The 144179-nt window shown below is 40.3% G+C and overlaps 4 protein-coding genes and 1 long non-coding RNA gene across 14 annotated transcripts; 4 read left to right on the top strand and 1 right to left on the bottom strand.

Moving 5' to 3' along the window:
• Window positions 1-333: 333 nt before the first annotated feature.
• tmem94 (transmembrane protein 94) lies at window positions 334-59252 on the top strand. Of its 5 annotated transcripts, none has more exons than XM_035997348.1 (32): window positions 334-387; window positions 5409-5806; window positions 15097-15216; window positions 18651-18778; window positions 21050-21186; window positions 23629-23834; window positions 25765-25916; window positions 27501-27603; window positions 27724-27810; window positions 28129-28245; window positions 28883-28939; window positions 30797-30901; window positions 33832-34005; window positions 34132-34347; window positions 34488-34800; window positions 35917-36090; window positions 37218-37320; window positions 37493-37701; window positions 38247-38428; window positions 40099-40219; window positions 41579-41694; window positions 43204-43303; window positions 44000-44108; window positions 45695-45887; window positions 46487-46564; window positions 46695-46780; window positions 46884-46965; window positions 50995-51158; window positions 52024-52118; window positions 52235-52328; window positions 55387-55557; window positions 57689-59252. In XM_035997348.1, exons 2-32 carry the CDS (start codon window positions 5783-5785, stop codon window positions 57759-57761), a joined length of 4089 nt encoding a protein of 1362 aa, XP_035853241.1. In that variant the 5' UTR covers window positions 334-387; window positions 5409-5782; the 3' UTR covers window positions 57762-59252. The 5 variants fall into 5 exon arrangements, 4 of the variants coding, with proteins under 4 accessions (XP_035853241.1, XP_031179724.1, XP_035853240.1 ...); XM_031323864.2 differs by lacking the exon at window positions 334-387 and adding an exon at window positions 790-960; XM_035997347.1 differs by lacking the exons at window positions 334-387; window positions 5409-5806 and adding an exon at window positions 9810-10083.
• Window positions 5813-7073, top strand: LOC118494232. Its single transcript, XR_004896325.1, has 2 exons — window positions 5813-5991; window positions 6787-7073. It is a non-coding gene; the product is annotated as an uncharacterized LOC118494232 (long non-coding RNA).
• Window positions 59253-62852: 3600 nt separating the features above from the next.
• Window positions 62853-89191, top strand: tdrkh (tudor and KH domain containing). Of its 2 annotated transcripts, none has more exons than XM_031323873.2 (14): window positions 62853-63116; window positions 69303-69463; window positions 70460-70551; window positions 72158-72359; window positions 74473-74612; window positions 75617-75965; window positions 77485-77651; window positions 78184-78359; window positions 80869-80933; window positions 81098-81249; window positions 82853-82963; window positions 83863-83917; window positions 88429-88510; window positions 88618-89191. In XM_031323873.2, the coding sequence occupies exons 2-13, from the start codon at window positions 69334-69336 to the stop codon at window positions 88482-88484; spliced, it is 1695 nt and encodes a 564-aa protein (XP_031179733.1). In that variant the 5' UTR covers window positions 62853-63116; window positions 69303-69333; the 3' UTR covers window positions 88485-88510; window positions 88618-89191. The 2 variants fall into 2 exon arrangements, with proteins under 2 accessions (XP_031179733.1, XP_031179732.1); XM_031323872.2 differs by lacking the exon at window positions 62853-63116 and adding an exon at window positions 65993-66117.
• A 287-nt stretch (window positions 89192-89478) lies between these two features.
• Window positions 89479-122657, top strand: mbtd1 (mbt domain containing 1). 4 transcript variants are annotated; one of them, XM_035997530.1, is made up of 18 exons: window positions 89536-89787; window positions 90770-90816; window positions 91538-91742; window positions 93190-93323; window positions 93436-93550; window positions 93647-93729; window positions 93805-93922; window positions 95634-95768; window positions 95884-95972; window positions 96931-97165; window positions 99138-99193; window positions 101221-101325; window positions 101470-101617; window positions 104501-104583; window positions 105272-105506; window positions 109842-109913; window positions 115087-115242; window positions 116166-122657. In XM_035997530.1, the coding sequence occupies exons 3-18, from the start codon at window positions 91586-91588 to the stop codon at window positions 116282-116284; spliced, it is 2040 nt and encodes a 679-aa protein (XP_035853423.1). In that variant the 5' UTR covers window positions 89536-89787; window positions 90770-90816; window positions 91538-91585; the 3' UTR covers window positions 116285-122657. The 4 variants fall into 4 exon arrangements, with proteins under 4 accessions (XP_031179731.1, XP_035853423.1, XP_035853421.1 ...); XM_035997529.1 differs by lacking the exon at window positions 90770-90816 and having other exon boundaries at window positions 89538-89714; window positions 89751-89787; XM_035997528.1 differs by lacking the exon at window positions 90770-90816 and having other exon boundaries at window positions 89537-89787.
• A 13719-nt stretch (window positions 122658-136376) lies between these two features.
• On the bottom strand, window positions 136377-142957 carry LOC116067483 (nucleoside diphosphate kinase A1-like). Of its 2 annotated transcripts, none has more exons than XM_031323929.2 (5): window positions 142778-142957; window positions 139879-140011; window positions 138543-138644; window positions 136956-137068; window positions 136377-136794 (listed from the first exon to the last, which is right to left on the bottom strand). In XM_031323929.2, the coding sequence occupies exons 2-5, from the start codon at window positions 140005-140007 to the stop codon at window positions 136680-136682; spliced, it is 459 nt and encodes a 152-aa protein (XP_031179789.2). In that variant the 5' UTR covers window positions 140008-140011; window positions 142778-142957; the 3' UTR covers window positions 136377-136679. The 2 variants fall into 2 exon arrangements, with proteins under 2 accessions (XP_031179789.2, XP_035853424.1); XM_035997531.1 differs by lacking the exon at window positions 142778-142957 and adding an exon at window positions 140100-140202.
• Window positions 142958-144179: the final 1222 nt, after the last annotated feature.

Here is a 144179-nt window from a genome sequence, read left to right as displayed (position 1 = left end):
GCCGTTATTTGCCCCATCCTGCACCATATCTCTTTTCTGTCTAGTTTTCTAGTCTACTGTGAGCTCTCTATGGAGGTGTGCCAGGCTGACACTATAATCCCTCAGCGGTCCCAGTCAAACACAGAGACAGATGTTGTTTTCATTTGCTTTACTTCGGATCTATTTGCATACATTTTTGTTCAAGAGTATAAAGCTCGTTAAAAACTCCTGAAATCAAGATTTTACTTCAGTAAAAGTACAAGCGTGTCATCAGAAACATGTATTTTTCATGTTCTTTTCATACCTCCCATAAAAAATGTTGCAGTTTTTCCTAGTGCTGCCTTTACTTTAAGTGGGTCAATACAGGTTGAACAGGACATGTGCAGTTCACTCAAAGAAGCAATCAAAGTAAGTTCTTTTATTTACTAGCATTCCGTTGTCTAAGATTTAATCATACTGAACATCATGCCATATATCGTGGTTTCTGTGTATGTATAACGATGCACAATTCTGTAACGTTATGTTGGTCAAAATGTAACGTTAATATGAACAAGCTGGTGAGTAACAACAGGCTAAACCATAGCCTGTAAAAAAAGAATACAGTCCTAGGTTAAAACGTAGCGGCTACTTTTTTTTTAATAGTTGTAGTTATAGCTATTACATTATTTTTATTATATAATTATTGAGTTTTGTCTCCAATGACGGAGGGTCATGAATTGGTAGTTAGCTACAGTAAAGATATGAGGTTTCCTATTTCAAAATAGAACCATAAACAATCTTACTTCGCCCACTCCAGTCTCAGCCAATCAGAGGACAGAGTACTCTAGCACCGTCCAATTACAAAACACTTCTTCCAGGCAGAACGCTCCCCAACATGGCTGCTGTTGCTGCTGTACAGTAAAGGCTCAGAAGTGCATTTGTATTCGAAAGAAAAACATAATTTTCAAAAAGGATATCAATAACGACCTAAAAAATTACGAGGTGAGTTTGCAGAATAATTAATACTTTACATCGACAGGTTGTGTTGTTCTAGCGAATATTGCAGCAGTGTTAGTCCAGTTTGGTCGAAGCCTCCACTCTGTTAACGTTAGCATAGCTATACCTTTGACATCTATGGAAGAGGACGTAACGTTAGCAGAAATGCCAGCCATTGCTTCGCTTATAATTTCCCTCAGTCGGTCACAAAAAAACAACGTAATTAGTGGGCAGTAGTTTGAGCAATTGAAGTTTTTTTCTAATGCTTGAACATTATTTACACTTGGATGCGACATTTCCACATACACCTGCCTGATATCAGCTAACGTTATTCATTTAAAGTTGACGTGTTTAAGGCAATTTCTACTCTTTATTTCAGCACTGTGACTTTTATTTTATTTCCAAGCGGCCTGTAGGGAGGAAAACAAAGCAATTTAAAACCGTTGAGCTCGGCTGACACGGATTAGCTTGCTAAATTTAGCTAGTAGTAGCTAGACCTATTCGCGACTGCATCTCACCCACGCAGTAAGGTTTATTTGGGTGACAGTTGTAAACATGGCTAACGTTAGTAGTACCAAAGTACCGTTTGTTGTCTGAACTGGAGACGCCTGCTGTGGCACCACAGAGTTATCGGAGTTCGACAATTCCAGGTAAAGACGATAATAATAACACGAACTTCTGCCATTTCTTGTCAAACAGTGAGCATGTCACTAAAGTTTACTTTTCAAAACTTGGTTGCACCTTTTCTCTGAAGACATTTTAACAGGTCATAGATAAAAAGGACCTTAATTAATAAAATGAGTGATAGCTAAATTCCATTTATCTGCTTTAGTTTGAGGCTCCTGGTAATGTGCACGCTGGCTCACTGTCCCACTGTCTTACTGGGACCCTTGCATCATGTTTGAGTGTGCTTGCATTACCTACACTTCTGACCCTTCAGTAGGACTATTTTGGTGTTTAATGTTACTCGAACAGTCTTACTTAGTCAGTACATTCTCGCCTCTCACCTTTCAGTCTGTCTGGCTGTTTTTCTCTTCTGTTTGGCTGAGCACTGTCACCTCTTTGCCAATGGAGACTGCTGACTCTCGAGTTCAGTGGGTTTTTGTGCCAGACGAAGCTGCTTATGTGGTCATAGTGAGAGCAGTTGGTCTGCTTTTCAATAGAGCTATTATGCCAACATCTGTGGGCTCTCGCTGTAGCCCCAACACCATGCAACATGACAGTATTGAAGTTCTAAGCAGCTTAAATTAATGTGGAAATAGTAAAGCCTGCCAGCCATGCTGGGATTTCACAACCAATGTCTTAATATTGCAATGTAGACCAGGTTCAATGTAGATCCAGGGTTTCCCCCAGTGTATTGCAAGCCTGGTGGCCCACCAGGCCTACGTTGCCCCCCACCAGGCCTAAGCCACTGGGAATAAAAAAAAAAAAAGTATTTTAAGATGTTTTTAAAATTGTTGGAAACTTAGACAGTCATATTTTCAAATCTCCAGTTAGCTTTTAGCTCTGGCTTAATGTAGGGCCCTTTTTAAAGTCCGTCTGATAGCTTTTTTAAATTCTCAATTTCACGATTTCATCAATGATTCTGTTATCACTAGGGGTGTAACGGTACGCAAAAATCACGGTTCGGTACGTACCTCGGTTTTAAAGTCACGGTTCGGTTCATTTTCGGTACAGTAAGGGAAAGAAATGCAAACATTAAACTGCAGGTTGTTTATTACTATAAACTTTTTTAACAATTTGTTTACACTTTTTAAAACACTTTTTAATAAAATATAATAAATAAAATATATATAAAATAAAAAAAAGAATAAGAAAACTACTGCTGCAAAGTTCTCCACTAAATAAAATACTCAGTCTCAAACCACTATCACATAATAAAATATAATGAAAAATATAAATAAATAACCAGCTAAATTACCAGCAAAGGTCTGTTTAAATGCCAACGGGAGCTGCGTCTGAATTACGGTCGTTTTCTTCCTTGTGGTAGTGATGTTCACACTCGCGTGATGCCTTTTCAAGTGCGTTAACAAGTTTGAAGTGTTGCCAGAAACATACAGTGAGGAAAATAAGTATTTGAACACCCTGCTATTTTGCAAGTTCTCCCACTTAGAAATCATGGAGGGGTCTGAAATTGTCATCGTAGGTGCATGTCCACTGTGAGAGACATAATTCAAAAAAAAAAAACAATCCAGAAATCACAATGTATGATTTTTTAACTATTTATTTGTATGATACAGCTGCAAATAAGTATTTGAACACCTGAGAAAATCAATGTTAATATTTGGTACAGTAGCCTTTGTTTGCAATTACAGAGGTCAAACGTTTCCTGTAGTTTTTCACCAGGTTTGCACACACTGCAGGAGGGATTTTGGCCCACTCCTCCACACAGATCTTCTCTAGATCAGTCAGGTTTCTGGGCTGTCGCTGAGAAACACGGAGTTTGAGCTCCCTCCAAAGATTCTCTATTGGGTTTAGGTCTGGAGACTGGCTAGGCCACGCCAGAACCTTGATATGCTTCTTACAGAGCCACTCCTTGGTATCCTGGCTGTGTGCTTCGGGTCATTGTCATGTTGGAAGACCCAGCCTCGACCCATCTTCAATGCTCTAACTGAGGGAAGGAGGTTGTTCCCCAAAATCTCGCAATACATGGCCCCGGTCATCCTCTCCTTAATACAGTGCAGTCGCCCTGTCCCATGTGCAGAAAAACACCCCCAAAGCATGATGCTACCACCCCCATGCTTCACAGTAGGGATGGTGTTCTTGGGATGGTACTCATCATTCTTCTTCCTCCAAACACAGTTAGTGGAATTATGACCAAAAAGTTCTATTTTGGTCTCATCTGACCACATGACTTTCTCCCATGACTCCTCTGGATCATCCAAATGGTCATTGGCAAACTTAAGACGGGCCTGGACATGTGCTGGTTTAAGCAGGGGAACCTTCTGTGCCATGCATGATTTCAAACCATGACGTCTTAGTGTATTACCAACAGTAACCTTGGAAACGGTGGTCCCAGCTCTTTTCAGGTCATTGACCAGCTCCTCCCATGTAGTTCTGGGCTGATTTCTCACCTTTCTTAGGATCATTGAGACCCCACGAGGTGAGATCTTGCATGGAGCCCCAGTCCGAGGGAGATTGACAGTCATGTTTAGCTTCTTCCATTTTCTAATGTTTGCTCCAACAGTGGACCTTTTTTCACCAAGCTGCTTGGCAATTTCCCCGTAGCCCTTTCCAGCCTTGTGGAGGTGTACAATTTTGTCTCTAGTGTCTTTGGACAGCTCTTTGGTCTTGGCCATGTTAGTAGTTGGATTCTTACTGATTGTATGGGGTGGACAGGTGTCTTTATGCAGCTAACAACCTCAAACAGGGGCATCTAATTTAGGATAATAAATGGAGTGGAGGTGGACATTTTAAAGGCAGACTAACAGGTCTTTCAGGGTCAGAATTCTAGCTGATAGACAGGTGTTCAAATACTTATTTGCAGCTGTATCATACAAATAAATAGTTAAAAAAATCATACATTGTGATTTCTGGATTTTTTTTTTTTAGATTATGTCTCTCACAGTGGACATGCACCTACGATGACAATTTCAGACCCCTCCATGATTTCTAAGTGGGAGAACTTGCAAAATAGCAGGGTGTTCAAATACTTATTTTCCTCACTGTACCCGATCATTCCTGAGCAACGTCGGCACACTGCTTTCATCTTATCGACTAGTCTTTGTCCGTTGACGTATTTCACTGGGAAACCGAAGCGTCCCAAACAGGAGACCTTAATGATATGGGTGGCTCTTCAATGTCTCAATGTCTCTTTCAAGTCTATGGGCTTGTCTGCATTGGCCATGACGCTAGCTAGCGAGAGGCTGGGCTAAAGCGTGCCATATATGTTGTTGTACAGCACGCGGTGTGTGTGATTTTAATTTTTCCCCCCAAACCACTTCAGAGGAAATCCCGCCCTGCAGTCGATTTCATTGGTTTAGGTTACAGTGACGGCGGGTAGGTTTAGAGATCAGTGTTTGGTGTAGGCAATCTGTACAGTGATTGACATATTGACATGACCAATGAAAACTTTAGAATCAGCTGCAGGGCGGGATTTGCGCTGAACGCGGAGACTTCCGCCACTTAATATGTTCGTGTGGAAACACGAAAATTGACCTGTGTTCCGCACACAAAAGATTGCGTTCGGCCGTTCGGTGCACACGTGTACCGTACCGAAAGCCCTGTACCGAAACGGTCCGGTACGAACACACGTACCGTTACACCCCTAGTTATCACCGAAACTATTGGGCTCTACAATAATGCTGCCACCAGGCTGTGACTGTCGAGAGAAAAAATAGACACCTACCGCCAGGCTACACAACTTTTCTGGGAGAAACCCTGAGGTCAATGCAGGTAGCATTCCAATTACAGTACTTGTTCCTGACCTGTTGTGATTTGCCATTTTTCCACAGGCCTCTACATGAATGTTATGAAGAGGATCCCTGTGCAGCACCTGAGCAACAATTAACCCTCCAAACAAAACCCCCACAGTTCCCTGCTTCTCTCTGCTGGTCCCTGCAGGTGTGGGCGTGCCTCCTGTCACACTGGCAGAGGAGGTGGGGCAGGAGGTGTTGCCAGGTGGAGGACCAAGGCTGCACCCTTCTGCCATCTCCATTTTCCTCCGTCCATATCTGAATTACTTCATCTGCAGCTTCTACAGGCAGCGGGCCGAGAGCCTCCAGTGTGCGGTGTCCAGATTTAGACATTGCAGAGCGGCACTGACGGGGCTCCGGCAGGTGGTTTTGGCTGGTTGAGGAGCAGAGCATGTTGAGTGGTTGCGGTTGCCATGGAACAGCAGGATAAGAAGCAGGTGAGTTCGGCACCTGCCTATGCTATCCAACTGTCCCTGAGGCGGAGAGTTGTTTACTGAACGGATAGGGCCACCGAGAGACTGCCCTGAAGAGAGTGCTTAGCTATGTCTCCTAGCATCAGTTTTTTTGTGGTTCTCTCCAGGGAACAACAAGCATAAATTGAATTGCTCTTAAAAGAGCAGAGGTGTTTACTAGGATTGAACGATTTTTGAAAATAATCTAATTGCGATTTTTTTAATATAAAAAATATAATAATTTATAGTATGAACACACAATTACACACTAGACAGTTAAATAAGTAAAAATATAGTATATAGTATATATCTATATACACACACACACACACACACACACACACACGTGTATTTTTTTACAGTGCACAGAGAGGAGCTGCCTCCAGCCCCTCCCCCTCGTGAAGTTACGTGCTGCCGTGTGCACTTGCTCAGAGAGGCTATCGTTACGTTAGCTAGTTGCTGGTGTTCTTGCCGTGGGATTAACTGTACTAATAAAACTGTTGAAACACCGCGGCCACGCTGCTGTGAAAGCTCCCCGAACGTCATTTATCAGTCTGGTTGTTACCCCTCTCAGTGGCAGCTCCTCCACTCCATATCTTTATAACGGAGCTAGCTAACTGCTAACCGGAGCTAAACGCTAATCAGAGCTAATCGTTGCTAACCGAGCCTTGAGTTCTGTGTGCCTGTATCCATTAACTGCATGTATAGACTCAAGCCTGAATAAAACCCTTAATTTTATTAAAGTGGCTGTAAAAGTTTTAAACTACAACTCAGAGTTGTTTGAATGACAGAAATCAGCTCAAGGTACGGCGTAGCGTTAGCGTGCTAGTTGATGCTTTCTCTGCGGAGTGCAGACTGATTTGCTCTCGCGAGTCATGTGACCAAATCGCAGCCTTTGCGATTAGGAAATCGCGTTTTAACATATCGCGATATTATCGCAAATGCAATTAATCGTTCAGCCCTAGTGTTTACAGAAATATTGCTTAAAGGCCCCTATACACTGCGATTTGGGGCTGTCTCAGACCAGCAGTGACAATCATGAGAGTAGAGCTGCAGCAATGTTAATCGAGCGAAGGGCGACCTCTAGCTCACTTAGTTAAGTGTGCGCCCCATGTAGGCTGAGTCCTTTGCAGTGGCTCGGGTTTGAATCCGACCGGTGGCGTTTTGCAGCTTGTCATCCCCTCTCTGCCCTCCCCCCTTTCCTGTCTATCCACTGTTGCTGTCGAATAAAGGAAAAAGCCCCAAAAAATAATCTTAAGAAAAATAATAAAATCAATTGAACGAAAGAGAAAACTAATTGGCGACTATTCTGATAATTGATCAACTGTTTCAGTAATTTTTCAACATCCACTGATTTCAGCTTTGTTCATTGTCATATGTGACATTAAATTGAATACTGTAAGGTTTTGGACTGTTAGTATGACAAAACGAGTTTGTTGAAGACATCGCTTTGGGCTCCTAAAAAATGTTGAATGCCATTTTTAAAAATATTTTTGTAACATTTCATAAGGTTAGCGATTAATTTAGGATGAACTAATGAAAATGATGGTTAGTTGCAGCCTTACATGAGATAATTATGGTACAATCTTTAGTTGTCAATCTAAATAGGTGGTAATAGATTACACTGTGAGACACATACACTAACAAACATTTTAGAGTTGCTTTCAAGAGAGGTTTTGAACAAGCTAGGTCATAAGAACGTCTGAAGGCAAAAATGTTTATAGCTGTCCTAAATACCCACAAAGCAGGGCATAAAGTCTGCCGATAAAGACACACGCTTTTTGGTGTTGTCAGACACAGCCCCCTTGATTCTACCGTCAGAAAGAAGTTTTCAGATGCTGCAACATGATCCAAAAAGCCCTTGTTGTAGTGCTGGGCTGTATCACCAAAAACTTTATCATGGTATATTTTAAGATTCTGGCGGTTTCACAGTATATCCCTATGGATAGTTGGAGTAATCATTTAGCATTTTTACCATTTTCACGTTCCAAATAACTTTGGCTTAGCTTGGGATTTGTCTAGAATATGTCTGATTATCTTCGGTAAAGCACAGTGTTATCATAACCGATAGAAACAAAAGTCAAACAAACTAAAATAAGATCCAAGCTGCAATGAACCACAATCCTTTAATAATGCACACAGTAAAATGTTCCATATCGCCAGTTCAAAGGAAATTTAAGGGCTACACCATAGATTTAAAACTATTGTATTGCATTGTTTTATATCTATGGGCTACACTGCCTCATGATTTGCTGTTTTTTTTTTTTTTGGGGTCCACATTGTAAAACACAGCATCACTTCACATTTTCCCTTATTCACTATCTCACCTGAACTCTCATTGATTCTTTTCTCATTGAATCTCATTTGATCATTTTCGGTCATTTTAGTTAAACCCGTCTTAACGGTCAAATGATCAAGATAAGATAGACTTTATTAATCCCAAACTGGGAAAAATCCTTTGTTACAGCAGCTCCAAAGAAACATTCACACACATCAGAATAACACAAATACACATCAAGTAGACATAGGAAAAAATACAGAAAGTATTGTAAGAATTTGTTATAATAACAATAGTAATAGTACAAACGTATGCACACTATAAACACCATTACATAAAAAGTCAGTCTATATACACAGATGAGTAAGGTGCGGATGAAATTAATTGATTAAGTTAAATATGTGTAGGATAGACATTTCACTGGGCAGTAGGAATGAAAACGTGGCTGACCTATTGCTCAAGAGAGACACACACACACACACACACACACACACACACACACACACACACACACACACACACACACTAATGTTTTTAAAATCCAGTCGGCGTAAGACGAATGATGCCAATTAATTGCATTGCGATTGTTTGAGAGTTGCTTTTGGTGTAGGCAAGTTCAGCAAATCGTCTCTTTCTTCAAATCACTGCCTTTCTTGGCAAACTGAAATTTGAATTTGACTCACTGTGTGTAAGGCAATATAAACTATATGGCTATATCTGTTATAGCTAATTATTAACGAGAAAGATTATTCTTAATGGTGTTGCATGTAGCGCTCCTGTAGCAGGTTTTGTGCCCATGTGATTTCAGTTTCCGTTTGGATGACTCGCACAAACCGCGTTCGCAGTCTGAGTGCTTAGCAGCCAGTCAAGCAGCACAGCAGAGAGGAAAGACAGAGAGGCCTAGGACTGGCTACGGAATTAGATACTTTTTAGACACCGACCGTATTGCCTCCTTAGCATCGAGTATCGAAAAATGCCTCGTCATTTAATACCCAATTTCAATACCTAGCGAGAAAATCTCAACAGCGTCAATAAACACGCAGCATGCTTCTACCAAGATCGAATAATGCTTGTGATTGGCCGTCTAACTTTACACGTCGTAGAGACACGCAGGAACAACTTTACGTTACGCACAGAGACGGGGCTCACGTAGGAGGAGCTGGAAAAAAAGGTTTGTGCCGTCACGTGTAATAAAGAGAAAAAATAAATAATCATTTGTGAGAAAATGTGATTTCTTTTTGTTAAAATGGATTTTATGAAATTGGTATCGAAATTCTTTGAACGACACCCAGCCTAGATAGGCCAATACAGACGTGCATCATAAGCACACTGGGAAGATGCCTGAATATTATATTATATATAATTAATTCATATCAGTTTTTATATTGTTAATGCCAGTTTGGTAGACATCGCCCAACCCTACAATGCATCTCTACATCATTGCTGCCATACTAAGCTTGTAGTAGTGGAAAATAGGGAGCATAGCATAAACAGGGTTGTGCAGGCCAGGTTGGCATTGTTCCTCGCATCAAAAGAGCCCCCACCCCACTATGTCTGGCCCCCCTCCCCCTTCTCTTTGTAGTCAGGGTTTTGTTGCATAGTTTCCCAGCCAGCTGCTGAACTGAGTTGAACTGAATGAGGCTCAGTCCCTGCCAGAGAGCCACCCAGACTTGGTGCTTTTGAATTAAAGCCCAGCTGGCAGGGCTCTGTTGTCTGCAGCCCAGTGACGAGGGAAATTTGGGGTGAGGTTTTGCAGCATCTCCGGCTCCCTCCCGACAGTAGACATGAGCAGGCTCCAGTTAGGACTTTATTCACGTCCGGAGAAGTAATTTCTGAAATGTAATGATTCGCGTCACGTAGCGTGGCTGTCGTTGGATATTGCCCTTGTAGCCCAGCAGCAGTAATAGAGATTTCAGTGAAGCAGAGCAGAGCTGTCATGGTGCTGACGATGGGAGAAGGGATCTTCCTCAGGAAGAAGAGCCTTGTAAGTTGTCTTGCTTGTTTCTCTCTGTCTTCTGTCTGTAGCTGAACACATTCTCCCCTGAGTGAAGACAAATGTAACAAGACTGTTAGTTGCCTCTTTGAGTGAATGGCTTTACTGTACTGTAGTTACAGTATTTTTAGTTATAGTAGTAGTGTTTGCACGTTGGCATAATGCTCTTGATTTGTTGGTGAGCACCCAAGGTTAATCATGATCCTTCCCAGTATATGGGCATGCTCTGCTTTACTAAGGCTGTTAAGGCTCCTTGTGTCTTTGCGTCTGTCTGGAGGATGTTTGTTAAGGCTTCGGTATTGTGGGGAAATGGGAGGATATTTATAGCTTGACTGTGTGGGATGCAGAGCTTGAAAGCTGAACCCTGTGTGTATATGTGTGTGAGTTTTCATATTTGTGTATGTCTTTCTGTTTGCGTATGTGCAGGCCTTTGCAGACACACACATCCTCACAGTGACATGGTCAGTGGGAAAGGATGCTTTCCCACTGACATTAAATACGGCTCTGTTTCCCTTTCTCTATTATCAACATGAAAATTAATAGACAGCAATTTTTATAAAAATGCCATTATGTGGAAAGTTTGTCACTAGAGGAATGTTTTCACATTCCTCTCCTAAAGGTGGAGATGTCTGTGCATTTGGGATTTAAACGTATCTAGGGCTGCAACTAACGATTATTTTAATAATCGATTAATCTGTCGATTATTTTTCCGATTAATCGATGAATCGGATAAAAAAAACAAAAAAGCATTAATTTACATCAACTCAATACATACTTACATACATACTTGTTGTTTTAGTTAATAGTTGTGTAAAGGTAAGTAACCCAAAGAGCAGATACAGACAACACACACACACACACACACACACACACACACACACACACACACACACACCATTGTAGTAAGTGCGAGTTAAGTTCATTTGTACACCACATTTAAACAGCTTAAGATGACCAAGTGCTATAAAAGAACTTTAAAATGAAATTAAAAAGTACAACACACACAAATATATTTGTCAAATGATGAAAATTAATGGGCCAAAAAAGGCGAGTGAATAAAAACGTGTCTTTAGTCCTGCTTTACTCCTGTTATTAACGAGCTAACGCTAGCTTGTCATGCTTGTCAAGCTGGATAACGAGTAAACACCACACCAGCACCAGAAGAGAGACGTTACGTTCCTCACTTCAAAACGGAACAAAAGTAGGATTCTGTGACTTTACCCTGCTGTTGAACTCCCTTCCTCCTCATCAAGGACTCCAACATGTTTACGTTTTAGGTGCTGAATCATCACCGTGGTGCACCCGTGCCATGCCGTGTCGCTTTTGCTTATCTTGCAATTAACATGTTTTCGATTTATTTAGTGTGAAATGCTCCCACACCTTGGATGACTTAGTCGTACTGATTTCTCTGCCTCCGCCATGTGTTTCAGAACAACGTTACGGGTCTCTCCGGTCTCTCTCCGTATTTCCTCTACCCCCGCTCTGCTCTTTTTTCTTTTCTTTCGCTCCGCGCCGCTCGGCACTCAACTCAATTGCTTTTATCTCCGCGACTGAGTGGCGTGTCGCGCGACACAACGAGTCGATAATGAAATTCGTTGCCAACTTTTTTAATAATCGAATTTTATCGATTTTATCAATTCGTTGTTTCAGCCCTAAACGTATCCCGGGAGAGCTTGATTAGGCATGTCACTAATGCGGAAATCAATTGCTGTCTAATATTGGGAACCCTTTCGACAGACCTGGGGGGGGTGGGGAGGGGAATACTTATTTTTGTAACAATCAAGTATCAAAAACTGAGGAGGACACGCTGTTGGATGCTGTCCTACTCTCCTACTCTTTCTTTAATGCCTAACAAATCTATCTCTTTCTCTCCCTCACCCTGTCTTTCACTGGCTGAAGCCTGAAAATATTGTAAACAAATTAATAACATAACTAATTCCACTGGTCGGACTGTTGAACTCTGTTTCAGACTGATACCTCCGGTTCAGGCTGGTCCTCATCCTTAATACGGGCCTTTTTCAGTCGCGGAAAATACTTTTCAATAGGCTACTCATCTGGATTGAAGCAGCAAACATTCAGTGTAAGAGTAAAAAAATGACATAACATTATTTATAATAAGTTTATTTGATTCACAGCTGCTACATATAGTGTTTTGACCTCGACAACCCAACTGCATTTTACCGCAAACTTGCGACTAGTTAACTTTTTAAAGCAGGCACAATCGCTTGTTTGCTAAGAGTCGGGTCGGGACTCAACATTAACACACTGACAACATTATATTCAGAGTGATTGTGTAAAGGTGTTCACGAGATACCAACCTTTCGTGAACTTGTGAATTTCGCCAGCCGTCTTCTCTCGTTTTCATGGAGACAGACGCTGTGTGCACGCAGGGGAGGGGCTGTGTGTGTGTGACAGAGAGACGGAGGAGAGCAGGGAAAGGAAATGCAGCTGAACAAATACGCTGTGTGTTTTTAAATAGCGTTAAAAAAAAAATAAAAATAACGAAATGCAATATGTGGCGACCGGTGTTGATTGTATGGCGCACCGCCACAAATTAGTCTATGTGTGGGAAACACTGCAGCTACGGAAAAGAAACCTGAAACCTCCAGGGCAGAGCTAAATGTCACTTCAGAGAGCGAAAACACACTGTCATCTTAGCTGCCAGCCACTGCTAGTTACAAGCTAACAAACACCATAAACAAAATAGAGAACGCAATTTCTGAAGGTATTGCGGTGTGAATGCTGAATGCTGAAAAAGCTGATGCTACACTGAATTGCTCGCTTAAATGTGTAAGAAGCAGCTGAAGAATCTCAATCAGCTGTGTTGAACAGAGAGAACATGAGAGAACATGCTTGATTTACTGCCGATAAAACCAGTGTATCTGTAGGTTAAACTATAAAAAAATGGGTTAAATTCAGTTCGCTCAAAAAAGCAAACATAGCTCAAAAATATCAAACGGTCTTAGAATTGATTGATTGATTGCGTGCTGTAGGCAGTGATGGTAGTTATGAGATGAGTCGGTATGTGATGTACACCTACATGTCACAGTATTGTGCTGCAGGATGCTGTTTAATTACTTTTCAGTCAGCACCATCAGTCCTGTAGCAAACAACGTCAGTGTAGCATTTCAGCGGTTTGAACCGGCCCGTTTCAGAGCCACTCAAATCAGCTGATGGTGACACTGTGACTCAGCTGGTCGAGTCTCAGGTTTGGTTTTAGAACGTAAGGGACGTCACCTGTTTCAACAGCCAATAGAGAAGTCAGCTGGTAAAGTCAGCTACAATAAAATGATCCATAATCCATTTTATTTTTATGTTACAAACAGCTGGTCGAAATGGCAGAGTTTCAGACAGAGCCTCAAAGACTGGCCGAAAGCACGGTAACGTTATATGGTCAGCGTTAGAACAAAGCAGTGAATCTGAGAAATAAAACCTGTTTTTGCTGATTCATCACTAGAAATACAACTGTACCAATCATCTCAATATCACTAACGTTATCCACATTCATATTTAGATGCAACAAATGATACATCCAGCTACAAAAAAGCCTAAAAGTCGGAAGTTAGGACGGAAGTACAAAGAGTCGTTGCTATGGAGATAATACACCGTCTTGCCTCGTCTCATTGGTGTGAACTGGCAGGTTCCAGAACGCAGCAGACCGACGCGTTGCAAGCAGTTGCAAGTTTACACTCGTCTCGTCACGACTCTTTGGTCTGAACTGGGCTTAAAACAAATGAAAGGAAATCATTTCCAACATTCTTTTATTGAACTAAATACAGGAGCCAGAACTAAAAAAAGAATGACAGTTACATTTTAAAGTGCAGTTCTCAACTGATATTTCCTTTAAACTAACACAAGAAATCCGAGTGTCTTTTGCGATATGTCGCAGCCTTTCGCAGTGTGTTTATTGTGCCAGTTGATTAGGGGTGTAAGAAAAAATCGATACACTTGAGTATCGCGATATTTTATTTTGCAATACTGTATCGATTTTCAAAAACGCAATATTGATTTTTTTTTTTTTTTTTACGTTAAAAAATATTCATGTAAGACAGTGGTTGACGTTTATGTTGTGTTGAAACCCCCTACCGCTAGATGGCCATGCTGAGACGCACCACTAGTGTCCTTGCATAGCAGTGCCTGACTTTTTGCTAGAAGCTAACAACGTAGCTACGGCTGAACTTTGGCCTACTTTAGCATATAAATATTAGCTCATTAAGAACCTGTGAACCACAATCCCAAACTGACAGTTTGATTTTCTGTGTACTGAATTGTTTACCTAAGGTAAACTTCTTTGACTTTTATGCACATTGTGTCTTTTTTTAAATATTAGTTTTTTTTAAATTATGCTTTAAAAAAATCCCAATATATCGCCTTACGCACAGTATCGAAATATATTGCAATATATCGAATCGTGACCCATGTATTCTGATACGTATCGTATCGCCAGATTCTTGCCAATACACAGCCCTACAGTTGATATCGCGATGACATGATAAAAATTGTGCAGCCCTGTTATCTATCCATTTGATGCTGTTTATCTACATCCACGTTGCGTTGAATTAAAAACTATTGTTACATACTGCTGGGATGGAGGGATTGCATGTGATATAATAATGAATAATTGTGGGTCCTATCATCATTACTGGTTTTCCACCATACTTTCATACAGCGGAACAGGTGTTAAATTGCATTCAAAGTGGTATTAATATGTGGTCTTAATAACCCTGCAGAATCCTTGAATACAGACACAGCGCTCACCCATGTTATGCAAGGACAGCTTGTGTCAGTGGCCCAGCTCATAGAACAATGCTGTTAAAATCAAATTTTTTTTTAATTAAAAATGAGTGAAAGAAGTAATCTAATATTAAGTCTTCAAATCATGATGATTTTATTTAGCAAAGTACATGGCATTATCTTGTCAGCCAAATTGTCTATGACTCTTTTTTTGTGTGAGGTCAGCCAAGGCTCTGAAAGGGTTGTTGGTGTGTGTGTGTGTGTTTGTAGGAAGAGGATGCTGGGACTCTGGGCCTGTCGACAGGCCAGGCTCTTTTCAAACTCCGGGACCAGCTCAGCAGCCTGCTGGAGCAGCACCAAAGGGCTGCGCGCAGACCTGCCTCTGCACAGGTACACATTCGGGCTGCTCGTTTTATGGAAAAAAAATCATCATCACAATCATTTTGGACCACATTGAAATCCTGATTCTTGAACACGATTACTCGTTGACTTTTGGAAAGATGTTGCATTTATTAAACTTGAAAAACAGTTAAAACAAGTCAACAGTGAAAACAACTTGAACTGTGAAGTTTCATACTTTTCCTGTTGAACTTTTTGAATTCCCCTTAAAATAAATAATAATAAATAAAAAATATATTCAAACGTTGGCCCGAGTGAGTTTAGCCTTCGGGACGGGCGAAAGTGTGCTTGTCATTCAGAACACACGACAAACTAAGAGTTTTAATTGCAAAACTGAATGTGCAAAATAATAGTTTTTCTTGACTACATTGTTTTTGTGATCGAGCCGAAATCGCGATCAAAATTTGATCAATTGCACAGCCCTAGTACACATACTTCTGTATACACATTCATATCAGTGGTCTTCAATTAGGTACAGTTACTCCCTAAACTAAATCCTTACCTTGATCTTAAACTAATATTTATTATTATTAAACCTAAACCCAAATTAGCAAAGTGAGGAATGGCAAAATAAGAGTTTTGTCATCATGGCCTACTTGTGAGGATGTTTGCTCCTCATGAGTGTAAAAACACAAGACATACAGAAAGCTATGTGCTCCACATGGCCTTGATCCCATCCACTAATAGCAACACAGTTCCTTGGTCATTATTTAAAGCCCTCCTCCACTCCAAAATGTGATTTTCTTATGTTTATGTCCCCTAAATTGTCTGAACTTTACTATACTGAATTGTAGCTGTGAAAAGTTTGTCACTAGAGAGGTGTTTTCACATCCATCCATCCATCCATCTTCGTCCGCTTATCCGGTATCGGGTCGCGGGGGTAGCAGCTCCAGCAGGGGACCCCAAACTTCCCTTTCCCGAGCCACATTAACCAGCTCCGACTGGGGGATCCCGAGGCGTTCCCATGCCAGGTTGGAGATATAATCCCTCCACCTAGTCCTGGGTCTTCCCCGAGGCCTCCTCCCAGCTGGACGTGCCTGCTCTACTCCGAGCTCCTCACGGATGACTGAGCTTCTCACCCTATCTCTAAGGGAGACGCCAGCCACCCTCCTGAGGAAACCCATTTCGGCTGCTTGTACCCTGGATCTCGTTCTTTCGGTCATGACCCAGCCTTCATGACCATAGGTGAGGGTTGGAACGAAAACTGACCGGTAGATTGAGAGCTTTGCCTTCTGGCTCAGCTCTCTTTTCGTCACAACAGTGCGATAAATTGAATGTAATACCGCACCCGCTGCGCCGATTCTCCGACCAATCTCCCGCTCCATTGTCCCCTCACTCGCGAACAAGACCCCAAGGTACTTGAACTCCTTCACTTGGGGTAAGGACTCATTCCCTACCTGGAGAAGGCACTCCATCGGTTTCCTGCTGAGAACCATGGCCTCCAATTTAGAGGTGCTGATCCTCATCCCAGCCGCTTCACACTCGGCTGCGAACCGATCCAGTGATTGCTGAAGGTCACAGGCCGACGATGCCATCAGGACCACATCATCCGCAAAAAGCAGCGATGAGATCCCCAGCTCACCAAACTGCAACCCCTCTCCACCCCGACTACGCCTCGATATCCTGTCCATAAATACTACAAACAGGATTGGTGACAAAGCGTAGCCCTGGCGGAGGCCAACCCTCACCTGAAACGAGTCCGACTTACTGCCGAGAACCCGGACACAGCTCTCGATTTGGTCGTATAGAGATTGGATGGCCCTGAGAAGGGACCCCCTCACCCCATACTCCCGCAGCACCTCCCACAGTATCTCCCGGGGGACCCGGTCATACGCCTTCTCCAGATCCACAAAGCACATGTAGACCGGTTGGGCATACACCCAGGCTCCCTCCAGGATCCTTGCGAGAGTAAAGATCTGGTCCGTTGTTCCACGACCAGGACAGTTTTCACATTCCTCTTCTAAAGGTGGACATGTCTGTGCGCTTCTCTGAAATCTGAGATTCAAACATATCCGGGCCGAGCTTGATGAGGTACGTCACCAATCCATAAACCAATCGCTGTCTAATACTTAAAAGCCAGCAGAGAAACCTGAATCCTCCAGCGCAGAGCGGACTCTCAGCCACTGCCAGTTACAAGCTTCAGCTAAAAAATAACAACATAAAAGATGCTTACTACACTTACAATTCTGATACTGTTGTGCAATTTTAATGCACAACAGACTCCTCATCTGAGTCTGGGTCTGACGGCGGGGTTGAGACGCCCAAACTATGGTTGCAGAACGTGAGCTCGTGGACCTGAGCAAGCGGGCTGACCGAGCAGGCGGCCATGTTGCAGGGCACCGCAACACTGCTATTCAGCCGCCCACTGTCTGAACCCAGCATGAGAGTCAAGGCTGAATCTTTACAACTAGTCATCTAGATGCACGCTGCTCTTTTAACGGACAACCTGAGGTAGATGCTAGAATGTAGTAAGAGATTCAACCACGCACAAGCACGATGGGCGGGGCGAGGCCAGATCCAGAATTTCTCAATGAGGGAGAAAGGGTAGATATGCTTCCAGCCACTTTTCAGACTTTTATTTTACTTCTTATTTCGCTAAACCATGTTTAAAGGAACACGCCGACTTATTGGGACTCCCCCAGAGTTAGATAAGTCCATACATACCCTTCTCATCTCCGTGCGTGTTGTAACTCTGTCTGACGCAACCACCGCTAGCCTAGCTTAGCACAGATCCTGGAGGTAACAGGTTCCAACTAGCCTACCACTCCCAATAAATGACAAAATAACGCCAACATTTTCCTATTTACATGTTGTGATTTGTATAGTCACAGCGTGTACAAATAACAAGGTCACAGAAAGACGAAGCAGCTGCTACTTGGGTGGAGTGATTTTCTGGGCTTCTCAGGTGCTGCGAGCAAATCACTCCGCCCAAGTAGCAGAAGTAGCAGTGCTTCTCCTTCTGAGAATATAGTTCCCAGTATGTATATGGTTACAAGATGGCTGTGTCTCATGTGACCTTGTTATTTGTACACGCTGTGACTATACAAATCACAACATGTAAATAGGAAAATGTTGGCGTTATTTTGTCACTTATTGGGAGCAGTAGGCTAGATGGAGCTGGTTACCTCCAGGATCTGTGCTAAGCTAGGCTAGCGGTGGGTGCATCAGACAGAGTTACAACACGCACGGAGATGAGAAGGGTATGTATGGACTTATCTAACTCTGGGGGATACGGTGAATAACACAAAGTCTCAATAAGTCTGCGTGTTACTTTAAGAATATATTGATCATAACAGAGTAGTTTTACATACTTTAAAATGTGTCTGAAATGAGTCTTTAAATATATCTGTCACATGTTAAAAGGCTTACATAACACACTGCATATTGTTTTGCTTATGCCTTGTTGATTTGTCATGTTTTTATAGGAACAGTGGGTGAATAGCTTTCTTTACCATGGCAACCGTCACTCCTGTCTCCATTGGCCAGGAGCTGCCCTCACTCTACTGGTGGTGCTGGGACTCTTTTGTTGCCATGGCAGCCAGCCAAAGGGCAGGTAGGTGCCCCTTTTTAGCTGAAGCGTCCTGTTCTGGAACATCTATGATGATGATGTACGCGCAGCATCAATAAAAATGTTTGTACAGTCATTTATTATTTTGGTTAGGAAAATCATATGCTTAGGCAATTATTAGAATGTTGAGAAGGCCTTGCCCTGTCTACAGTTTCCCCACTACCATCGTGTCTGAGGCTACATTATCCAACAGTCACATTCTTTTCAGAGGACACTAGACGAAATCTGAAAATCTTGAAATTCTTGAAATGCAAATGTAAAGGAGAATTCCGGTCGATTTCAACACGTAGCTCTGTTGTTTGTAAATTTGGAGTGCTGTCAGTAGAGAGAGAAATGAAAACAATCGGTGCTGCCTACACCGTGTTATCCTCCTGTTAGTGTTAGCAAGTTTTAAACTTGTTTTTAGCCTCTTAACATGTTCAAAATGTCATTAAAAGTGCCTACCCATGTGAAGTGATTCCTTCTGAGTGAACACAGTGAATCTGACTGCAGTAGATGTGAAAGAAATGCATAAAAGTTGTGTTATTTCAGCTCTGTTTAGTTCTGGTGTTAAGACGGCAGTTAAGAGTGCTTAGGGACCGTCTACAAACTACAACACAGAAAAGAGATACAACAAAAATATGTAGGCTATTTAATGATTAAATAAGGTAGTGTCTCCAAACTTACCTCAATTATAACTTGTCTCCTGCTAGTTGTACTACAGCACTTACTTTTAAAAAATAAGCATATGCCTATTTTTGAAAATATGTTTGCTCTTTTCAGTGTTGTAGTTTGTAGACGGTCCCGAAGCACTCCTTGCAGTATCAACACCGGAACTAAACAGAGCTGAATTAGCAGAACTTTTATGCATTCCTTTCACATCTACTGCAGTCAGATTCACTGTGTTCACTCGGAAAGAATCACTTCACATGGGTAGGCACTTTTAATGTCATTTTGAACATGTTAAGAGGCTAAAATCAAGTTTAAAACTTGCCCTGTTTCAGGCTGTTGGGTGCTAATGCTAGCAGGAGGATAACACGGTGTAGGCAGCACCGATTGTTTTCGTTTTTCTCGCTACTGACGACACTCCAAATTTACAAACAACAGAGCTACGTGTTGGAATCGACCGGAATTTTCCTTTAAATTCTGATGTCAAATTAGGGATGTCAACAGAACCACAGAGATTATTTTCGACCGAATACGCACGTCAGTCTATAGGTTAATTGGCATAGTCGTCAGTCGGAGATAATTGGTTCTAGGCGAATCTTGGGGAGTGGCTAACCCCTTCGCTTGAATGTACGTGGCAAGCAAGACACAGGAACTCGGCCTGGTTCTTGAGGAGTTGTAGCATTTATTTACCGACAAATAGGCTAAACTGTACACACGCTACTGTTGCTACTTGTGTAACACATTTGAGTTCAAAACGCATTTTTAAAAGTATTTTTTTTAATATACTGGAAATATATACAGGAAACTCAACAAATTTAACTTATTTTTTGCAAAAAAGTAAAAGTACATGTTGAACATGTTCAAGATGAACACAAGTGAGAAACTGTAATGAATCACCAGCTACACAAACACCAGCTGTCTTTGTTCTCGCTGTGTGCCAGGCCATCTTACACTTGCCTGGACTGTTCTCCTTTCTGTCTAATACCATTTGATTAAATATGTGTATTAACTGACCAATTAAACACTGATTTGGTTTTAAAATTGGATATACGTATTTGCTATAAGTGTACAGGGTTTCCCCCAAAAAAGCCCCGTCTCAAGTATCGACGACGGTCCGGCTCAGGCCAGTCACAAGACTGATGGCAAGCCTAATAGTGTCTGTGTTCATAACAGGATCATGGATGGAATCGCGAAATTGAGAAAGCTATATGACAGATATCATATGGCCCTACATAAAGTCTGTGCTAAAAGCTACCTGGAGATTTGAAAATATGACTATGTCTAAGTTTTCAACCAAGCTGCCCCATTGGCACTGTAGTTTAAAAATACATAAAAAAATAATTTCCAGTGGCTTAGGCCTGGTGGGCCACCAGGCTTGCAATACACTGGGGGAAACCCTGGTGTAGAAGTTATGATTTCTCAGAGGGAATCAATTAAAATTTTTATTGTAATATTTGGTGTAACTTCACATTTACTGTTTTTAATTATCAGTACAAGATAATTTAGAAATGTGTCTCTGGGTGTGCTGGACCTGTTGAAGACTGAATGCTTGCATTTCTTTTTAATTTGTCACATATGTGTCTGCTGATCTCCTTTGCACCTCCACAGTTCTGGTATAGAGCTGGTGAACGCTGCAGCCCTCCTCCTTCTCCTGCTGCTGAACGTGCTGCTGGTCGGACGCCAGGAGCGGCTGAAGAGGTGTGAGATGGTTCGGCGTCTCAAGGGCATCATCACACAGCTGAGCGGTGAGTTGGGCTCATTGAGCGGGTCCTACTAGCGCCGGTATTAATTCATTATATTGAACCTGTCACTGGCTCAGTGTGTCATGCCAACGTGTGTCAGGAAGCCACCATCATTCCTATTCCCAAGAAAACAAGACCAGCCTGCCTGAATGACTACTCAGTGGCACTCACCTCTGTACTGTTGAAATGCTATGAACGACTGGTCAAGGATTACATCTGCTCCTCACTACCCAGCACAGTGAGTGGACCCATCAAAGGAAGCAGCATAGCACACATCCTCCACACCACCCTATCCCACCAGGAAGAAAGCTGTGAGATTGCTGCTCAGTGATTACAGTTCAGTGTTTAACACCATAGTTCTCTCCAAGCTCGTCCCAAAGCTCAAGGACCTGGGATTAAACACCTCACTGTGGATCCTTGACTTCCTGACAGGCAGACCCCCAGGTGGTGAGGGTGGGTGGACCCACCTCTTCCCTAACACCGGAGCACAACAGGGCTGTGTTCCGAGTCCCCCGCTGTACTCCCTGTACACACACGCGACTGTGTAATCACTTTCGACTCCAACAGCATCATCAAGTTTGCTGATGACAGAGCTGTGGTAGGCCTGATCACAGACAACAATGAAAAGGCCTACCCGAAAGGAGTACCAAACACCTCAAGGCCCTCAAGACCTCAAGGCCCTGCAAAGAGTGGTTTGTTGAACTGTACATTCAATAGGCGATGCCCTACCCTGCCTAAAGGACAAAAAAAGGCTAGGAGAATCATTTAAGATCCAAACCACCCAGGTAACAGCCTTTTCTCCCTGTTGAGGTCGGGAAGAAGGTACTGTGTACACCAGGCCAGCACTGAGAGGCTCAGGATGAGCTTCTACCCTCAGTCCTAAATGAAGACACTGCCTAAGACAACCCCCGCCTCCCTCATCATACACATATATTTATTATATAACTGTTTTTAATAATTAGATTTGTAATAGCGGTAGATTTGTAATACCGCACCGTTGTGACGAAAAGAGAGCTGAGCCAGAAGGCAAAGCTCTCGATCTACTGTTCAGTTTTCGTTCCTACCCTCACCTATGGTCATGAAGGCTGGGTCATAACCGAAAGAACGAGATCCAGGGTACAAGCGGCCGAAATGGGTTTCCTCAGGAGGGTGGCTGGTGTCTCCCTTAGAGATAGGGTGAGAAGCTCAGTCATCCGTGAGGAGCTCGGAGTAGAGCCGCTGCTCAAAATTATGAATTAATTAGTTGATTGACCATCACTGGAAACATAGACAATTTATGGCATTTGATAGATAGACAGACACACACACACACACACACACACACACACACACACACACACACACACACACACACACACACACACACAAGCAAGACACAGGAACTCGGCTTGGTTGGCATATATATATATATATATATATATATATATATATATATATATATATATATATATATATATATATATATATATATACAGAATTCGTCCCCAAGGGGTAATTCAAGGGCCCAGTAGCTTAAAGACATCACACACACAACGTACACATACATCATAAACAGATTGATAAAATAACAAATCCACATGAATAATATGGACAAGAAAAGATACTAAATAAAAACTCCATAATGAATGTATTAAAGGATGTATACGCATGAGAGGCTTGCAGTGGCAGGGCAGAGACTGACCCTGTGATTCAGTATGCATGGTAAGGTGCTCTATGAGCGTGTGTGCCATGGTGGTAGTGCAAATAAGTCCAATTTGTACTTCCTGTACAAGATAATCCCTTTTTATCTCTATTTTTTCAACTTCTTCGTGGCGACATCCACAATGAAATTTGTTGCAACATTGCTTGCTAGCCTGTTGTTTGTTAGTCGGATTGTCAAATTCAGCACCATGGGTCCACAGTACTTTGTGCAATGGGGCTAATCTTCCTGTGAATATACGCAACCGTTGGCTAACAAACAAACTAATTCTGCTGTTGTTTCTATTCCAGTTCTCATTTGGGCTGGGAATTGTCCCACAATTAATGATACCAGTATCAATACGGCTACTTTGATTCTGATGCTGATGCTAGTGTTACAAGCCAGTGAACCATGGAGCAGCATGAACAAATAATAAATTCCAGCCACCAGCATCCTCACTCAATACAAATTTCAGTCTTTAGTACTGATTGGTTTGGCAGTGTGACAATACTAGACTGTGGGATGCTGTATCTAAAGCACCACTGATAATTAAGAGATGATGCATCTCACTACAGTATTGTACATTTCCAAAATGACACTGATCAGTTCAAGGAGGGCTCTGCAGTTTTTCATAAAACATATTTCTTACTGACATTTATAGGTCATAATTACATGACATTCGCTGTCCCTATATTCATACTTGTCATCCTCCCCTCTTCTCATCCTCTTTTTAATTGCATCCTCACTTTCTTTGCCTGTTACTCCAGACTATCTATCAGGGTGTGTGGCTGACGTGCAGTGGTCTCCATCTATGTACCCTGATCTGTACACACCCTCGTCCACATCATGGTCCCTGCACTGGACCTACCGTGACTCCCAGTTGGTTAACCTGCCTGTCAGTCTGCTGGTGGAGGGAGACATCATCGCTCTGAGACCTGGCCAAGAGGCGTTTGCATCCCTCAGAGGCATTAAGGTTAGTCTGTGTGTACACACACATACATGTGCCAGGGTTTCCCCCAGAAAATTTGTTTAGCCCGGTGGCAAGTGTCCTTTTTTTTTTTCCAACGAGGGCCCGGCTGGGGCCAGTCACAGCCTGATGGCAGTATTAATGTAGATCCCAGTAGTTTCTGTGATCGCTGAATCATGGACGGAATCGCGAAATTGAGCATTTAAAAAAGCCATTAGACAGATTCCACAGGGCCCTACATAAAAAGATTAGAAAATATGACTACATCTAAGTTTTCAACCGAGCAGCCCCACTGTAACTGTAAAAACGTCTTAAAAAATAATTCCCAGTTGCTTAGGCCTGGTGGGGGGGCAACTTAGGCCCGGTGGCCCACCCAGCTTCGAAAACACTGGGGGAAACCCTGTGTACTGTATGTGCACATGTGTTTTGAGATGCAGAGGAAGTATAATTTTGGTACACAAGGAAAATGTACATAATGGTTTGTATTGGATTAACTGAATTTGATTCCACTACAGCTTAGGGAATACGCTATACCAGGAACTTAGTAGTCGATGCCAACACCAGTGAAATTCCACGCTTCTCGATTCCCAATTCGACACCATGGTAAAAAAAACAAAAACAGTAAATCCCATGTACTCTACTATAATGTCTACATGTATATCAGCAAAGGATTACAAGATTAACACTTGTGTCATGCCACTCTGGCTCAACTGTCTGTCACTATTTTGGCGTGGAGTGGTTTGAGGGGAGTTGGGAAAGAAGGATGGTGGGATTTATATGTAATCTGGAGAAAACGTCAGTTGAGTGCCCAAAATTTCTTTAAAAATCCCAATAATTATGTCGATACACAAGCTCCCCCCTCTCACCCAACGTTAGGACACCTCTGGTCATATTGTGTACGTTGAAATGTGCTTGAACACTGATATTCAACAGCAACAACCTTTTTTTGAATACACCTAATTCAACTTTCTCATTCATTTAAAATTCACTTTAGGATGTTCTTTATTCGGAAATGTATACTGGCATGACCCTTTTATTAGACTGAGTTGAATTTTGATTTATGAAATATTAATCCTAGAAAACAAAAACCTAAAAACCCCTATTGTTCTGTACAATGTTTTATAAATGTATCTTTTGGGAAATAACAAAGGACAAAGTTATCAGTTATTTGTCCTAGATATTCTTTTGTAATTTATATCAAGGTACTAAATACCAGAACTGCTATTGGTACAGAAAGCCAATATTTAGTTATCGACAACACAAACGCATGCACACACTCACAATCTTGTGTTGTTCTACACCTGACGTCACAGCTTCTAACAGCTTCACGCTAGCAGGCAGAAAACATGCTGTCCTCGGCCCTGCTAGCACGTACATGCATTAATACTCACTGCTGAGGTAAATAGTTGATAATAAGAATAGTTACACATGAGACAGTTGTTTCAAAATAAAATCCCACTGAGCCAGAATCAGTTAAGGTTTATTTGTCACAAGATGATCCATATCATCCTTACAGATCTCTATACAAGTGCCATTTGCAATGCTAAACATCATTGACCATTGTCTATGCCACTTTAACCAAGTTATGTTAATATGAAGCAGAATGTGGTGTTTGCTGTGTAGCCTCATTGTATGGGATAAAGCAGAACACATTAGCTTAGTTTGCCACATTTTTCTCTGGCTCTTTAAAGCTTATAAAATGGATGAGAAGTGTGTTTTCTCCTGTTTAATAACTGATTTATGAAAGAAATCTGGCTACCTGTATCTTTTAGAATTGACTTTAATATTCTTTCACTTGTTTACAAAGCGTCAAATAACCTCGCTCATCCATACATCAGTGATTTTGACCGTGAGGAGATATTCACTGATATTGACAAAAAGTGTATTGGATTAACATCCCTTACTTTACCTTTTTAATCTACTCTTCTCTCCTCAGGATGATGAGCACATTGTGTTGGAGCCAGGAGATTTATTCCCCCCTTTCTCCCCTCCTCCTTCCCCACTGGCCAATGAGAAGAGAGGACCCCAGAGCCCCCAGCAGCACCGTCTCTTCAGAGTGGTACGGACTCCAGTACTGGACATAGTCAGGTAGGGAACCTGCCCACAGTGGGCCTGGTGGTTGAGAAATGGATTGTGTGGCTTACCTGGGTGTGTTATCGATGAGAGGCAAATTCATTTTGAAAATGCGCCCCCTATGAATTTCCGTCTTAAGCAATTGCCTCTACCAGTGGGGCTGTTGAGAGGTTCTAGGAGGTCCCCAGCAAAAAAGGGGAATACTTTTTTTTTTTTTTTTTTCTCACTATAATTCCATCCATAAATAACACAATGACAGAATGTATGACTATTTTGGTAATGGGTTTCATACACTTACTGTAATAAAACATCTAAAAACAAAAATCCTATCAGATGAGGGAGCCTGGGACAAAATCTAATCAAATGGGGATCCGTGGTCTTAATTTGTGTCAGTTTAGGGTTCCTTGACATGAAAAAGTTTGGGAACCGCTGGCCTTTGTCACCTATTCCACAGACTACAACTACCTTACATAATTTAAATCAGGAGAGACTTTATTAGAATGAAAAATGTGTATTACATTGTGCAAAATAAAGTGAACTGTGAAGAGTCTGGAGATTAGACCCAATAGTGCCGTGGTATATTTAGGGGTGTAGAGATGATATGATTAGGAGGAGGGTTGCATCGGTTCATAGTGAAAAGACAACTGACAGCAGCAGAGGATAACAGATTTAAAGTGCTCATAGTATGCTCATTTTCAGGTTCATAATTGTATTTAGAGGTTATATCAGAATAGGTTTACATGGTTTTATTTTCAAAAAACACCATCTTTTTGTTGTACTGCACATTGCTGCAGCTCCTCTTTTCACCCTGTGTGTTGAGCTCTCTGTTTTAGCTACAGAGTGAGACATATCACTTCTGTTCCATCTTTGTTGGGAGTTGCACATGCACAGTAAGCAACTGCTAGCTAGTCAGTTGCAGAGTATGAGGGCGTGCCATGCTAGCAGCTAGGTGAGCATTATAACGTGTGTTACAAAGTGACCACGTTTGTCTCTGAAGTAAAGGCTGGACTACAATAGAGCTGTTTGGAGCAGTTTGTGAACAGTGTTTTCTGTTGGAGATGACAACACAATAAAGGAAAGTGAAAAAGCATAATATGAGCACTTTAAAATTTGACAGAGAAGGTATGATAGGCTTAGGGAGAATCTGCTTGGTTAAACTAAGAGTGAATGTCCATAAGTCAGCTGATGGAGTAGAAGCCGGACAGCGAGAGACAGAGAGATTGTGAATGAATGAGAGCGTAAAGAGTCTTCCTGACTGAACTTTGGCTCAGCTTCATTAAAGTTTGTTTTACATGTGGTTAACACACAGGGTTTACAAAGATAACACAGCAAAGGCTCTATATTATCTATATTTCCTATATACAGACATCCATTCTCAGACCAGAGAGAGTATATTGATGCGTAGTTTTCTTACTCTTTTTTTCTTAGAGAATGCTACATAGTTAGATGAAAAGAAAACATCTCTAGTTTAAAATAAAATAAAGCTCTAGTTATTTGACTAGAGTTGAGGCACTAAATAGCAACACCTAGACGTTATCAGCTCCTTACGAGGATGGTAGAAAATAATGTTTTTGTGCCGTGTCTTCTTTTTTTCAACAGGAACAGTTTGGAGTTGGCGTTGGCTCGACCAATCACAGTGCTAGATAATGAGAGGTTTACAGTGCAGTCGGTTATCGCCAAGCTGGTCTGTCCAGTCGTTCTGGTGAGCAGTTAACATGGAGTTTCTAAATTGTCTCTGCAATGTATTTCTCTACTTAAAACGGACCAGATGTAATGTGTGCCACCTTTGCCGCTCTGGTATCTTAATAATCTTTCCTCTTAGGTGGCATTCCTGCTAGTGAACACTATCCGCTATTTTTGTGATGCTCCCAGCCTCACCCCCGCCTGCTTCAATTTCTTTCAACTTCAGGTACAATTCAAAACTATGTGTAGCTAAACAAGGAGTGTATACAGTATTTTGCCATCACGTTTCCTGGGTTGGCATTAGTAATGTGATATTTGAATTATAATCAGCTGTGGAACACACACACACACACACACACACACACACACACACACACACACACACACACACACACACACACACACACACACACACACACAATTCTTAACGTTAATGGTAATAAACCTACTGAGTGACACATTTTGCACAGTGGTTCAAAAGGGATCATTACATGAAAAGGAGATGACTGGACAGAGATGTAATTGTGTGAAATTGTATTTGCAGTTGATGGGTGTTTTGCCCATCTTGCCCTTGCTCTTCCCTGTTATGTGGGTGCTGTTGAATGCCTTCGGAGAGGCCAGGGTCCTCGCGGAGTTCAGCCGCGCATCACCAGCTGGTTTGGTGAGGGACACACACACACACACACACACACACACACACACACACACACACACACACACACACACACACACACACACACACACACACAAATGGCGGAAAAGACAGCTCTAGTTACTAACATGGAGGATTGTGTTCTATGTTTTAACAAATTACTGCAGACACACACACTGTAGGTTAGACTGATATGTGACATCTGATATTTGATATTGATACTGATATTTTAAGGTCAATACCAACAGTAGAGTACTCCCATCTGTGATATGCTACTAAACAGTGTGATAAAGAATTGCATGTTAAACATTACCATTATAAATGTTACACAGGTATAACATCTAGAAATACTATAGTCAGTCAGTGGTCAACCATCGCCAGTAGTTTTTACAGCGTTTTTGTGCTAATTTCCCTTTTAGTGAGACAAAAGAACAGAATATTTGTTGTCAGAACTTAATGTTTACTGACTACACTTGATGCTGTTTCATATGTTTTTCCATGCTGGCTATTGGCACCTTCCATTCAAAAATAACAATAGAGATCCTGAAACCCATATGAGTCTAACTGTAACACACACAAACACACACAGAGGAGACACAGCGAAGGCCTCCCTCTGTGTTTTAACTAGACTCTTCTCTTGCTCCAGCTTGCTAAGTTCTCTGAGGACACTCTAAGCAGCTACACCGAAGTGGTTTCCTCCAAGGTATAACCTCTCACTGTCTCGCTCTCCCCTCCTCCGCTCGCTTGGCTCTCCCACCTGAACCCGCCTGTCTTCACTCGCTTGCTGTGTTCGCCCTTTGCAACTCCCTCTTTGGAACTCCCGTATACAGCCCTCGCTACCCTCCCACCTCCACCCTCTCACCCTCAATCTCCATTACATCTTTGATTTCTTTGCCATGGAAATCTTCATGGACATCTTCTGATCAGACCACCGCTCTGATTTTCCATGTATATTCTTTTTTTTTGCTTTAATACGATCCCTTTGCTTTGTTTTTTTTATTCATCTCGCACAACTTCATCTGTGGATTATCTGTCAACATGTCTTGACCGAGCACCTCTGGATGTAAGTTTACACTCCGATGTCTCCAGTCATCTTTGACATGTTATCTCGACAGTCAATCCTGTCTCTTTAAGATCATTTTCTCACCTCATGGATACCACTTCTAATCCCACGACCTCTCACAGTCCCTGACCAAACCTAATCATTGTCCTCCATCGTTGCCGGGCTTAGTGCTCAAAGGAAAAGTCATCAGTAGATTACCACCGATCTGTCTTTATGAAAACATTAGTGCTTTGTCTCTTGCTTTGGCATTGCTCCAAATGAATACAGAGCAAGTGTTAGATATAGGGAAGATGATCTGGGATGGACTTTTACTTGAATCTGTGCCTGATCTTCCACCTCTGCTTGTCTGCCTGCACTGCATGTCTGGAAATCAGCCCCAATATGGCCCTGTGGTGGTAGGGTTTCCTCTCCTAGTTTTCCTTCCTTATCTCCTTTGGTATTTATCTATTTTTGGCTTGGTCACAGCATCAAATGTTGATTGAAATCTGTATTTAGCAGATCAATTCGTGATAGTCACTCATCATACTGCTGTGCATTGTCCCTGCTGTACACTCCGACTGGACTGAGCCAATCATATCCAACATGTTCCTCATTGATGCCTGTTGCAATACTCCCAACAATGGTAGTAGTGTGCAACATTTGTGTTGGGTTGGTTAATTTATGTTGGTTATTTGTAACATTATTTCGAGTCCCTTCATGGGAATTACAAAGTTGGATGACTGAGGAAAGTGGTATTGCTGTGTGATTTTAAATTGATAATTTTAGCTGGTTAAAAAATACCTTTTTGGCCTCATGTATGTACAGGATGCAACTGAATACAAATATATACGGTAGACATTTTTAGTATCAAACTAACCAAAGTGATTGTTGTCTGTATGTCCGTGTTTACTGGGCAAACAGGAACTGTTGGATACAGATACTAGCTCTGTGTTAGACCCCTAATGTACATGTTTCCTTGGTTTACCAGCCCTCGGCCAAAGATTCGAAAAGTTCATTTTGGATGCTGCCTGATGATAAACAGAGGAGGCAATGAAGGGCAAGCTGAGATTGTTTTCAGTTTGTCCCTCGCTGAAGCGGTCGCCATGGATTTCCAAAAGAAAGAAAGAAAAGAAAGAAAGAAAAGAATCAAAATCTGCATGGATTATTTCGGCCCACTCACACAATGCTGCAGCTTGCACTAGCACCACTCCCCTCCTCGCCTTGTGCCTCTAGCATTGTAGTATAGAATCCTTGTCTCTCTCTACAGCCCAATCACAGAGCTTGTTTTTATAGCTGGTTTGGGGATTTTAGGCTGAGCTCAATCTACTTTCTTGTTTGCTTTTTAAATGTCTATTTTAATAACTGAATCACTATATTTATGACTTAAATATTACTTTTGAATTTTATTTTCATAATTTCTATGTATCGACACACATTTCTGTCTTCTAGTATGTAATAGAAAGCAATCCTCTAACTTAATTTGTGTGTGTGTGTGTCTGTGTGTGTTTATTTGTGCAGGAGTTGCTGCGTTGTGTGTGGAGACACCTGGTTGGCGTCCTGAAGGGAGAGTCTCAGACACTCTGTTATACGTCCAGCCTTTTACACACTCTAGGATCTGTCACTGTGAGTATTATGGGGGAGATAGGGGACAGATATCTAATGGCAATTTTTAATTGTGAGTATTTCCCGTCACTTAAAATCCAGGTCCACGTTGACTGTGACATAATACATTAAAGAACATAAGCTTGTACCAAGTAAAAATGTTGTTTCCACATGAAGATGATCTGAAAATGATGCAGTTCCTTGTTAAGGTTTTTCCCCAAGCCAAGTATTATATTGTTTACCTTTTTAGCTGTGTCAGCTAACATTAGCTTCACAGAATGACAGACTTCCTTACAGACCCTCATTGTGCTGGTCCCCATTCAGTTGTATATAGCTATGCAGTTAGTTTGGGTTTTATTTCGCTAGGTGTTTAAATATCTGTCTCTGAGATTTCTGAACACCCAGCATCGTCTGTTTCCACAACGTCATCTGTTGAGTGTTTGATGTTTCTTTATCTGGGCTTTAGGACGCAACCGCTGTGAAACAGAGAATTCTATTTTTATTTCTCTCATTCACAGCTCCGTTCCTCTGTTTTCACTCTCTCTCTTTGCTCGCCCGCCTGCAGTTCAGTGTTGCGCTGGCTCGCAATCTCTCTCCTTCTCTGTCTTTTTAAAAAGAATCGGGAAGCCGACAAGTCTAAAATTACTTTTAATGTTGTCAAACAAAGAGAAATGTTCTTCCCTCGTCCAAAATATTAATAAATCGTCACTATTAACGAGTTTTATAAACGAAGCGATCTACGAGTTGAAGCAGCCATCCTGTGTGTGTTAGACCAATCTGTGGCAGTCATCCCTGTAAAACTCACCCCGAAGGTTCCTTTATTTTCAGAAAGTACTACCCTCTCAGAACCACTGGGGACTATTTGTGGTCTAAAAAGGCCCAGGAATATGTCCCCAGGACTAAATTTAGACCCTGGTCCCTGCGGTCTATACGGAAAGTGGTTCCTTCAGAAGGTTCCTTGTTTTGGGGGAAAGTTCCTGCGGTTGAAACATGGCTACAGTGAGCTGTTAAAGGTTAACTACCATTTATTTCAACCTGGACCCTATGTTCCTATGTTTTTGTGTCTAAGTGACTGATGGGAACAATGGGAATCTTTGACATTGGTCCAGTATTAAACAAGATCGCTGCCGTCGGCAGTCAGCGAAACAAGCTACAATTTAAGTTAATAGGGCAATTGTCCAGCTTGTATTTACCTTCCCAAATGTTTCTCGTTTTGCCGCTTACAGGCTCAGATTAATATTCTAAGTGTCTGAAAACATTATGCAGTCCTTCCAGAAAAATGCAGAGTTTTTTTGTGATTGTTAAGGGCAAAAATCCTTGATTATGCGGCACGTTTTCTTAAAAAATGTGATGGAATATGCATGATATTTATGCAATTTTATGCGTATTTGAAAAAATGTATATATATTGTAAATAAATATGCTCACTTTGGCTGATTATCCATGAATTATGTGATCGCATAATCGCGTTTTTCTGGAGGGACTGATTATGGAAAGGATTTCTAAGGAGGTCGACCTTTCTGTTAAAGAGTAAGACAGTTTTTTTTTTTAAACATACAAACATCTGCGAAATTGTGTTCTCTAAAGCCGCCAGACTCCATGTAAATAAAGAGTAATTTTAACATCGTAAAATACACTTCATTCAAAATCGACAGAAACTAAATAAAACTATGAAAACCGTTTTGGGTCGTCTTTCCACTTTTCCAACCATCACAACTCTAGTTTTGATTGAAGTAAACACACAGTTTACTGATTTACATGTGAAAATATGTTGACTCTATACACGCTAAAACTATTGCTTTTTTAAATGGAGTCTGGTGGGATTAGCGCTAGCGACTTCAGAGCTGTTTCTGGTTAACCAAAAAGGTCTTAAAGAGGTTTTAAAATGGCTGTGGGGATCCTTTCCATAATGTTTTCAGACACTAATAATAATAAAGATTGTTGCTCCCATCAGTCACTTACACACAAAAACAAAGGGAAAATATGGTCCAGGTTGACAAAAAACGAAATTACCCTTAAGGGCCCTGACACACCAACCCGATAATCGGCCGTCGGACAGTCTGGCGAGGTCAGTGGCTCGAGTCTGTTCGGTGTGTTCCGTGCCGTCCGTCGGAGGAGCTGTCGGCTTTTTTTTTTTTGGCCGACCTGACATGCTCAGTTTGAGACAGGGCAGTCGGGACTCACCCGGAAATGGCGAGCGGGTGAGCCTCTCAAAATCTGACGAAAATCTTTTAAACTGAGCTTTGTCAATCTGAAATGAAGACAGATTCAGCAACTGTATGGCCTATTTCTCACTTAAAATGTTCTCAGAAACACGGTTCGGTGAACTATTTTAGTACAATATGAGATCGTATTCTGAACGAGCCGCCATGACAGTCTGGCTGTGAATTTCCGGAGAAAAAAGACCCACGTGACGCGTTCGTCCAATCAGCTGCCGGTTTTCCTTTTCTGGGAAACAATACAGAGAAGCGCCGCCTGCTGCTATGGAGCCGTCTTATGTTACGTGCACGCGCCGAGTGTACGCTCAATTCGGCGTCGCCTCAGTGTGTTTTGAGGCATTTTTTTAGACCTCGGGGAGCCGACTGATCAGTCCGACCGCCTTTTCTGCCGACGGTCAGCCGTCTGGTTGGTGTGTAACAGCTCTTAAAGGGCTGCACACCTCCAACTCTTCAGCGAGCTAACCATCTTCTTTTACTGTGCCCTGCTGTTAACTGCTGTGTCCTATGTGGGGAAAACTACTCGCAGCATGAAATCAGACGGAGGATGCAATTATTTTTGACTGACTTCTAACAGTGTTTGGCTGCACTGGAAACAGATACACCAGCTGCTCCTCTGTTTCTTAAAGTAGCTGCTCAGTTACAAACGACAAACAATGAATATACCAACTATCTATGTACTTACATTAGAAACTATTTCATGCGTATAAGGTGTAAATCTTTTGTGTGTTTGTAGGTGCTGTGTTGTGTGGACAAGCAGGGTATCCTGTCATGGCCTAACCCCAGTCCAGAGACTGTGCTGTTCTTCAGTGGACGAGTGGAGCCACCTCACAACAGCCAGGATGATCTCCGAGACGACCTGTCTGTCAGCTCCTACTGCCGAATGGAGACAGATGACGACAGGGATGAGGTGTGTGTGTTTGTGTGTTTTCTTATACAGTGTAGCAGCCTGATGGTGTTATTTTTAGTCAAGAATCCTTTACCTGATAATGCACAGTATTGTATCCATCCCTGACTCCTCGTGACTGCTGCACAGGCCCAGGAGGCGGAGGCTCTGCTCTGTCTACCAGCAGAACCCCGTCTGGGGGACGGGCCGGAGCCCAGTGAGACGTCACATGACACTGCTCGCTCGTCTGACACATTGCGGCTGCGGCGCACCTGCCAACCTGCACACACTCGCACCAAACACCACTCGGGATCCAACGTGAGCTTCAGCCATGACGTTGAGGGGGGCGAGGATGACCAGGCCCAGGTAAAGACTGGAACTGAAACCTTATCAACTGTATGAAATAGTTATAAAAAAGTTAAAAGGAAAGCTTTATTTGACTTCACGATCTCTGCTGTGTTGGGATGTTGTTTTCTTTGTGTCATTTCTGTCCCATATGTCTCCAGGACTTTGCAATGGGCTGCCCGGAGGCGGAGGCCGATGACTTTGTGTGCGACTACCACCTGGAGATGCTGAGCCTGTCGCAGGACCAGCAGAACCCAGCCAGCATCCAGTTCGACGACCTGTCCTGGCAGTGCCACCTGCCGTCCCTCAAGCCGCTGGGCCTCAACATCATGCTGAACCTCTGCAACGCCAGCGTCACCCAGCAGCTCTGCCGCTTCTCTGACCACCTGTCCAACCTGGCTCTGCAGGAGAGCCATGGCACCGTGCTGCCCGTCTGCGTCCCCTGGGGGCTCTGTGAGCTCTCCAGGCTCATAGGTGAGCATGCAGTGATGGTGTTTTTTAGGGCTGCTTTTGCATCTAGTTAATGTAGAGCAAGCGGTTTATACCATGGCCTGGTTTTCCCCCTTAAGCCCCTTTCACACAAGCTTTGCAAACCTGAAATTATCTAGACATTACCCAGCGAGAACCCAGCGAGAACGCAAACATCCAAATCAGTCTAATCGGATATCAAATGGTCTTTACTCTGTCAGCTCCCTTGTACAAAGTCTGTGTTATCTCTGATTGAGCCAAAACTGTGAGAATTAACAGCAGGCGAGTGGGCGTGTTGATGACGTTTCAATTGGTGCGTGCAAACCCAGAAGAAAAACAAACATCCGAGGGTGAAGAAGGAGGGGGATTTACACGAAGACGCCAGTTAAAATGTCTTAATGGAGAGATGACAACATTCAGGACAACAAATTCCTGGAACGGCAAGAGACTTGGTTGTTTATGACCAAGTTATGAGCCGGCTCGCTCTGAGAACTGAGTCCTCTTTCAAGTAAATGTGAATGAAAAAAGAAGTCCCTTTTTTGTTGGTCCACTTTTTGGTCAACTTTAAGAGGACTGAGTTTGGACTGTATCCGAGAAGAAAGTCCTTTCCCTAGTGTAAATGTCTGAGCACTATGAGCAAAGATCTACCCCTATGTGGTTATTTTTTTTTTTTTTTTTTTTTTAGATTATTTTTTTGGGGCTTTTCCCTTTATTGTACAGGACAGTGGATAGATGTGAAAGGGGGAGAGAGATGGGGGATGACACGCAGCAAAGGGCCACAGGTTGGATTCGAACCCGGGCCGCTGCAGGACTCAGCCTACATGGGGCGAACGCTCTTACTGGGTGAGCTAGAGGCCGCCTCTACCCCTATGTGGTTTTAACGAGTAAGTAAGAGTAAACCCACAAGCTGTTGCATTGTTGTACTGGAATGGGAGTATTTCACCTGGCAAAACTGCGAGAGAACTATAATTATTTTTTGACATCACTTAGGAGCAAAAATGTCTTCTCTGGTCAGAAAGGTAATAACTGAAATGGCTTTCCTTGATGTAAAACCTGTTAATTGTAGTAAACTGAACTTTGTCAACTGAACTTTGTGTGTGTGTGTGTGTGTGTGTGTGTCAGGGTTCACTCCTGGTGCGAGGGAGCTGTTTAAACAGGAGAACCACTTGGCTCTGTACCAACTGCCATCAGGAGAAAAGACAAAGGAGTTCACTTCCCGCCGCCTTCATTACTTCACCAAACGCCAGCCTCCCATCTCCCACCTTATCTCCCTGTTTGTTCGAGACTCTTCCTCCAGTGAGTCCACACACACACTTCAGTCTACCCAGGTTTCTGTCCCACTAGTCTGGTTTGTTTGATTTAGTTTTTAATGAAATGATAAAAGCTAACCTTGATTTTCCACTGGGCATGCGGCGTCTGTGCTGCGTTCCGGCTGCGCCACGCACCGTACCACACCGGTAGCGTCTCAGAAGCGGAGCGTCTTACCTGCCCGACTTGCAGATTTTATTGTCTCTAGAAGTACTTGAAAAAAACAGTCACATGTTTATTAACTAGTATCTTATCTTCTAGGGATGTCCCAATCACAGTATCGGATCGGAGCTGATTTTGGCATTTCTTTAACTGATCGGGGATCGGCATTCACCCCAGTTACCTTACCCCAATCATGTACATCAGCTTGTAATGATCACTGCCTTTAGTCACACACGCCCAGCTCCACAAACGCACCGCCAGACTGCCTGGATGCCGGCAATTACAAACCAAGATGGGCGCGGCCACTCACCAGTGTCTGTTCAGAGTCTCTGTCGCTGTCTCGTAGCTTGCAACCCTTGGCAACAATTTAAAAAGTCAGTCTTTTTGAGTCACCCGATTTTTACAAAAGCGGATTTTTGTAATTCTCCACACTTCTTCCGTGATTCCACCAGGAAACCACGCTTTCAGGCCGTCATTCCCTGAAGCCGGCATCGGTAAACACAAGAAGAAAATCAAAGATTGACTATTAAGCGCAAGAGGCGTCACTAAGTTTAGTTTTCGTTGTCCAGCGGGGAACTTGAGACTGTTTATTCTTTGGTACTGTTTTGGTACTGAACGCCCCGCGGCTCGCGTGAAAATAGACCTGGCGCGTATCTTTAGCGGAGAGCCGCTTCGCGCACGCTTCTGGGACGCGCCGTGGAATATCAATCATTGATTTGAATGCCCGCTAATCGCGGCGCCTCTGGAGACGCAGCAGACGCGCCTGGTGGAAAATAGCGGTAAGCCCTTTTTTTCTTAAATGTATTTGTTGCATTTTACGGTGTTAATTGTCCTTTCCCGTTCCCTTCCCTTTGCCCAAATAGCAGAGTAAGTTAAAAGGAGAATTAGTTTTTTTGTTTTGCTGCAAGCGTTATTCATTCTGTGTCTCGTGACCTCTGACCTTTCTGTTGCAGATAACGTCCAGATGCTGTCCCATGGCTCGGCCGACCTTATCCTGGAGTCCTGCACTGACTTCTGGGATGGAACTGATATCTATCCCCTCTCAGGCTCAGACAGGTGCAGCATCATTCACACTGATCATTCTCACTTTGCTGTAAATCTTTAGTCAAACTTAAAGTATAAAAAAGAGTTAACAATATTAATCACAAGCCAATATCATCCATGTTTCTAGCAGTCTTTCCAGTCTTTCTCCTATTGTTTGTTTAACCCGTCCCTTTGCCTGTTACAGAAAGAAGGTTCTGGACTTCTACCAGCGTGCCTGTCTGTCAGGTTACTGCTCTGCATTTGCCTATAAGCCCATGCAGGTATCCTTGTCCAGCCAACTGAATGGGAAGTGTGTGGAGCTGACCTGTGGTCCCTGCCTCTTCTCCGGAGTGGAGCTGCCCTCCACCACCCCCATCAAACACAACTCCTGCAGGAACAGCTGGAGCTCCGACGGTACGACTTATTGACAGGGGGACGTAGGGCTGGCTACCGAATTCAATACTTTTTAGGCACAGACCGAAGTGCCTCCATATAATCGAGTATCGAAAAATGACTGTGTCATTCAATACCAAATTTCAATCCCTAAGGAGTAAATCTCATCAGCGTCAGTGAACCAGTAAACACGCAGCATGCTTCTACCAAGATCTAATAATGCTGGTGATTGGCTGTTTAGTGTTACACATCGTAGATGCACGCAGGAAAAACTCTACGATACGCACAGAGACGGGCCTCACGTAGTAGGAGCTGAAAAATAAATAAAAACAGATTTGTGCCGTAATGTGTAATGATTAAATTTCTTTTTGTTAAAATGGATTTTGTAAAATTAGTATCGAAAAAAACCATGGTTCAGGAACCGGTATCAAAGTCACAGTGCTGGTACCGGTATCAAATATATACATATTCGATACCCAGCCCTAGAAGGACGTATAGTTAAAGTAATGATACAACTTTTTCTCATTCTGTTTTCCTCTCATTGTCTTTCCCCTTCATGTCTAAAGAGGGTATAGGTGAGGGTGTGGAGCGCGACGACTGTGTTCAGGCCCTCAGTGGGCAGATCTTCATGGGCATGGTATCGTCCCAGTTCCAGGCGAGGCTGGACACCGTGCGGCTCATCGATGCCCTCGTCACCGCCTGTATCCGGTTCGTTTACTTTTCCATGGAGGATGAGCTGCGCAGCAAGGTGAAGACTCGTGAGCTTGAATGAACATTCGATACTACAGTATCTAGTTGGTTACGGTGGCGCCGGCAGCCGTAATCCTGTACGCACTGTGAGACGTGCAACGCATCTAATGCGTAACAATGCCTAAATGCGCCCAGGGGCAGCAGCCAACAGCAGCAACTCCTCTCTGCTCTGTTCATAGTGCTAATTGTTTCATTAAATATTAGGGCAGTCCTCGACTAAAGAAATTCTTAGTCGACTAACACTTATATGATTTTGTCGATTAATCGATTAGTTGATGTAATCGACAGAGCTGTGCTCTTTGAGAGGTGGTTAAGACTAGAAAAGCACAATATAAATGTAGTTAATTAACCATCTGTAAAACTGACTTTCTCCACAATTAATCCTGCAAAAGCAGCACTTTAAATCTTGTGTTTACCAGAAATGTGCTCATAAGTTTCTTGGAAATGAGTAATTAAGCATGAATAAGCATAAAAAATGACTCATCAACTAAAGAAATCTTAGTCGACTAAGACCAAAACGACCGATTAGTCGACTAATCAACTAAGAGGTGGCAGCCCTATTAAATATACATTATTTCACCAACAACCCATCCACTATTTATCAGAATGTTCATTTTTATGACTCGATCCGTAGATAGTTAACTGGTTGCTGAGTATCGCTAAACCCACGGACGGAGCTAGCATGTTGTTTGAATCATGTGTGTCAACATGGACATGAATATTGCGGTTATGAGGCTTATCCCGTTTTAAATAATATTTGGGATATGATGTTTACATGGCACAGTGATAAGTCATGTTCTTTATATCTCCGTTAGGCTCGCTGACAACTGTCTGCTCTGAGTGCATCCATCTCTCTCTCTCTCTCTCTCTCTCTCTCTCTCTCTCTCTCTCTCTGTCTCTCTCTCTCTGTCTCTCTCGCTGTCTCTCTCTCTCTCTCTCTCTCTCTCTCTCTCTCTCTCTCTCTCTCTCTGTCTCTCTCTCTGTCTCTCTCTCTCTCTCTCTGTCTCTCTCTCTCTCTCTCTCTCTCTCTCTCTTTCTCTTACAAAACGCTTTAGTAAAATATTTTCACAGTCTGGTCATTATGATATGATAAAAGTACGCTAGGAGCACTCTCATACACATTAAATATTATAAGAACAGCTGATTTCTGGCGCAGTGAACCACCTTAGCGGGCAGGGCGTTTTTTGTGCGTACTGTGAAATAGAATCCTGCCGGTGCCACTGGTTGGTTAGTTTGGCCAAAATGAGTATGAGTAAGATACTCTTTCCTCAGGAAATGAAATGACTCTTATCTTTTGTCTCTCTATGTCTCTGCTGACAGCACCATGGTCATCCAATAAATGTATATAATGTATATCACAGTCTGTGACACACCAAGGGCCCGTCTTGTTTTTGTTGTTGTCATTGCAGTAACTGCTACAAAACACTACAATAATTGTTAGCATTAGAACTATTTTTCTTAGCAAAAAATGACAAAACCCCATCCTTAAAAAAGAAGAGACATTACACTGTCTCAGCAACTCCTCAGGCGTAGTGTAAAAATCATCGATGGCACAAAATGATATAAGATGTGTTGAAAAATCAATACAAAATGTCACAAGCAGTGTACTGCACACCAGAAGAAAAGTGTGAGTGCTTGAGTTATATGGCTACTTATGTGTCTATGCAGGTTTTTGCAGAGAAGATGGGTTTAGAGACAGGCTGGAACTGTCACATCTCTTTGACTCCAAACGGAGACAGTCCTTGTGATGGAGCTCCATCCAGCCCCGGTCACGGCTCCCTGCACGAAGGTACGTACCACGCGTATTTGTACAAACTCAGCTTAATATTCTTTTTATTCAATTTACAATAGGGATGCACTACATGGCTCTTCTACTGACTGCAGGTTTGATTTGAACATCAGTATGGATTTTTAGGGTTACTGTTTATATTTTGTGTGGTCTCAGGACTTAAATGAACCTCCAGGTTCAGGTGTTCCAGGTGTGGGCGAGTACTACTGCATACATGAAAAAAAATGTAAAGCCTTTTGCGAAGACTACAAGTTTGAAAATTGAAAAAATCTAGGGGTTTACCAGACCTGTAGCTCGCTCCTCATCGCAGCCTGAGGCTGCTACTAGCATAACACACCCAAAACTCAGAACCAACTGCAGGCAGGTGAATTGCATTGTAGGTAATGTAGGCACTAGGTTGTGACAAGAAAGAAGCATGTGTGGAATAAAAACAGTTCTCTGGTTCAGCTACGTTCATTTTTATCCTTTTTTTAAACTAAGTATGACAGTGTTATAGGAGTGCAATGCTAAATCAGTGGAGTATTCTTTTAAGTCTCGTGCTTATTAATAATAGTCTCGCTTTGCCAGACCATCCACACGCTGTGGAGCGGAGGAAGGGTCTGGCTAGTCTACAGAGCATTCCGGGATGGGAGAAAAATGTGCTCTGGTTGATTGGCATTTCTTTAAACCAATCACAATCGTCTTGGGCAGCGCTAAGCTCCCCAAGGAGCTGCTGCAAAATAGTCGTGCGAGAGAAAACTCAGATTGGACGGATAGTCTAGCTAGCTGTCTGGATTTACCCTGCAGAGATCTGAGGAGCAGTTAACCATAGTCCTCAGAAATCCACCAGAGTTTAGAACACCAACACAAAGACAGAGGAAGGTGACGGACATCGGCGAAAAGACATGCAACCGGTTGAATTTCCTGCGGCACCGGAGCAATCCTGGAAGCTGAACGTCGAGGATATAGACTAATTAATACATGGTTATTATGTGCGTCTGTAGGGTAGAGTATGGTAAAACACTGGTGCATTTGCAGATGCTCTTCAGTACACATATAAATACCTATCAGTTGGAGAGTTTTCAAACCCACATACATTTTAAATCAGATCTTCTCAAATCATGACATTTCCCTGTCCAGTGAGCTGGCTATCAAATCAGATGTGAGCAGAGACTGGAGCCAAAAGAAAAATCCAAATCCTCCCCTCCATGTTTGCTAAGCCTCTGTGTTGTTTTAATTAGACTTCCTAATTATGTATGGTGTGTGTGTGTGTTCCAGTCAAAAACATGTTCCTTAAATGAAGGCTCAGCAAGTGAACCCTGTGAAAGCTAGTTCTAAAACGTGTGAGTGTTTGAGAGTCTCTCTTCATATGTGATCCAGATTCCCGGGATGAAGCCGAAGGTCCACTGCTGCCAGAGGAGGAAGCCCACTCTGACCTGGCCAGTTTCCAGCCCACAGACAGCGACGTGCCCAGCTTTCTGGAGGACTGCAACAGGGTAATTTTAATAAAAGGGTAGTTTATTAAAACCAATGAAGCTACTGCTCAGTTCTCTTTACAAAAGAGGAAGGATCACTATCTGTTTGACGTCGACCCCTACATAACAGACTGATTTCTCTGTCCTTTGCTTTCTGAACCAGCAGGAGATGATGTATTGCTTTAAGTGGATTATTTGTACTAGTAAAGTGCCCGTTCAAAATGAGTGCTTGGCCTCTGGTATTGCTGCTTGTAGCTTACTCCAGATCCATTGTAGCCCAAAATGACTTACAGAAGGACCCCAAACTTCATATGCAACCACACTGTGTTGCCTACAGTGTACTTCTAATTCTGAGGAAAACATTGTACTACTACATTTACCTGAGAGAGATTCGGATTTTACTAACAAAATATCACAATTAAAATGTGGAGTAATCGCAGACATTTGCCTCATGGACTCATGGCGCTGCGCCATGTGCCACCCATCTGGTCCGTTATGACAGCCAATCGGCAAAAATCTGCGTTAATCAACCACCAGAACTGGACCAGAGACAAACTCACATTCACAAGGAGGGAGTCAGCTGGCTCTGGAATGTGCGCGTTGCTTGAAAGAGAGAGGCGGGGGCAATGAAAATAAAGAGTTTTTGTTTAACTGCATTTTAGTGTTGTCTTTTTCGTCAACGATCTTGCATGTACACAGTCAGCGTATAATGACGGTCGTGCTGTCTCGTCATTATTATTGTTAAATAAATGTAACACTTTCAGCAGAGGGTTCATTTCCCAACAGGCTTAGTGGCTTGACGGTTAACATTGAAGTATGGATTTGATTTGCGGGGGTATTTTGCCGACGGTAATGTTATTCATGTTATAACCTAAGTTAGCAGCACACAGAAAGAGACCTCTTTGCCCGTCAGCTCCGCGATGATGTTATTTTCTGCTATGTGCTTACAAATGGTGAATTTACAGCTCACACCAACTTAATACGATATAGTGTCTGGCTTTTGTTTGTTTAGTGTCGGCAAAAATGCCTTTTTGTTGAGTTTCACCTTAGCGATCTCACACCTAAGTGATCTGAGTGAATTTAGGCTGGGCTTTTATTGTGAAGAGTAGACACGGAAGAACCAGCGTTATGGCAGCGCTTTTTTTCTCAACATTTTTCCTCAACCTTTATTGTTCGGTTGTTTCGTTTAATTCACAGTTTATTAATATCCAATATCCAGCGCTATCCAAACTGCTCCAAATTCCAAACCCCAAAGTTCATTGGTACCCAGGAAACCAAGTTTGAAGTAGATCGGATGAACGGTTTATGAGATATTTCAAAGAGACGCATGCACGCACGCACGCACACACGCACACACACACACACACACATACAGAGATTCCCTGATTTATTAGAAAGATGTACTGCTGATATTTTGTCTAATAAAGAACTCAAATTATTGACATTTAGTCTAAACATGTTTGTTTTTTTTTCCTATTTCAATGTTCAATTTTTGACTGTTCCTGTTTTTCTGTCCCTGCTCTTTCTTAGGCCAAGTTACCTCGTGGCATTCACCAGGTTCGTCCTCATCTGAAGAACATTGATAATGTGCCTCTTTTGGTGCCACTCTTCACTGACTGCACCCCTGACAGTGAGTTTTTTTTCACACCCCCGATGTGTAATTCCACTTTGTTTTGTACACTTTTTGTATTTCTTTTTCAAGGTGTCCTATGTCCCCATTGTCTTCATATGCCCCTCAAGAGTGATGTAGATTATAATGAGGAAAAGTAGTGATAGCAATAATATGATATGATATGACACGATAGTAGTCTATATCCACGACGTTCCACTTCCGAGATTGCTCTTGTTCTGCCGGAAATTCCGCCGGAGGTCACTCTTTTCGGATGTCTGTTTTTCGCATGTCCCGTTACCTTCCTCTTTCTTTGTGTTGGCGTTCTAACCTCCGGTGGATTTGTGAGGACTATGGTTAACTGCTCCTCAGATCTCTGCAGGGTAAATCCAGACAGCTAGCTGGACTATCTGTCCAATCTGAGTTTTCTGTTGCACGACTAAAACAACTTTTGAACGTACACATGTTCTACCAAAACAAGTTCCTTCCTGAGACTATTTTGCAGAAACACCGTGGCTCCACTCGCCGCTTAGCACCGCCCAAGATGATTGTGATTGGTTTAAAGAAATGCCAATAAACCAGAGCACGTTTTTCTCCCATCCAGGAATGCTGTGTAGACTAGCCAGACCCTCCTCCGCAGCGCTGTGGAGGAAGGTCTGGCAATGTAAGACTAACATGATGGTAATATTGATACTAATGGTTTTTTTTTCTTCACAGCCATGTGTGAGATGATAAAGATCATGCAGGAGAACAGGGAGGTTACATGCTGTCTGGGAAGCTCCGCCAATTTCCGCAACAGCCGTCTGTTTCTACAGAGTAACCTCAGGTACTTTTTTTTCATGTGTAAATTGATGTTATTTGGATTTAGGGTTCGACCGGTGTTGATTTGTAATGTTAATTTTTGATTTTTTTTTTTATCAGCGAAAAAACTTTCAACCACAACATTTTTTTTCTTAGCGGATTGGGAAAGACTCTGAAGCAGCATGTAGGCTACATTTGTGGAATCCAGCTGAAAGCTACCTCTTTTGGTATCTAGCAGTGCAGTTGGTTTTGGTTTTACTTATTATTAATGACTCAGTGGCACTCCCAGCATTGAAGAGTGACATTCAAAAACACAACAGCCACATCTCAATAAGTGTCTATGTCAGTGTCCCCATTTTGGATAATCCACAGAACGCCAGTGGCTTAAGGTCGTTCATTAAACACTGATCACACAGTTTACAGGTACAGTTCATTACGTAGGGAATTGGGTGTCACCAATTAGTATTGAAAAATTGAAGGAATAAGGAAAAATGGCTAAATGTTAAGTGTCCAGTGCAGATCCACACTCTTGTTAGCAAGTACTGGATCCCAGTCAGTTTGGTCTTCTTTTAAGGATAGAAATTTAAATCTTTACAACAAATCCTTTAAGTACAATTTTTAAAGTAAATTAGTACATAAGTATGCTGAGTTTCCCAGGCTTGTAGCCACAATCACACTTACCCCACTTGCACTTTTCATCTTTGTTTTTTTACCAGCGTGGCTTCATAAAATTTGTTAGAAATGTAGCTATAGAAAGCATGAAGTGCCATTTTTCAGTACAAATGATATTCCATTTGCCTCCATTGTACTTGTGTGGAGACAGATATCTCAAAACCTGGTTAAAGGAACACGCCGACTTATTGGGAGTTTGTCTTATTCGGCATATCCCCCAGAGTTAGATAAGTCCATACATATCCTTCTCATCTCCGTGCGTGTCGTAACTCTGTCTGACGTCCCCACCGCTAGCCTAGCTTAGCACAGATCCTGGAGGTAACCGGCTCCATCTAGCCTACTGCTCCCAATAAGTGACAAAATAACGCCAACATGTTCCTATTTACATGTTGTGATTTGTATAGTCACAGCGTGTACAAATAACAAGGTCACATGAGACTCACTCCGCCCAAGTAGCAGAAGTAGCAGTGCTTCGCCTTCTGAGAATATAGTTCCCAGTTTATATACGGTTAGAAGATGGCTGTGTCTCATGTGACCTTGTTATTTGTACACGCTGTGACTATACAAATCACAACATGTAAATAGGAAAATGTTGGCGTTATTTTGTCACTTATTGGGAGCAGTAGGCTAGATGGAGCCGGTTACCTCCAGGATCTGTGCTAAGCTAGGCTAGCGGTGGGTGCGTCAGACAGTTACAACACGCACGAAGATGAGAAGGGTATGTATGGACTTATCTAACTCTGGGGGATATGGTGAATAAAACAAAGTCCCAATAAGTCGGCGTGTTCCTTTTTAAATAAAAATATCTGCACGGTTAGATTCTACATGAAGTTAAGTGAAGAAACGCTTCTTGTAACTTGGCTATTTTGACCCTTTGTGGGCACAGTATTATGATCCTGATTGGCCCATATGTGAATGTTCAACTTCCTTCCTCCACAGCATTGCTCTGGACCCTCTGTACCCCTCTCAGTGTTCTTGGGAGACGTTCGGCTATGCCACTGGAGGAGGATTTAACGACCGAGACGCTGAAGGTCTGTCTCCTCTGAGGCTCTCGGGACAGCTCAACAGTCTGGGCTGCTCCGTCACCTTCCACCAAGGAGAGAGTGTCAGCATGGTGAAGCTCATAGAGCAGGTTAGCCACACAAGCACTCACACACTCGTTAAGTCAGAGAGAGTATTCAAATGTATTAAACAGCCCCATATTATACTCCTTTTCAGCATCATATTTGTATTCTTAGGGGTCTACTAGAATAGGTTTACATGCTTTGATGTTAAAAAACATATTATGTTTCTCATACTGCCCATTACTACAGCTCCTCTGTCTGAAACACTGTCTGAGCTTTTGGTCCGCCTTTCTGAAAAGCCCAGTCTGCTCTGATTGGTCAGCTGGTCCACCCTGTTGTGATTGGTCAGCTGGCCCACTCTGTTATGATTGGTTAACCAGATTCAAACAAGCCACTGGGTGGGATGTGCGTGCTCAGGCAGCACATTTGATAAACTGGGCTGACATTCTCAATTAATGACATCACTAATTGAGGAATGTCAAACAGGAATGTGGGCGAGCCGTTGTTAGACAGACAGTTGAGAAAAAGTGCTGTCTGTGGGAGAGAAAGTTCCATTTGGAGTGAAATGTGTTTTTTTGTTCTTTATACATCTATTACATACACAAAAATTAAAAAAGCATAATAGGTGCTCTTTAATTATTCGGCCTTTTGGGTGAATCTGTTTCAGGCACGACACACAACCTACGGCATCCGCAAGTGCTTCCTTTTCCTGCTCCAGTGTCAGCTCAGTCTGGTCATCATCCAGGTGAGTGAGGAGACCTCATATGGATGTTTACGCTGCACTAGGCTAACGTTTTATGTAAAAATACATGTGTTATTAACACACATTTCTGATATTGAATAAATAAATGGAGTGCCCTGTTTTTTTTCTGCAGTTCTTAGCCTGTCTAGCTCAACTTCCTCCTCCCATGAACACCACTGACATCCTCTGGCTGTCCTGCTTCAGCTGCCCACTGCTAAGGTACACACACAGAGAACATAGTAGGAATCTAGACACTAATAATACAATGTTGCTGTGCCATATAGGGAGTCACGCTTATGGTCGGTTTGTGTTGTGTTGACAGTGTGTCATTTTTGGGGAAGCCACCAGACAGTTCAGTCATGAACGTTGCAACAGGGAAGAACCTAGATGCAATTCCAAGAAAGGTAGGATCACATATCAGTCACATCTTTCACATCTACTGCTGATCTGTAAACTTAAATTGTTATTGACTTATTAGTAGGGATGCCCCTCAACACCCTGTTCTAATGGGAACCGGTTTTAAATGAGTAAAAACCAGAGTATTGATAAGGTCCGGAATTATCGGGCCTGCTATCGGTACTGTCTGTCTGTCTGTCTCTGTCTCTCTCTCTCTCCCTCTGTCTCTCTCTCTCTCTCTCTCTCTCTCTGTCTGTCTGTCTCTCTCTCTCTCCCTCTGTCTCTCTCTCTGTCTGTCTGTCTGTCTGTCTGTCTCTCTCTCTCTCTCTCCCTCTGTCTCTCTCTGTCTGTCTGTCTGTGTCTCTCTCTCTCTCTCTCTCTCTCTCTCTAATAGCGTAGTCATAACTCATAGTTACTTATAGTCTATCTTAATTTAAAACTATATGTAACGTTTACCTGATTTATCCAGTTGTGTCATCGCTCTGCTCTGTCTGCAGTCTCTCATTCAGCGTGGATGAGAGACACATGTATATAATACGTTTTTTACACAAGCACAACGCGTTAGCCCGGCTAATAGCTAATTGTTGCAAACAAGCTCAGTCATTTGATGTCAGAATATGAATATTATTTATGTTATTGACATTTTAGATTTGTTTTCAGTGAGTTTATGTAATGACTTTGCTTCTTTGCACAGCTACTAGAGATTATACTGAAAGATGTTTCTAATGTGTTGACCAACCCATTTGCATACATATACTTTTAGATATAATGCAGTCCAGTACACACTTGGGTTAGGTACCGTACACTTTTTTTTTTCCAGTACTGGTACCTGGAATTCGGTTTTGCTACTTTCCCTCTATAATAACTATGAATAAATAAAAAATTATTTCAGTTGTAAAAAATTATTCCAAACCTATTTATCCCATTCACTCTGAACATTTTGGTATTTACAACATTTTACACTCAACACACACAAAATAAAACACCTCCGTCTCCCCTCCCAAACTCGTCCCTACAAACTATCTAATAATTATTAATTTCTTACACTGCACTGTATCTTTTATTATTGTATTTGTATCTTATTCTATTGTAGCCTGTTTTCATTTTCTCTCTTTTTAAACTGCTCTTTAATGTTTTATGTAAAGCTTTTTCAATTGCCTTTTTGCTGAAATGTGCTATAGAAATAAAGTTGCCTTGCCTTACAACCTCAGCCTGTCAGTCAGTCACCAGGGCAACGCTGTGCCTGTCTGTGTCAGAGGAAGTGTAACCGCACCGCAGCTGCTTCCGGCTCGCCATTAATATCATATCGCAGCGAACGCTGTCCACGTGGAGTTATGAAAACTGTAACCACACTTGCAACTGCTTCACCTGCATTGTGACTTGAGAAACTGCCGAGGCGACGTAGCTTCTCTCCGTCCACACCTCTCTGTGTGTGTGTGTGTGTGTGTGTGTGTGTGTGTGTGTCAGAGCTGAGCTCTGCTCTCTGTCAACATGCAGAAAAGACAGATGTGCTCACGTACCCAAATTTGGCACCGTTTGATTTAACGTGAATCAGTCCTTGGTAGTACTGACGTATTTTGCTTGGTACCCAAAAAAAGTACAGAGTTTGGTACCCAACCCTAGTACATACTAATACTAACTCCAACTTTTATAGTAGTGGACAGTGTCAATAAAACATAAGATTCATTAAAGGTGGAATTTATGGCAGAGCTTTTGTATTGGATCGCATTAGACTGTACACTAGGGTTCCACGATATTGACAAAATGTGATATTGCAATATCAGTTATGAATATTGCGATATCGATATTAATTTCGATATTTTTAAACATGTAAATGTATAAGTTATGGGAAAACACATCAAAATAGATTAATTACAAATAAAACAAGTTTTCTTACAACACAAGGTTTATTTCAACTGACAGTCATATTGGACTGGTCCAACATGAATAAATGAATAAGGACCATGTCTACAGAACAGGACATGTTCTACTGGTTGGACAGTATGAAATATATAAATAAAGAGAACAGGACATGTTTTACTGGTTGGTCCGTTTCTCTCTATTTCTTCACTCACACTGTCACTCTGTCGAAATATGCACACATGGTACGCTCCATAGGGTTTGTCACGTAGTGGACTCGTGCACTAACATGTGCAAGTGGCACGGTAACTGGCCAATGAAACATGATCATTATAGCGTTTCAAGCTCTAAATCGAACACAACTAAGCCACACAGCCAACGGACGGGACGCAGCGCTCCACAAAATAAACAAAATATTGCATACTTATCGCAACACTTTCAATATAATATTACGCAATGTGATATCGTGATAACGATATTGAGTCGATATATCGTGCACCCCTACTGTACAGGGGTATCTAATGAAAAGGGCAATTAAGTGGTGATGATGATTACAAAATAATAATCCACAAGATTCTTTGTTTACTTGATTTGTGTGACACCTCAGTTCATAGACCTTTGTATCCAGCAGACATATTGACAGGAAAAGCACAGGTGTTAAAAAAAACATGAATCATGGCTGTGTTCTGTTAAGGTGTGCAGGTTTCAGGGCTTTGGTATTACACATGATGGCTCACTGGCTTTGCTTACTTGGACACCTAATGTAACAGAGCCATTGCTAATGCTATTAGTAACTAGCCTGGCTCCGCCCTCCTACGTACTTACGCTCAATTTTAATTTCCCTTCAGTACTCCGTCTGGGTTTGCGGTATATTCTTGGGTTTTCTCCAGCCAAATCTTTGGCGGTCCAATCAGCGAAGAGAGGGAGTGGCTGAGAACGATTACTTTGAGGCCGTGCGCTAGAGTTGCGGCGGAGAAAGATGCGAGCGAAGCCATTCGGTCCGTTGTGGCAACGCTGCCGAATATCCAGAAGTTAAAGCCCGAGCAAGAACAATCTTTGCTGAGTTGTGTTGGTGGCCATGATGTTATGGCCCTCCTCCCCACGGGGTTCGGGAACAGTTTGATTTTCCAGCTCGCTCCATTAGTGGTGAAGGAGTTGGCTAAGGCTAACGCTAGCAATGCTAATGCTAATATAAGCCTTGGCGGTCTCCCCTCTTGTTGCACATGCGCATGACATACGTCACGACCAAACGTTAGCGATTGGTTATGGCAGATCCAGAGTGGCTCTGGGCAGATCCAATAGTTTTATACTTCAACAGAGTACCCGCCTTCAAGGAAGTTAACACTTGTCAATGGAGAGTGGCCAGACTCTCTGTACAAATGAAATGTACCAGAGTCTGGTAGGACCAGGCTAATTAGTAACACCTGTGCTTTTTGTACTATGACAAAGTCAAAATGTCTGTTGGGAAAAAGGTCTATTGCTTTGGTGTTGCAATTACAATAATATAAAACAATACTCAGTGTAAAGCGCAGCTGATAAACACAACAGTAATCACATCTATCAGGAGGAATCATTAACATTAATTTTAATGCAAAGGACAACAAGGGATTTGACTGGATGTCAATGAATAAGAAGCTAATGCCACTGATGGATCTTTGACTAAATAGATTGGAGGCTGGTAGTCTCGCATTCCCAGACCGTCCTCCACAGCGCTGCGGAGGAAGGTCTGGCTAGTCCACACAGCATTCTGGGATGGGAGAAAAAGGTACTCTGGTTTGTTGGCATTTCTTTAAACCGACTACAAACGTCTTGGGCGGCGCTAAGCGCCAGACGCAATAACGGTGCCTCTGCAAAATAGCCTCGGGAAGGAACTTGTTTTTGTAGATCGTGTATGCTCCAAGGTTGTTACAGTGCAACTGAAAACTCTGATTAGACAGATAATCTGGGAGATCTGAGGAGCAGTTAACCATAGTCCCCATAAATCGACTGGAGTTTAGAATGCTAACGCAAAGAAAGCTAAAGGTGACGGACATCCGGCCGAAAATGAGGTACATCTGGTGGCACCGGAGCAATCCCGTAAATGAATCGTCGTCGATATAGACCAGGAGGCTGGACAATCTGAAAGCCTGTCATTCGAATTAGTCTGACTTACTCATCATGTTGTCCTCTTTGACCAGACCCAGAACTACTTCCTTGGCTGTTTCCTGTTGAAGTTTGGCCTGACAGCGTGTGCCTACCTGCTGGCCTTTGGGTTCACCCTGCAGGAGATCTGCCTCAGGAGCAGCAACTCCACTTTAGCTGACAACAGCACTGTCAACTGCCTTTATATACTCTCAGCCAGGTAGGAGAAGCAGTCCGCTGTCATAAGGCCACCATTTTTTCTTTAATGGTATCTAGGCCTGTAACAATTATGACATAATTGTCTAATTGTCTGTTTTTTTTTTTTTACGTAATTGCGGTCTTTGTTTAACCGCAATTAATCGCTAACATTAGCTAAGGTCTTAAGAGATATGACTGTTGATGGTAATTGTTGATGTTGTTTAGATTTGCCAAATTGTAATTCTATAAGTACACGTTCATAACGAAAATGACAAGGGGGGTACAAGTTAGAAACAATATTTTATGATAATAAAGAGCCGTGGTGTACTTCATAGGCTGTGTATATACAACATACATACATATATATGTATATATCAAAAAAAAAAAAAAAAAAAAAAAAATTATATATATATATATATATATATATATATATATATATATATATGTGTGTGTATATATATATATGTATGTGTATCTTTTTTTTGATTTGGCAGAAAGAGACAATTATATTGTTAGTCGCAATTATTTCTGAGACAATTAATTGTATAGAAAAGTTTGGAATTCTCACAGCTCTAATGGTATCACACTTAATTTCAGGATGATTTGATTATGAAAATGATGAAATGGTTGTGTACAGCTCACTGAAAGTCACATCTAATGGAGAAGATGCTCAATGGTGTTTTAAGCCCCCAACGTCGACTTCAAGGCAGCGCTGCGACCGTCGACTTCAAGGCACCTAACCCTAACCTTAACCCTAACCCTAACACCAGCAGCAGCAGAGCTGCCTGGAAGACGATGTTGGGGGCTTAAAACACCAAACACCGGAGAAGACATAGTGGAGAAAATCCAGACTTTATTAATCCATTAAATCAATTGTTTTTCTGCAGCTCTTCGGTTGACTCTCCTCACTGGTTCAGTGAGCTGTCCAATGGCCTGCTGCTGACTCAAAAGGTCATGGCAGGGTTCCTTGTCTTACACACGGGTAGGAATCCACTCTAACATACAGTATGCAGCATAAATGATGGTCCACGTCACCCATGTTTTTACCGTTATTCAAATCGATCCCTTTTTTCTGTGTCGTTGGTCTCATCTTCTCAGTGGTGATCTCCCTCAGCTATGTGCACCGCTCTCAGTCTCTGTGGAGAAAGAGTCCCCTCAGCAATACCTGGTGGTGTCTCACTGTTCCTGTGGTGTAAGTGATTATTGGTCATTTGTATGCTCTACAGATTTAGAGTTTATCTGTGCGTATATATCACAGTTTGCCCCCCATATTCATTGTACAGCGGCGCATCGCCGCCACGGAATGGTGAGCGCCGCTGCTAAAATTTCAAACGATCATCAATGTACTCTGCTCTCGTGTTTCACCGAGTGCGGGAACGCCCGAAATACATTGGCACAGATTAGGGGTGTCACAATACCAAAAATTTGGTAGTCGGTGCCAATACCAGTAAAATAACACGATTCTCGATGCCGATTTCGATACCACGGTAAAAAAAAACCCGAGGAGCAGGCAAGCGAGCATGGCTGTTCACAACGTGTAGCCTGTTCAGCGGCCGTAGCTGACAACGGTGAGTTATTTGAAGCCAAGAGAGGGGGGCTGTAAATCAGGAAGAGAGGACCGTGAGTTTGCAGTGAACATGCTGTTTTTTAGGTCAGGTAGAGTTGACTCTCGTATGTACCGGAAGTAGAAGCACGTGACTTTGGCCACTTGTTCGTGACCTTCTTCTTCTGAATCGATCGACTGGAACACTCTGAAGCGTATACTGCCACCATCAGTTCCAGAAGAGGGGCAGCACTGATGCTGCTAACACTGGCATCGTCGCTAACGGTGCCTACGGTGCTTGTAATTTTAGAACCGGAAGGTATCGGTAGTATCGGTTCTCGTGACATCCCTAGCACAGATGGAGCGCAACACGTGATATCTGAACCTTTTTTCAACTTGCTTTATGTTGTCTTCACTCGCAACGATCTCTACCATCATCAGAAACTTGTAGGAGAAAACTAGGGCTGCACAATTAATCGAATTTTAATCACGATCACGATTTTGGCTTCCCACGATCAAATTCACGTGATCGAGCGATATTTAAAATGCTTCATTCCGTTCGTAGAACGCTCTGTATCAAAAAAAATGTTTCCCAAGCTCCCTAAACCACTCTCTGATCACGTGCCTCCATGAGCCAATCAGAGTGGTTCCCTGCACCGCGCAGTTTAGTTTAGATGTTGACAGTCACAGAGGACAGAGTAACGTGAGGAAAATTCCACAACAGATAGCAGTTGGTCATAAGTCGTCACGAGGTTTACCAGTTTACCAGTAAACACAACATGTTGTCCCTTCTGTTGTTTTTCAGACAACAGCAGTGACCAGTGCTAGTTTGAGTCTTTTAGCTCATAGCTTTAGCGGCAGACTGTTGTACGTCCCGCTGTTGGAATCCTCTAACAGTGAAATACAGTCACACTACACCGTTTAGCTGTCAGCATTTTAGCCGTGTTTAATCCAGTTACTACTGTAGCTAACGGTAGGCTAACGTTACCTGCTGTGTAACGTGTTATTAGTATTTACTAGCGTGACATGCAGCAATGTTTCTGTTGCCTCTAACGTCTGTTTTGGACCATCAGAGCAACGCAGACATTTAAGTGGGACCGTAATCTGTGTTGCTATTTCGTCCGGTAGATACCGTGCACCGGTGCCCTATTGGCACTAGATTTTAACATGCGCTGTTAACGTGAACAGAAAATTGCGTTGCCTATATCTTTTCACGGCAAACGCGCATGTTTGGAAAGTGGTCGCACAACAGCTGAAATGGCATACTCCTTCATAGTATCCTTCAACAAAGGAGGAATGTAGCACAATATGAATGTATTGGCAGGAATGTAGCACAATATGGATGTGAAAGCAGTTATAATTAGCCTATTTGACATCAATATATTGATCAAAATAATCGTGATTATCATTTTGGCCATAATCGTGCAGCCCTAGAGAAAACTCAAACAGGCAACAGTTAAATATTTTCAGGAGGTACACATTAGCTAGGGTATCGATATGGAGTATGTGCTTTAGCTCCATTGCCAGACCTTCCTCCACAGCGCTGCGGAGGAGGGTCTGGCTAGTCCACACAGCATTCCGGGATGGGAGAAAAACGTGCTCTGGTTTATTGGCATTTCTTTAAACTAATCACAATCGTCTTGACAGTGCTAAACACTGGCGGAGCCACGGTGCCTCTGCAAAAAAGCCTCAGGAAGGAACTTGTTTTGGTGGAACGTGTGTACGTTCAAAAGCTGTTTTAGTCGTGCAACAGAAAACTCAGATTGGACAGATAGTCTAGCTAGCTGTCTGGATTTACCCTGCAGAGATCTGAGGAGCAGTTAACCATAGTCCTCAGAAATCCACCGGAGTTTAGAACGCCAACACAAAGAAAGAGGAAGGGGACGGACATCCGGCCGAAAACAGGGACATCCGGCGGAATTTCCGGCGGCACCTGAACAATCCTGGAAGTGGAGTGTCATGGATATAGACTAGCTCCATAGCTACACTAAAAGCCTTTAACCTGCAGCTATGATTTTGCAACCTCCTTATTAATTTCAATAAGACCACTGTGTTGTGCAGTGATGACACAGAGGGCTCCAACTAAAAACTTGAACCTGGCTCAACATTTTACGCAATTCAATGCAATTTCATGTGCCAACACGCTGCCTTTGCAACACAAATAGGTGCACGTGGACATTCCTGCTAGATATGTAACGCAAACTGTGTAATTATACTAATAATCTTACAGTCGTCACCACAGAGTTCAAAGTCCTTTATTTTTCATGTGCACAACAATTACAGTGAAGCACTCATTGGCAATAAAATACTTAGTTCTCAGTCTCATCCAACAATGCTATTAATGTATAAAAAGAAAATCACACAGGTAAAACAAATGAGAATCTAAGACTAAACATAAATGAATAAAATAAAATAGTGTCGCTGTCGGGTGAAAACCTTGTATGTCCAGTTCAGTAAAATTAAATAAAAAAAGCTAATTTGAAAACATTTCATTGAGCAGTTTACCTTAGATGAAGTTAGACAAAATTGCCTCTTCCCAACAGCATCTATATTATAAAATAGAGTCAAATAAAATAGAATATAAAATATATACAATACAACATATACATATTAACAAAAACTAATATACTGTAAATCAAATAACCTCGCCTTTTGATATAAATGTCTTACTACATTATCAACCCTCACTGTCTTTTCTCCCCTGCAGTCTGCTCAGTCAGGTTGTTCAGGCCACAGTGGATTACCAGTTGTGGCGCGACCGGAGCAGCCTCCTGACCTTTAACCTGGGTGACATACCCCTGCTGGCCTGGCTGCTGGTCTCTCTGTCACCACTTCTGGTGGTGGTGGTCAACGAAGTGGTGAAGCTACACGAGATACGGTAGGAAACCAGACACGGGGAACTGAAGCAACTATAGTCTGATACTCTATATGGTTGTGCGGAGGCTCCACGCAGAGCTTTCTCCGTAGCCTACGCAAGTGACCTGAAGTTTATACTTGTGCGTTGGTGTGTGCGTCGAGCTCTTTAAGCGAATAGCAGGGCCGGCATGGTTGTGTGTGTGTGGGGAGTGTGTGGCAGAGCGAGTGAACCCGCTCTTCCACTGGGCGTGTCTGTTCTGCGTTCCGATTGTGTTCCGTCCTCCGCCATACCGCACCGGTAGCGTCTCAGAAGCGGAGCGTCTTGCCTGCCCGACTCGCAGATTATATTGTCTCTACAATCACATGTTTATTAACGCTTTAGTGCGTAACTTTTTGATATTAATGAACATCCGTTACATTCAAGCCATTGCCAAATGAGTTGCTACAAAGCTAATTAAGAGTATCAGCTCCACACAACTCTCTCTGGATTTCTCAGTAGGACTATGTTCAGAAGATTGTGGCATCAGGCGACTTTCCCACGCAGAAACTAGAGTGAAGATAATGACCTCTTCTGAAGAGTCCATCATGTTTTTTTAATCCTCCGTGTTCTCCTTGGCTACTAGCAACTGTGTGGAGGAGGGGGGAGGGTCGGTGCGCGTTCACGGAAGGCTTGTATCATGTGGACACGCCAACAGTTTTGTTGTCATTACTTATAATTCCTCATGGGGCTGGCAGAAACTACGCACTATAGCTTTAAGCTAGTATCTACCTTCCACTCCAAGCACTCCTGCAGTTAAACTCCATGCCTTCTCTTTTCTGGCGTTGTCCCGATAATAAGGATCTGTGGCACAGCTGGTGGCATATCAAGCATTGACTTGAATGGCTGCGATTGCTCGTGGTGGTTGCGGCGCCTCCGGACCACAGCGCAGACGCAAAATAGAGGTGAGAGAGTGACAGGGAGTAGCTTCGGATCGAGTACCGACTCTAGAGGCGGTTCTTTCTGACCACGGTGGGAAATCTGTAGCAGGAAAAGTTAACCCTCTCCTTGATTTCATGTTGTTTATGGAGAAATGAGTTGGGGGGGGGGGGGGGGGGAAATGCAACGCTACCAAGCCCCGGGCCGAGTGACGTGCATCACCGCGACGTGTAGTTACGGCGGATTTCCACCAACTGCGGAACGGCTCTGGATCAGCTCCGCTGCTTGTCGGCTGCGTGCTCCGCTGTCCTTCAATACCCACCAGGTCCGGATTTGTTGCGGAACGGCTGCGGCCATGACTGACAGCTGAGGTCACAAAGACCCACGATATCTCGCGAAATTCAGGTATTATCGCGCGATATAACAGGATGTAGTTTCTATAAACAGAACCACAAACTTGACTTCAGGCCTGTCTCCGCCCATTATGACGTTTTCAAGGTGTATTGCAGGGAAATATGATCCGCCGTGAGCACGGTGTATTTTATTTTGAAAATTAACCGGATGTTTAATTTTTGTTTCTGTGCTCGACTTCCTGTCCCGCACAATGTGCCCTGTGCTGAATTGCTGACGGAGCTCTCCGGCATCCGGCAAAAATAGAAGCTCTGCATATCTGCTCCGGAGGGCTGGGGATCGCTGGAGCTGGGACGGAGTCGGAACACAGCCGTTCTGCAGTCAGTGGAAATACACACAGTGACTTTAATGGAAACCTATTGACTCCGCCGCCGTTCTGGAGCGGATCCGCAGACGTTCCACAGTTGGTGGAAATTGGGGGTTACATTTCTGTAGAGGTGCACGTCAGGCTACAGCGTAGGGTCAGGATCTCCACGTACCTACGTAGGTACCCACGTCGTCGATTTAACACAGAAGCATAAATTGGCCTTAAGCAGTTCTAGATGGGTGAATAGGGATGGAAACGAGGAATTCAAGTGGAATATTGGAAATGGGTTGAACCCGTTCACTCAATGACTTGGACTCGTGGGAGATTCTTGAGCAACAAATAGCAGAAAGAAGCAGGGGATCAGTGTGGATTATTCAGGATTATTTAGTACTCAGACCAGTCTTTGATTTGCTCTCATGTTAGGCAGAACGGGAATGTACTGTGAAGCAGGAAAAATGCAGCAGATTGTATCCCTGTCTTGATCGTGACCTCCGATATGTCACCTCTTGTCACTTTCAGGGTGCGAGTTCGCTACCAGAAGAGACAGAAGCTGCAGTTTGAAACAAAGCTGGGGATGAATTCTCCATTCTGATGCGTTCCCTCTGAGGGAACTGGTGACGTGGCAATACTGGGAACCATTGGTTCTGGAACCAGGGTAGGGCAGGGTGCAAACCCTGCAGAACCCTTTGTTAACACTTCAACCCAACAGCACAGCAACCATCAGCTGGAGCAGATATCAACCAGATGTCACCGTGGGGGGTTTATGACACAAATGTTTAAGCTCCTGGGTCTGTTTTCTTTCAACAGTTGATATCCTATCAGTTATCTGAAGGGCAGGGTAAATTCCAAAGCATTCATTTCCATTTAATAGAAAAGAGCCAAAAATAGGCAAATATTAATTGTCTGGTTTTGTTCGTTTTAACGGCATGAGGAATGTTTTCTAAAGAGGTTTATGCTTTCTCACGAACGCTTCTGTTCTCCATCTCTGAGAGACCCTCATCTCCAGGAACACCCCAGACCCACAAACAAAGGATGTTTTAGTGAAGTTCCTTTTTTAATGTCACCCAATGAGACACAAATCAAATTGTCCTATCATTTGAGCAGTCCAGCCTTCATTCACAGGAAAAGCACATAGTAACTGTTGAGCCCCAAAGTATTCAATATAAACAAGGCCCCCGGCCTCTTAAGCTAGCAAGCTCAACAACAGCTACCAGATGTAGCCAGTTAGCCCCTGTTAGCTAAAGCAACAACAAAGTAATTCTGAATAAACTATCTAGCTGCTGCTGTAAAATAACAGTACACAGACACATTAACTACCATCTCCTTTTATTTATTTAGCCGCACATGCTACTTACCTAGTTGGCTAACTAGCTAGGTGGGGTTGTGAGCTTTGTTTTATTACTGTGCATGAGACGGTGCTAACGGCAGCAGCAAACATTAGCCGTTAGTTAATTCAAAGTAACTTCTGCCACATTTTAGTTCGAAAGATGTTCCTCAGAAATAGCACAGAATGGCAGGCAGTCTCACAGGAGCTAGCTGACCAATAATCTAACCTCACACAAAGTCCTTGCTGGTTAGCCAGCTAGCTAGGTAGCATGAGCAGACAAAAAGTAGCATGAGCAGCTTAAGAGCTGAAGAGGCTAAAGAGGTTTAGTTTCTGTGTACTGTGTTTTTAGTTTTTACAGCAGCAGCTAGTAAATTGATTCACTTTGACATTGTTGGTGCTGTAGCTAACAGGAGCTAACAGCTAGCTAACAGTAGCAGTTGTTGAGTTTGCTAGTTTAAGCGGCAGGGGGGTACCTAAAAGGTGAGCGGATTGTGACAATACTGTCACTACCCGATGTGAGTTGCGCATGCTCAGATTTAAACGGTTTACGGCATAACGCCAATGGATCCGAACGCTGAAAAGTAAGCCACAGGGGAAGAACGTGATTGGTCAAAAGTAAGTCACAGGGGAAGAACGTGATTGGTCAAAAGTAAGTCACAGGGGAGAAACGTGATTGGCTAATGTGGGCTTACTTTGGGCTTACTTTAGCGAAGTTGACAGGATACAGCGAGAGGTAGCGGGATCGATGCCCGCATCCTCCAGCTTCTCTTTTTACCGAAACACCACCGTACTTTTTTAATTGGTTGCAAGTATACAATGTTCTCATATGCTGCTAGTGCTAATAAAGTAATGTCTTTAATTATGTAAATATTATTCAAAGATTATTATCCAAACGTGCTACACCTGCTCAAAGTGTGTAGATGTCGCCGCGTCATTGTCGCAAAGTGACGCATGCGCAACTCACATCTGGTAGAGACAACACCACTGTTTGAAAAGAGACCAAAAAGAATAAAAACTTAACATGAAATAAGAATACTATTAGGGAAAATGTCATTATGGAGTAACAACAGACTTTTGAATAGGGCCATTTCTCTCTCTCTCTCTCTCTCTCTCTCTCTCTCTCTCTCTCTCTCTCTCTCTCTCTCTCTCTCTCTCTCTCTCTCTCTCTATATATATATATATATATATATATATATATATATATATATATATATATATATATAAACATTTTAAATGAAACTTTTTATTTTATTATTCACAAATTGTTGGTTCATTTATTTATTTTACAGACTTTATTCATGGTTATTTCATTCTGCCTTTTGATTTATTTAATATTAAACACTTGTGGGCTCCATATGTAACAGGGTGTGTGGCCGTTACTTGGCATCTACAGAATAGGGTGTAACACTACCTCTGAAAAAATGTGACCGACACTTTTCTTTGCTTGCTTTCTGAACCATTCTGTCATTCAACCGTTGAGCCACATGTAATATTCACTGTGATAGCCTGCAAGACAACGTTCCTTAATATTTTATTGTGTTTTGCAACAAATGTTCTTTGTTGTTGTACTAAATTCCTGAGCTAAGCCGATCCTGTTGATTCAGTTGGATCGGTCACATTTTGTACACACGTCTACATTTAAATGTATACTACTATCTAACTGAAGAATGTGCCAGCATGCCACTTTGAACTCACGCAGCTGTGCAGTCACTCCCTAAGCGATGGATTTTTACTGAATATATATAATGATGAATATTCTGGTGTGTTAACATGCCAGAGTCTTCTGAAAGGTGCTTCATGACATTCAGTTGCCTTTTCTTCTCAGCCTGCCTGGCTGTTTCAGCTCGCAACACCTCGACAGACAGGAGTTCAGGGTACTGTTTGTTTTAAAGTATAGAAAATGAATAGTTAGACCAGATTTCATAATTTGATCTGCTGACCATCATAATCCAGAGATTTGGATTTCATTCCTGATCATCCTCAAGTGTCCCCATTAATCTGCTATGCCCAGGCCTTTTGGACTCCTAAAGTTAATGTGCAGCATCAGCAGCAGACGTCTGTATCACTGATGGTCTTTTTCAGTCAGACCAGCCTTCTTTGTGGTGCTGTCATTCTTTCAGATGGACATAATATTAATATTGCTGCTGTATACAAGTGGGATGATGGCATTGGTCGGTAACACATTACTTCAGAGAGAAATACCACGCTTTCATGTCACTTGTAAAATATGGAACAGTGAAAGTCATTGTCAGTGCTGGATTAACTGCTAGGAGGTCCTGGGGCAAAAATGAGCTAATTAATTTTCCAGAAAATTAATTACATCTTGATATTTATATTGTGATATAAAAATATATATATACTGTAATATAGGATCCCTCCCCCCCCCCGATTTTATTTATGTGGGAATTAAGTCAGTTACATATTGCGTTACAATTTTTACTCCATTTTTAGAATCTTTTCTTCTGAAAGAAACAATTGTGATAGAGGATTTTTTTCCACATCACTCATCCCCTATTCGAAACAAATTTGCAGTCAATGAAATGATGCAAACTGATGGACAAAGTGGACCCAGGGCTTTTTGGGACCCTAAGGTTCTGAGATAATGTTGCTTGGTTATTCAGCCTTGATACTCGTCCACTTGTAGTCTTCGTCTAAAGAGTGCATCAGACGTGATGGGGAAGGGGGGCTCATAACCTCAGTATCTCTGATATCCTGGCTACGGCCCTGTTTAACCTTTTGTTCGCTTTATTTAATTTTTTTAACGTGTGCCTGTTTTAGTGATTCCATTGCTACAAATGCTTTTTTCAGTTCCGCATTTCAAAGTGGGGGTGTATGTGAAGAGGTACAAGCAAAGAAGTGCAATAGCACAATTTTAGTTTCGGGGCACTAGTCGTTATCACTTTCTGTCTCGACAAAAATAGTCAGCATGAAACTACTGAAGATGGTTTTGAGACGAACATCACAATGCAGGAAAGCATTTACGGTTTTATTTTTATTGGCCCCGTTTCATACTTGTGTTTTATATCATGACACACATATGGACTTTGCTGCATGAATACGATCCAGTGAATGCTCTGTCTTGATCAATGTACATGTTATCTATAGTTATACTGTTTTGTTCATAACACAAATGGACTCTGCCAAGCATGGACTCGTGCTGTATGTCACCAGGCCTCTGGTGCAACCGGTTGACGCTCGTCATTTTGACAACATTATCACGCAACATGCTCTGAGCTTGAAGCCTCCGTCAGATGATGTGTAGGGTGGGCTGGGGGGGGGACTGTGATACAGTTGTTCACAAGATACTTAAATGTATATTTTGTATTTTTTAAAGTGTATGTTCAGGACTTTTGACAAATGTTTGTGTATTGATTATGCCATGTTAATAAAGACGCTCTTTTATTTATGAGATTGTTTTGTTGAAGTATTATTGCACACAGCAATTGAGTACAGTTCCAAGAAGGAATGAATGAAAAATACATTCATCAACTTGGCAAAATTCTAATTCTATAATTTTTAAGGAAGAGTAAGTCTCAATACCAGTGACAAATTTGTGTTATCTCTCTCTCTCTCTCTCTCTCTCTCTCACTCACTCACTCACTCACTCACTCACTCTCACACACACGTTTCACTATCTTTGTGGCGACCCGTCATTGACATAATGCATTCCCTAGCCCCTTACCCTAACCTTAACCATCACAACTAAATGCCTAACCTTAACCCTCACCCTAACCATAACCTAATTCTAACCCTAATCCTAAAACCAAGTCTTAACCCTCAAACAGACCTTTAACCTTGTGGGGTCCAGCATTTTGGGCCCCACAAGGCTGTGCAGACCCCACAAGTATACTGTATTCCCTGGTTTTTGGACCCCACGAATATAGTAAAACACACACACACACACACACACACACACACACACACACACACACACACACACACACACACACACACACACACACACACACACACACAGAGGTCTACTGTGTCTATCTTCGTCCATGGATCTGAAATTACCTCAGTACTGGGAGACTATTGTAGGTCTTTAAATTGAGCTGCTGAGCTAAAGCCTGCCTCTCTCATGCATCATTAGGCATATAGATGCATGCATCCATCACCACAAACACACACACACACACACACACACACACACACACAACGGTTATTCTAGGTTTATATTACCATAACATTCATGGGTGACTCGGATAAAACTTAACGAGAAAGGGGCGAGTCTAGTGTAGTTTAAACCAATCACAGCCGACTTTTTAACCGGGTGGATGTTTACGTCCTACGCGTGATTGGGACAAGCGTGTCAAGGTAGAACAAAGAAGTAGAGTTCCGGTTGACCTTTCAAAGTAAATGTTAAGTTGAAGTCACGTTCCATAAATAAATCTAAGTAAATTGTTTAGAGAAGAGTCTGTTTACTGGCATTAACCCTATTTCTTTTTCACATTGTTATTAGTCTTACAAACATGTTGTTGTAACCACAGGTTGTGGTTGTAACCCTAAACGTAAATGTAGTTTCCGGTGGGACGTTACGTTAGTACTTAACGCTTCCTCCGGCGAGCTTGACAGGTGTGGCAGACAGGCTCGATTCGAAAAAAGAGCGAGGGTGTATCTGTAAGTGTCATACATTATAACACTTCTTTACTGTTTATTTTGAATTAGGTTAGACCTTCAAAACATACAAAAGCTGTATTGTCAGGATATGTGTGAGTGCTAAGGGCGTTTGGTTAAGTTTTCTAAATCTATGACTTGCTTGCATGTGTCAACCCGCAGCTAGCTATTGTTAGCTTGGCTAACCGCTAGCTCAAAGGAGAAAGTGTATCTGCGGTCGTTTTGACAGCTCGTTAGAAAGGGAATAGCTACATTTGGGCCATTTGGAAGTTAGCTAACCTATACTGGTTCGTGGGTTTGTGTTGACACAATAACATTAATAAGTCCGCAAGTATATGCCTTAAAGAGTTTAAAAAGCCAAGGTTATCCATCCTGTCGCACTGCGGTCGTTGTTTCCGAAAACTAGTGAAGCCAGCCGCCCGCTTGGTTTAATGATGCTCGTCTATTCGAGATCTTACGGTACGGGTGCTTGGAGCGGCCAAAAAGGACGAAGAAAGACCTGTATTCAGCAATTTCTCACATTTAATATACCAAGTAAAAATCAAACACAATATATTGCACATTATATAAAATCCAATAAAAACAAAAATAATACATTTTGAAGTTATTTTACTTTACTGTCTACTATACAGTATTTAAGAAATATAAAGGGAAAGTCATCTCAAATTACATTATGTAACATTTATAATTTCCTCATATTAGAAACCTATTCAAGAGTTTTTGATTAAAAGTCCTACTATAAGAAATTTATAAGTGTTTTTTAGTGATGGGTGAATGAAGCCATTTATTTATATATATATTACTTAGAATGTCTTCAGTGTACATCGCTATATTTCTGAGTTATTCTATTTAGCACGGTAACATAACTTTCAAAAAGTAAAAGTGAATGACACGCTTTCCAAAAGCACCAGTAATGTTTGAAGCGTCAGACGTCATCAGTCACGTGGTATTGAAACTGTGTGCTTCACAGGAGTGAAACTGAGGGGGTAAGCCTCTCTCCACAACGCCTACCTCCTATGGCGCCATTTTGATGCTAACAAGCACTCACCCGCCGTTAGCATTCCATTGACTCCCATTCATTTTGACGTTGTTTATATCTAAAGAAACACAACAATGTATAAAAGGCTCCATTACCTTCTCACCTATCTCCCGTTATGGCTCCGTAGCAGACGTTTTTACAAAAATAGGCTAACGATTGTGTCATAACCACGCGACTTACTGTCGCATAGTAGAGGAATTTTCCCTTTCATTTTTTCTTAAAAACTGTACAGTAAAATCACCTAACATTTTACATGCGCACAGTCAGGCTCATCCTTAACTGGATTTCTTTGAAAATGTCATATAACCTATTCAAGATTTTTTTTAGTGACAGTTAAAATGTAATAAAATGTCGACGTGATGCCAACTTCAGTTAAAAAATCTAAACATTTACGCTAAAGTTGCTTTGCTTATCCTCAAATATAGCTTCTTGGTAGAACATGACTGAAGACGCTGTACGTATGAGTGGGAGAACTCGGCCATTCGGTTTCATTTTGGTTGGGCTAAAAAGCTATCAACTATCCAGCTATTTCCACTGAACCACAACATGTTGGCGGCGATACCAAGCAGCATAACCATTTATGACATTTGGCCTTTTTTATTAAAACGATTAGCTGTTTGACATATCTATTAAATGCCAAAACACTTATATTGTAAAGGACAATTCCGGCGCAAAATTTAACCTAGGGGTTAATAACACATGTGTACCGAGTCGACCATTCTCTGGGATATGTTTTCATGCTAATCGAATGTGACCAGTTTTAGCGCAAACCGCTAATTAGCTTATAACGCTAGTGGTCGGGGCACGGGTAAAGTAAAAAGAAATCACTATTTCTACACCACTAACAAGGCTCTAAATAGCACCACACTTCCACGGTAGCATAATGAGGGTCCCTACATGTAAACCGAAGCATTGAGAACTTTGTAAGTGTACAGACAGTTTATTAAAAAGATAGTTTAGAAAGACAGTACCGTTCATGTATGACCAGTCGAACGGCGAACGCAGTAGTTAGTCACCCATATATTTTAATAAACAGATATAATGCATGCATTTCCATGTAATTACATTTCACAAACGTAATTCCTATCGACCCATTGGGAAACCACGGACCATGGGAGATTTCAAGTGACAGTTCAGCTCACGTTGTGCGGCGTTTGTCGTTCGACTGGTCGTGACTGTTTTCCAAAGATGGCGCCCGCCTGTAAACGCGAACGGTACTGTCTTTCTAAAATATCTTTTTAATAAACTGTCTGTACACTTACAAAGTCCTCAATGCTTCGGTTTACATGTAGGGACCCTCATTATGCTACTGTGGAAGTGTGGTGCTATTTAGAGCCTTGTTAGTGGTGTAGAAATAGAGATTTCTTGTTACTTTACCAGTGCCCCGACGACTAGCATAATAAGCTAATTAGCGGTTTGCAATAAAACTGGTCACATTCAATTAGCATGAAAACATATCCCAGAGAACGGTTAGCTTTTGCGCCAAATTTGTCCTTTGACAATTTTAGAAGTTATGTTTATGTTTCCCACCATTTGTACATCTTTCAGAAAGAAATACCATGTGAAATTGCTATTTTTAAGCAAGGATAGGTTCTCTTTATAAAGAACAGCCTGTACTGTTAGGGCCACTTGATGTCGGTGTGCCTAGCATACCACAGCAAAGAACTGTATTGAGTAAGTTGTTGATGGTTTCTGATGAATTGATGATTTTCTGCTCTCCACAAAATGACATCAAAAGTGCAAAGAGACTGACCAGTTGCTGTCATGTAGTGACTTGAAATGCTGAAACTTTCCTCTCCTTCTACCTGTCTGTCAGTAGTCTTGAACGGGGATATAAACAAAACAAAAACAGAGCCAGGATTGGAGAAGATTTGCGTCTTATAGGCGCGATTCTTCCGAGATGGACGTTGGGGTGTCCAAGTCCCATGTGTTTCTCAACTACAGCCCCAGAGCCCTCTTCTCCCAGTGAGACACGCATCGGCATGGTGGTGCTGTGTGCTCCTCAGCCCTGCGTTGTCCCGATCCTCTCGATTGTTGGCTTACCTCCAGTGCATTCTGTTTCTGTGTGTGTGAGCTGTAGTTTTAGCAGCGTGACACTAAAAAGCCTCCGAAGAAATTTGGCTGCAAGTGTTTGGTGGTTAATGGAATGGCTGGAGGTCGCCCAACTACACTAAATGGTATGCAGTATGCGCAGCAGGAGCAGCAGCAGCTTTCAGGGCATTGCGTCCTGCAGTCAGGGTAACAGCCGCTGCAGTTTGGCTCGGTGCTGTTTGTGTATGTACAGTAGGGCTGCACATAGGTCTGGGCCATATGGAAAAACAACAAATATCACAATATTTTTGACCTTACCTCGATATCGATATTGCGACGATATCGTAGGGTTGATAATTTGTGCTTTCACAAAATATTTACACAATGAGATTTGTGATAAATAATCATCAGTAACGTGAATACAATGATGTAATTGGGTAAAGGCAAATAATAGAACAGCTAGAACAGCCTGGAAAGTTCAGAAAAAGACTTTACTGTAATGCAGCCTTGTGTCATATCACCATTTTAGGATATCCAAAATCATAAGACAATATCTAGTCTCATATCATGATATCGATTATAATGATATATTGGCCAGCCCTAATTTGTTAACTGTTCACTAGGGCTGCACAATATATATCGGGTTTTTTTTCGTCATCGCGGTATCACCTGGCGCAGGGGTCACCAACCTTTTTGAAACTGAGAGCTACTTCATGGGTACTGAGTCATACGAAGGGCTACCAGTTTGATACACTCTTCTGAAATAACAAATTTGCTCAGTTTGCCTTTAGTTATATATGATTATTAATGATTAATGATAGTCATCTATGTGAAGACACTGATCACGTTAATGATTTCTCATTATCAATAATTATCAACAATGACAACAAGGTGGGAAACAGATAATATCAATATTCAATTTTCATTTTTAGAACAGGCCTGAGGGCTCCTCATGTGGTCCTTGGGGGCTACCTGGTGCCCGCGGGCACCGTGTTGGTGACCCCTGACCTGGCGCAATATACACATCACGAAAGGCTGCGACATATCGCGATAGACACTCAGAGATTGTTTTGTGTTAGTTGAAAGAGATTATCAGTAGAAAACACTGCCTTACACTGCACAGTGCACTTTAATATCTGTTTATTTATGGCAAGTAATATCGTTATCGCAATATTCAACAGCGTTATCGCATATTGAATATTTTCCTCTTATCGTGCAGCCCTAATGTACAGTATATACACTAAATATTCAGTCATTTAGGGGACTTTATTGGGTGTATGTGACTGCTTCTGCATGTTTTTGCAGGCTATCTATTTTTGGCAAGTGATGTAGTCTGAGATAATGAAGGGCTACATCACAAGAATCTCTTGCAGTGGTTCTCAAAGTGGGGTCTGGGGATCTCCCGGGGTACCTTTGAGTACCCTCATGGAGGTCCCTAACAAAAATGAGGAACACTTACAGTTCACTATAATTTAGGCTACTTAAGTGGAAAGTATCTCAGTTCTATAACTATACTAGATAATAATGAGTTTAACTCTCTCCAACTACCATGCAGTTAAGAAAACAATCTGACCACAAGGTCAGTTTAGTAGCTGCTCTGTAGCTTTCAGCCTTATCACATGATCTTCATTAAAAGATGGAGATGTTTTTGTGCTGATGGTTTCTCAACTGCTGTTTCTGAGATCAGCAATGAACTTTGAGCCCCAGCAACATGGATGTTAAGTCCTTAAAGGGTAACTACCATTATTTTTTAACCTGGACCCAATTTGTCTATGTTTTGTGTGAAAGTGACTGGTGGGAACAACAGTCTTTGAAACATTATGGAAAGGATCCCTACAGAGATATACCTTTTTAAAACCTCTTTAAGACCTTTCCGTTTAACCAGAAACAGCTCTGAGGTCGCTAACGCCAAACTCACCAGACTCCATTTAAAAAAACAATACTTTTAGTGTGTATAGAGCCAACATATTTTCACATGTAAATCGGTAAACTATGTGTTTATTTCAACCAAAACTAGAGTTGTGATGGTTGGAAAAGTGGAAAGATGACCCAAAACGGCTTTTCATAATTTCATTTTGTTTCTGTCGACTTTGAATGAAGTGTATTTCACGATGCTAAAATCACTGTGTATTTACATGGTGTCTGGTGGGTTTAGCAAACGCGGATGTTTTTATGTTTAAAAAAAGGATCTTAATCTTTAACAGAAAGGTCGACCTCCTTAGAAATCCTTTCCATATTGTTATCAGACACTTAGAATATTAATCTGAGTCTGTCAGCGGCAAAACGAGCACTTTTGTGAAGGTAAATACAAGCTGGACAATTACCAACTTACACTGTAGCTTGTTTCGCCGCTGCCGACTGCAGCGATCTCGCTTAATACTGGACCAATGTCAAAGATTGTTGTTCCCATCAGTCCCTGAGACACAAAAAAACATAGGAACATAGGGTCCAGGTTGAAAAAAAAACCCCCGGTAGTTACGTTTTAAGTGCTCACCACAACTTGAGCCCTGGAACAGCTACTAAATGGACTATTGGGTGAAATGTTTTTTCAGCTTCTGTTTTCAAGGTCAGGAATTAACTTTATCATCTAGTTTGACAAAAAAAAAATATCCCAAGGTCCGTTCATGGTTGAAAGCTCCATGGGAAAAAAAGCGAGTAAGTGGACCTTGATTCAAAATGTTTTAGGCTAATTGTTTTTGCCAAACAACTGTTCCCAAGATCAAAAAGGAACCTTTCTGTAAACTGCCATCTACCCTATGCGGTTACCAAGACAGTTAAACGATGGGACCGAAGCTAACCTATTTTGGTTTCCACTGAGAAATCTAATTTATAAGTGGTCTGTAATGTGGATGTTTGAGAACACTGATGTGCTGTTTTGAATTGAGGCTGGCTAATGCTTTAAGCTTTGTGCTGCATGACTTTGTCGCCCACTTTACATACAGGATTGTACATGACACCAGCTAATACATTCTGATTGCATATCACGTTTTTGCAACAGAGGCCTGATTTGTTGTACAGACATTTTTCATAGACAGGAGTCGATAAACAGGACTGGACGTAGAAAGAAAACGAGCCGTGACTTGCAGGTTGGGAAGGAGACTCATTGTGTCTGTGTTTAGGTGGAGCATCCCGCTGGGTGCACGGCGTGTCATGGACGCAGTGAAGCAGGGTCACAAGAGCACCCTGAGCTCGGGCAAAATGGTGGCTCTGGCTGCGGGGCTCTCCATCGGGGCCACAGTGGGCTACATCGTCTATCGCCACATAAGCAGCGCCAACACCAGTGAGTATCTGGCGAAGAAAGGTTATTGTGCCAGCGTTCACAACTATTTCAACTAGGGACAGACCGATACTGTTTTTTTTTTCAAGGCCGATACCGATTAATGAAACCGATAACTGATATTTGGAATCGATATGCATTTACAGTGAAAATGAAAATCTTAAAGTCAAAATTAAGATTTTGGAATGTTACAAACTCCAACACAAAACTTTGTTTAAATGCTTTAAGCAATTATTTAATAAATTAGAAACTTTCAACATAATACACAGTAACATATAGTCAGATGGTGTTGTGGGGGCGGGGGCGGGGGGGGACATTAACTCAGACACAGTGGTGAGTGAAACTGAAGCAGAGGGACAGACACAGAGCTGTAGCCGAGTCAAAGTAAAACACTTTTTAATAAATTAACTTTATTGGTTATCAGGGAAGTAAAACGCTGATACAGATCATCTGCAAACTGCCAAAAAAAGGCTCGATAAACGGCCGGGTCGATAATCGGTCTTTCCCTAATTTCGACCCTAGCCAATTTTGTTGATATTTGCGTGTACCAGGGCTGGGCGATAGGGAGAAAATCAGATATCACGATATTCTTGACCAAATACCTCGATATCAATATTGCTGCGATATTCTAGGGTTGACAATTGGTGCTTTAACAAAATATCTTCACACTTAGATTTTAGATAAATAATCATCAGTAATGTGGACATAATGTCTAAGTGGATAAAGGCAAATAATAGAACAGAACAGTCTGGTAAGTTCAGATAATGACATCACTTCACTGTAATGCAGCCGTTAAAACCAGGAAAAGACAACACTTATGTCTTATCACGATATTACGATATCCAAAATCTAAGACGATATCTAGACACATATCACGATATCGATGTAATATCGATATATTGCCCAGCCCTAGCGTGTACATGACAAACTGTAAGAGTTTTAGTTCATTCTCTGGTGACATATCTGTGACTGACTTTGAGTCCATTTTGCCATTAACAGGTCAGGAGCCCAACGCTGAGGTGTCCAAGCTGACACTTCCAGTAGAAGTTTATAGGAACATATCCAGATACCAAGCCAAGTTTTTGGACATGGTGAGTAGCTCGATACTAGATATTGACTCCTTATCTGCTCATAGTCAAAGTAGTAGGCAGTATTCTATAATGGGATTCTAAAATAGGTCTAAATGGACATTTGCATAGAGAAATGCCTCTGCCTTGCCTTCTGTCAGGATGTTTTTTTTCTTTCAAAATTTTGTTTTTATTTGGGTGAGAGTTGCAACTAATGATTACTTTCATTATCAGTTCATCTGCAAAATATTTAATAAATAAAAGACGATTATGAAATACATAAACACATGAATACATTGTGTAAAATGTATTTAAAAAAAAAAAAAAAAAAAAAATTATGAAATGAAGAATTAAAGGAATTCTTAAAACCTGTCACTGTATAATGTTGTTTCATCATTATATTTATTGAAAATGTTCTGGTACTGCAGACTCAAACAACACAAAGAAATGATATAAACAAATTTTAAGCACATTGATTTCATAAATCACATTCATGTCATGATTAAAAATGACTTACTTGATACGTTACATATATTACAAACAAGCTTTCGAGTTGTACATTACATCTTTTGAGTATCCGACCTATTGTTGAAGGAGTTAACTGAAGGGGAACGCACAACTCTTCTTCTGGAAGCTCGTTCCACGCTTTTACCGCACACAGGTTGAAGAAATTCTTTCTCTTTTCAGACAAGCATGTTCTCGGCTAAAGAGAACTAAAGGACAAATCCGGCGCAAAATGAACCTAGGGGTTAATAACACACGTGTACCGAGTCGACCGTTCTCTGGGATATGTTTTCATGCTAATCGAATGTGACCAGTTTTAGCGCAAAACGCTAATTAGCTTATAACGCTAGTCGTCGGGGCATGGGTAAAGTAAAAAGAAATCACTATTTCTACACCACTAACAAGGCTCTAAATAGCACCACACTTCCACGGTAGCATAATGAGGGTCCCTACATGTAAACCGAAGCATTGAGAACTTTGTAAGTGTACAGACTTCTAACATATTGACATAAAATGACTTAATACAGTCAACAAGCAACATACACATACCAACATTCAAACAGGCACAATGCACAACAACAAGTAACCAACACAACACATCAGACAGCAAGCAACAACACAAGACCAGTCTGCAGGCAGGCAGCAAAAGTCAACAGGCAGTCAGCAGTCTAATGTGCACGTTTGATTATCAATAAGCCAGTTCTTCAGCTGACCAGTAAAAGAACGATAAGTATTTTCTTCTCTTATCTGCATTGGCAACATATTCCAGTCGTTAGATGCTGTTACCGAGAACGCTGATTGACCAGAAGCACTTCTTTTGGTGGGAATGATACAGTCCCCTCTTGTGGTTCCTCTGTAACAACAAAAGTCTTCAGTGGTGGCGGAGCGGCTTGTGTAATATCTTATGAACTATACAAAGGTTACTATATTTAATCAGGTTTTACCAACTTAAAAGTCTATGTCTATTTAAAATTTGACAGCTGTGATAACTGTTGGGTTTCTGATCAAGAACTTTGAGAGTACCTTTCAGTGTGTGTTTCCCAAATCTGGCTGGTGTTTGAGTGTGTGGAGTCAGTAATTTCAGGCTCTGCTCTCTGCTGTCTCTCTCTCCTCTCTCCTCTCTCAGGTGACCCAGAAGTCTGGCGCTCATGTGAGGGTTTTGCCAGACTCCGGGGAGCCTGGATGTAAGACGACTGTATGTTTCCTGCTGCAGGGCTCTAAGGAGCAGGTCTTGCTGGCCCGCTGTGTCCTGGAGAACCTGGTCACTGACTGTGAGCCGGTGACTGAGGCTTTGGAAGTTCCCCAGACTGCCTTTGGACGTATAATAGGTAGCTTCCAAATGTTTCCTAGACCTTATTCATTTGCCCTCACAACCTTTTTGCTTTCAACACTGGTGTTGAGCTAGTGCTCTAGACCAGGGGTTTTCAAACTTTTTATGTGTGTGGACCACTATTTGTGATCAAGAATTTTCACCGACCACCTCATAATACACATAATAAAATATGTCTACACACAGTCCTACCTGAATTAATCCGCACCTCTTAATAGGCCTACTAGCACTAAAACTATAACTGGTCACCTCATCAGTACAACAGGCTCGTTAAAAGTTTTTTAAAGTTTACTGCACACCACGGCTGCCACTTATTTCATTTATTTATTTACTCAAGCATCCAAGGGCATAATCAGGTTCATTTGAACAACAGGCTTTGATTATTCATTTTCAGAGTTTGGACTTGAACGTCACGGCTGAGCGCCACTAGCCTGTTTTAGTAATCACACAATAACTGACAATTTAATTTAAATTTAAATTTTATATCAATATACATCTTCCTGATTTTTATAGGAATTTCCTGGTAAAATGAAGGTTAAAAAACTATTATTTTATATTTTATTTTGCTTTTCCACGGACCACCTGCAGTACCCTCACGGACCACTAGTTTGGGAATGAAAGTTGTAGACTGATTTTTAGCATATTCTTCATATTAGCATGCATTCATTTGCATGCTAAAAGCTGCACTAATCAATAAATTATGAACAGTGGATCAAATGGCAATGTGAAAGGTGTTATTATACATGTAGTGAAGATCTTCCAGAGAATTATCACCCAGCTCTGCAGTTCCCCTCTGCCCTGCACAGCTTTTTAGCCTCTTTTAGCTCATTGTTTTCATTTTCCGGGCTGTAAACTCTGCTCTCAGCAGCAGCAGGTAGCTGTTTTCAGTAAATAAGTTCTGATAAACACAGTGCACGTTACCTGCTCAGCAACAGACGGACACAGTTAGACCTCAGCTGGTAAACATAGTGGAGCATTTAGCAGCTAAAGCGACAGATATCTCTCCCTAAGGGTTAGTGGAAACTAAAACAGAGATAAAAGGAGAGTGAACATTCATCAGGTGGACACAAACACAACTCCAAAAGAATTATAATAATTTTTCTGTGTCTGCTAGATGTGTTACTGATTGCTAACATGCTGGCCATATCAACTTTACAAGGTGATGACATGTCCGATTTTGTGTTTTCCACTCGTTCCAACTGTCCCAAAAAGTCTGTTCATGCAGCTTTAAGATTCGAGTGGTAATGATGGTCAATGATGTGTTTTGTTTTAGGACAATAATGAAGATCAATGGCACAGAGGAATACGATAGATATATAGATAGAGGGCCCTATCTTGCACCCGTCGCAGCGCAAAGCCCGACGCAAGTGTCTTTACTATTTTAAGGCCGATGCAGTTGTCAGTTTCCCGTCCAGCGCCCACGTCGTTTAAATAGCAAATGCACCTGCGCCCATCTGTGCGCACATGGCCGTGCTGGTCTTACAGGGAGGTGTGTTCAGGTGCGCTTTTGGCATATTGCTATCTTGAGGCAACGGGACGTGATCGCGCCATTGACCAACAAAAACCTGGTCTAAAGTCAATAACGCAGCATTTCATTGTTATTCTAACAGCAAATTAATAAAATGCGCCTAGGCTCATGCACATAGCGCACACACTATGCTTGTTACACACACAGGGACGCGCAGCAGCACACACACATGCAGAAATAAAAATATTACGGTGCAAATCCTCCATCATAACAGCAATGCTCCAAGGTCCAAACGCGCCTGGCTTTTAAAGGGAATGGGAGATGATCTCTGATTGGTTTATTGCATGTTACGCCCAAAACACACCTCTGATTAATGAAGACACTAAGTACAACCCTTTGGAACTATGCGCCCGGCCCCTTTTTTTCCACCATCAAACTAGCAAAAGTGGATTTGGACACGCCCTAAACGCACCTGCGCCAGGCGCTTCACGCCGTGCTCTTAGATCGTTAAAATAGGGCCCAGAAGCTTTAGATGCACACAAAGTACACAGTAGCATAAATTCATTGTTTTGTTTGGCTCTGCACTCAGAAGTAGTTGACAGTGAGAAGAATCTAGAATTGTTTTTGTGTGGCTATGTTTCAGGCCGTGGTGGAGAAAGTTTGAAACTGATCACCAGGACCACAGGGGCCAAAGTGGCTTGTTCCAAAGAGAAGACGCTCGGCCCTGGGGCCAAGGGCAGCGTGACAATCACAGGGACCAGACAGGAGGTGGAACAGGCCAAGGTGAGTGGGATTTACTCATTTCGATTAGGGCTGATAGGGTTGGTTACTGAATTCAATACTTTTTAGGCACCGACCGAATTGCCTCTGAAGTATCGAGCATCGAAAAATGCCTCGTCATTCAATACCCAATTTCAATACCTAAGGAGTAAATCTCATCAGCGTCAGTGAGCCAATCAGCATGCAGCATGCTTCTACCAAGATCTAATAATGTTTGTGATTGGCTGTCTAACGTTACACGTCGTAGAGACGCGCAGGAAAAACTCTACGTTACACAGAGACAGCTCACGTAGTAGGAACTGAAACATAAATAAAAGATTTGTGCCGTAATGTGTAATGTTGTAATTTCTGTTTGTTTTATTAAATTGGTATCAAAAAAACTATCGTTTAGGAACCGGTAATCAAAGTCACGGTATTGGTATCGGTACCAGTATGGAAATTTTTTTAACGATAGCCAGCCCTAAGGGCTGAACGATTAATCGTTTTCAAATCGAAATCGAGATTTGAAAGAATGTGATTAGCTAATCGTGAAGACCGCGATTAATCGAATGTGCAATATTTAGTTGAATGGTGTAACATTTGGTTTAACATTATTTAATCCTCTTTTTTATTTTGTATATATATATATATATATATATATATATATATTATTAGATAAATGCTGGAATAATGTTACATATCACTTATTGCTGGAAATTCATATCTGTGTTCCTCGCATAAAGATATAGAGCAGTTTTTATGGTGCCTCATGTTATAATGTTCCATGACATTTTTATCTGTTACACAAACAATATTGAACGTAAGCTAAATTTTATATATATATATATATATATATATATATAATGTATAATATTGCATATTGAATCGTAATTGCAATATCTGGCAGAAAAATCGTATTTAGATTTTTTCCTCAAATCGTTCAGTACTAATTCTGATTACCCGTGGTGGTCAGTCCACTTATTTAAATGCTGTTGAGAATAAGTGTAACTTTCATGATCTGTTTGCAGGAGCTGATTCTAGAAAAAGTCCGCGAGGACATGATGGTGAGGACAAAGCTCTCCCAGTCCTCTGCCCTGCGGCAGAAACGTGGCCAAACGGCTGCGAATCAGAGGCCGGGCAGCACAGAGACTGAAGCACCAGTGGGCTTGAACAACAACGGCCCCTACTCCCAGACAGAGAAAAACGGGCTCATCCATGTCAACGGGACCAGAGGACAACCAGAAAATCTGTTTGACAAGATTGTGGAGCTGAAAATCACCAACACACACCACAAGGAGGAGGAGGAGGAGGAGGAGGAGGAGGAGGAGGAGGAGAGTGTCTCCACAGATTCTCTCTCTGAAATTTCCAAGTTTGAAAGTGAGTTTTCTTTCTCTATAATTGATTCTTAAAAAGACTAACCACACTTAGGGTTGGGTATCGTTTGGGTTTCCGATACCGGTGCTAAAACGATACTTTTAAAACGGTGCCAGTGCCTGAACCGATACTTAAAAAAAATTAAAATAAAAAGAGAAGCACAAAACAACAGTCGGCGACATTAAAGTGCTCATATTATGCTGTTTGGCTTTTTCCCTTTCCTCTATTGTGTTATACATCTTGTTATGCATGCTATATGTTTAGGTTATAAGTGAAAAAGCCCAAAGTCCACCCCAAAGGGACTTACCATCTCCAACAGAAAACACTGTTCACAAACTGCTCCAAACAGCTCTATTGTAGTCCAGCCTTTACTTCAGAGACAAACGTGGTCACTTTGTAACACACATTATAATGCTCGCCTAGCTGCTAGCATGGCACGCCCTCATACTCTGCTTCTGACTGGCTAGTAGTCCTTACCTAGGTACTGTCAGGGGCCTCATACTCTGCTTCTGACTGGCTAGTAGTCCTTACCTAGGTACTGTCAGGGCACGCCCTCATACTCTGCTTCTGACTGGCTAGTAGTCCTTACCTAGGTACTGTCAGGGCCCTCATACTCTGCTTCTGACTGGCTAGTAGTCCTTACCTAGGTATTGTCAGGGCCCTCATACTCTGCTTCTGACTGGCTAGTAGTCCTTACCTAGGTACTGCTCATGTGCGACTCCCAATAAAGATGGAACAGAAGTGTGATGCCTCACTCTGTAGCTAAAACAGAGAGCTCAACACACAGGGTGAAAAGAGGAGCTGCAGCAATGTACAGTACAACAAATATTTGGTGTTTTATGAAAATGAAACCATGTAAACTTATTCTGATATAACCTCTAAATACAATTATGAACCTGAAAATGAGCATAATATGAGCACTTTAAAGAGCAGTTTGTTTATTGCTTAGGCCATATGAACAAAATGAAATTATTTATTAATAATCTAATAAGAATAACTTATAACAATAACTTATTTCATCAGTGAATTGCTGTTAAACGACAAAACAACCACCAGATGGGAAAAGGGTATATTACAATAACTTTGAATGCACCACGAGGCTACCAGTTACAAGTGAACGCACCGGCTGTGTTGTTCTTCAGACAGCAGCTGCAGACTGTTGGACATCCCGCTGTTGGAATCCTCTACAGTGAAATACAGTCACCCTTTACACCGTTTAGCTGTCAGCATTTTAACCGTGTTTAATCCAGCTGCTAGCTAACGGTAGGCTAACGTTACCTGCTGCCAGGTGTAGTGTTAACTAGCGTGACGTGCAGCGATGCTTCTGTCACCTGTAACGTCTGTTTCGGAGCATCAGAGAGAAGCGCAGGCATTTCAGTGGCACCTAAATAAGGCACCGAAATCCGTGCTGCTATTGGGTCGTTTCGGTACCCAACCCTATCGCACTGAAACTGCCTCAATGCAATCTGTTTTTAATCACAGTCAGATTATACTGAAGGTTTTATTTCTCTCTGTTGTCAAGTTCCCAGCCCAGACCTGAGCTTCCAGCCTGATGAACATCTGGAGGTTTATGTTTCTGCATCGGAGAACCCAAACCACTTCTGGATCCAGATCCTGGGGGTTCGTTCCCTTCAGCTGGACAAACTGACAGAGGAGATGAGCCGCTTCTACAACAGTGGCAACCCCACCGTAAGTCAAGTGGAACTTTATTTGTCCCAAGAGGGGGAATCAGTTAACAGAAAATACCACAAGATCAATTAAATACAACATATAATGGAGAACATACAGTAGTTCGGCAGTGTGATGGTTGAGGGTATGAAGGAGGGTTTATATCTGTTGGTTTTGACTAGTTGATATTTTAACAGGAACCAGAAGACCAAGGTCTGAAACTCTAAGTGCAGGGGGTGGGTGCTGTCAGACATGGATGGATTCTGCTTTCTTAAGCAACTTCTACAAATCAGACATCAGACTTTTCTGTTGAGTTCCTGGGATAATGCTACAGACCTTGGTCCCCTTTGTCAATGCATTTTTCTGTTTTAAATTGAGAAAAGCAAACCAACAGATGAAGGAAAGAGTTAAAATGGACTCAATAATAGATCTATAAAACAAAGTCAGACCGTGTCAGAGTTTAAAACCCCCTGCTTTATGATGTCAAAGTAAAAACAACTTGTCCCTCTTGGACCCCACATTTTTAGAAATAAGTCACTTGTCTCTTCTCTAGGAGCACAGGGTGGAGTCCATTGTGGTGGGGGACATTGTGGCGGCTCCGTACCACGACCACGGCACATGGAACAGGGCCAGGGTGCTGGGAGTCCTGGCCTCTGGACTGGTGGACCTTTATTATGTCGACTTTGGGGACAACGGTGAGCTGCCCAGAGAACGCCTCTGTCGTGTGAGGTAAGAGACAAGTCCACAAGTCCGTGCACCTCTCACCCCTACCGACGCAGACCGCAACAACTGTGACTGGGCCGTGGCTTGGTAGCGTTGCGTTTCCCTCCCCGACTCATTTCCTGGTTTTCCTTCTCAATAAACAACATGAAATCAAGGAGACGGTTAACTTTTACTCACTCTGAAGATAATCCCAGTCACTCTCTCCCTCGCTCTACCACACACACACACACACACACACACACACACACACACACACACACGCTGGCCCTGCTATTCTCTTAAAGAGCTCGACGCACACACCAACGCACAAGTATAAACTTCAGGCCACTTACGTAGGCTACGAAGAAAGCTCTGTGTGGCGCCTCCGCACAACCATAAATTCCGCTTAATACCTCCACTGCATTTTCTATCCATTAGATGTTCCTGTTGTAACTCTTACCGTGGATTTCCACAGGATGCAGAACGTCTGCGGACCGGCTCCGCTGCGGACCGGCTCCGCTGCGGACCGGCTCCGTGCTCCGCCGTCCGTCAATACCCACCAGGTCCGGATTTGTTGCGTAACGGCTGCGGCCAGCCGACCACGAGATCTCGCGAATTCACGTATGTTCGCGCGATATAACAGGATGTAGTTTCTATAAACAGAACCACAAAACCAACAACAGTTTGTTTCCATCCAGAGGAGTAGAGGCCTGAAATACGACCTGCCGTGAGCATGGTGTATTTTATTTTGAAAAGTAACCGGATGTTTTATTTTGTTTCTGTGCTCGACCTCCTGTCCATTCCACAGATGTTCCGCATCCAGTGGAAATTGCCGGTTAAGCTCCTGACACACCAACCCGATGGCCGACCCTCGGCAGAAAAGGCAGTTGGACTGATCAGTCTCCCCGAGTTGTAATACGTCTCCATAACAGCAGGCGGCGCTAATCTGTATTGTCACCCAAAAATGAAAACCGGCAGCTGATTGGACGAACGCGTCACGTGGGTCTGGTTTCTCTGGAAATTCAAAGCCAGACTGTCATGGCAGCTTGTTCAGAATACGATTTCATATTGTACTAAAATAGTTCACCGAAACGTGTTTCTGAAAACATTTTAAGAGAGAAATAGGCCGTGCAGTTGCTGAATCTGTCTTCATTTCAGATCAACAAAGGTCACTTTAAAAGATTTTCGTCAGATTTTGAGAGACTCTAGTCACGCTCATCCCGCTCCCCGTTTTCCGGGTTAGCTCTCCACCAATCAGATGGGTCATTTGAGTCCGACTGCCGGCAGTGCCCGCCTTCCGGCGTTAAATTGGCCAAAATGAAGGCCGACGGCCCCTCGGACGGACGGCGGCACGGAACACACCGAACAGACTCGAGTCACTGACCTCGCCAGACTGTCTGACGGCTGATTATCGGCTTGGTGTGTCACGACCTTTAGTTGTAACATGTATATAATGAAGATCCAAACAGTCAGAAGACAAACTGGTTTCAGTAGAAGATCTACAGCATCAAACATTGATTAATATATGTGGAAAGTACCACACCACAGCATTGAGTGCTTCAAGTGGCTATGTAACGATACGTTTAGGATGACAATGCATCAAATGACAATGTGAGAAGAATATGAAAGGAGTCACTTGTGTGGCGATTCCTTGTGCAACTTAGTTTTCAGAGAGTTATTGTTTTTTTTCTTAGTTCGGTGCCAGCCATGGATTAACCTGACAAAGTAGTTGTCACAGAGTCGCCCACACAAAGGATGTACCCAGTACTTGATTGTCACACATACAACCTCAGAAAATTACACATACACATTGAAGGAAGACCGCAATAAAATACTGCATACAGAAATCTGTTTCAGTTTTAAATCAAAGGGGAAATGTATTGCCAGCAAAAAAAAATGTAAACACACAGGGTGTGGTTCACAAACAGTCATTAAACAAACACAATAATCAGTCCTCTTTATATTCACACTTAGTATAGTTTCACTGTGTGGCAAGAGCTCAGATGGCACAGAAAACACAGTTGATTAAGGTCACAAAGAGGAGAGGAGAGACTTAGCAAATCTGAACTCTTCCTTTTAAACTAAATATGTAAACCAAAATAAAGTTAAAAAAAAATAGCACCCTTACGTTAACGATAATCTTAAATAAATAAAAACTATAAGCTTTTCTGCTAATCAGAGAATCGTACTGTTGTGTTTACCTTTGAAGAAGATATCTGTGTCTTTAGGAAATGTGGTCGTGCAATACGGCCAGCTGTTAGGGCCCCTTCCTCCTGAATGGTTGGTGATTGTGGTTCATCAAACCACATTATAACACTCTCATATAAAGAGGAGAGTTCAGAAAGTGAGTGGTTTCTGATAGAATGCCCTTTTGATCATTTGTAATACACACACACACACACACACACACACACAGTCACCTGACAGTACTTGGGGTTCTGACATACAGAGTGCATATTATTGAATGTGGCAGCAGTTAAAACATAGCACAGCTAAGTTATTAACAGCTTTTGCTTTTGCTGCATTAATATTTCAGGAGTGACTTCCTCAGCTTACCATTCCAAGCTATTGAGTGCAACTTGGCAGGAGTGAGACCAAAAGGTAAAGCTCTTGTCTTAAACACTTGATCACACAGCACAAAGGCATATAACTAAGACAGAGTTGAGAGACAAAAAATGTTGTGCATTATTCTGAAATCTCAATTGATGGCCTTTTTTCCCTTAATTATTATTTTTTTTAATTCTCTAAATGTCCTGTTCCCTCAGGAGAGGTGTGGACCGAGGCAGCCCTGGATGAGTTTGAGCAGCTGACATGCTGTGCCTCCTGGAGACCCCTGCAGGCTAAACTCTGCAGCTACTCCCACTCTGAGGTCTCCTCCTGGCCCACTGTCAAGCTCTACAACAACAGTGAGGGCAAGGTCAGCTGGTGTTCTATCTGTTAATATTATATTGTGATGTAGTTGTTTTATATTATATTATCTGTTTGGATTGTTTCTTATCCTGACTGCTGTGTCCTTGCCATGGGCGTCGGAAGTCTGTACAATTAATTGTCTCAGAAATATTTGCAAGTAACAATTTAATTGTCTCTTTCAGTCAAATTTAAAAAATATTTCTTTATAATTTATTTTTAAACAAAATAAAGTTTTGAATGAATTCCAGGATACATCTTTTGGTTATATCACTGTTAGTGACTAGGCTTGCACGATACTGGAAAAAACTTACATTGCGATATTTTTTTCCCTGCGATATATATTGCGATATGAAAAAAAAGACTAATTTTTACAAGAGGACATAAATAGCCCTATTTATAAATACTAAATCATTCTCAACTACTGGGGTGATTTTGTAGGGGAGTGCATCTACAAAGAAAATAAAAATGAAAAAGGAAATTTTCTTATGTGAACCAGTCTTTGTTGAACTTTAATGCTTTACAAAAACCAAAGCAAGTAAGCGCTGTGACTCCTCTTCTGAAGTGATTCTGGAGAGGGAAATTAGGAAGAAATACACTGGTTGACTGACATGACACCATTGTATTCATATAATATCAATCCAGGCTAAAGTGAACAATATTAATAATGTATGCATGGTGCTTCCTCTAAATTTCAGGTTGTGGTCGACTAGCGGGGCCTGCTTTGGTTGTTTGATAAATTGATTAAAATTGATCATGACTGGTGGTTGGCTGTGCATGCAGAGCCTGCATGTCACACTCTTGCAACAAACTGTGTATCCAAGAGCACTTAAACCAGTGTAAATGACGTTATATCAGAAACAGACTGTTGTAGATTAGTGTTACGTTTCCAGCGTCGCAGCTCCGAACCGTAACGTTAGTTGGGACAGACGCCTTGTTTCTTTAGGCTAACTATGTTAGCTTTAGCCTGACTGGTAGCAGCTTTCTGCGGTGAAAAATGGCCGGGATATGTCGTGATTATGTTGCATTAATCAGGTGATTTAGTTTGTCTTTGCAGCGAACATCAAACACTGACTACTGTAGCTTCACTACCCATGGAAAAGTATGTGCATCACTGTGTCTGCGGCAGCTGCCGCTTACGGTTCTTTTCTACACACGGGAGAGCCTCACTTCCCATAACAACCCCCCCTATAATAAAAATATATAGTCTGACCAATAATCATATATAATTACAATTTGTATATCTATCTGTATATCTAAACAGAAGCAACAATTACCAGTCATACACTTTAACAGCTAAACTAATGTTAGCAACGAATTGCAGTTAAACAAAGAAACCATGATTATGTTAAAAAAAAAAGACAATTAAGAAATAATTATTACAGGCCTATCTAGCGATCTCATATCTAGCCTCATATATCGATATTGATATAATATTGATATGTTGCCCAGCCCTATTGGCCCTATTGGCTGGTTACCTGACAAAGTTAGGTAACCACCTTTGGCAGTTTGGTGGGTGTCAATGTAAAGCCCTGGTCTTGTCCCACCCACATACAACGGTTCCGACGCCCATGGCCCTTGCACACATCTTGTAAAACAACTGTCTTTTCTAGACTGTAGATATTGGTGAGGAGCTCGTACGCCTGGGCCACGCTGTCAGCTTCCAGGAAGTGGTGAACGGGAAGACTGAGGGTGACAATCTGGGCTGTCTACAGAGGATGCTGGTGAGTCACTGAACACACCGGCATTTCTATTGGCTTCATTAACACGGCGGTGAGCCGCTGCTACGTGCATATAGCGGAAACCCTGCGTGTGCACGTGTGATGCTGATGTTGCGCGATGTTAATCATGCGGCGCCCGAGTGCTTTTGTCCGGCATAAAATCAGATTATGTCAGACTGACCGGCAGGTCGCCGGTCACGTGAAAATCGGCCAATTCTGGTCACCAGCCGGTCAATCTGTGCATCTCTACTAATTACTTTTTAATGAACTTAGTATTGCAGTTAATGAAACAGCTGTTTTAAACGTTTATCAAACCAAGACAATTATTAAGGCCTTTAGGGGATCATGCATGAATGAACCCAATTTCATGGCAATCCATCCAATAGTTGTTGGGATATGTAGGTACATTTGAGCAAAAGGTCAACCCTAAGCAGTAAAAAAGTGGTTCTTGTAAAAACAAAAAATGACAAATGTGCTGCATTCTGAAATAAGGTGGCCATTATGAAATGTTATCAAAAAGTAGAGCTAGAGTAGCAAGATGGCTGCAGAGCCTCATGTAACTTCCATCAATAGGAAGACTATTATTCATTTTCTCTAAACGGAAGTGAGCCTGTCATCCAGTCACTACTTTTCACTGACGATGGTTTGAAACATAACAAAGTTAACTATTAACTAGATCTTATCTGCAGTTATGAGGGCAGCACAATGACTCTTATACGGTATTTACAACACCTTACAGCATGAACAGATGAACTTCAGTTAACAGATCTTGTAATGATCTTCGCAGTTGCAATTTAGAAATGGATCATTTTTGATGTTGTCCCTACCAGACACAATGTAGCCTACTGAATACTGTCACTGCTCCTAACACTCTAACATCTTCGTTTCTTGTCCTTCTATAGGACGACGTGATAGGAGCATCATCAGAGCAAAGTCTCTCCTGTATTAGCTTATCAGGTAAGTACAGTAAAGGGAAATTAGCCAAGAAGTGACTAAATCAATGCAAATATATAAGGCGCTTGGCAACACAGTGAAGATTGGTTGTCTGAGCAGATCAGTGTCATCTACATGTTATCCACATATCCTGAGATCTGAAGAGCCACATGATGTCAGCGTGAAACACAGCTTTGCCCACTCAGGCCCAGCCAAAAATTATTCGCATTATTGAGTCATCACCCACACTCGCCCACACCACCAGCTGCCCTGATTCTGATGTCGCTGTGCCAGCGCTGCAGCTCACAAACTCACAACTGCCTTTTCCCTCCTAACTTCAAAATGATTGGGGACAACACCATTTTAGAAGGAAGTAGTTATGAAACCCAGTCCAGACCAAAGATTCGCGACGAGACGACCGTAAACTTGCAAATACTTGCAACGTGTCGGTCTGCAGCGTTCTAAAACCTGCCAGTTCACACCAATGCGACAAGACGGTGTATCATCTCCATAGCAACGGCTCTTTGTACTTCCGTCCTAACCAAGGGGGTAAGCGAGCATCCGAAAAGCGTACCTCCTATGGGGAGATTCTAGGCTAACAAGCCATCACCTTCCGTTAGCATTCCATTGACTCCCATTCATTTTGACGTCACTTTGACAGAGAATAACTTTACATCTACTTTACAAGTATTTAAAGACTCTATTTGTCCATTGTTTATTTCTAAAGAAACACGACAATGTATAAAAGGCTCCATTACCTTGTATCTCACGTTGTATAAGACGTTTTTGTAAAAATAGGCTAACGATTGTGTCATAACCACGCAACGTTCTGTCGCACAGTAGAGGAATTACCGTATAGTACAGGAGTAGGGCTGGGCGATATGGAGAAAATCAAATATCACAATATTTTTTACCAAATACCTCGATATCGATACCGCAACAATATTGTAGCATTGACTATTGGTGCTTTCACAAAAAATTTACACAATGAGATTTGTGATAAATAATCATCAGTAATGTGGATAAAGGCAAATAATGGAACAGCTAGAACAGTCTGGAAAGTTCAGAAAATGACATCACTTAGTAAAGTGATGTCATTTTCTGACATTTACAGTAGTAATGCAGCCTTTAAAACCAGGAAAAGACAACACTTATGCCATATTTCGATATTACGATATCCAAAATCTAAGACGAAATCTAGTCTCATCACGATATCGATATAATATCGATATATTGCCCTGCTCTAGTCAGGAGAAGCTCGCAGGCAATTGGGGGGGACGTGGAGGCATACAGTCAAGGGAGAAGCCCATAGAGAGTCCATGAACGCATCGGAACAAAATATTTCTGCAACGTTTTGATGGATTGGAAATACTTCGGTATGTGTCCAGTGAATTCATATGAAGTAACATTTATTGGGAATGATTGAGATTTCTCTTGGCACAGCTACCAGAAGACTTCCAACTTTCAGACAGGTTGCTCACGTCACATCTACGTCTTCAAGCTCAGTTGGAGGCTGCTCAGTAACGCTCAGCCATCACCGGAAAAGTGACTTCACTGGTCTCCGTCGAAGTCTACGGCGTCGCTGTGTCCATTCTTTCACTGTCTATGGACCTAACTTCCGACTTCCAGGCTTTTTGTAGCAAAATATAATATTTGTTGCGTCTAAATATGAATGTGGATGACGTTTGTGATAGTGAGATGCTCGCTACAGTTCCATTTCTAGTGATGAATCGGCAAAATACGTTTTATTTTTCCGATTCACGGCTTTGTCCTAGGCGCTCCCTCTCTTCAGTCACTCTCTAACTCGCTACATGCTCGCGGGCGCACGTTGACCCTCCGTTAACAGATACCAACCGTTGTAACAGAAACAAAATGGATTATGGATCATTTTATTGAAGCTGACTTCTCTATTACACTACTATATATCCTTACCAGTCCTTCCAGAAAAATGAGTTTTTTTGTGACCCTAACCCTAACCCTTTCTGCTAAGATATATGTGACTTTTTTGCAACGAAAATGCGGGGATTATGAAATCATGCAAGCCCTGCATATTTTGCGTGGAAATCGGCAATTTATGCGGCGAAAGTGCAGCGTATTTGAAAAAATGCGGCCCCCACATAAATATGCGGACTTTGGCTGATTATGCATTGAATTATGCGATCGCATAATCACGTTTTTCTGGAGGGACTGCCTTACGTTCTAAAACCAGCCTGTGAGACTCGACCAGCTGAGTCTCAGCGTCACCATCAGCTGGTTTGAGTGGAGCTGAGACGGGCCGGTTCAGACCGCTGAAACTTTTCTCTGTGACCTTCTAAAACGCTTTTGTCTCGCTTTCACTCCTGTCCTGACAGTTCTGCATCGGCACAACCCCCACATCTGTCCACACCCACACAAGCTGGGACTTCAGTCACAGTGATGAGTACGGAGAGAACATTTGTGAACAAGGAGATGAGGAGGATAAAGGAAGAGATGAGGCAGAGATAACAATGTGATTGCGTCGAGCGCTTGCTGCAGCCGCTGTTCTCTGTAAGGAAGCTGCTGTGATCTTATTTACATGGGACTCAGTAATACTTGTGGAGACATATTTCAGCCCAACGACAGAGAACAGGATCAGCTGGGAAAAAACCCACTGAACCACTGCTGTGTGCTCACAGCAGAAATGAAGATGCTAGAAGGAGGAAGAATGAGGCTAGATTGGATGAGAAAACAATGTTTTTTGGGGAAAATGTTGTGATAAAAACCACCCTGTTCTGACACAGCAGGTAAAACATTTCATGCAGAACCAGAAGAGGAAATGGATCATTCACCTGAGCATGATGGGACATCCAGCCAAGACTCTTAACGGAGAAGTGCAATAGAAATGTGTAACTAACACGTTTACAGACAAGAGGCAAACAGATTTCAGCATTAACCCTTTCCCATTTACATAAAATTATACTTAATTCACATGCTGAACTAAACATATACAGTACGTGGGCACAGATATCTCTTTCACACCATGATCTGGGAATATTGTAATCAGAAGATGTGTTTCCTCTAATTCCTCACGGGTGACACTGGCCCTCAATACTGGACCCTGTAAATGAAGTAATAGCTGGATGATGTGAGAATTTGTCAAAAGTGTATCTCTCTGAAGACATTGAAATAAGGCTGACCTGCCACTTGAGTTATGGTGCAAGTTTGCATATCACAGTTTTTTTTAATTATCATGATTTGGGCAGAAAACAAGGAAGCTCTCAACTCGACTCTGCAGTTCCCCTCAGCTCCACGGAGCGTTTTAGCATCGCTTAGCTCATCGTTTTGGTTTTAACGCCTTCAACTTTACTGTTTTGGTTCAGTCTTGCAGCGCTTATCGACCTCATTTCCAGCAGCAGCAGGCAGCTGTTTTCAGTGAAAAGGCTCTGATAAACCCTCTGTACACTACCTGTTCAGCAGCAAACAGCAGACAGACACAGTTCTGTCAGGTCCATTAAAGTCAAGAACAACACAGACAATAAAAATGCTTTAGGAAATTTTATTGAATAAATTACGAATTAAATTTGGCAGTATGGCTCTGTTCAGAGGGACAGCAGCAGCAGCATTAGGGGACGCTCACACAGTTTAAGACTGGGAGAGCTAACTATTACCCCATATGAACAGAGCGGCAACGATGACATAGAAGCGTATGTCACGTTATACACAACAAGGTGGAGCAGGGGAGGAGGTGGGTAGCATAGATGCGAGCAGCAAGCAGTTAGGAGCAAACTAAAGCAGCTTTAAGTAGGGCGCCCTGTTTGAGTGTAGCCATTTAGCAGCGAGGGGAGTTGACCAGCTGATGCAGATCAGCTGATGCGACCGTGTTGTTGGCTAATAGCGTTTAGCAGCGTCTTGACTACTTTGCCTGCCAGAACTGACGCTGAACGCTCAATTTAGAGACCAACTGGTGAACAGAGTGGAACATTTTGCAGCCAAAGAGACAGAGGAGTTGGTAGAGACCAAAACTGGAAAGTAAGAGCTATAAGGAACATTATCTCATTGTATTACATTTTCAGTAAAATTAGAGGGGCTTTGTTATTACTTATCTGGGGTGATAGTAGCTCAGTCCGTGTTGGGTTGGGAACCGGAGGGTCGCCAGTTCAAGTCCCCAAAATAAAGAGCGTGGACTGGTCACTGGAGAGGCGCCATTTCACCTCCTGGGCACTACCAAGGTGCCCTTGAGCAAGGCATCGTACGCCCAACTGCTCGGGGCGCTCCTTCAAGGAGCAGCCCCCTCACTCTGACATCTCTCTATTAGTGTGTATAGCATGTATAGGTCCTGAGCATGTGTGTAATTCAGTGTGTTTAATGTGTGTGCAGCTGTACTAACAGAGTGAAAATTGTGAATTTCCCCTCGCAGAATAAATAAAGGCATGTCTTCTTCTTTCTGTAAGTCATTACATTGTGATTCTGTGCCAACTTTCTGCACTGTGGTAAATAAAGAAAGTCCAGTTGTAATGTTGGTAGAATGATTTTTGAATGATCATTAACTGGAATGTTTGTTTTTTTTCTTACCTCAGAAGCTGCTTCAATCTCAGGAAGTGTTGATGATGTCATAGACGATGACCTGCTCTGAGTCCAAAGATGTACATAAATATCAAGGTATTGTTTCCTGGCTTGATGACTGAATGAGTTTTAACATTCTCTAAAGAATGTATTTCTGAACCGTTATGTCTGTGAAAGCATTGACCTCTCCTCTTGTCTTCCAGCACTGACCACCCACTCCTCAGCATAAGCTCAAGTAAGAAGATGTTTCCTTGTCTGACCCAAACTCAACCGCATAAATCCTCATCGTGAAGCCTTACCAACAGTTCTTTCAAGCCATATTCATTTTATTGTTGTTACTTGAGTACAATTCTTATGTTTTAACTTTATGCTGTTCCGTTCTGTACCCAATGCTGCTTTGCTTAAATGTGTTACTATATTTTGTGTTCAAGACATGAAGAGAGGAACAAAAAACAAAGAAATTGCCAGTATTATTTTTGAAGCACTGTGATGAGTCAGTGGAATGAGAAGGCAGCTGTTGAGCTAATGTCTACTTTTGTTTTCTACCTGTATGCATATTGAGATTTAATGGCCTAAATATTGGGCTTCACAAGTTATTATATTTTGGAAATAAAAACCATAGTAGTATTGAATGAGGTCTGCAGATTATGTTCAGTATAAAAAAATGTGGCATCTACTATATAATTAACTAAGGACGAAGGAAAGTGGTAGTTTGTCTTCAGGGTAATAGTAATAGACTGCACTATATATAATAAAGGATTTATTTTATGTCAAGGATTTTCTGTGTCTTTTTCATTTGAAATGCTGTTCATACTATAAATATATATTTCAGAATTATAGTGCATTAAGAGGAGCAATGAGAAAAAATTAAAAATTAAGCTCATTTTCCCCAGCCGCTACCTTTGTACTTAGAGAAGGGCAGATTCTCAAGCGTACCTACCTTAAAGTTATAGCATGCATCTTAGTGAGCGATATCAAACTGATACAACTGATGTTAATGAATAGTACCTCTATTTATATTGGTGTTGGTTTGACACGAGTGATATGGACTAGTTCTAATCTATTATGTTCTAGTCTATTAAATTGAAGTGGCCATTCATTCATCTCCATTGCCGAGTCTACTGTTTTGTTTCTGTGGGGGTCGATGACCTCCACTCAGGACTGACCAATCACATGGAAGTAGGTTACGATCGCACATGCGCAGATGCAGCAGAGTAATTTGTTGATATCTTGCTTGGTAGTATTCATTTAGACTTTGGTTTTTCAAAGCCAAATTTATCCCCAGCCTCGGGGTTTTCATTATTTGCGTTGGGCAGCACAGTTAACTAGACCGTTATCTATATGAAGGGCTAATGGAAGACACAAGGGATTTGGTGAGTACATTTGAAATATTTTAGGCCCGCGAGCCTCCTGTTATAGAGGATTTGCTAAGGCTAGCGCTGCTCCTTTGTTGTTATCTGTTTATGGTAACATTAGCTAGCTACTGGATCAGCTAGCGTTAAATATTAGCAAGTTTTCCAAAAAAACAAAACAGGTATGTACATAAAATAACCCTACACTTATTTTACTGCATACGTGTAGTTTGCTGGACAGTTGTGGTATGCTTTTGTGAATTAAAATTGGAAAAACAGGTTTCCGCTAGCAAGCTGTGCTAATGCTAGTTAGCATTAAGAGCTATTTCCAATAAGGCCGCCCCTTATTTTATCTTATGTATTAGCTTTGTATGTATTTTGTACATCTTACATACAGCTCAGTAACGTTAAAGCTTTACTGGCTGGTGCATTGTTTTTTTGTCTTTCAGCATTCTTGCTGGCTAAATGATTTTTGTTAGCGCAGCCAGTTCGGGTGTCACCTGTGATGCTCAGAGGAGGAAGTAACGCTAGACAGGCTATGTGATGTCAACAAACATTTTAACACTGGTTAGGATCATGCACGCCTAATGAACAAGAACAAGACCTATTTGAATTTCCAGGTATTCACGGCAATAACTATAATTAGATTTTGCTTTTCAATGCATCTTTTTTTTATAGCAATTTCTCATTGGCTTCTACAGCCAGCTTCCTCGGTCACATTCCAAAGCAGATGACATGTTAAAGAGACCAGAATATCACGGGGAAAACATTGTGAATAGAAAATAACTACAATGGTTGATTTAAAAATAAAAAAGGCCTTCTGACCATTAATAATATGACAGCCTGCACACAAATTCTTAAAATGACAGATGAATTGTATTTTATGTATATTTGTATATATTTCGTTTGTGTATTTCCTGCTATGGACCTACTTGTGAGTCTGTTAATTGCTTGTTTACTTTGTTTTGTTTGTGCATTTGTCTTTAAAAAATATAATAAACAGAATTAAAAAAAAAAAAAAAATAACCGTCTGAGAGCTGAAACAAGAGTGTAAGTCAATTTTTAAGCAAAGATTGCAAAAAGTCACTGGTCCTTGCTTCTCAAATGCACATATGGCCTGATTACCTTTTGAGTTCTATGAAAGTAAACTGAATATATTTGGGCTTTGGATGGTCTTCGGACACAAGGAGACATTTAAAGATTTGATGTCCCTTTTGGTTTTGGGAAACTGTGATGGACAGTTCAGTTTTACGACATTGTATTGACCCTAGGGCTGCACGATATGAGGAAAATATCTAATTGCGATTATTTTGACTGATATTGTGATTGCGATATGATTCACGATATTGGAGGGAATGATCATTTTTGTGTCATTATTCTCATTTTCATTGAAAAATCTAATTTAAAAAAAGTGTGATTTTTGCGAGGATCTGTACCAAACAAAGATTGTTTTCTGTAGTCTGTAGGATAGGATCTGTAGGCCGGGATGTCTCTGCAGCACCACAATACTTTATTTTAGAATGGTTAGACACATATTTTGCCTTTAACAACATATTGCGTCCCCCCACTTGCGATTTGGATATTGCACTAGTTCATATTGCGATTTCGATAAAATTGCGATTAATTGTGCAGCCCTAATTGACCCAATATAAATTACATCAGAATACAACCAAAAGATGAATTGTGGACGAAGAAAATTGTTAGTTGCTGCCTTAAAGTATTCCGTTCATTCAGACTCTAATGCCTTTTTGTCATTTCCTTGATTGTAAAGGCTGAACGCACCCCGCGTTCAGAGCGCAAGCGGAGAGACTCGTTCGGGATGTTTGATGGCTATGACAGCTGCAGCGAGGAGTCTACCAGCAGCTCCAGCTCGGAGGACAGCGAGGATGAGGTAGTGCCCTCCATCCCTGCCAGCCTGCCCATCATCAAGAACAATGGTCAAGTCTACACTTACCCTGACGGCAAGGCTGGAATGGGTTAGTACATGGAAATGTGTTTGAAATGTATCCTTCCTGTGGTGCTCAGGAATAGGGATGGGTAGCAATAATTCAATATGATCATATGTACTCTTTCAATGGAATCATATCGTGGTGAAGTCATATATCGTGATATACAATACGTTGTCTAAATTGATAATAACAAGCACATACTAAGTCAATTTTCTCAGAAAATCTGTTGTGAAAAATTTTGAGGGAATATCATTTGAAGGATTTCAGATTTTTTTTTTAACACTTTGTGTATGCGTATAAACATCAGTACATAGCTTTTTTTATTTTTCCTCTATAATTTAACTTTAAACTGTTTACCACATTATTGATGATTATTTATGTAAAATCTTATTGTAAAAAATATTTTGTGAAAGGACCAACTGTCAAAATATTAAATCCAACCTTTAATGACACCAATTTTCTTTGTGAATGAATTATGTATCGTAAATAAATGAATGTTCCTCCTTAAAATACAGGGATAAGTCATAAGTCAGTACACCCCTATGTTAAATTCCCATAGAGGCAGGCAGATCTTTATTTTTAAAGGCCAGTTATTTCATGGATCCAATTCACCATACCTAGAGATTGGCATGGGGTACTTTCCATAAGATCATCTCTCAATGCAAATCAAACCAGCTATTAGGCTAACTGAAATAAAACCATGCCAATCTCTAGGTATGGTGAAGGGGATGTGATGATGTGGGGCTATTTTAATTCCAAAGGCCAAGGGAACTTTATCAGGATGCACAGTATCCTGGATCCATGAAATAACTGGCCTTTCAAAATAAAAATCTGCCTGCCTCTATGGGAATTTAACATAGGGGTGTACTGACTTATGCCCCCTGTATTTATTTATTTATTTACGATACATTATTCCTTCACAAAGAAAAATCGGTGTCCTTAAAGGTTGGATTTTTACTAGTTGTTTTTAATTAAGGCATTAAGATCAATTTCCAAAAGATGATTTTATTATTCCTCTTTTTAGTCAACTTTAGCATGGGTGTATTCACTTATGCTTAGCACTGTATTTGGTCAAGAATATTGTCATATCTGATTTTCTCCCTAGGGCTGGGTGCCGAATTCAATACTTTTTAGGCATGCTTCTACCAAGATCTAATAATGTCTGTGATTGGCTGTCTAACGTTACACGTCGTAGAGACACGCAGGAAAAACTCTACGTTACACAGAGACGGAGCTCAAGTAAAAATAAATAAAACGATTCCTGCCGTAATGTTGTAATTTCTTTTTGTTCTCCAAAATAGGCATCGTTTATGAACCGGTATCGAAGTCACGGTATTGGAATCGAACATTTTTTGAACGATACCCAGCCCTACTCTGGAATATAATCCTGTGTGTGAGGAGAACAATGATTTGCCAGCATGATGTAGTCTGATCATTTTAACAGAGTATATGTGTCTGTTTTGTGGTTTCACAGCCACTTGTGAGATGTGTGGGATGGTTGGAGTACGAGATGCTTTTTATTCCAAAACCAAGCGCTTCTGCAGTGTGTCCTGTTCTAGGAGTTATTCCTCAAATTCCAAAAAAGCTAGCATCTTGGCAAGACTCCAGGTAAGTATGCCTACTGCAACAAATGATTTCTTTTTGTTTTACTCTACAACAAATAATTTAAGATCAAACCTATATTATTGTATAAATATTGATGTGTGTTTTGTTTTGCAAGGGCAAGCCACCAACAAAAAAGGCAAAAGTCTTGCAGAAACAACCTCTTATGGCAAAGTTGGCCGCTTACGCCCAGTACCAAGCAAGCCAGCAGAACCAGGCCAAATCGAAAGCTGGTATGTTCTCAAAAAGCAGTAACGATGATTAATAGGGTAACCGTGCTGCTCTGTTTAGATATACTCCTGCTTTACACTCTTTCTTGTTTCCGCCAGTGGTCCCTGCGGAAACCTTTGAATGGGGTCGGTATATCTGTAGCAAAAACACGATTGGAGCTCCAGTTAGCTGCTTCAAGCATGTAAGTAAAAACTGGAGTTGAGTAGGTAGGGACCTTTCTTGACTGAATCACTTCACTGCTTCCTCTGTGCTTCAGGCCCCTATGGGGAAATGCTGGGGAGACATAGAAGAAGGAGTGAGGATTGAAGTGGTCAACACTGATTCCAACCTCTCCACTAAGGTGTACTGGATAGCAGAAATCATTAAGCTAGCAGGTAAGACTACTTCTCCAGATTGCCAAAGGAAATTTCTTTATTGGACAAATCCACCCAAGGGTCAGCTATGTCAGAATTGTCTGATTTTTCTGCATCCTTTTGGATTTTGATTTAATTATCATTTCTGTAAAACATTGGTGGGAGTAGCTGATCTGGTTGAAATGAGTATGACAGTACTTTCTTTCCAATATGGATGTATCACAATACAGCAAATGCATGCAAAATCACATGTAAAATAATCCCATTGAGGTTCAATACAGTGAGCTGCCCCCCACTGTTCAGACAAAAATCATTAAAGAACAGGTTAGGATTTCTACCTTAATACAATAGTCACATGCACATTGAAGGCAAGGCAGCTTTATTTATTTGTGCTATATTTGTATAGCACATTTCAGCTACAGGGCAATTCAAAGTGCTTTACGCTTTAAGGCCCGGACACACCAAGCCGATAATCTGCCGTTGGACAGTCTGGAGAGGTCAGTGACTCGAGTCTGTTCGGTGTGTTCCGTGCCGTCGTCCGTCCGAGGGGCCGTCAGCCTTCATTTTGGCCGATATGACATGTATAATCGGCGGGGCGGGAACTCTCGCCAGTCGGACTCAAATGACCCATCTGATTGGTAGAGTGCTAACCAGAAAATGGGGAGCGGAATGAGCGTGACTAGAGTCTCTCAAAATCTGACGAAAATCTTTTAAACTGACCTTTGTTGATCTGAAATGAAGACAGATTCAGCAACTGCACGGCCTATTTCTCTCTTAAAATGTTTTCAGAAACACGTTTCGGTGATATATATATATATATATATACTCACACACTACCGGTCAAAAGTTTGGGGTCACTTAGAAATGTCTATTCCATTCCAGACAGAATACCAGCTGAGATCAGTTGCATTGTTTTTTTAACCAGGGCAGCAGTTTTCAGATTACATTATGTGATTACATAATTGCAAAAGGGTTATCGACTGTTGTAGAAAGAAGTGGCTGATCTTTAATTTGATATTAAATTATTAATATATTACCATTGCACTGATCTGCCTTGTACTGTACTCATATTTAAATCCTAAAATCTCAGTCTATTGACCAATATTGCACTATTCCTTCCCTCTCTTTTTATATATTTTTTGTGAAATTGTAAATTCTATTGTATTGTTACACTGTACACTATTTTTTTTTTTTTATATTCTTCTGTTTTTATTCTTAATATGTTAAGTGTTGTACTTTGAGAGCAAAGATTACCAGAGTCAAATTCCTTGTTTGTCTACGCAAACCTGGCCAATAAAGCTGATTCTGATTCTGATTAATGCAATATCTACATTGCCCATTAACAGCAACCATTCATCCAATGTTCCAAAGGCACATTCTGTTTACTAATCTGATATCATTTTAAAAGGCTAACTGAGAAAACATTGGAGAACCCTTTTGCAATTATGTAAGCACATAATGTAATCTGAAAACTGCTGCCCTGATTAAAAAAACAATGCAACTGATCCCAGCTGGTATTCTGTCTATAATGGAGTGGAATGGAAATTTCTAAGTGACCCCAAACTTTTGACAGGTTATATATATATATATATATATATATATATATATATATATATATATATATATATATATATATATATATATATATATATATATATATATATATACTGGAAGTCTGGAAGAAGCAAGTACTGTAAGTGGCCAATGGGCATTGCTGTGTGTCGTTGTGCAGGGTTCAAGGCTCTCCTGCGGTATGAGGGCTTTGACAACGACAACAGTAAGGACTTCTGGTGTAATCTCTGCATCCCTGAAGTGCACCCGGTGGGATGGTGTGCTTCAAGTGGCAAACCCCTTGTACCTCCAAAAAGTGAGTCTTGTGCCAAATTTGTTCACAGTCTTGTTCTTGAATGCCTGTGTTTTTAGATGGTTGGTGTTGTTGCTGTAACCAATTGTTACTGTTATTTTTGTAATTTCCCTTACAGGCATACATCATAAGTACTCTAACTGGAAAGCCTTTCTTGTGAAGCGTCTCACTGGAGCTAAAACACTGCCACCTGACTTTAACGCCAAGGTGAGACTCCCAAATGTTTTTGATGGCCAGTGCCAATATCTTTAAATCCAAACAAGCTGGAAGCTGATGTTTTTATGTTAATTAAACATCTCCAAATTTGATAATGATTTCAGGAATGATTGGACAAAAGTACTTACTCTTAAAGTTCATTTGTGTTGGACATGACATTACTCTCAAACTCACTCTATACATAATAAATATAACAACTATGAACAACAATGAATCAGTTACATGTTTCCATCTTCTGGTTTTTTAATTTAATTTATATTGTCAAATCATATCAGTAGTTATCTTTACATACACTTTACAGATAGAGTAGGTCTAGACCACACTCTATAACTTACAAAGACCCAACAATCTCCCATCAATGCTACTTCACCAATAGACCATTATATTATATACCTAAAATAGAAGTAATTTAAACTAAGTAAAGCGCTGTAACGTGAACAGTCTATAGTGCCATAGAACGATCAAATCTGAGCAGCAGTTGCTGGTTGTATTTAGCTGCTACAGAGCTCCGGGACGCCGGCTACCAGCAGCAGTTGTTTAGCCGCCAATAGGTGACTGAGAGCCGGCTACAGGCACCGCCAGATGACGGTCCTTTCAGGGGCCGTGCTAGTGGAGTTTAGCCAGAAAAAGTGAGCGTCATGCGGCGTAAGTATTTTCTTTCCGATGCGAAGTGAACTCCGTTCTCCGGCTTGAAAGCTCCGTATTTTCCATTGAATTGCATATTTAAGTGTTTGGAATGCCTGGCACTATATCCATTGTATTGTAAGGGGAGATTTAATTCTTGCATGTTTTGTTGTGCATGATCAAAAAACAAAAAAAAAGCTTTTTTCACAAATAGCACCCTGGATATAAAGATTTAGAGAAATATGATTAATAGTAATTATAGCAGTGGGTATGATGGAACAGTGGTTTTGCCTTTGTTAAATCAATGTACGATTTGTCACCATAGGTACACGAGAACTTGCAGTACCCCTTCAAGAAGCTGATGCGGGTAGAGGTGGTTGATAAGAACTACCTGTGCCGGACACGGGTGGCGCTGGTGGAGCAGGTAATCGGAGGTCGCCTCAGGCTGGTCTATGAGGAGAGCCAGGACGGGTCGGATGACTTCTGGTGCCACATGTACAGCCCCCTCATCCATAATATAGGCTGGTCGCGCAGCATCGGACACCGCTTCAAACGATCCGGTGAGTTTGGAAAAAATCCAGTTACACTTAAGTTTAGGTGGTCTGTGTGTATACGGTGTCGTAAAAAAAAAATGTATTCCTTTTTCAGGATAACTGGTATAAGCAGGGTATGATAAACACTGAGGATGCAAAACATTGAAGATGTTAAATACTATATGTCAAATCTGTATTGTTTTCTATCTTTTGCTATTTGAGGGATTTTAATGTGTTGATCAATCAGCATGTTACAAGTTTAATACTGAAAAGCTTTAAAGGGTAATTCTGGCAACATTCTATATTTTTGCTATTGTCAACAAATCCCATAAACCAAAACCAAGAGTGTGTTAATCTGTCGGTCAATGCTTCCCAACTTCCCTACCCTGTGGCTCTCAGCCACAGCAGAAAACGTACCAAGACACAACCCTTTAAAATCGAGTCCTGTATTCATTTATTCATTTAAAAAAAGAAGAAAAGACTTGATTATCTCTAAAACAGCTGGTCACTGTCGTTTTTAACAAACCTTATTCAAAAAGGAAGAAATAGGGGTTGTCTTCAGGTAGCAGGATGGTTTACATTGAGTTGTTTCCTAATAATAATGAGATTTCTTGAAGAAAATGTATAGAAATATATTTTGTCAGACTCGTTTAGATAAAAAGCTATGGAAAATGGCAAAAGATTTTACTTGAAGCAATTTAGTTTTGCACTTTCATAAAGTTGGGGGACTTGGGAGACAGATTTTTAAAAAGTATGGTCAAAATCAAAGCAGCAGGGGCCCATTTATCCTAACTTTTAGTCACTCTGTACACTACATTTTTTAGCATAGGTTTTAAGTTATAGGTTTGTGGTCTCCAAGCCAAAGCGAACATATCCTTATTGGCATCATAATGGTTTTCTCAGACTTGACAAAGCTTCCACAGAGACATAGGAAACAGTATATAGATGGTTTTACAGGTTAAGTAGTACTCTGGCTGAAATGATTCCTAGAGTAACTCGAATAATTTGATTACTAAAAATCCTCGATGCAAAATGATTTGCCCCGAAGCTTCGTTTAATTAATGTTACCAACGTTGTATCGCTCACGGTGTTTCCGCACGGAGGATTATTACTGTCGCACACCGGGCTGACGCTGATGGCGACACACGCCATGAAGACTGATTACAAAATGAAGAAAGAGCATAAGGGGCTAAGAGAAGAGACAGGCTGGAGAAAACGACAGAAAGTGTCCAAAGTTTGGAATCATTTCAAACGTAATTAAAACGAAAACTCTGTACAGTGTGTCTACTGCAAAATCAAACTAGCTTACCACAATAATAGCACAACGTCAATGCTTCAGCATCTCAACAGAAAACATTTAGTCCAACTTAATCATCCATTCCACGAAGCGGACCCGACAAAAGTAAATCACAGAGTCGTATGGACGATGAAACTACACCAAACACAACAACTACCAAAAACAAAGACAAGAAAATACGTAGTGGTGACCACAATCTGATCTAAAGAGCCGGAAAAACAGCTGATTGTTGCGCACCATTTTCTCTCCCTCTCTCTCTTCACGGAGAAACAGCTGATCAACGATCTACTAGCAGAAGTGTAACAGAGCTGAGTGACGTAATCAAATATATAAATGAAAATAGGTTGAGTATAACAAATATTTACATATATGCCTATATACAGATCAGTCTCAGGTTGAAACTTGCTGCAGCCCTACTCGTGAGTAGTACAGATGAGTAAACTGACTGGCTTCTAAAAAACTGCACTGATCCTTCAAGTACTGTAACTAAAAAGCACTGTGGATGCTGTCCATTAATGAAAGTTACTCTTAAAATGTTGTGTTCACACTGGCCACTTCCCTGAAGCCCAGCTCATTCTCAGCTGTAATCTGTCTGTATTCTCTAAACCATTTAATGGTCATGGAGTTATTTTTTTAGGGTTTATATTGCTGAAGCATCTTCAGCTCAGGCAAGTAATTTTGGTATCAATTTATTTTTTTCAGATGTTACAAAGAAAATTGAGGGTCAAGTTGATGCTCCTGCACTGTTCTTCCATAAGGTAAAACAAGACCATTTTTTCTTTGCAATCCTAAAAGCCTCTTTAGAAACAGTCCTACAGCTGTTGTTTAAATTGATAATCAGGCATGTCATTATCAGTCATTGCAGACCTGGGCCCTGTTATTCATACGTGGATAGCTAGTTTATCCTGAATAGAAAATTGAGGATTTTTCGGTTATTTCGAAGCTACTTAAAGTTCATCAGCAACTGTTGTCAGAGCAACAATTTCTTAACCCCAAACCTGCAAAGGTGGCAGACTTGTTGACAGTTAGCTGGACTGTGACCCAGGCGTTTTACGGGGAACGCCTTACATGAATTGATAGTAATGGTTTGCCAACATGTAGGTCATTGAAAAGTCATTATGATCCATTGGTGTAATATCACAATTTAATTTTTATAATGAAGTTACCTATACTATACATGATAAAAGAACCAATCCAAATGGAGTTACTGCAGATTGAGATACTGCAAAAAGACCAAAACTCAACAACAAAAACATTATGACTGTTAAGACTAATGGTGCCAGGTGTTGAACGACAAAAAGTAACGTTACCTGAAAACAGTGTGTAGTGTCTTTTAGCATCTCACATCACACTTTCAGTCACTATGACCACTACTACGCTCAGAAACATTGTGTCAAAATATGAACAATAACGTTGCTGTCAACAGGTGAAGTGAACATTACTAGCTACGTTTTTCATGTTGGTTTTGAGCGGTATGCACCTCCACTAACCTGGAAAACGGTTTAAAAACATATATATATATATATTTATATTTATATTGCACCTGTCGGGCATTGCACATCCTATAACCATAATGGTAAGATCCACAAATGTTATTTAGTAGTATTAGTCACACATACATCACTGCAGCCAATACACACACACACACACACACACACACACACACACACCTTATCTCTTAGTATTCATTAATTTGATTGAAAGCAGCACAAATGAGAATTTCTACCTGTTAAGCTTGCAGTTTGGTAACCTGTACCTTCTGCCTGAAGGCATCAGCTCACACTCACTATACAGGACGTGATTTGGGTCGTGGGTGATTTTGAGACCCTGTTACCTCACCGTCTCCTCGAAGAGCTCCTGAAGAGGAGTTGGTGGCATTTGGCCAATCATTTTTCCAGCCCTTTTTATCAAGTTTTGGAGCTGTGATTTTAATTTAATGGACAGGTTACCGAACCAAGCCATAATGCCATAACGAGCAATAAATGCAATGGCTGCCTTGTAAAACAGTTGCATGATATCTTTGTCCACTCCATGAACTCGCTGACTTTGAGCAAACATACTCCATTTGATGGGACCACTGCAACAGTCTAATTGTATACCTAAATATTTATATGTTGTTACCTGCTCAACAAGTACACCTTCAGTTTGGAGTGTGATGTGATCTCCTATAGACCTGGGGTCAAAAATAATTTCTTTGGTTTTATTTACATTAAGTGGCAGGTTATGCCTGTTGCACCACTTCACTACCTCCTCTATCTCCTCTATCTCCTGTTTATAGATAGCAATGTCTGAATCTTTTGTAAGTAGACGGAGTATGGCTGTATCATCTGAAACTGGAATAATGTGGTTATTTCTATAGATGTTTCTACAATCATTTGTGTATATTGTAAAAAGTAAAGGAGAGCTTACAGCCTTGAGGGGCACCTGTACTTCTGTTCAGAGTATCAGAAAGACTAGAGTTGACTCTTACCTGCTGCTTCCTGTCTGTCAGAAATGAACCATACCATCTAATAATGAAAGGGTTCACCTCCATCTGTTGTCATTTACATAACAGTGTCTGAGGGAGAAGGCCTGGTGGGCTTTTAGATCTAATATTGAGTGACAATTGATGCATCTATATGACAGGTTTCTACTGTCCTTTAAAAACGTAATACTTCCCCAATTTTACAGTTTTTAAACATGTCCAACTAATGTCATTATTATGGCATGCTAATACAATGCCTGATTAAACCATATTTTAATAATTATCCCCAATTTGATTTTTTTCTATCTGAATGTGTTTCAGGTAAAAGATGTGGACCAGAGTGGTGATTGGTTTAAAGATGGAATGAAGTTAGAAGCCATTGACCCCCTCAACCTCTCAGCTATATGTGTAGCCACTGTAAGAAAGGTACGTGTGTTTCTGGACTCCACATTAATGTAATGTGATGAAATCTTGCTTTGTGGAGTAAAAGAAGGATTCGTTCTTGTTGTTTATGTTATGTCTTTCACTCGACTGCTCCAGACTGACTTCAGCCATTTTGGTTTTCTGTAGGTGTTGGCAGACGGGTACCTCATGATCGGGATTGATGGTTCGGAGGCAGTGGATGGATCAGACTGGTTCTGCTACCATGGCACCTCCCCTTCCATCTACCCTGTCGGCTTCTGTGAAATCAACAGCATTGATCTTACGCCCCCTAGAGGTACTGGTTTCTTTAAGCCCTTCATAAATGAAAATAAGCATTTGATCCTATTGAGAGGACCACAGAGGTATGGAAGATTTAAAGTGCCTTAATGTGTCTAAATCACTTGAGGAGTTTGTAAACTTGGAGCGATTTCCCCTTGGTTTCGTTTCACACAAAGAAAAATCCAAGCGTACCAAAATGCGTCATTTCAAACCACGCAAGAACGCTCACTCCTCTTATTGGTCAGATGTGTCTGAGGCGGGAGCAAGAAAGTAAATACAGGATGAAGGTCCTGTGTTCTGCACTAGTTCATATTTCTTACATCTCCATGGTTAAATCAGCAAATTTCATTTAAATAATCAGACATTGTTTCGCGAGTGACCTTACTACATCTGCTCTGGTCACAGAGACTTCACTCTGCTCTGCCGGTGTCTGTCTCCAACTTTAGCAACGGCTGGTTGACCACGGAGACTGCAGTCTATTTCTGTGAGAGAAACGCTGCAAGCTTCTTCAGTTTGCTGCTCTGATGCATCGCAGATTGCTAAGCACACCTGACTACAGGAGACACTTAGCTCAGTCTAGCTCAGTCCACACAGTTGGTGAAGTCGAGGTCCAATCATGTTCTCACCACAAACAAACCGCTCCAGAGTTTGATTGAAAGCCTACCAAGACCAATTTTGGTGTGCATCTGAGTGCAATTGCCGCATTCCCACATGCCGAAACAAAACCGCACCATGGGGGTAAACAAACTCTAGTGCCATTCACTCGAACTAAATGAGGCAGGTGTGAAAGCACCTTAAGTTTAAGAGGTGGGCTTGAATGCACCATGGAGTCCTGTCAGTGTTGTTTCTCTGAATGGCAGTGGCCATGGTGTTTCAAAGTGGAGCTAGGCTACACTGTGTCTTTAGCTGCAGATCGTTGAACGCCCCAGTGTTGGAATCCTTTTGAGTGAAATACAGCCACAGTTTAGCTGTCAGCACCAGAGGACAGCGCAGGCATCTAAGTGCATTGCTATTCGGTCGTATATGGGACCGGGTTTTGGTACCCAACCCTATTAATAACTAAATGATATACGTTTCCATTAGGGCTGCACGATATTTTGTTTCATTGTCTAAATCACGATGTGCGCATGCGCGATAGTCACATCGCAGGACATTGCGATGTTGACGCTACAACTTTTTTGCTGCTTGATAAAAAAGTAAACTTAAACCGTTCTCCTTTTCCATGATTGTTACCAGCCGACCCTTCCCCTTTAAGACAGGTGGTCATGTGGGGGGGTGTTATGGGAAGTGAGGCTCTCCCGTGTGTAGAAAAGAACCCTAAGCGGCAGCTGCCGCAGACACAGTGATGCACATACTTTTCCATGGGTAGCGAAGCTACAGTAGTCAGTGTTTGATGTTCGCTGCAAAGACAAACTAAATCACCTGATTAATGCAACGTAATCACGACATATCCCGGCCATTTTTCACCGCAGAAAGCTGCTACCAGTCAGGCTAAAGCTAACATAGTTAGCCTAAAGAAACAAGGCGTCTGTCCCAACTAACGTTATGGTTCGGAGCTGCGACGCTGGAAACGTAACACTAACTTTCGCGATTGACCCTCCGGAAACCACACACCCTCTAGCATCCTGGCGGTGAAATACACCGCGTTGCAAAGAAACACGTTCAACCCCGACGCAGAACTCCGAAAGGGTCACGACGCCGTAGGAACGGCGTAGATTTGACTCAGAAGTATAAAAAGGCCTTAATCTACAACAGCAGTTTGTCCGTTTCTGATATAACGTCATTTACACTGATTTAAGTGCTCTTGGATACACAGTTTGTTGCAAGAGTGTGACATGCAGGCTCTGCATGCACAGCAAACCACCAGTCATGATCAATTTTAATCAATTTATCAAACAACCAAAGCAGGCCCCGCTAGTCGACCACAACCTGAAATTTAGAGGAAGCACCATGCATACATTATTAATATCGTTCACTTTAGCCTGGATTGATATTAAATGAATACAATGGTGTCATGTCAGTCAACCAGTGTATTTCTTCCTAATTTCCCTCTCCAGAATCACTTCAGAAGAGGAGTCACAGCGCTTACTTGCTTTGGTTTTTGTAAAGCATTAAAGTTCAACAAAGACTGGTTCACATAAGAAAATTTCCTTTTTCATTTTTATTTTCTTTGTAGATGCACTCCCCTACAAAATCACCCCAGTAGTTGAGAATGATTTAGTATTTCTAAATAATGCTATTTATGTCCTCTTGTAGAAATTAGTTTTTTTTCTCATATCGCAATATATATCGCAGGGAGAAAAAAATATCGCAATGTAAGTTTTTTCCAATATCGTGCAGGCCTAGTTTCCATGCCATATTAAAATCTAAAAGCAACAAAGAAATAAGTGTATTAGACACTGGCATTAGTTTTCATAAGGAGATGCAAGGGAGCTTTCTCTTTTTCACAGTATACTCGCACCGAGCCTTATTTATATTCCTTAAAACGGTCAATCACAAATGTAACTAAATGTCCAGTCAAAAGTAATGTCCCTCCAGCTGGCCAGCCACAGGAAACATTTTGAATGTGAGAAGCTGGCTGCCATGGCTTCAAACAGCTTGTGTTGGCGATGAAAAGCTTTGCCCATCGTTCCGCCCCCAAGCTGTGATTGGACAGTTGATTTTGGCATGAACAATGTGTCTCCATCTCAAAAAAGAACATGTTCCCTTGCACCTCCTGATGAAAACTAATGACCGTGCTTTGCATTTTTATTCAGGCACTTTACATCTTTCATATGTAGCCTCTACACTTCTACATTTCTCTTTTAGGTGAATTTGTTGTGGTTAGAAGTAGTTTGATAACACCTTCTTGCATATGGTTTTTTAATGTTCTGGTCTCAACACTGGTTCTCTTCCCCAGGGTACACTAAACTGCCATTTAAATGGTTTGACTACCTCAGAGAAACAGGTTCAATAGCTGCTCCTGTCAAGCTCTTTAACAAGGTAGGCTTCATTAATGTTTTCTCCACTGTATTTGTGTTAAGTGTTAAGAGTTTTAATGTGTTTGGTATTATTTTTCTGGTTATTAATAAGAGCAACAGACAAAGAAATCAAAAAAGCAGCAGGGTTTTATACCAGTACATCTCAAAACCAAAAGTAGCAGGTTTAACAGAGCACCATGGATGAAATCTTTACAATTAGGGATTTCAGTCAATTTATTTAGAACATTTAACACACCACACAAAATGCAACCCCTCCTTACACCCTTCTAACCTTCCAAACCCATCCCTACAACCTACAGCCTATCAGTACAGGGCATAGAGAACGCTGTTGTGCACATCTCAGAGGAAGTGTAACCACACTTCTGACCACTTTATCGGCATAAAATTCATTGAAACAAATGGGCCTCTGGTAGGGAAACACATTCAAAAATGACAGTGTCACTTGCATGAATTGGGAAATCTAGATATCTTATTGCTGAAAGCTATTGTGTTCACCCTCTCCTTTTCATATAGCCCCATATTTTTTTCCATTGTTCTGTCTGATTAATGGGATTCAGGATTTATCAGTGCTTCTCCACTCTTTGCAGGAACATATATATTCACCAGTAGCTTACTGCTTATTAATTTTTGTGCTTTGATTTTATGTAAATCAGTAAAAATTGTGTTATTTACTGTCCCGCGTCTTCTAGGAGATTCCCAATCATGGTTTCCGGCAAGGCATGAAGCTGGAGGCTGTTGATCTGATGGAGCCGCGGCTGGTGTGTGTTGCCACGGTGACAAGGATTGTGCACCGGCTACTGAGGATCCACTTTGACGGCTGGGAGGATGAGTATGACCAGTGGGTGGACTGCGAGTCACCTGACCTCTACCCCGTGGGCTGGTGTCAGCTGACTGACTACCAGCTCCAACCCCCCGCCTCACAGAGTAAGAACATGAACACACTTTCAACTGGGTAACCACTAAGGCCTTGTGTTTTGGTGACTGATCCAAAATGTCACAACTTGACACACTCAATATCTAATAATCCAAATGGCAGATTGTCACTGACATAAGTCGGCATAGCAGAATTTATTTCTGGTGCATTTTAGATAACACTTCATTACGTAATTGTAATGCTTATTTTCTAGGGATGCACAATATTTCCGCAATCACATCGGTATCAGCCGATGTTAGTCTTTTTTTTTTTTTTTTATACATTGGCATCTGTCCGATGAGCAAAACTGGCCCGATGTCAACAACCGATGATTATTTCCGTCTAGCTGCCAACACATGTTTTTTGTGTGCGGCCATGCTGAGTTTGTGACACAGTGAGGCAGCACAGGTAATAGAGAATCTTTGTTTACATGCTGCTTTATGCTTTTCACTGTGAAAAAAGGACACGCGAGTGCAGTACGCAATGCTTGCAAGGTCGAAGTAATACGAGGAAGACGGCGTGTCAAATCCTTCAGCTAGTATTTCTCATATGAAGAACCGCCATTCAGAAGTTCACAAACAATATCAGGAGTAAGCCACTAGCAAGCAGCCTAAATGCCTCTATACCGGTATTGTCTTTATAAACTATCTTTTTAATAAAGTTCTCAATGCTTCGGTTTACATGTATTCAATTCAATTTTATTGTCATTCAGCATGTTAGACACACGGAGAACGAAATTCGCTCTCAGGGCCAGCAGTATGGCAGTGGCAGTAATTCATTAGCCTATGATTTACAAAAAAGATATAAGGTTTAAATAGGATATGAAATAAAATCAGTTCTTTAAAAACGATCAAAGCGACAAGCATTTCAGGGCATCAGTAGTCCATAAAGTGCATCAACGGTCCATAGGGTAAAGTGCATACAGTTCAATGAAATGCATACAGTTCTTTAGGGAAAAGGGATGGCAACAGCACACCGTTGACAGTCCTTGAGTTCACAAACCTCCCCGCCTCTGGGTAGAAGCTGTGCTTTAGCCTTGTGTTCCTAGCATTAAAGCTGCGCAGCCTGCCGGAGGGGCAGGGGGTTAAACAGATTGTGTGCTGGGTGAGAGGGATCTCTCATTATGTTGGAGGCACAGCTCCTGCATCTGCTGGTGTAGATGTTATCCAGGGAAGGGAGACTGCAGTTTGTGATCTTTTGAGCGGATTTAACTACTCTCTGCAGGGCCACCTTATCCGCTGCAGAGCAGTTCCCATACCAGACAGTGATGGAGAATGTCAGTGTGCTCTCCACCACACACCTGTAAAAGGAGGTGAGGACAGCAGGACTGAGGCTAGCCTGCTTCAGCCTCCTCAAGCAGTACATGCGCTGGTGAGCCTTCTTAAGAATGTTAGCCGTGTTGGTACTCCACGTCAGGTCGCTAGAGATGTGAATCCCCAGGTATTTGACTGACGATACCATCTCCACCTTAGCTCCTCCGATGATGAGAGGTGATGGGGTATGCCTCCCCCTTCTAAAATCCCTCTATCTGATAGGATGAATCCAGCATGTTGTTGTTTAGCCACATTTCCGTTAGGAGAAGTGCACAACAATTCCGCATCGCTCTGTAGCTGTTTAGACGGAGTCCATCTTGTTGTCCAATGAGTGTACATTCGCCAAAAAGAGCGTGGGAAGTACGGGTCTCCTGCCAGCTCGCATCCTCGTAAGCAATCCGCCGCGTTTACCCCTATATATGTAGGGACCCTCATTATGCTACAGTGGAAGTGTGGTGCTATTTTGAGCCTTGTTAGTGGTGTAGAAATGGAGATTTCTTGTTACTTTACCCATTCCCCAACGACTAGCTTTATAAGCTAATTAGCGGTTTGCACTAAAACTGGTCACATTCGATTAGCATGAAAAGTTCCTTCCCGATGCTATTTTGCAGCACCACCGTGGCTCTGTTGGGTGCTTAGTGCCGCCCAAGACAATTGTGATTGGTTTATAGAAATGCCAATAAACCAGAACACGTTCTCCCATCCTGGAATGCTGTGTGGAATAGCCAGACCCTCCTAACATTGTTAGTTACTTGTGTTTTTAATGGTGGCTATAACTTGTTGAGAGGAAACAATGCGGTGAATCTATGATTTATGGGCTTCTCCAAATGTTGTGCAAATGAAGAAAGACATTACTTTTCCAAATGTACAGTGTTGACACATTTTTCAGTGTGTATAAAATATGATTATCATAGAAACCTTTTTTATACAGATCATTGGTTATTGACCAAGATTTTCATATCGGTGCATCCCTATTATTTTCCATGTCAGTCTTGTGTCTGAGCATGTCTTACAGTCGGTTTTCTGTAGAAATTGCGATGGCAGTTTATCTAGATAACAGTTCCTTAATACTACCAACATGGTCACATTACCAGAAAAGGTACTCGTAAACAAGGCTAAATACACAGAGAGAGATAATGTATAAAATGCATGTCATGTATGATTTATTGTTTGTTATAGCTACACAAAGAAAAGAAAATCTGTTTAAACCAAAAGTTATTGTGAATGAGCCAGTCTTGAGCTGTTGAGCAGTAGAGCTGTAATGATTCATCGATTAGTCCAACCGTAACTTTTATGGCAACTATTGGGATAGTCAAGTCATCATTTACATAAAAAAACAACGTTTTATGCCTTGTTTAAGGTTCTCAAATATGAACTACATACAAAACTATTTTCTACAAGATTTCTGCAAGAATGGCTTTTTTCGGCGATTTAGATGGCGAGCTCTTCTATTCTAGAAACCACCTCATAGTCAGTATACCTATGAAAGCCATACTTTCTCTAAATGCCCTCGGTCTCTAGTTTGTGGTTGCAAAGTGTCATGAGGCTATGATTGTCCTAGAGGTCACAACAGGGTCATCTTATACAGTGAGATCAACTTTCAAAAAACGGTCTCACTACAGTGAAACTGCTACTAGGGGACATAGTAACATCACACATGAATATAATTGGGGTCATTGAATCCACAAGAGTCTCAGCTTTCCAGTCATACCCAAATCATGCAACTCCAAGGCTGTTTAGGGACCCCACCGTGCATAAATATTCAAACACACCATTTTTAGAAGAGGCAAAAAAATGTATACTGCATGAGATAAAAACCCATGTTTTTCCCTCATACTGCATGGTTTTAGTATAAATTGTGCATATCTGTGGCGATCGAACCCATTTTCATTCAGAAATCTTGAGGTGGGAGGTTAAGGGACCCCTTAAGAAATGGCCATGCTAGTTTTTCCCTTACCAAAATTTAGCCTAACTTTGGAGCATTATTTAGCCCCCTTCCCAACATTAGCATTAGAGCTGCAAAGATTTTATTATTAATTTAGTCTCCAACTATTTAAGTTATTTTTGTATGAAAAAAAAGTCCAAATTATCTGATTCCAGCTTCTTAAATGTGAATATATTCTAGTTTCTTCACTCCTCTTTTCTGACATTTAGTAGACCAAACAACTAATCAAGACAATTATCGACCGATTAATTGACAATTAAAATAATTGTTAGTTGCAGCCCTAGCTGGCAGCGCCGACGTCTTCAGAGGATGAAGCCAGCAATGTTACACATTCCCTCTCTGAGTTCTGGGTTTAAATTTCAATATGAACATGGTAGAATAACACTTGCATAATGTGTGTACATAAGATGAAAACGCACATATGACTTGTTTTAGTGTTCATGTGTTGCTGTGTATTGCAAACCGTATAGCTTGATACCCTTTAGTTCATCACTTATGTTGTTTCTTTGTTTCCACATTATAATAATTTATATACTCGTCACATTTTAACCAATACTTTTGTAATATCTTTCATTTATATACTCCCAGGTAATATTCTGGATACATTTTAATTGTGTGTATAATTTCGACATTTTGTCCATGAATACCTAGTCTGATACTTTATCTCAAATATCTGCTAATTCAATACATGTTCTCTGTTTTTTCTTCAAATTTAGACTCTGTATACCTCAGGGTGTGAAACTCATTGGAATTAATTGTATGTAAATAATACAAGGCCAGGGATTGCTGTGGCATTAGAAAGTGAGTCGCCTGCCTACCGTGACTACTCTATAACTGATGGCATTGACAAAAGAAACTGTATTTACTGTGGATCGGTCATGTCATTGCAGATATCTGATGTGCTTAATTAGGCCAGTATCCGCGTCGATACCGATCCGACATATCGGCTCGATGCATCCCTAATTGTAGGTTGTGCTAGTATATGCTCTATTTATGATACCATTTGTTTTCTTGGTTTGTACCTCACCTCACTTTACCTCACTGTCCACAAATGTCCTATAGTTTCCTGCCTTATGGTCTTCTTTCAGGTAACAGAGAAATGCCTCAATCTGTACCCAAGCAGAAGAAAAAGGCCCAGCAGTATAAAGGCCAAAAGAAAAGTGAGTAATCCGTCGTGCACTGTTGATTTGTTTCGCTTCACTTCTTATTTCTCCTTATTCTGTTCCTCTTACTGTCACTGGCTACACTCGTGGTAGAAACTCTGCTGCTGTCAGATTGGCCATCTGCTTGGTGTGTCAGGAGTATTTTCATCGGACCTCTTGTGTCACATTGCTGGGTGTTGTAGAGAGACCTAAGTTCTGTCTTTTCCCTTTTGAGTGGGATAGTTCTTAACACAATGCCTGCACACTTGGGTGCAATGTGTTTGAGATACTTCAGGTATTTAATAGCAGAAGGCCTGGTGTTGGTATCCCAACTAGGTCCACATTTTCACACACAAAAGTCGATGCTAATGCTAAATTGAACACAAGCAGTAATATGGAAGTCTATGGCTGCCGATATAAAAATGAAGTAATTTAATCAAATTGAAATGCCATTTGTGTGCACAGAATGTATGACAAAATCCAAATTAATTAATGAAAACTTCACTGACAAATAGTTTAATGTGTACTCGTAAGCATACCATTCCCAATAATGATAATAAATTTGCATGTGGAATGGACTTGTGCAAGCTAAACTTGAAAATATTATTGCAAACTGAACTTTTGAGTTATAAGGAATTATGATTTTGGCTCATTCAAATAGAAATTTAACCTTTTCGTGGAATTTTTTATTTTTATGAAGATGCTTGGGAGAACTGCCATTACAAAATGTTTAATTTTCTCATACTTATTTAAACTGGACTATGATTTATGTCTTGACTTTGGCTTGTTTCTTATGAAAATTATTTTTCTGTAATAGAAGGATCCTCCCAGGTCTCTTTTGTCAAATCTGTGGAAGTCCAGCATTATGAAGATGATCACAGACCTGCCAACATGTACGCATTTTTCGTACTCGGCACGCATTTTGACCCTTAAGTACGCTTGTACGATTGCCTGCTCTCTAGGTACGCATTTTGTTCATGGATGTATATCATCCATTGTTGCATCTTTCATTTCGCCGGTTTCAGTTTCTGTGCAATCTATATGACGTTGATTCTGCCGCTCAGCCACAGCGTATAAGTGGAGTGAAAAGCTTTCGGCCAATCGGAGCGCTGCATTTTAACCCTCCGCCCACCTGCCCCTCCTAGCCAAATGCTTCGCACGTTTAATTCAATTCAGTGCCTCAAGCAAGCTAGGCTGGCCGGATAACTGTAGGCTTGTATGCCATGACTGAACCGCCTCAAAAAAAGGTTCGGAAACCAACTACGGAAACTTGACAGCTATCGGGAGAGATGGCCTTGAATCATGGATTTATTAAGAGAACTGGATACAGTGTTCGGCGGGAAGCCCTGTACGTTCCAATGAGAGTGCTCAAAAGCGCATAAAGCAAACATGGAGCTTGGCTCTTCCGCATTGTTGGCCCATAACGCTGGTTGGCTCACGATGGGCATGCGCACTAGCAACAATTTGTTTGCGTTGTCGTAGCAACATGCGCGTTCGTGCTTCTCTGTCGTGTCTCTTACAAGTGGCGAACTCATGAACTCGCCGTTTCATTGTCTAAAATATTCACTAACGTTAAACACTGTTTTCGTTGTTCCCTATCGTTTACATGCTTAGCTAAATAAACGATAGATGTATTTAGCTAGACAACCAAGGAGATTTAATAATTATGTTGTGCTATTAGCTAGCAGTTAGCCTGCAGTTTCGTGAACAAAGCTCATCCATGGCTTCAGCTCTCATCCACGTTACAAGCTTTACAGCATACAGCCCTCGGATGTATCATAAGAGAGAACCAAGGCGATGTAATCACTGTCTGTAGTAACGTTATGTAGGCAAATAGTTAGCTATGTAGCTATAGATCTTAATACAGCCATGCTAGCTACCCCTGATGTTAGCAACTAGCTAGCTAGCCGATAGCCCGCCAGTTTAGGAAACGCTAATGACGTTACATCCACGTAGCTAACAGGCTTTACAGCAGCTACATACATCCCTGGGATGTATCATGACTTCATAAGATAACACATGGTGAACTACAACCATTAGCTATATCCATTATTACAGCTAGCTACATGAGCTCGGGAGAACAGTCATGTGAGCGGGCGGGCGCAGTCCCGCGGCTCTGCTCGCGTCCACTATGCGCGTTCATCATGCCTTATTTAATAATTCTGGATTCGCTTCTAGTGAATGTTAAAAATGTTAAAAACGTAACGTTTTAAACAAGGACCCTTTCAGTGTTCGGGTGGTAAGTTGATATACCCAGAAACAAATTATCCGCTGAAATATAGACGTTTCTTTCGCCATGCAAAGTCTATGTGAAAAGTCTTTCTGGGCCATGGGGTGCAGTACCACCGTTATCCGCTAAGCCCATGGTGGCTTTTAGACTCGGCGCTCTTCCTGGGGGCTTGCCTTGAATCCACATGTCCAGGCTACCTCATCACGCGTTCTGCACCGTTTGCAAGACAGACATCGATATCAGTCACGAAGGGACAACAGGTAACGAACACAGTCCCACACGCAAATACTCGGGTATGGTTAATACGAGTCGGGTATGGCTGCAGCCTGGAGACCTCCCGTCTCATGCCTCTCATGCCCGCTAACTTAACCGTGACTTCATTTAGAAAATAATTCACGATTTCGTAGGCTATTCTGAACATCTGAGTTTACCGTCGTATTCTGAACATCTGAGTTTAGCGTTGGACATGCCCAGGAATGAGACAGGAGGTCTCCAGGCTGCAGCGATACACTCTTGCAAATACTCCCCGCCCACCCCCCGAAACATAATGATATTAAAAATAAAAGGATGATAAGAAACAAAACGTTCATAGTGTCAATAGGCTAGCCTGTCACACCTGCCATCCTTTCCATTAGTTGGGGGAAGTTAGAAAAGTGGTGGAATGGCTAGAAAACTAGAAGGTTTTAGACAGGCCAGATGCTGATTAACGTAAAGGTAACAGTTAGGCTATTTTTAGCCTAATTGAATTTATGAACATAAATAATGACCTTGACATCATAACTGGGAGTCCAGCTGTTACGAGCTCAGTTAATGATGCATAGCATACAGTAGGGCTATTTGCTAGGCCAATGTGATGGCAACTGACTTAATGCAATGTCACCCATGTCAATCTTTGAAAAGCCTATCTGAAAATATCTGACCCATGTTATTTATTAGCCTATAATCGTGTCTGCCAGGCTTCAATCTTGTGCTTTTTTAATAGTTGCTTTAGGCCTATTTAAAGTTGCTTTATGAGTAAATCATTACTTAGACTACTTTAGTAATCAGAAGAAGGCCAGTGTTGGGCAAGTTACTTCCAATCAATTTGAGAGTAATTAGTTATATTACAATATAACTGTCTCTGAATTGTAATGCGTTACACTACTTTTGCATTACTTTTGAGTTACTTTTACCAAAATAACAGGGGAAGTTTGATTTGGCAGCTAGCTTGTGAATCCACTTTAATACATCATAGATTATTCATATTTTGTATAATTAATATAAATATGCAAAGTAACTAAAGCTATAAAAAATAGATAAGTAAAACGTATAATAGGCAAGTAGGAGAAAATGAAAATACTCAATTAAAAGTACGGCATTGTTGTAAAATGTTTGTTTATAGCACTTGAATAAGAAATTCATGTTGTTTAGTTTAAAACACTCTAAAGGAAATGTTCAATTATAGTGTGATTAAAACTCACTATTAACATTATTTACAGTACTTGATTTACAGCTGATTTGTGAAAAGGTAGCCTACACAACCTTATTTAACAGTAATTTAGTTTTACTGCGAACCGTCACAGGAAGTGCTTTTATTTTGAAGTAGGCTACACGGAAGTTGTCTGTTGTGTAGCCTACTCTTGCTAGCTTACTGAGAAGCAACATGTCCGTCAGGCTCAAGTTGTTCACTTTCTTGTTTGTAAAACTGCAACATATTGAACAGTAAATGGTCACAGTAAAAGACAAGCGTTTTTGGTCGTCATTCGAAGCCATTCCACTACAGGCAGAGTTACTCTCTACGGCTGATAAAATGCAATGATATTTACGTGTAGCAAGCCTCAACATTAATTCCCGACATGTTTATATCTGTCAGCCACTGACGTACCGTCACCTGTTGGGACATACATGCTGTCCGTACCGTCTCTGGTTCTGACCACGGGAACAGAAACAGGACAGCTCACTTCAACGCAGCGTTAATAACTCCTGAAAATAATATCCATCTCGCAAATGTATCTGTCTCTGCAGTCATCTCAACCATCGAATACAGCGACAGGAAATAATACGGCTTTTTTTTTTCCTGTGAAGAAATGTGTCGCGGTGTTGGTGAATTCTTAAAAAAGAACGCACCACTAAATGTTGTGTTAAAATGCATTGTAACTCGCGTTACTGAGACTGTAACGAGTATAATATTACCGAAATTTAATTAGTAAGTTATATTACTGCGTTACAGCAAAGAGGAATACATTACTGTAATTGCGTTACTTTTGTAACGCGTTACTCCCAACACTGAAGAAGGCTAACCTGTGTTAACCTGGTCTGACTCTCATCTTTAACACAGAAGTACTTAGGCCTATTTATTAGCTCTCTGCGGTTGTACTCATAAAATGTCTTCAAGGTTGGCAGGTCTGTGATCATAATGAAAATAACCACTGAAACGGCCATTTCCATTTAATTTTCACTAGAAGTTACCCAAACATCAGGAGATAATTTAACTGTGTAATTTGCACATAGTTTAGTTGCAAAAATTCGCTCTCTTGTTCAATTAGATTTTTCTTATGGCAATGTTATGCTTAGGTTTTTTAAAAGACATGAAAATGGAAATTAAAATTAAAATTGTTATGTTGTTATGGCTCATGGACATGCAAATGGAAAATGCTAATTTAATTATTAATTATTTAAATATTGGCAGCCACAGACTTTCATACATTTGTTACAGTTGCTTTAGCCTTGTTCTTGGTAGCTAACAGTGTATTTGCTTACTTGGGCTTGGCAGTCTGATTACAGCTTACCAGGGGCTTATTCAGATGGGCATATCAATGCAAGTATTAACAGTGTGAGGTTAAATTAAAAAAATATCACCCTGAACTGTAACCTTTTTAACCTTTTTTCACAATACATATTCTAAACATCAAGAACAGTTGAATTGAACCCCTGTGTGTAATAAGCCCCTAGTAGCTTACCCGAGTCTGGCTTGGTGTTTAGAGAGGAAGATTCCGGTTGGTCGACGGCCCTTCAGTCAGGCAGGCAGGAGGAGGAGCAGCTTCTCGGGGGACGAAGAACAGAGTCCGCCCCCTTATCCTGCCCAGGGGCCCTCTCGGCCCCGACCCCGAACCCACCTCCACCAAATCCACAAATCAGGTAACGTCACACTAACGATAAAACCAGCACGGCGCTGAGCCTTCTGAAGCTCGGCGGCATTTTTAACAGAAGACCGTCCTCTGAGTCCCGCGCACAGGGCCTCGCCGTGGAGCTGGATGCTGCTGATGCTGCATGTTCTACTCTTAAATCAACCTCGTTGTCGTCGTTTTTCACATGAATATTTCCTCATTTCAGTGGTCTGTTCGTTTAAAGTGCTCATATTATGCTTTTGGGCTTTTTCCCTTTCCCTTTATAGTGTTATATATCTTTTTTTGTGCACGTTAGTTTACAAAGTGAAAAAGCCCAAAGTCCACCCCAAAGGGACTTACCATCTCCAACAGAAAACACTGTTCACAAACTGCTCCAAACAGCTCTATTGTAGTCCAGCCTTTACTTCAGAGACAAACGTGGTCACTTTGGAACACACGTTATAATGCTCGCCTAGCTGCTAGCATGGCACGCCCTCATACTCTGCTTCTGACTGGCTAGTAGTCCTTACCTAGGTACTGCACATGTGCGACTCCCAACAAAGATGGAACACAAGTGTGATGTCTCACTCTGTAGCTGAAACAGAGAGCTCAACACACAGGGTGAAAAGAGGAGCTGCAGCAATGTGCAGTACAACAAAAATGGTGTTTTCTGAAAATTAAACCATGTAAACCTATTCTGGTCCAACCTCTAAATACAATTATGAACCTGAAAATGAGCATAATATGAGCACTTCAAGTTTCAAGCAGTCATATGGCATGTTTTGTTTCATTTGATTATTTTTTGAAGTAGTTATCTTGATGCTAATCTTGCATGGGAAGTTAACCTTAACACCTGGAACAAAGACAAAGGCCCATCCAGGATTTTACTCCCACGTACACAACTGGCTCACCTGTGCCGCTGTTGTCTCTCATCTGTCTCTGCCCTGTCTGTAGAGTCTCTCCTGCGAATGAAGGAGGAGACGGCTGAGGTGGACGAGTTTACCTTCTCACAGGGCACCTCCGACCAGGAAAGCAACGGCTCCGGCAGCTACTACATCAAACAGGAGCCCTGAGGTCGGGGCGGAGCAGGACAAATCGGGGCAGGACACACCTCTGGGAAACCCCAGCAAGGTCCGGAACTTGGAGAGTCAAACTAGTCTGGAATCTCACTCAGACCAATGCCACAGGCCTTCTATGGAGTCAGTACAGGAGATGCCGATGACAAGGAGAAGGGGGCACTTTCATGCTTCTGAAAAATCCTGAAGGGAACATCCCTCTGAACCATTTTCTAACCTCGTAGCTGTGTGTGCACATAATCACAATTACACACTCACAAAACCTGGGTCACATACGTTTGGGCATTCTCTTTCCTACCACCTACGGATGACGCAACATCATTGTCTCTCTCTCCTGTCTGGAACTTCCAATCAGACGAGATATTCAGATGGGTAAAAAAAAAAAAATCAACCCTTTCTCTCACAGAAATGGGAGTCCTGCAAGTCGACACCAGCCCACCCTGCCTCTGCCACAATCTGGGCCGCGCACAGAGACCTGTAGAAACTGTGAGAACCATTTATTGAGCCAGGTCTAGCTTTTTTGTGTGTGTGTGTGTGTGTGTGTGTTGCTGTTTTCAGGTCAGAGAGTCAGCCACTGAACGAACGGCCTGAGGAGAAAAGAGAGGCTGGGAGTAAGAGGAACAGAGTTGTGTATATTTTGATTATTTTCTTCTGAACAATATTGCCAGGTGGACTTACTTTGTTAATAGTACTTGAAGTTTTTTTTTTTTTTTCTTTCATTTTGTAATGATTTTGGAGTTGTTTTGGTCTTAATGTACCTTTTTTTTTTTTTTTTTTTTTGCATTTACATTTTTGGTGGCTGTGTGGAAAACTTAATGTGCATTGTTCCATAAAAGTGATTATATTCATATAGAATGTGGAGACATATTCAAATAGAACTACAGAGTATAAATATAAAATCTTAGTACAGTGCTGCTCAGCATTACTGACATTTTTTGGCTGGCTTTTTTTCTTCCAATATTGGCCAGAAGATTTCCACAGCTGCAGTCATTTCTGATTCAACCATTACAGAGGCAAAATTTAATTCCATTTCAACAATATCATTCATATTAGGGCTTTTTTTTTTTTTTTTACCACCTACGATTTATTAAGGTCACCAAAATCTATTTAGATTCCACAACTAATTGTTTATTTGTTGATCAATACTTTGAAATATATAAATTGTTATTTGGCATTTCTCAGACAGCATCTGAGGGGTGACATTAACATTTCTTTCTCTCTCTATTGTAGAACCAATTTGATGTTATGGTGTGTGTATAGATGACAAATTTAAATGGACATGGTGCAGCTTTAAATAGTAATCCATGACCATTGTTTTATTCAATTACAGAAATCCCCTCGCACATTCCATTGGGCTTTCACTAACACTGCACATTTGTACATCTTCTTATCCTTCAGCTATATTAAGTGGGCATTGCGGGGAATATCTGGTTTTTATTACAACTATTTTTTATGTCACAAAACTGTGACCTTCGCACAACATTTCCTTTACTGTCCAGCTGGTAAACCTGCCTGTAGATTACTGTAGATTGCATTAGCTAGGAGCTAACAGTGTACGGTGGCTTGATACCTTAATGTGGCGTTTTAGTAGGGACCTATCACAGAAATCGGCGCTCCCACAATGCAACTAACTTGCTGTAGCAAGAATTCAGCAGTGCTCATGAGGCCAGGAGTGGCCCTCGCTGAAATGTATGAGTTATTGTGAGTATTTCAGTATCTTTGTGCTGTAATTTTGAACAGAAATGATGAAGCTGTGGAGACAAGCTGTTTGCCATAAAATAAAAATAAAAAATCACCTTAGTTATAATGAAATACTAAATGAGAAACAAATAAGCATAGTGTGACTGTACGTGAGCTGCAGGGTATGTTGTATAAAAGCGAAACCTTACTGGTATGATAGGTAGACTCTGACATGTTATTCTCACTGTCACTGTCCAACCCTACAATATGTACTTTGACCTTTTACAGTTTGGATGTAGCTGCTGTCAGGGACGAACCTCAGTCTTATCGGACAGACAGACACGCTGACCGATGTTGGCCTCCAGTGTCAGCCAAACCGTACAGTACAGTATATTCAAATATTGTAGATGCTGGCAGGTACTTCACTTACATACTGTCAAAGGTTTCACTACAGCAGTGTTTCAGGCTGCAGATGCGTGTGTTTCTGTTGTCTTTTGGACCATGTCTGCTGTATTTATACCCAGAGGAGGACAAAGCTCAAAGTTCCATCTGGAACTCCTCCTCACCTGTATGGAGTCTGAAGTATGCCATCAGATTTATAGACGTATTCAGTATTAAATTATAGTCAATTAATACATTTTAGAAAAGCAAATATAAATAGTTTATTTTTTATTTTGATAATGCATTACAAATTGAAATTGAAAAAAAGGAACATTACATAAAATATCCTTATTCTGTCTGTAAATGATGTTTTGATAGTTGGATTATAAAATGCAATGGCAGAATACATTTTTATTTAAAGAAATACCAACACACAACCCACATAGTGCCTTTCTCTACAGCCAGCTGTGTTTGCAGGACGGCCTGTGGATTTGAGGTCCGTGTGTAATATTTAGCACACTGTTATTCTAGTTACTTATAATAATTTAATTTAAAGATGTGTAAGCAAAGTAAAATTGAGAAATAATTTAGTGATTTCTTTTTTTAATGCATTACTTAAATTTAAGTTCAATTAATGTACAATTGCTTTTCGAAAATTAGTAATTTATTGATGAATATAATTTAAACGATGAAAAAGTGGCACACTTAAGACTCCATACTTCAGCAAGTGTAGCATCAGACTTTGTTTTCTGTTATTGAAAATAAGAGGTTGGACTCATCAAACAGTTTAGTTGTCCATATGCTAAAAAGAATGTTACATATTTTATTAGGGTAATATGCAAAGCATTTTTTTTTTTTTATTATTATTGCTTAGGTTATTCTCATGTCAGAGCCATATGTATGCAAGCTAGTTTATGTTTCACCTGAGCCACAGAATAACAGGTTTGTTGTCAATAATGAAACATGAAAATGCACTGCTTTTCCAATAGTCTCTGAGGGCAGCATTCACATAACACGACAGCATCTAAAAGTGACATAAATACATAGATTCTATACATATATATATATATATATATATATATGCTTCATGACTGATTAGTCAGAAATCCATGCTTGGCCATGGAAAAGACTAGACTCCTTTCATTCTTCTTAGAGCTAAATCTTTGCAGCTGTTTATCTACTACCTCCTGATGCTAGCCACGTTTAGTTAAAACGAGAAAAAAACAAAACCGTGTGAAATAGACTATGGCATTGTGTTAGCATATGCAAATGAAGATGATTACCGAAAACGATCCACTTGAAGACTAGACACCAAACATGGAAGAATTTTATCACAGCACATGAGGTAGTCTTCTAATTAGAATGATATGCAATAATAATAGATCCCATATTATTTTGCTATGTTAAATAAAAGGTATAGCACCCTCAAATGTCATGATCACTACATTAATATAATTAACAGATGAGATAATTTAACAAAATGGTATTGTATAACTGTGATTTTTGTGAGCATGGGTTCACATACAGAATACTCACTGTATGGCCAAAGGCTGTATTGAAATGCAGAGCAGATCTAAAACTTCTCAGTGACGGTAAAAGATCCATCATTTCTCTTTCTACCAGTAAGGTTCATGATTAGATTCTCAGGAAGTTTGTTTCTTTTCTTTTCTGTTTTGGTTGTAAGGGTCGTAACTACAAGTCTGAATTAGCTGGGTTTGAAAAGCTCAAAGGCGTTTGCATCATGTGCATCTTTTTGGTGAAAGAAAATAAGTGTCGTAATAACTAGTAACTGAAATAGTACTTGTACTTGTGAAATGTAACCACATGATGCTGTAATGTAAATACCACTGAATGTATAGGAGCTATTTAATCAGCTATCTGGTGGTTTTAATTTCCATCTTTGACATTTCCAGTAGGTCATTTCAAGTGGTGCAATATGAAACCCTTGTTTTTTTTTTTACTTTTTCAATTGTTGTATGCACAAATTCAGATAGAAATTCCTAAAAAATGATACATAGTCTAGTTCATTTTTATCTGAAGTCCTGTGTGCAATTATTATCGTCTTGATCAAGTTAATTATGTATCTCATCCTGACTATGAGGGTTTCTTCCTCTTGTTTTAGACATGCATTCGACTCTTTCAAAATCAATTCAAATTTCTTTTTAATTGCACCATTTTAAATGAATCTGAAATACATTTTAAAGGCATACTATGCAACTTTTCCAGCTTCGGCCCCCTACAGGTTGTCTCATTGGACAACCTGTAAACCTGTTGCCTTTAAAGACAACAATTCAAATTACAGCAATTCAAATGGATAGTTTTCAGAGTTTTTTTTATATATATATATTAATACTCTCAATTCAGTGGTATTTAAAATTAATTATCCCATAGTGGTTACATTTCACATTAAGGTATTCATTTGTTTTCAAGACTAATTATTAGGGCCATTTTTTACTTCCGTACTGTTCAAACAACAAAGGTCTTATCTCACTAGCTACTTCGTGTATTTTTGTCCATGTTTTGTAGTTTTTTAATCTGTCTTCATGTTAAATTCTACATTTAAATGACTCGCAAACACATGGATGTTTGTTGCTTTTTTGTAGCTTGATTTGTTTGTTTTGCGGCTTCCGGTTTTTCTTTTATTTCTTAATGGGATATAAGATTTGTTTTCTACCAGTTTTCCTTTTCAATTTGTCTCCTGATCAGATTGGATACAAAGCTCAGCTGAAACACTGAGCTTCTAAGACCAAATGAGCAATAAAAGACAGTGTCTCACAATCATTTGAAGCAGACAGGTTTCAGGTTAGGATCTGTCACAGGAGTTATTTTCTTCTGATGTTGGAGGCAGAAAGACACATAAAAGTACTTCATGACCAAACTGCATTAATATCTTAGTACAAAAAAGAAAAAAGAAGACTGTTCTATGGACTAACTGCTGCTACCCTCTTCTAGAATAACCCTAAATAATCAAATGCACAATCAACACTGTTCTGGATCTGTTTCTCATGTTTCCTTGTAGATATTAAACTTTATTGTTTCACCTTGATCCCCAAATCTAAAAATGGAACAAGTTTGTCCTCCATCCACGGGTAGCTGTGTATTTAAAGTGTTTGGGCGTCAGTAGCTGGAGGTCGAAGCAATGAGTTGATGTGAGATTGGGTGTACTGATCAACTTAATGCATGTAGAACAGAACACGTTGTGCTGATGTTGTGCTGAGCTTGTTTTTGTTGTGACCGTCATTGGTTGTTCTTCAGTCTGTGTTTTTCCTCTTCCGCTGTAATCAAAGTATGGAAGTCCATTTCCGCCAAGAATAGAAAGAAAATATATTAAAGTTGGGCTTGATATAAAATTCTCAACCCACATTTTTAAGAAAAAGTATGAGATACTAATTCAAAATTCTGACTTACTAATGCAAAAGTATAACAGTCAAAATAGTGTCTACTTAAATGAAACATTCAAACACAATGAAACATTTTTCGCTATTCTCAATGTTGACCAAATTTTCATAGGTATCTTAATTTTGGCTTAGTAAGTCAAAATGTTGGCTTAGTAGGTCAAATTTGATCATAAATTTGATGTATTATCATAATTTTGGTGTCAAAAGTTGAGGTATCTCATAACTGAAAACTACATTTTGACTTTGCTCTCTCATGAAAAGTACTTACCATGAGTATTTTTTTCTTTCCCTGGAAGTAATGGGCTTCCATAGAAGGACTCTGTTGTGGTTGCAGAGTTCCTCCTGCGCCTGAACTGGTTCTGCCAGATGTGTGCAGTGGTGAGGAGCAGGCTGGAGTTGGATGTTTGTTTTTTTTCTTGGATACTAACACGGGTCTTTTGTATGTGATAGCCCCCCTGATTATATTAAACCATTATATTGTGGTGCTATATATATTTGATAAAAATGACTTAATGTATTGGGATTACTATTGTCTGAAAATAATTGTGAGTTTAGAGGGTTATGGTGCAAAATTTATTTTGGATACAAATGAAAAAAAATCTATGTTAATAGTTATAAATCTATTGATATTAACACTGACCCCTGAGGTACATTATTAGATTGCAGTTTAAAGTTTGTACATCTTTTTGATAGTGTATACCATTTTCCTTTCATATGGTAAATTTGTGCTGTGATCAAGCTTTGATAGACTTTGTAAATAAAGCCAAATGTTTGGATCATATATTGGTTGTAATGGATGGCTTCTTTGTTTACAAGCATTGCAAACTGTTTCCGCATGGCTGTGAAAGTTTATCTGGTGGTTTTTGTAAGATCTGACTTTTACACTGAATAAAAAGGCTTATGACTTCAAACACTGTGGAAATCTTTTTTCAGTGTCAGCACTTGAGTTTTTCAATGACACTTTGTCCTATGAACACAGGCAGCTTGGCTCTAATCCAGGCAGTACGAGGCAGGAGAATTTAGAGGACCAGTGGAGGCAGTACCAGGCAGGGGGATTTAAAGGACCAGTGGAGGCAGTACCAGGCAGGGGGGTTTAAAGGACCAGTGGAGGCAGTACCAGGCAGGGGGGTTTAAAGGACCAGTGGAGGCAGTACCAGGCAGGGGGGTTTAAAGGACCGTGGGCATACTTGAGCTTCTTCATACAATCAGAGTTGCTTCATCCTGATTTGATGCCTTTCAGTACTTTAGTTGTAATTTGACACCCAACAACGTCTGACGCACCTTCAGTCTCACACACACAGTAATAAGCAGTGCAGTTGTATTCAGATCACTACTATGACTTTATCACTTTTTTCGACATAATATACTAGATAAGATAAGATAAGAACATTGTCTTGCATTGTCTGCTCCAACAGTCAACAGGTAACATTAACAAACACACAAACAACAAAAAACAAGCATGCACACACACACACACACACACACACACACACACACACACAGCAGTAAAGGAATGGAAGATGTTGCTGAAATGTGCTATACAAATAAAGCTGCCTTACCTTGCCTTGATTCACATTACCAGCTGATTAGGGGGCGTTTACTCTTTTAGTTAAACCAACCAGGTTTAGCCACAATCTCTATCGGCCAATCACATTCTTGCTGTCAATATTTCAATGTTGTTCTCTCTGTTGCTGTCAGCTCTCATTTCAGTGTGAATTGTCGTGACCCTCCTCCATCCCCTTCACCTCCAGTTCATCAATTCAAGCTCCCAGGTCTGAGCTCACCAGACCTTGCTCCTCTTCTCATTCATCCAGATCTCAGCATCGTCTTCAGTCATCACCATCTCCACCAGTGTCTAGACTCCATCAGGGGATATCCTACATACTCACAGCTTCTCAGTCCCCTTTAAATAAGATGATGATACAATGGGAATTCGATGATGTCATGATGGGGTCTAATCGCCAAAGAATATCATTTATTATTATTGTGCAGTAATCAATACATACGTGTTCACTCAGACTCACATAGTATGTCGAAAAGTGATAAAAGTCATAATATAGCGTGTAGAGAAAAGTGATAAAAAAATTCATAGCATAGTATGTCAAAAAAAGTGATAAAAAGTCATGATACAGTATGTCATAAAAAGTGATAATATAGTATGTCGAAAAAGGTCAAAGTATAGTATGCTGAAAAAATATATTAAATAGTCATAGTATACTATGTCGAAAAAATTTATAAAAAAGTAATAGTATAGTATCTTGAAAAAAGTGATAAAGTCATAGTATAGTAGGTCGAAAAAAGTCATAGTATAGTATGACAAAAAAATGATAAAAAGTCATAGTATAGTATGTCGAAAACAGTCATAGTATATCATTTCGAAATAAGTGATGAAAAGTCATAGTATAGTATGACGAAAAAAGTGATAAAAAAGTCACGGTATAGTATGTTGAAAAAAGTGATAAAAAAATCATAGTATAGTATGACAAAAAAAATTATAAAAAGTCATAGTATAGTATGTCGAAAACAGTCATAGTATATCATTTCGAAACAAGTGATGAAAAGTAATAGTATAACATGTCGAAAAAAGTGATGAAAAAGTCATAGTATAATATGTCAAAAAAGTCATGGTATAGTATGCAGAAAAAAGTGATAAAAAAGTAATATAGTATGTCGAAAAAGTCATAGTACACTATGCAGAAAAAAGTGATAAAAAAGTAATATTATAGTATGTCGAAAAAGTCATAGTATAGTATGTCAAAAAAAGTGAGTGTAGCATGTCGAAAAAAGTGATAAAAAAGTATGTTGAAAAAAGTCAAAGTATAGAATGTCGAAAAAATGATAAAAAGTCATAGTATAGTGTGATGAAAGAAGTGGTAAAAAGTCATAGTATAGTATGACGAAAAAAGTGATAAAAAAGTCATAGCATATCATGTCGAAAAAATTATAAAAAGTCAGAGTATAGTATGTCGAAAAAAATCATAAAAAGACATAATATAGTATGTCGAACAAAGTGATAAAAAAGTCATAGTATATCATGTCGAAATAATTATAAAAAGTCATAGTATAGTATGTCAAAAAAGTCATAGTATAGTATGTCGAAAAAAATGATAAAAAGTCATAGTATAGCATGTCGAAAAAATGCTAAAAAGTAATCATATAGTATGAGGAAAAAAGTGATAAAAAAGTATAGTAAGTCGAAAAAAGTGATAAAAAAGTCATAGTATATCATGTCGAAATAATTATAAAAATTCATAGTATAGTATGACGAAAAAAGTGATAAAAAGTCATAGTATAGCATGTAACTATGCTAAAAAAAAAGTCATAATATAGTATGTTAAAAAATGATTAAAAGTCATAGTATAGTTTTTCGAAAAATGTGATAAAAAGTCATAATAGGGGTGGGGGAAATCAACCTGGATTGGATTTTAATAGAATGAGAGCTTGCCTCTCCGTTTACACCAGTAGATATTTTATCACAAAAGTCAAATAAAGGGAATAAAATGCAAAACCCTATCTTGAAATTTTCTAAAATGGTGTGGTTGGAGGTACATAAATATAGTATAATATTTGTCCTTGGGTTAAAAACAATACAAGTAAAAGTCTGAAAGTAATATGGGAAAAAGTGATAGTCACGTTTCATATTTTATGTTTCCTGTTTTATTTTGAAAGTTCTCTGTTCTCCCTTGTGTTGTCTTGTTTTACTTCCTGTTGTACATTTTCCCCGCCTGTGTAATTACCTGTCCCCGCCCTAATGTGTGGCACCTGTGTCCCATTGGCTCCCCTGTCTTGTGCATTTAAGTTCAGTCGTCCCCTTGTCCCAGTGCTAGATTGTCTGCTTCCCTGTGTTCAGCCTTCAAGTGTTTTTCCTTGTGTCCTGTTTCCTGTGTACCTGTTGTTTCTCTTGGATTTGACCTTTGCCTGTTTTTCTGGATTTTCCTTTTGCCTGCCGATATTTGGTCACTGTTGGCTGTAAGTTTATTAGCTTGCTAATAAAACCCGTGCATTTTACGTACCTGAGTCGTGTATCTGTGGGTCCATTTTCCTGTGTGCATTATAGATAAAAGTCATAGTATTATAATATGACGAAAAAAGTGATAAAAACAGTCATGGTAAAGTATGTTGAAAAAACATCATAGTATAGCATGTTGAAAAAAATTATAGTCATAGTATAGTATGTCGAAAAAAGAGATGAAAAAGTCATAGTATAGCAGGTCGAAAAAGCATATTAAAAAGTCATAGTATAGTATGTCGAAAAAAATTATAAAAAAGTCATAGTATAACAGGTCGAAAAAGCATATTAAAAAGTCATAGTATAGTATGTTGAAAAAAGTGATAAAAAGTCATAGTGTAGTATTTTGAAAAAAGTCATAGGATAGCAAGTCGAAAAATTGATAAACTGTCATTGTATAGTTCGTTTAAAAAAGTCATAGTGTAGAATGCCGAAAAAAGATGTGAAAAAGTGATAGTATAGTATGTCGAAAAAAATTATAAAACAGTCAAAATATTGAATGTCAAAATAAGTGATGTGAAAAAGTGATAGTATAGTATGTCGAAAAAATTGATATAAAAGTCATAGTATGTCAAAAAAAGTGATAAAAAAAGTCATAGTAAAGGATTTTGAAAAAAGGTCATAGAATAGTATGTTGAAAAATTATAAAAAGTCATAGTATAGTATGTCGAAAACAGTCATAGTATAGTATGCTGAAAAAGATATTAAAAAGTCACAGTATAGTATGTCAAAAAAAGTGATAAAAAGTCACAGTCAGTGTAAAGTGATAACATTTTTTATAAATAGTCATAGTACAGTATGTTGAAATTTCTTTATGAAAAAGTACTTGTATTGTATGCCAAAAAAAAAAGTGATAAAAAGTAATAGTATAGTATGAGCAAAAAAGTGACAAAAAAGTTATAGTATAGTATGCCGAAAAAGTCATAGCATAAGATATCAAAAAAAGATATTAAAAAGTCACAGTATGTTGAATAAAGTCATAGTATAGTATAAGGAAAAAAGTGATAAAAAAGTAATAGTATAGTATGGGAAAAAAGTGATAAAAAAGTTATAGTATAGTATGGGAAAAAAGTGATAAAAAAGTTATAGTATAGTATGGGAAAAAAGTCATAGTATAGTTTGTCGAAAAAAGTCATAGTATAGCAAGTCGAACAAAGTGATTAAAATCATTGTATAGTATGTCAAAAAAGTCATAATATAATATGCCGAAAAAAGTGATAAAAAAAGTCATAGTATAGTTTGTCGAAAAAAGTCATAGTATAGCAAGTCGAACAAAGTGATTAAAATCATTGTATAGTATGTCAAAAAAGTCATAGTATAATATGCCGAAAAAAGTGATAAAAAAAGTCATAGTATAGTATGCTGAAAAAAGTCATAGTACAGTATGTCGAAAAAAGTAATAAAAAGTAATAGTACAGTATGTCAAAAAAGTCATAGTATAATATTCTGAAAAAAGTGATTAAAAAAGTCATAGTACAGTATGTCGAAAAAACATATTAAAAAGTCATAGTATGTCGAAAAAAAGTCATAGTATAGCAAGTCGAACAAAGTGATTAAAATCATTGTATAGTAGTCAAAAAAGTCATAGTATAATATGCCGAAAAAAGTGATAAAAAAAGTCATAGTATAGTATGCTGAAAAAAGTCATAGTACCGTATGTCGAAAAAAGTAATAAAAAGTAATAGTACAGTATGTCAAAAAAGTCATAGTATAATATTCTGAAAAAAGTGATTAAAAAAGTCATAGTATATTATGTTGAAAAAAGTGATAAAAAGTACAGTATGTCGAAAAAACATATTAAAAAGTCATAACATAAAAAGTCACACATTCAAGAGTCATAATATAGTAAGTCGAAAAAAAGTGATGTGAAACAGTCATGGTATATATAGTATGTCGAAAAAAGTGATGAAATACTCATAGTATATATAATATGTTGAAAAAAGTTATAAAAAAGTCATAGTATAGTATGTCGAAAAAAATGACAAAAAAGTCATAGTGCAGCACATCGAAAAATTATAAAAAGTCATAGTATAGTATGTCGAAAAAAGTAAAAAAAGTCATAGTATAGTATGCCGAAAACAGTCATAATACAGTATGTTGAAAAAAGTAATAAAATATAATAGTATAGTATTTCGAAAAAAGTGATAAAAAAAGTCATAGTATAGTATGCCAAAAAAACATATTAAAAAGTGATAGTATGTCGAAAAAAGTCATAGTATAGTATGTCGAAAAAAATTATAAAACAGTCATAGTATAGTATGTTAAAAAAGTGATAAATAAGTCATAGTATAGTATGTCGAAAAAAGTCATAGTATAGCAAGTCGAACAAAGTGATAAAAGTCATTGTATAGTATGTCAAAAAAGTCAGAGTATAATATGCCGAAAAAAGTGATAGAAAAAAGGCATAGTATACTATGCCTTTTTTCTATAGTATAGTATGCCGAAAACAGTCATAGTATAGCATGTCGAAAAAAGTAAAAAAAGTCATAGTACAGTATGTCGAAAAAAGTAATAAAAAATAATAGTATAGTATTTCGAAATGACAAAAAAGTCATAGTGCAGCACAGCGAAAAATTATAAAAAGTCATAGTATAGTATGTTGAAAAAAGTGATAAAAAGTCATAGTATAGTATGATGAAAAAAGTGATAAAAACGTCATAGTATAGTACGTTTGAATAAAGTCATAGTACAGTAAGTCAAAAAAAGCAATAAAAAAGTAATAGTATAGTATGTCGAAAAAAGTCATAGTATAGCAAGTCAAACAAAGTGATAAAAGTCATTGTATAGTATGTCAAAAAAGTCATAATATAATATGCCGAAAAAAAGGAGTAAATAAGTCATAGTATAGTAAGTTGAAAAAAATGACAAAAAAGTCATAGTGCAGCACATCGAAAAATTATAAAAAGTCATAGTATAGTATGCCGAACAAAGTCATAGTATATTATGTTGAAAAAAGTGATAAAAAGTCATAGTACAGTATGTTGAAAAAACATATTAAAAAGTCATAGTATGTCGAAAAATGTCATAGTATAGTATGTCGAAAAAAGTGATGAAATACTCATAGTATATATAATATGTTGAAAAAAGTTATAAAAAAGTCATAGTATAGTATGTCGAAAAAAATGACAAAAAAGTCATAGTATAGTATGTCGAAAAAAAGTGATAAAAAGTCATAGTATAGTATGATGAAAAAAGCAATAAAAAAGTAATAGTATAGTATGTCAAAAAAAGTCATAGTATAGCAAGTCAAACAAAGTGATAAAAGTCATTGTATAGTATGTCAAAAAGTCATAATATAATATGCCGAAAAAAAAGGAGTAAATAAGTCATAGTATAGTATGTCGAAAAAAATGATGAAATACTCATAGTATATATAGTATGTTGAGAAAAGTCATAGTATAGTATGTCGAAAAAAGTGATAAAAGTCATAGTATAGTATGATGAAAAAAGTGATAAAAACGTCATAGTATAGTATGTCGAACAAAGTCATAGTATATTATGTTGAAAAAAGTGATAAAAAGTTATAGTACAGTATGTCGAAAAAACATATTAAAAGTCATAGTATGTCGACAAAAGTCATAGTATAGTATGTCGAAAAAAGTTATAAAAAAGTCATAGTATAGTATGTCGAAAAAAGTTATAAAAAAGTCATAGTATAGTATGGCGAAAAAAGTGATAAAAAAGTCATAGTATAGTATGGCGAAAAAAGTGATAAAAGTCATAGTATAGTATGCTGAAAAAAGTGATAAAAAAGTGATAGTATACCAAGTCGAAAAAAGTGATAAAAGTCATAGTATAGTATGCCGAAAACAGTCATAGTACAGTATGTCAAAAAAATTATAAAAAGTCATAGTATAGTATGTCGAAAAAAGTGGTAAAAAGTCATAGTATAGTATGAGGAAAAAAGTGATGAAATACTCATAGTATATATAATATGTTGAAAAAAGTTATAAAAAAGTCATAGTACAGTATGTTGAAAAAAATGACAAAAAAGTCATAGTGCAGCACATCGAAAAATTCTAAAAAGTATAGTATGTCGAAAAAAGTGATAAAAAGTCATAATATAGTATGTCGAAAAAAGTGATAAAAAAGTGATAGTATACCTTTGTATACTATCACTTTTTTATCATAGTATAGTATGTCGAAAAAAGTGATGAAATACTCATCGTATATATAGTATGTTGAAAAAAGTGATAAAAAGTCACAGTATAGTATGTCGAAAAAAATGATAAAAAAGTCATAGTATGTCGAAGAAAGTGATAAAAAAGTCATATTATACCAAGTCGAAAAAAAAGTGATGAAAGTCATAGTATAGTATGTCGAAAAAAGTGATAAAAGTCATAGTATAGTATGCCGAAAACAGTCATAGTACAGTATGTCGAAAAAAGTAAAAAAAGTCATAGTACAGTATGTCGAAAAAAGTAATAAAAAAAAATAGTATAGTATTTCGAAAAAAGTGATAAAAAAGTCATAGTATAGTATGCCAAAAAAACATATTAAAAAGTCATAGTATGTCGAAAAAAGTCATAATATAGTAGGTCGAAAAAGGTGATGTGAAACAGTCATAGTATAGTAGGTAAAAAAAGTCATAAAAAAGTCATAGTATAGTATGTCGAAAAAAGTAATAAAAAATAATAGTATAGTAATTCGAAAAAAGGGATAAAAAAGTATGCTGAAAAAAGTGATAAAAGTCATAGTATAGTATGCCGAAAACGGTCATAGTACAGTATGTCGAAAAAAGTAATAAAAGTCATAGTATAGTATGTCGAAAAAAGTAATAAAAAATAATAGTATAGTATTTCGAAAAAAAAGTAATAAAAAGTTATAGTATAGTATGTTAAAAAAATGTATAGTGTAGTATGTCGATAAAAGTCACAGCATAGGAAATCGAAAAATTTATAAACTGTCATTGTATAGTATGTTAAAAAAGTGATAAAAAAATCATAGCATAACATGTTCAAAAAAGTGATAAAAAGTCATAGTATAGTATGTCGAAAAAAGTGATTAAAAAAAGTCATAGTAAAGTATGTCGAAAAAAGTCATACTATAGCTTGTCGAAATAGGTGATGAAGAGTTATAGTATAATATGATGAAAAATTGATAAAAAGTAATAGTATAGTATGAGGAAAAAAGTGATAAAAAAGTCATAGTATAGTATGTCAAAAAAAGTGATAAAAAGTCATGGTATAGTATGCCGAAAAAAGATATTAAAAAGTCATAGTATAGTATGCCGAAAAAAAGATATTAAAAAGTCATAGTATAGTATGTCGAGAAAAGTGATAAAAAGTCATAGTATAATATGTCGAAAAAAGTGATAAAAAGTCATACTATAGTATGCCGAAAAAAGATATTAAAAAGTCATAGAATAGTGTGTCAAAAAAGTCATAGCATAGCAAGTCGAAAAATTGATAAATTGTCATTGTATAGTTCGTTGAAAATAGTCATAGTATAGTATTTCGAAAAAAGTGATAATATAGTATGTCGAAAAAAGTCATAGTATAGTATGCCGAAAAAAGATATTAAAAAGTCATAGTATAGTGTGTCGAAAAAAGTAATAAAAAGTCATAGCATAACAAGTCGAAAAAAAGTAATAAAAAGTTATAGTATAGTATGTTAAAAAATGTATAGTGTAGTATGTCGATAAAAGTCACAGCATAGCAAGTCGAAAAATGTATAAACTGTCATTGTATAGTATGTTAAAAAAGTGATAAAAAGTCATGGTAAAGAATGTCGAAAAAAGTAATAAAAAGTCATGGTAAAGTATGTCGAAAAAAGTGATAAAAAATCATAGTATATATAGTATGTCGAAAAAAGTGATAAAAAAGTCAGAGTAAAGTATGTCGAAAAAAAGGTCATAGCATAGCAAGTCGAAAAAAGTAATAAAAGTCATAGTATAGTATGTCAAAAAGTGATAGTATAGTTTGTCGAAAAAAGTGATTAAAAAAAGTCATAGTATAGTATGTCGAAAAAAGTCATACTATAGCTTGTCGAAATAGGTGATGAAGAGTTATAGTATAATATGATGAAAAATTGATCAAACGTAATAGTATATTATGAGGAAAAAAGTGATAAAAAAGTCATAGTATAGTATGTCGAAAAAAGTGATTAAAAAAAGTCATAGTATAGTATGTCGAAAAAAGTCATAGCATAGCAAGTCGAAAAATTTATAAACTGTCATTGTATAGTTCGTTGAAAAAAATCATAGTATAGTATGTCAAAAAAAGGTCACACTATATAGTAAGTCGAAAAAAGTGATAAAAAGTCATAGTATGTTAAAAAAAAAGATAAAACAGTCATAATATAGTATGCCGAAAAAAGATATTAAAAAGTCATAGAATAGTGTCGAAAAAAGTAATAAAAAAAAGTCAGTGTGTCAAAAAAAGCTATAGTATAGCATGTTGAAAAAAATGAAAAAGTCATAGTATAGCAGGTCGAAAAAGCATATGAAAAAATCATAGTATAGTGTGCTGAAAAAAGTAATAAAAACGTCATAGCATAGCAAGTTGAAAAAATTGATGGAATGTAATTGTATAGTGATGAAAAAGTCATTGTGTAGTATGTCGAAAAAATTGATACTATAGTATGTCGAAAAAAGTGATAAAAAGTTATAGTATAGTATGTTGAAAAAGTGATTAAAAAAGTCATAATAAAATTATATATATAATATAGTATGTTGAAAAAAATGATAAAAAGTTCATAGTACAGCATGTCGAAAAAAGAGATAAAAAAGACATAGTATAGTATGTCGAAAAAACATTGATTTAAAAGTAATAGTATAGTTTGTCGAAAAAAGTCATAGTATGTGATGTTGAAAAAAAAGTCATAGTATAGCATGTTGAAATAGGTGATGAAGAGTTATAGTATAATATGATGAAAAAAGTGATAAGTCATAGTATAGTATGTCGAAATAAGTCATAGTATAGTATGCCGAAAAAAGTGATAAAAAAGTCATCTTATAGTATGCCGGAAAAAGATATTAAAAAGCCATAGTAAAGTATGTCGAAAAAAGTGATAAAAAGTCATAGTATAGTATGTCGACAAAAATCATAGTATAGCAAATCAAAAAAAGTGATAAAAAAGTCATAGTACAGTAAGATGAAAAACGTGATAAAAAAGTCATAGTACAGTATGTCGAAACATCACATACTCCAGTCCATCTGTATAGCAGGAGAACTAATGTTTTGTAGCTACTTGAATCTGTCTTTAAGCTTTATTTAGCGCTCCCTACTGTACAGTAGGGAGCGCTAAATAAAGCTTATTTTACAATTGTTTTGCAGTGATTAAGTTCTAAAGCACAAATAAGTACCCATCAATTACTTCTCAGATGATTTTGTGCAGACAAATTTATTTCAGCAGCTGTAAAAAGAAGAAGTTTACTCTAGTATCGATTTCTGACTATTTGAAGACGAGAGGAGAACATTTGTCTTTGTTTGATTTCATTAAAAGTGAAGTTGGGCTTTGCTGTTGGCTTCACGACTCCGTTTTTTTTTTCAGAGCGACAACATACCCTTCTTTAACTCGTTGACTCCTGTGTTATTTCTACCCTATTGTCCCAGCCCATAATTACACATGTATGAATTGTATCCTTACAGGAAGCTAAGGATGAGGCTTGTTTTTGAGCCACTGTATGTTAAACAGAAAACTAGGGATGGACCTAGTTTTTCAAATGAAAGTGCTTATAATTCAATTCTTGTCAGGGTTTAGGCCTCATATGATGTTTTATCCTTATTCCAACACATTCTAAGACAATTCAAGGAAACCTTGACTAGATAGATTCTCTCTCTCTCTCTCTCTCTCTCTCTCTCTCTCTCTCTCTCTCTCTCTCTCTATATATATATATATATATATATATATATACATATACATACATACATAAACAGACACACCTGGGGCGAAGTTGGAAACCAGAATCAGCTTTAAATACAGTCCTAATCTAGTCCTCACTAACACGGGCCCAATTATAGTAACTACATGAAAACTTCACTGTTGTTGCATGAAATGTCAATTGTGTTTAGCCTACATCATCAGTTTCTATCATGTTAAATAAGAGGCTAAGCCAGCCTGGTGGCCAAGCTGCAGACAGATGCTCCTCAACAGTGTGCTCCCCAGCAGTCAGCTCCCCCTGCTGTTCATAAGGGGCCTCTGCACCCCTTTCGTTTCAGACCCTCCCACCAGCCTTTGGGCCACGCCTCCTCATTTACATTGACATGTGTCAAGTCCAAATGAAAAGCCAATGTAAATGGAAATTCAAAAGCCAAATATTAAACCCAAATGGAAATCCAATGTTAAATTGAAATCGAAAAGCCAAATATTAAATCCAAATGAAAAGCCAATGTTAAATTGAAATTCAAAAGCCAAATATTAAATCCAAATGGAAAAGCCAATGTTAAATTGAAATTCAAAAGCCAAATATTAAATCCAAATGGAAAAGCCAAATGGAAAATTTAAAAAAAAAAAAATATTTTCAATTTGATCAATGGAAAATTTAAAAAAATAATAATATTTTTTATTTGATCTGGCTTCGTTTTCTCTTTGGACTTTCAATTTGAATTATGAATAAATATTTCCTCCATAATATTTGTCTGAAATGTAGCGGAGTGGCATGAAAAGAAAAGAGAAGTACCTCAAATTTGTACTTAAGTACAGTACCTGAGTAAATGTACTTAGTTACATTCCTCCAGTGTCCAGAGATGGCAAAAGTACTCAAGTAGAAGTACAGATATTTGTGTTAAAAAATACAAGCCTGTAACAAAGTACAGGCTTGGAAATGTACTTAAAGTATAAAAGTAAAAGTAGCCTTGCGAATGACAACCATTTTTATGCAAAGCTACCTGGACCACACAAATGTTACTAGAGTGCAAGCTGATAAACGTCAGTGGACATGGAGAAAAGGCTCTTTATATACCATTGCCTACATTTTAAATGGATGTCTGCCAACAGGCCTAAAACATCACATATATGATTATTGTGACAGACTGGGACTCCAGGTTAATAAGATCCTGACTGAGTTGCAAGATATGAATTCAATTGTGATTCCGTGAAAATTCACAGATCCAGTTTCTCTTTTTAATCTTCCCCTTAACATTTAAAGGAATTTACATGTATGTGTGTGTGCTCAAATATGGCTTCTGGAAAGAAAATAAAGGATAAAATATGCCGAATCTCTGGGATCTCCGTTTTCTTCATTTTCAATCATGTCGCCGTCTTTACTATGTGCTAACGTTACCGCCATCAAGCCGCAATGATTTGCTGCGAACAAATGCCGCCAAATCTGTCGAGTCATCTTGTAGTGGTGCGTCAAGTCCAACATATATTCCCATCCAATTAGATTGAATTCAGTATTGACGCGAAAAATAACGGTAACTCCACTGAAATTATTTGAAACTAAAGTAACGAGCAGATTTTGTAAAGTGTAAGGAATAAAAGTAAAAAGTTGGCACAAAAAGAAATAGTAAAGTAAAAATATCAAAAACATCTACTTGAGTACAGTAACAAAGTATTTGTACTTCATTACTTCCCATCTCTGCCAGTGTCAGTATCACACATTGTATAGTTCTATTGCATCTTTATTTTCCTCAAATGCAGCAGTACCCCCTGGTTGGTTTATATGCAGTGGTGTAAATCAGTGATTCCAAAACAGGGGTACTTTGAAAAATTGTAGAGTAGCTCAAAAAATAGAAATGACTCAAATATATCCACATACTAACATTACGTTAACTAACAACACCATAACTAAATGTTGCAGTTGTGTTAAGTTAAACTGGTAGCTAAAAGAAAAAAAACATTAGAAATATTTAGCTAAAAGTAACATTAACCGAGAAGTTGTTGAAATACTCAGCTTCACACTCCGTGGTAGGCTAGTAGAGCACGGCTGACCAATTGTATGAAAAACTTCAAATAAAGTCTTATGATTTTATACATTTGGCAGATAAATTGGGATTCGATGAAGGGGTGTGTGAGTTTCTCACAGGGGGCTGTGGGGGGGGGGGGGGGACCTCCGACCAGAAAGGTTGGGAACCAATGTAAAAATACTTTCACATTTTTGTGCCACCCCTTTACCAGCCGCAACATTAAAGTGATACAATAATGCATTCTGCATGAGTACTTGCCAATACTTACTTAAAACCTGCAGATGTAACAGATCTACACTTTACTTCTACTTAAGATCTCAGTAGTACCACTGCACACATTTTATTGGTCGGTAATTTTTTATGCTGGCTGTGACGAGATCCCTTCTCAGTTTTTATGCTCTACATATCTGGAACAAACTCCCAGAAAACTGCAGGTCTGCCGCAACTCAGTTTTTTCAAATCCAGGCTAAAGACCTTGTCTTTCTTTAAATAATTGTTAATTTACAAGTCCTCTGGGAGACCGATTTGGAACTTGAGTTGAAACAAAACATAAGTCCTCTGGGATGCCCGAGTTGGACTCGGTTAACTTTTACTGCACACAAAAAAAAATTAAAAACATTATGCTCCCTTCAATCCTGCCTGGCATCTGATATGAACCACCATACATGTATCATTAATTAGTCCCTTCCACTGGAGTTCAGCAGGTCACATAGGATCATAGGTACATTAAAGCTGTGTGTAATCTGAGCAATGAACGAAGAGGCCGTGGGTATTGTGTGCATTTTATTGGAAAGCAGATCACCATTAACAAAACCGACAGCCAAAGTCATTAACTGTACATGTAAGGATTGATGGAATGTTTCCTTAAGGAATGAATTCAGACTAGACATACATCTCTGCAGGGACCAGATCCAAGTACAGTATGATGAGTAGGGGGCAGAGGGAATGTGAGGACGGAGGCATGAAGAACTTCAGTTCTTCTCCTCTAGGCTATGGACAAAAAAGAGGGAATCTGAGGCGAATGTTTTACTGGTCTCCAACCAGTCCAAGGACTGCTGCAGCACCCAGAGTGCTCAGTAGAGCCAGCTGGCGGCACAGCTCGTGTAGTGGACCAGCTCGTCATCTTTAAACCACAGGGAAATCTCCTTGTTGGCACTCTCGACGGAGTCACTGCCATGGATGATGTTCCTGTTAAAAAGGACAAAGCAAAGCGTGAGGAATGAATATAACGCATCCGAGAGAATTTGGTCCAAAGAAACAAACTTAACATCCCACTAAGTTATGTCTGGGCTACCATTGAACACACTGTTGATATTTAGGGCTCCTCTGAGCCCAACAAAAACACTCACTTGCTGACGTCGATGCAAAAGTCTCCTCTGATGGTCCCGGGCTTGGAATCAGCAGGGTTGGTCTCACCCAGCATCACCCTGCCGGTCTTCACCACACCTTTGCCCTCCCACACCTGGAATACATAAGAGAGATGAAGCCAGCTGCTTCGTTAGCTCTTCCCCAGCACTTAAGGAACACATTTCTCCAAACAGCTGACAAATTACGGGTATTATTTTCTACAACAGCAAAAGCAGGTTTAATGTTCCATAAATTGTCTCCTGGGCTTTGGTTAAAAAAAACACCAGTCTTGTACCCCCTTCTAGAGTTTAGATTCTCTGCCCGAGCCAACATTTTACGCCGCTATGGCCGGGCCCTTAAACAAGCATTTGTGTTTTTTTGTCATTACTTTATTAGCCTTATTCGGTGGGGAGCAAGCTATGGCTCTCTAGCTTCTTCCATAGCTCTGGGTGTATGTCCTGACCTGAGTTGAGTGTGAGGTAAACTGTGCTACATTGCGTCTCCCCCCCCTCTGCAGCACTGTTGTCGACCAATTAGGTGATCAAGACAAGAAAGTCTCCTCTATGGTTCCAGGGCTTTGATTATGTTGCTGCCTTGATCTGTTACCCACACTATTCAGCTGAGGGAGCAGCTAGGGTCGAATTTTTTTTTTTAATTTATTTTTTTATATATATAAACACTTCTTCATTTGTGATCCATTCCATTCTGAATAAACAAACAGCGCAGTTTACTTGCTATGTCCTTGTTGCATTATTCATTAAGAATTCTAAACAGATTTCTGTAGTTCAAACAACTCTAGTTGAGAACGTCAGTTATAACGGACCACGTATTAAAAATACTGGTTTAAAACGTGCACGGGCTTCATTTTTTTGGGCCGATCTAAGCTTTACCCCCTTCACACCGAGGGCTTGACCGACTCGGCATCACGATCCGGGTCGAGCGGTCGCACACAGGGCCATTTCAGTGTGAATTGTACACAACCAGGGTCTCCAACAAACTGGGCTGGACAAACTGTGCAATTAGTTTGAAATGGGGGACCAGAGTCGGCACAGGTTGCTGCGCACTTTGAAATAAAGGAACAGATTTTTTTTCCTCCAATTCACGGGTCTGTCTCGCTCTCTCTTCACATGAGCTCGCAACATCTCTGCAGCAGTTCAAACTCCAGCTGGACTGGAGTTCGCAAAGTCAGCCATTTACTGATAGAGTGTAAACCCCGCCCATTTTCAGCATGTGAGGGTTCTGGTACGCGTCGTTGCTGGGTTGTGACCATGTTGGATCTGAAGGTCCTAACCCGCGTTAACTGGCTCGGTTTGAATTAAGAAAAGGGTGCGAAATAAGAATAGACCTTTTTCACGGCAGACATGTTGACATGTAGGAAAAGCACAGGTGTATTCAAAACCATTAACGATGGCTGCATTCCACTTAGGAGAGGTCCTGGTATTGTTCATGCTGACTCACTGAAATAGCTCACTGGGACACTTGATGGAACTGAGCCATCGTTAAGGTTATCAATTTCAATTTCTACTACGACAAGTCAAAATGTCTGCTGTAAAAAAGGTCCCTTTATTCAATCGGTTGTCTCTTCTTACCATGGCAACAACTGGACCAGAGGACATGTATTTCATGAGGGTAGGAAAGAACGGCCGGTCCTTCAGGTCGAGGTAGTGCTGCGTCAGGAGGTCCTCAGAGGCCTGCAGCAGGGAGACAGCGTGGACAGACATTAAACACTGGACATATGAAACCATTTCACATTCTATACCAATTATTGGTCCATATTGTAAAATTTAACAGCAAATCCTGACCCCATGCTACCGTCAACAGAACTCCCACAGTTTAAAATGGGGGGGTGGGGGCACTGGCATCCGATCAGTACACTGCGGCAGCTGCCCTGATAAGTGTCAGAATGTAGACCGGTCGCCGATGGGTGAATCCCTGCCTATACCATTAGGGAGAGGAGGGCTCCATATTCAATAAAAACCCACAGCCCCCAGAGCCGTCAGGCCTTTACTGGCTACAGCGATGAATTCAATAACCTTACAGTCTGTCTACATCTGTTTTATTTAAAAAAAAAAAATAAACTGAAACACATTACTCTGTCCACTATATTACCTATAAAACCCTAGATTTTCATGTGCAATTTATATAATAAAAAGATTAATACTTGGCATCCGTGCATCGACACAAAAGTATTGCTATACTTTGCTAATCGATTTCCCCTCCACCCCTACTGTTTGTTTACAGTTAGAATGACACCCTTGGTCACATGGTCAATCCATTCTACTCCAAGGCTAAACTCTAGTCCCTCAAGTTGAGTAAGTAGAAACCCTGATCCGACACAGCACGACAAAAACAGGTACACATCCAACTACTCAAAGTCAAATCTGACCATTTCAGTATGCGAGTCATTTTAGTGAAGCGCTTTCTGTTCTGATGTCAGTCAATAACTGACATTTATATTAACTCATAAAAATAAACTCGCTGCTCTACATTGAATAATCAGTGCAGTTTCTCAGGCAGTGCTCCTTTGCCAGACTGTACTTGGCTCCCTTTCTCATTTCACTTCCGACTTCTCCACTAACACTGGGATCTAACTTCAGCAATTAGGGTTAATCTACTTTACCTCCATTATACAACATTTTTTGAATGTGTTCATATAACGCAGGTTTATAAATGAACCACACTTCATGGTAAGTGTTAGAGGATCAGGAGACCCTTACACTGTGCTAATCTATGCTGCAGTCAGGAATAGACACGCAGGTTAAGCTCACCGGAGATCTGTCAGTCGGCACACTCACACGATCATGTGCGTACACTGTAGATGGTTAAAAATACCACGGACTTATGAAAGCCGCCAATTTAAAACTCCTATCATAAAAAAAGTTAAATCTAAGCCAAAGCCTTAAGAAAAATAAATCATTTACTTACATGTTGCATCTTCATGGCCACAAGTTTGAAGCCTTTGGTCTCAAACCTCTTGATGACCTCTCCAATGATGCCCCTCTGCACACCATCGGGCTTGATGGCAATGAATGTGCGCTCCTTCTGCTCGGCCATGATTCTACAACAAAAGCAGAAAAAGGAAAAAAAAAAACAGATGAAGGAAATACAAGTCTGCAGGAGGAACACAAGGCTGAAGAGTCACTCACGGCTCTTGGTCGCATTTGGCACAGTCATCAGTGGGGCGGGCTGTAGAGGCCCCCGACCCCATTGCACAGCGAACACATAGACGACACGCAGCTCTGGTCAGTGTGGATCTGACAGCCAGATCACCTAATCTGAACTACTGTGACTCTGGCTGCCAGCCCCGCCTACACAACGTAAAGACTTATCCTCACCTATGGTGCACTGGACCGACTCCACTGTCAGTTTCATCAAGTCAAGAGACTAGAATGTAAGGCAACGCCACTACCCATTCCATATACATTTACTGTGAATAGAGCTGTAACAATTGCACATTTTGCTGTACAATTAATTATCCCAGAAATAATTGCAATTCAGATGATTGTCTGTCAAATTTCAAAAATATTTTTTTAAAGAAATTAAGTTTTGAATAAACCATGCCTCTTCATTATCATAAAACATGTTTTGTCACTGTATCCCCTTATCATTTATGTTATGGACATGTATAGGGTCAAATGCAAACAACTGAAATATATAGTCCGACCAATTATCACGTATAATTACAATTTGGCATATAGTATAGCATGTCAAAAAGAGTGATAAAAAGTCAAGTCGTAGCATAATGTCAAAAAAAAGTCATAGTTTAGCATGTTGAAAAAAGTGATAAAAATTCATAGTTTGTAATTTTTTATTGTTTTTCTAAACAAAAAACAATTACCAGTCCACACCTTATGACCTTAACTACGTAACAATTGTTACAGGTCTAACTGAAGTTTCCCATATTGTAATTTTGTACCAATTATAGGCGATAGTGCTTAGTAGGTACACAAACTTCCAATCAATCGCTGGTGAACTGCAGAAAGTCTAGAGTTAAAACAATAAGTCAATTATTTGATCAGTCAGTTGACTGAAACTTAACATCAGCAACTTTAAGAGGGGAAAAAGCCAAACACTCATTGGTTAGAGCTGCTAAAATCTGAGCATTTAAGGTTCTTTTTCATAGGCTTGTTTTTAACTGCTGGTCTAACCAAACAAGCAGTTTCAAGTCCTCTACTTGAGATCTGGGAAATTATAGGGTGTAACATTTTACAGACTAAATTATAAAAAGGAACATATAGAAGATTAATGAAAATATTGATAGTAGCAGCCACTCTTCGTGCAGAGTAAGCAGATATAGCCAAGTGTGATCTCGTCTACAGGCAAGCACGCAAAACATTAGAATTAAATAATTTTACTTTTGATACAATTACATTGTTCTTTCTAGAGAACTTGATTTGTCATTTTGTGCAGCTAAGGGGAGCATTAACTAAAGTTATTCCCACAAAGGAATACAAAAATTAAGCCCTTACACTACAGATTAACATGAAAATAAACCTTGGCAGAATTATAGACACTGGCAGAGGCATCATTGTTACTGAAGATCGAATCTCAAAAGACCAATAAAGTCGGAATATGACAAAGCCCCAGAAAGAGTAGACAAAAGTTAGGGTTGGGTTTCCAACAATACCGGTGTAGCATCGAGTTCTGGTCCCTCTCTGAATCATACCCGACGCTACGCTGATTGTAACAGGAGGGAAACCGACTGACACATCACCGCCTTTCTGATGCAGGTCAAATCATGTCACTGCCCACAGCTATTGCACACCAACTGGTAACGTTATTCCAAATCACAGTCACACCTGCAGCAGGCTAACGTAACGTTAAACACACACGGCCTACAATACACCAATGCACGACTACTATGATCTTGCACTTTAAGGAAGTGCGCTTTTTAATGGCTGACACGTAAAGTTAGGTCTACCTCCTTCCTTGGAACAAAAGGTTCCATACAGACACGTCTGCAAAACCGGCCTACATAAAAGAAGGCATGTCTAACGGACTGCTGCATCACGAGCATTAGCACAACTCCTTTGAATGACTGTTAGGAGCAACTAACGTTACTGTACAACAATTATGACAGAAACGTTAGCTAATTGCTACAGTTGACATTTACTCAAATAAGTTGGGTGTAACGTTAATGCTACTAGTCGCTTGGCCAAATTGAGGCATAGCGACATTAGCATAGCATGTAGTGTCATAATATTCATTCATCAGAAAATCGGTGCCTGTCTGAAAGGCATTTGACTGCACGTGAGCACGTTCCTCAGACAGCTCAGTGAAGTTAATGACGTTTTGGTCTGCGGCCGGCTGCACTTGACAGCCGGTCTTCAACCCGGATTACAATAACTCTTGCCAAAGAAGAGTTCCACCCTGCTGAGCGACCCCTCGTTACTGCCGAAGTAGTTCATTAATTTTGCCACAGAGTGTAACTGTTCCTCCCTGTTCTGAGGGGATAGCAGCACAGGCCTAGGCCTCACACACAGCCGCATGGTCTTTTGTTCGCGTTGCTGCACTGACTTGCCAAGTCTGGGTAGCGGCGCAGCCTCAATCTGCCAGGATTGCAGCACCAATACACCGTTACCCCGTTATAGCGTCAGTTAACATAACGTTAACGTAACTACTGAAATCACAGCATTACCGAGAAGTTTCAATGTATCTGACATAGCTTTCCGTTAGACCACACATGCTGGAAAATACCGACTTCTGAAAACTAACTTGAACGTTAGCTTCAAACTCGGGCGTTTAAACAACAGGGGTAATTAGACATAGGCCTATATTAATATAGACGTAAAATATACACGTAAAAAAGGAATAGTATGCTCACATTATAAAGCTCGGTTGAGTGGTGGATTTCCGGTAGCTGTTGCTCTGGTTGACGTGGGAGAAGACCGACAGAGTTTGCGCCGCCGCCTTTTATCCTTGGAGGCGGAGACTGGCGCTACGGCAAGACACTGGAGCCAAAAATAAAGAGCAGTTTAGTCCCACCCTACAGCAAAGATTATTGCCTACAGCATCGGTATAGAGTCCGCAGCGCTGTAGAGAAAGGTCTGGCAATGCGAGAGCAGCGAGACTGCACCATATGAGTCCCAAACTTTAGTTCTCGTGTCGCGAGAATATCTGTAGCCTAATGCTGCAGTGCTGCCTATTACAGTCAATTGTTTAAAGACATTTTCTGACAGGCTACAAAACACAGAAATCCAAAAACACACACACAAAATGCAAAACTCAACAAATGGTACATGATGTGCTCAATGTAAAACAAAAGTTTGAATGCCTTATCAGGAGACTTATGCCTTTTGCTTGTTCAGTGTCACACTTGCTACATAGGCTACTGTATGTACAGCATACCACTATTCCTTCATATACTCTGATCTTAAGTATTGCATATTTAGTAGATTTAGTTTTCCTCCCTATATTTTTGTATATATTTTTTTATTGCCTATATCTATATCAGTCTATCAATCAACCTACTCCGTCTCCTACTTATGGTGCGTTGAAATCAACTCAGACGTGTAGTAAGTGTGGGGGACAGAGGGCACCGTCATGTAAAGTGTGGGGGGCATGTTCTCTGCATACCCGGTGTCCGCTACGCCCTTGCCCCCAATGACATTGATTCTCAATCCTACATCCTGTCCTCTGCACATTCTATATATCCTGAACTTTTGCTCATCCCTCGACATTTGCACATCTTGCACTAATCCATACAGCCTCTTTTTATGTTAAATAGTTATATGTATGTGGCAGGCCTATTTGTTTCTGTATTTATTGTTTGTTTATTTCTTATTAATGTTTAATATGTTTATGTATGCACCAACAACCAAGGCAAATTCCTCATAATTGCTACTTTTCCCTTCTTTTTCTGATTCTTTGTCTTTCTCTTCCCCGTCCTCCTCCTTTTACTCTCGCTCTTCTTGCTATGCCTCTCTCCTATGTTGGCATCCATTGCACTAAAACAGAAGAGCTCAGCTGTGGCCCTTTTATCGCTAAAGCTCTGATTGCTACTTGAACAATTGTGCATCATTGTGTTGTGAGGAGTCTGAGTGGATAGGGGAACATCTGAGTTTAGCATTTTGAATAGCAGTCTGTTCCCCGTGAACACAGGAGATGTTATTCATGAAGATCAAGCCACATGTAGAGAATTGTGTGGAGTGTTTTAACCGTTGTGTGTCATTCAGGTCTGTGGGACCCGTTTTCAGTGTTTGCTAAAAGAAAAATTATGCTATTTA

The sequence above is a fragment of the Sander lucioperca genome, chromosome 22 (assembly GCF_008315115.2).
Source record: "Sander lucioperca isolate FBNREF2018 chromosome 22, SLUC_FBN_1.2, whole genome shotgun sequence".
Lineage (NCBI taxonomy): Eukaryota > Metazoa > Chordata > Actinopteri > Perciformes > Percidae > Sander > Sander lucioperca.
Note: the sequence above shows the minus strand (reverse complement) of the source record. Positions and strands in the feature narration are given on the sequence as shown.

Excerpts from the sequence above, each read along its gene's own strand:
- tmem94 (XM_035997347.1), top strand. The coding sequence starts at position 10,036 with ATGGTGCTGACGATGGGAGAAGGGATCTTCCTCAGGAAGAAGAGCCTT. Across the intron at positions 10,084-15,096 it reads TCCTCAGGAAGAAGAGCCTT|GAAGAGGATGCTGGGACTCT; the intron begins GTAAGTTGTCTT and ends GTGTGTTTGTAG. Across the intron at positions 40,220-41,578 it reads TCACGGCTCCCTGCACGAAG|ATTCCCGGGATGAAGCCGAA; the intron begins GTACGTACCACG and ends TATGTGATCCAG.
- tdrkh (XM_031323872.2), top strand. The coding sequence starts at position 66,053 with ATGGACGTTGGGGTGTCCAAGTCCCATGTGTTTCTCAACTACAGCCCC. Across the intron at positions 77,652-78,183 it reads ACAACAGTGGCAACCCCACC|GAGCACAGGGTGGAGTCCAT; the intron begins GTAAGTCAAGTG and ends TCTCTTCTCTAG. Across the intron at positions 80,934-81,097 it reads GGCAGGAGTGAGACCAAAAG|GAGAGGTGTGGACCGAGGCA; the intron begins GTAAAGCTCTTG and ends CTGTTCCCTCAG.
- mbtd1 (XM_035997528.1), top strand. The coding sequence starts at position 89,767 with ATGGAAGACACAAGGGATTTG. Across the intron at positions 101,326-101,469 it reads GTGTAGCCACTGTAAGAAAG|GTGTTGGCAGACGGGTACCT; the intron begins GTACGTGTGTTT and ends GGTTTTCTGTAG. Across the intron at positions 105,507-109,841 it reads CCAACCCCCCGCCTCACAGA|GTAACAGAGAAATGCCTCAA; the intron begins GTAAGAACATGA and ends GTCTTCTTTCAG.
- LOC116067483 (XM_035997531.1), bottom strand. The coding sequence starts at position 140,161 with ATGGGGTCGGGGGCCTCTACAGCCCGCCCCACTGATGACTGTGCCAAA. Across the intron at positions 140,012-140,099 it reads GCCAAATGCGACCAAGAGCC|AATCATGGCCGAGCAGAAGG; the intron begins GTGAGTGACTCT and ends CTTTTGTTGTAG. Across the intron at positions 137,069-138,542 it reads CTGGTCCAGTTGTTGCCATG|GTGTGGGAGGGCAAAGGTGT; the intron begins GTAAGAAGAGAC and ends TATGTATTCCAG.